The 142,786-nt window shown below is 47.0% G+C and overlaps 3 protein-coding genes across 3 annotated transcripts in view; 1 reads left to right on the top strand and 2 right to left on the bottom strand.

The window, feature by feature from the left end:
• Positions 1–22,808: 22,808 nt before the first annotated feature.
• On the bottom strand, positions 22,809–28,334 carry LOC118848010 (RIMS-binding protein 3-like). The gene has a single exon (XM_036756728.1). The coding sequence runs from the start codon at positions 28,332–28,334 to the stop codon at positions 22,809–22,811; it is 5,526 nt and encodes a 1,841-aa protein (XP_036612623.1).
• A 40,290-nt stretch (positions 28,335–68,624) lies between these two features.
• On the top strand, positions 68,625–131,639 carry UBE2L3 (ubiquitin conjugating enzyme E2 L3). The gene is made up of 4 exons (XM_036756741.1): positions 68,625–68,913; positions 95,353–95,448; positions 117,927–118,113; positions 129,027–131,639. The coding sequence occupies exons 1-4, from the start codon at positions 68,887–68,889 to the stop codon at positions 129,179–129,181; spliced, it is 465 nt and encodes a 154-aa protein (XP_036612636.1). The 5' UTR covers positions 68,625–68,886; the 3' UTR covers positions 129,182–131,639.
• An 8,557-nt stretch (positions 131,640–140,196) lies between these two features.
• YDJC (YdjC chitooligosaccharide deacetylase homolog) overlaps positions 140,197–142,786 on the bottom strand; it is a 3,003-nt gene continuing 413 nt past the window's right edge. The window contains exons 2-5 of the mRNA XM_036742375.1: positions 142,637–142,786; positions 142,448–142,547; positions 142,077–142,254; positions 140,197–140,515 (exon numbers count right to left, since the gene is read on the bottom strand). The exon at positions 142,637–142,786 is cut by the window's right edge and continues 10 nt beyond it. Of these exons, the coding sequence (XP_036598270.1) occupies positions 140,197–140,515; positions 142,077–142,254; positions 142,448–142,547; positions 142,637–142,786 (747 nt within the window). The remainder of the gene's footprint in view (positions 140,516–142,076; positions 142,255–142,447; positions 142,548–142,636) is intronic.

Genomic DNA, 142,786 nt, shown 5'->3' with positions numbered 1-142,786 from the left:
GGTCTCTCCGGAAGCTGAATGTTTTCAAAGAGTATAAGAATGTTAAACAAGAAAGACAGAGGTCCTGAGCGTGGGTTGGTTTTGTTTTGAGGGTCTGAAGAGGGGAAAGGGAAGTAAAGGAAGACACTAATGTAGAAAAGAGGAAGAAGAGAGTCAAATTTGTTAGTTCTCATAATTGGGGTGTGTGAGAAGATATGTAGGTGGGGGAATTGATGTCAGATGAACTTCATTCTTATCTGAAACGGACAAAAGAGAGTTGAACACACGCAAACTTCCCAACCCTGAATGAGGATTGAAAGGGAAGTAGAGATGGGAGAGGGGAGAAGAGAAGACTAGAATCTAAAGGGATGCCTTAGACTACCTTTTAGACGATTGGGGAAAGGCTGAACAATGTGTGGCATAAGAATGTAAGAGAATATTATTGTGCCATGGGAAGTGATGAAAGAGATAATATCAGATAATCTTGGGTAGTATTAACTGATATGGGGTGAAATGAGAACTAGGAGGGCAGTTTATATGAAGTCACCACCACAGGAAAGAAGATAACTTTGGAAGATTTCAGAACTCTGATCAATGTAATGACCGGCTATGTCCCCAGAGGACCTATATGAAGCATGATCCCCTCCTCCTGGCGTGGAGGGGAAGGACTCAAGATATAGACATACATATACTTAGACCTGGCCATTTGCTTGACTCTACTTATTTGTTGCAAGGAGTTTTTGTTCTCTTTCTTTCTCTCAGCTTTTAATTTAGATTAGGAGGGATGAAGGGGAGGGAAGGTTAGCAGTAGAGATGACAAAAAAGAGGACTATCAAAAGATTTTTTAGCAAGTTATGGTGGAAACACAGACAGGCAGGACAGTTTTGAAAGTAGCAAGTAGAATTTATTCTATACTTTTAAGAAATAAAACGAGTGATGTGAAATGGAGAATCATGTCCCCATATGTAATTCTCTTTTTGTGTTCTGGTATGTGTATGAAAGGGCAGCTAGGTGGCACAGTGGGTAGAGTTCTGGGCCTGGAGTTAGGAACTTCCTCAGTTCAAATTCAGCCTCAGACACTTCTAGCTATGTGACCTTGGGCAAGTCATTTAACCCATCTGGCAAATGAGCTGGAGAAGGAAGTGGCAAACCACTCTAGTGTCTTTGCCAAGAAAACCCCAAATGGGGTCATGAAGAGTCAGACATGACTGAAAACAACTGACAACATGTGTATGAAAATGCTCTTTTTTTGGTCTTTAAATTCAAAATAAATTTTTTTTTCAAAAAAAATTCTATATAAATGCCAACTCTGATTATTAATAGCTTAAGGTTGTGTTGGCTTTTTTGACTGCCAGGTCATGATACTAACTCATGTTGGTCATCCTTGTGTCATTTTTCTTTTTCTTTTTTCCATTCCTTTCCTTTTAAAAAATGTATTTAATTAATTATTTCTAGTTTTCAACATTTACTTTCATTTGTTTATTTTTGAATGGAGGAAGGCAGGGCAGTTGGGGTTAAGTGACTTGCCCAAGGTCACACAGCTAGTAAGTGTGTCAAGTGTCTGAGGTCACATTTGAACTCAGGTCCTCCTGACTCCAGGGCCGGTGCTGTACTCACTGTGTCACCTAGCTTCCCCAACATTTGCTTTTATAAGATTCACACACAGCTGAATATTCCCATAGATAAAGCAGAAAAGAAAAAGAAGATGCTATCTGAAGCCACAAATCCCCTTATATACAGTGCCCGGCACATAGTAGGCATGGAGTTAATACTGACTGACCATCTAACTAACAGAACAGCTGGCTTTTACAAAGCATATGTAATATACATCAATGTGTCAATGTCAAAGCTGTCCTGGTTCTCTTGGTTTCCTTCCAGCCTTTCTTCTGTGTGTTTTTAAAATAATGTTTCCAGGACTGTCTTTTCTTTCTTTTCTTGACAGCACTCTCTCTACTTCCAGGGAGGATTCCCCCTCAAATCTTTCCAAGTTAAAAAATAAAATAAAACAAATCCCCACATTTTCTCTGTTCAAAAATGTGTCTTATTCTGCGCCTTGGGTCTTTTAACGGCCAAATCTGATTGGTCCGTCCCATCGCTCCTTGCGGCTTTGTCTCTTTTGACCACTCTCTCCTCTGATCCTCTCTAGGTTTCCGGGACACCCCTCTCTCTCTCCTGGTTCTTGTCTTACCTGTCTGACTGCTCCTTCCCCGCCTCCTTTGCTGATTCTTCATCTCTGTCACTCTCACTAACCGGAGGCGCCCCCTCCCAAAGCTCTGTCCTGGGCTCTTCTCTTCTCCCTCTATTTTATCTCTCTGGGTGATCTCCTCAGCTCCCAGGGGTTAAATTACCATGTCTATGAAGAAGACTCCAGATCTACAAATACAGCCTGGATTTCTCTCCAGACCTCCAATCTCTCCTGCTTTTATACACCTTGAAGTGAATGTCCCACAGGCCTTCAAAGTCGACCCATCCAAAACAGAACTCATTCTCTTTCTCTCTAAACTCCCCCCCCCACCCCCGCTTAATGCTCAGTTATTGTGGAGGGTCCCACCATCCCTGCAGGCTTGCAGGCTCACAACCTTGGTTTCTTCTTGCACTCCTCTCTCACACTCATCCCATTTATCCAATCCATCACCAAATTCATGTGACTTCCACATCTGTCCCCTTCTCTCCACTCACCCAGCCCTAAGCCTTGTTCAAACCCTCATCCTCCCTAGCTCAGACTCTTACAAAGGCTCCCTAATAGGCTAACCCCAACTAGGCACTTTAGAACCAGAATGGGAACCAAACAAGACACCCACAGGTCATTCAATTGTTAACAAAAAGTAGTTGAATGAGTCTTCTGTCTGGAGTCAGGAGCTTTGGTTTCAAGCCTTGATTCAGCCACTTACTAGTTGGAAAAGTGCTAAGCTGCCCCTTGGGGACCCCAGCCTGGGAGAGCAAGGTCCAGCTGGAGGATTTGGGAAATAGCCTCTCTCCTCACCTCAGCTTCTGAGAGTCCCTCTGTCCCTTCAAAATACAGCCCAAGCACCTCCTCTTCCAGGAAGCCTTCCTTGATCCCTCCTCCCCCAACTCCCAAGTCACCATGTTTGTTCTCTTTAAATTTGTTCTTTATGTACATGTATATGTCTTTGTCTCCCCCATTAGAATAATAGATAGCATTTCTATAGTATTTTAAGGTTTGTAAATATATATATATATATATGTATATATATATATAGGTCCAGATCCCATATACATATATATGTCTATATACGTGTATGTATGTGTGTATGTACATACACACACACACACACATATAAAATTTGAACCTCACAACTTGGGAGGTAGGTGCTATCTGTATGTCCATTGTACAGATGAGGAATATGGCTAGTAAGTGTCTGAGGTGTGATTTGAGCTTAGGTCTTCCTTACTTCAGGTTATGCACTCTATCCACTGGGCCCCTTAACTGCCTCCTTGTGAGTTTGAAGAGTTGTTTTGCACAGAGCCTGGCACATAGTAGATGCTTAAACAATGCTTGTCTATCGATTGACTGATTACTGTTGAGGTTTAGAGGTGCTGGGACCCCAAAATAGCAACACTCAGGTCTTGCCTCGAATGAATTTGACCCAAGTCTTCTTTCAGGCAAAGACAAGGTTTATTAGGGTACTGGTCAGGATGGGCATGATCCTAAAAATCTGCAACATTGGCTAGACTCTAAAGTAATCTGAGCACGTTAATGGCGGCAAGATGGATCTTTTATACAGAAGTCTGTGGGAACAGAGAAGGGTCTAGATGGAATTAAGGAGTGGCAGCCTAGGGTGGAGCCAGGTGCAGACAGTGAGGGGCACAAGGAAAGGGCAGCGAATTAACTGGGAAGGGCCTGGTGCCCCAGGTGAATGCCAAGGAACTGGTCCCCGTGAAAAAGTCCAGGGGCTTTTCTTTTTGGGGGTCCAGATCCCAAAGACATGGTCTTTTCCCTTTAAACATTCAGATCCCATCCCCATCAATTACCACCTCTGCATCTTTGCACAGGCTGAATCCTAGATCTGCAATGCACCACTGCCTCCTCTCTGCCTCCTGGAATCTCTGGCTTCAGTCAGGGCTCACTCAGCAGCCATCTCCTACCGAAGCTGTTCCTACTACTCCTAGATGGTAGGGGTCTCTTTCTCCTGAAGTCCATTTGTATTTACATGTTCAAACTCCCCAGCAGAATGGCCCTTCAGCTCCAAAATCTGGGATCCCAATCTACCTCACTTTGGTCCTGGTATTGTTTGCTGGTGCCCAGAGCAGAGCCTAGCACACAGTAGGTGCTTAATAAATGCTGGTTGGGTTGCACTGGATTGGATGGTTACTTCTCATACCCTTTCAAGGCTTCTGCTTCCTCTTTCCATTGCAGAGTCTGGGGCTTGCCTCATATCTGGAGAACATTACAACATCCCTCCCTGACTCAGCTTCCCAGGGCTATGGGGGGCCCACCAGCTCCCTGGGATTTCCCAATCTCTCCCTTCTGTTTTGAAGTCAGGACCACAAACCAAACCCACAGCAGACAAGACCAAACAGAGACAAAAACAGAAGGTAAAAGTCTAGGGGGAAAGAGCAGTAAATTATTTCTATCTTCTGAAGGGATGTTTCATGCATTCGGTTAACCTTTATTAACCACCCACTGTATGCAGAGTCCTATGTGGAGCTCTGGGAGAGATATAAGATTAGATTAGCCCTAAACTGGGTCCTCCCAGTCTAGGAAAGGAATGAGCCTAAATACAGATAAGGTTCACACAAAGGATCACTGGACAAGCGCCTTAGGGAATGCAAATAAATTGCTGAATAAGGTCCCCTGGGGAAGGTCAAGGGCTAAGGACCTGGAGATAAGCCTACAGATTCCCCGATGGTGTCTGAGTAAATAATAATCATTATAATAGCTAATGTGCTAGGCATTGTGCTAAGAACTTTACAAATATTTCATTTGCGCCTTTACATTTTACAGTTGAGGAAACTGAGGCAGAAGTTAAGTGACTTGTCCAGAGTCACACAGCCAGTAAGTGTCTGAGGCAGGATTTGAACTCAGGTCTGACTCCAAGTCTGGGATGTTAGCCTCCCAGCTGGACTAACAAGCAGACCACAAAACTAAGAATAACAATGATGATAATAATAAAATAACAGCCCCCTCGAAGTCCAACCCAATATCGGTGCCACAATTTGGCGGGGGCAGGGGGGATGGGATAGTAGCAAGGTAGGAGGATGCCAGCCAAGGCAATGGACAGCAAGGACCTTATGTGTCCTAAAGCAAGAATGTGGTGGAGGCTATTGAGACCTACTTGGTTCCTAAAAGCCGATTGTAAAATTTTTAATGTAAGCATTTACACCTCAGAAATCTCAAAGGTTATAAATCAGAGCTTGGTTTACTGTTTGGCTGACTATCTAGACTTAAGAAAGTGATGGGGAAAACATTAAGCTTTCAGATTAAATTTAAAAGTGTATCATGTATTTATTTCCCACTCCCCCTGGAGAGCTGATTGTTAAACATTGATAAATATACTCCTGCTTGAAATCATTAAGCTATCTGTGGAGACCTGGAAGAAACCCTAGAATTCTGGAAAACTGGGTTTGGACAATGCCATTGATTGGGTGAGCCCTGTCAGAGTAACAAGAGCCCTCCACAGAAATGGACGGGATGGCATAGAGTGCCAGGCTGGCCTCACTCCCGAGTTATGATGACTAGCTTGAAAGAAGAGGAGTGGGCAGTGACACCTCTTCAGGGGCTGGATTGGAAGCAGTTAAGAAGCATTTACAGATAGCTACTAAGTGCCCTGTACTGTGCTAGGGACACACAGAAAGGTGAAAGACCATTCCTACCCTCAGGGAGCTCTAATGCAGCTGGTACCACCAGATCAAATCAGAAATGCCCAGACCTGCTCTGGTGTAGATGGCACTGAGTCCTAAAGCAGGCAAAACATGAAATGGATTAAAAACATGTTTTCATTAGAGGCCATTAAGTGGTGCAGGGGATAAGGTAAACATTTTACAATTGGCTTTCAGGAGCCAAGTGGGTCCCAGTAGGCACCATCACACTCTTGCTTTAGGATCCGTAAGGTCCTTGCTGCCCATTGCCCTGGCTGGCATTCTCCTACCTTGCTATTATCCCTTCCCCTCCCCTCCCCTTACCCCAAATCATGGCACAGATATTGGGTTGGACTTTTATTATCATTGTTACTCTGAGCTTTGTGGTCTGCTTGTTAGTCCAGCTGGGGGGCTAACGCCCTAGACTTGGACTTCCTGACTTGGGAGTCACAAAGACCCTATCACTTCAGACACTTGTTAGCTGTGTGACCCTGGGCAAGTCACTTAACCTCTGCCTCAGTTTGTCCTTGTTGTTCAATCGTGCCTGACTCTTCCCGACCCCATTTGGGGTTTTCCTGGCAGAGATACTGGAGTGGTTTGCCATTTCCTTCTCCAGCTCATTTGACAGATGAAAAAATTGAGGCCAACTGGGTTAAGTGACTTGTCCAGGGTCACACAGCTAGTTGGTGTATCTGTAAAATGCGGGTGACAGTAGCACCCACCTCCCAAGGCTGTTGAGAGGACCAGATGAGATGTGTGTGAAATGTTTTACAAAGCTATATTCCTCTAAAAATATTAGCTACTACGGCCCAAAGCGTATCATAACAAAACGGAAAACGGTTCACAGTAGGTAGAGGCGAAATCTCTGCATCGCCTCTTGTCAGCCCTGCCCTGAGCTCCTGAGCAGGCAACTCTAACGTATGGCCAACCGGAACAGGACAGCCCTACGGAATCATTTCATCCCTAATCCTAGATCACACAAAAGAAGGGATCGGGCACCTGAGAGATGAGGAGAGAAGAGGGGAAGACGCCCAGCTACTGAAAATCTTCACTTAATGCAAACTCCAGAAACGCTACCGGAAAATAAAACAGATTGGAAAAACAACTCCGATGTCTCGAATGCTTTTGAAAAGGAAATGGGCATGTCGAGCCTGGGATCTGCAAAGCCCTTTTGGAGGCTGGTGGCAGGATTCCAACGAGCAGAGAAATTCAAAGGAGCTGGGACCTGCCAGCCAAGCCCATTCTCCCGGGATGTTTGACGGGACGCTTAAAAACACTTCAGGACTTGTACACAACAATGTGCGCTGCCGCAGCAGTTACCATGGTAAGCAGGGAAGAATGAAAAGCCAGCTGTCGAGGAAAACTGCTAAGGGCAGGTGTCAAACACCAGCATGGCGGGAGCCTGGAACAGCGAGGGAGCAAAAGCCAGTGGAGAAGCCTGGCCAAGGAGGAACGAGAAGATTAAGTCCGTGTGTATGTGGGACCTTCACTTGGGATGTAACACAATGCCTGGCACACAGTGGGTGCTTACTAAAGCTCAATGATGGTGTGCACAGTGGGGCATAGACCAATGCCTGACTCACAGTGGGTGCTTACTAAAGTGAGGTGATGGTGCACACAGTGAGACATAGCCCAATGCCTGATGCACAGTGGGTGCTTACTAAATCTGCACCCTGCTAACAGGATGAACGATAGAACCATTGCCAAGGAAGCAGGGGCCTCCAGCTTCTCTACAAAAGGGAACATGGTAGGGCCAGAGAAGAGCCATAATTATTGGCTCAAACTCTTGTGATTTATGAATTACTAACAGAATACTTTTCAGCTTCCGCTCAGACACAAATCTGATATCTTTTTTCTTGAACATGACAAAAAGATCTCATATTTATTCACAAAAGATGAGAACAACGCGGGTCCCTCCAAAAATAAGTGAGTTTCATGTTGCTGTACCTTATTCAAAGCATTCGCAGCTTGTATTATTAAAAAAAAATAATTTAAACACCTATGAAAAAACATGGTGCAATGGATAGAGAAGAGGCCCTGAAATCCGAAGGACCTGAGTTCAAATCTGACCTCAGACATTTACTGTGTGACCCCTGGGCAAGTCACTTAACCCCAACTGCCTTAAAAAAAAAAAGAAAAGAAAACATGTGAGGGGGTGCAGCTAGGTGGTACAGTGGATAGAGCACTGGCCCTGAAGTCAGAAGGACCTGAGTTCAAATGTGGTCTCAGGCACTTACTAGCTGTGTGACCCTGGGCAAGTCACTTAACTCCGATTGCCTCAAAAAGATAAAAAAAAAAAAGAAAACATGTTGCCTGAGAAGTAAAAAAAAAAAGGAGCTGCCCCATGTCCTAGGGGTGCTTATGATAGATTTATTGGACATGCTGCCCCAAAGCTCTGTGGTGTTTACACTGCCTTCCTTCATTAGGGAGAAGCCTTTGACTCAGCTGGGAGCTCATAGCATTGATAAGACAGACCAAAGCATAGTGACAGTCCTGCAGTATTTCATGTCCACGTAGAAAATGGTTCTCTATTTAAAACGTGTCACCAACACGGTAACGTCACAAACGACCAATATAGATCCTAGAGAGACCGAAGAGGTCATCTCATACAACATCCCAACTTTACAGGTGAGGAAACTGAGACCCAGAGGTTCAGAGACTTCCCCAAGATCACACAGGCAGTATCAGAACCTTTGACTGAACCCGGGTCCTCTGGGTCAGAGTTCTTCAGGAAGCCAGGCTAAGCCACTGTGGGTCTGTGTACTCCTCAATCCATGACTCGTCCTCCTGTGAAGCAAAACTAAGTATGACTTCCAAACTATAAGAGTCAAGGCAAAACACCTTATCAAGTACTCAGCTGTTCCATTTATCTGGGCCCTCTTTGCCTCTGCCTTTTGGCTGTCTTCAAGACTCAAGTCTCACCTTCTGCACAAGGTTTCTCCTTGGTCTCCTCCCCCCCACCTCCCCAGGTAGTGCCTTCCCTGAGATTTCAATTCAGTCATTTTTCAGTTGGGTTTGACATTCCTTGACCCCATTTGGGGTTTTCTTGGTAGAGATCCTGGAGTGGTTTGCTGTTTCCTTTTCCAGCCCATTTTACACATGAAGAAACTGAGGCAGACAGGGTGAAGTGACTTGCCCACAGTCACTCAACTAGGAAGTGTCTGAGGCCAGATTTGAACTCATGAAGATGAGTCTCCCTGACTCCAGGCTGGGCTCTCTGTATGCAGTGGCACCACCTAGAGGCCCTATCTTCTGAGATTACATCTATTCTGTATATATTTTGTCTATACATAGGTATTAACATGTTATCTCCTCCATTAGAAGGAGGGCAGGGGTTGTTTCTTTGTACCGCATGCCCTTAGCACATAGAAAGTATGTAATAAATGATTATTGTTCATAGGTGACAAGAAGCCATGTGACTCCAGTGAAAAGTTCATTAAATAGCTCCACCATCTCCAGGAATCTTTCTCAAGTGATATCAGAATGTCCTCTGGCCATGGCAAATGTAAAACTCTTAACACACATCGAGGAAAACTAGAGATCAAAAGCTTTCAGCTTGACTCCAGAGGTAAAATTGAACCAAGAGACAAGGACCATAACCACAAATACCTCGGTGTCCTCCAGGGAAGACATGTAGAGCACAGTTATTGCTGAATATATTAAGAGATTCTCTGGCATTGGCTATTCAATACCCTCCTGAATGCATGCTGTTGGAAATATAAAATGGACCACGGCAGATTTGGCAGATTTGGAAAAGCCCGTATGATGCCAGGCCTACCACCCACTGGCAGGTAAAGAATGATTAACATTTGCTCACCGTGAAGGAGGAAGATAGTTGTTCTAAGAGCACGTGATAAACAGGTTAAAATTTTCTAGACATCCTTTTGGAAGAAACAGGCTTCATTTCCTTAAGCAAAAGCACTGAAAGTGCTTTACTTCTAATGGAGCCTGAGAAACAGCTAAGATCCAGCAGTGGAATCAAAAAGCCCTTTGCGGGCAGCACCCATGTTACCTTGGTCAGCAATAGGTCAACAAATCAGTTAGTCAATAAACAATTATTAAGTGCCTACTATGTGCTAAGCACTGGGGATACAGAGAAAGGTAGAAGACAAGTCTGCCTTTCCCAGAGGTCACAATATAAGGCTGAAAGAGGGAGGGAAGGGTACCATGGGTGGGGGCAAGATGAAGTCCAGAGGAGAGCAGTTGGGTAGGACATTATGAGGTGACAGCTCTGGGTACCCTCCTTACATGGAGGATCTGGGAGGAGATAGCCACTGGCTACCCTCCTCCACCTTCTCCAATCAGAGGGAGGGGCCCACTGAGAAGGTGGGAGTTTGAGGTGACAAAGCTGAACCAGGTAGATTTGTTTATGGACAAGAGAGGGGCTGATAGATGGATTATGCCCAAGGAGCCTGAACTGAATGATCAGAAGCCATGCTACCCATCACAGCAGGTCTCAAAAATTAAACCAGATACCTAGTGAGCCACGACCCGGTGGCCAGAATTACATAGTGGAAGCTCCCTGTCTCTCATGGACTGGCTGATGACAGATCCTCAGACTGCAAAGACAGACATCTAAATGTCCTAGAGACCTCAACCAAGAAACTGGCCTGGAATTGGACCATTACCGCAAACCCAACTGTTGCCCACAATTGCCTTAGACTAACATTGATCTGTAAACATTTTTTTCAGAACACTCAGTAGAAGTTATCATGCAAAATACTCATTATCTCCAAGTGATGCAAAACCTAAAGCTTTCAGACTAGAGCCCAGAGAGAAATCATGTCTGACTCCTGACCCCATTGGGGGTTTTCTTGGCAGAGATGCTGGAGCAGTTTGCCATTTCCTTCTCCAGTTTATTTTACAGATGAGGAAACTGAAGCAAGCAGGGTAAAGTGGCTTATTCAGGGTCACACAGCGAATAAGTATCTGAGACCAAATTTGAACCTGATTCCAAGGCCAAAACTCTATCCCCCATCCATCCATAGCCACCCTGAGAATCTGCCCAACCAAGAATTTGCTTCCTTCTAAAGGCTGATGGGACCTTAAAAGTCATCTATCCAATATGCTTCATTTTACAGATGAGGAAATAGAGGCTCATTGAGCCCACACAGGTACGACGTGGCAGATTGAACCTGGTCCTCTGGGTCCAAACTCAGCTCCGTTCTTATGACATCCTGTCTTTCCAAGAGACAACTTAGGGTAGTGGAGAGAGCAGGCACGTGGGGGCAAATAGAAAAGGAATGGGTCTTCTTAGCTTATTATTATTAGCGGTTATTATTCTGTCGGGGTAGCCTCTGACTTCTTCCCCAGGTCACCTGAGAAAGGAGGGCAGGAAGGTCTCCCAAGGGCGGTCCCCCAGCTACAGCTGGAGTCAGCCTTCCTCCTCACTGGCCAGCCCCTCAGGGCGATCCTGACTGCACAGCCCAGACACCAGGGTCTTCTCAGGGATACAGACACAGACGCACATACACATACATACACAGATAGATACACGGACCAACACACACAGACACACAGACACACACACAAAGCCAAGCCCCTGTCCACTCCCCTCCAGCTGCCTAGCTTCCCACACACAGGTCTCACCTGACTCTCTGGCTCCCCCTCCTGTCAAGATGCAGCTCCGCAGCTAAAGTACAAGGTGTCCAGAAACCTTAGAGCTTAAGCTTTTGAACACCTATTAAAGCAGGTGAGGCTTAAAACCATGGGCCGCCTTGTGGTGCGGTGGATAGAGTGCCCAGCATGGAGTTAGGAAAATTCATCTTGCTGAGTTCAGATCTGTCCTTGGACACTTCCTAGCTGTGTGACCCTGGGCAAGTCACTTAACCCTGTCTGCCTCAGTTTCCTCATCTGTCAAATGAGTCAGAGAAGGAAATGGCAAACTGCTCCAGTATCTCTGCCAAGAATATCCCCAATGGGGTCAGGAAGAGTCAGACACTACTGCAAAATGACTGAGCCACAACAAGGATCTGAAGCTGAATGAGAATCCGTGTCTTGTTGACTCCAATCTGACTTCCAATCCCCTGTACCACCTAGCTGCATAGAAAGTGCAAGAAACAAAGAATTCTCCAGAGTCTCCAGAGTTAATGATGTATTCTCCTTCCTCTTGGGAGAGACCCACCTTCGAAGGGCCTTACACTGTCCTTCAGACTCATAGGACCAGCGATTGGACTTCCCTGGAGAGGGAACAAACTTGGGATTGCTACAGGGCCGACCTGGCAAAACTTTAGTCAGTCCTTTTGTTCTCTCCCCCCATCCTCCCCCACAAGCCTCTTAGGACGATAGATTTGGAAAGGGTCTCAGAGGACATCTAGTGCCATTTTACAGAGGTGGAAGCTGGGGCTCAGGCAGGTGAAATACCTTGCCCAAGGTGACCCGGGGAGGAGATAGAATCTGACCCAGTCCCTTACCAAACTGGACAGGCCTCCAGCCTTAAGCTACCACCCTAAAGGCTACAATTGGCTGCCCCCAATCAGATATCTGCATTGTCTGAATAATTCACGAGGGCAAAGTTCAGGTCTTTTACTCTCCCTATCTTGGCTTTAGCTCCCTGCTGCCCCTCCAGCAGGGCTGGGGGTGGGGTGGGCAGAGGCATGGAAGGGGACCAGGAGCAGCCCGGAGATTGTCTTCCTTCTAGATTCTGGATGGTCTTTCCAGCAGTTCCAAGAGGTTCAGGGAGTATCCTAAGGCTAGAAGCCGGTGCGATCCTGAGAGGTGACTAAGGGACTCACTGGAATGTTGGGCACTGCCCCTCTCCTGGGCACACAGGGGCCTTCCCACTGCTTCTGCAGAGCAGCCGGGCTCAGGAACCGGGTGCAAGGAGCCCACTCTCTTCTGGCTCCTTCCATTGGCTGGCTTCTTCCTCATCTTGGCCGTCTTATTCACTAAAAAATAGTAAGGCCTTTCCAAGGGAAATCTCTCTTCTAGCCTCTTCATCTCAAAGCTCCTTGACTTCACCCCCACTCTTTCCTCCTTTCCCCAAGTCTCTGACAAGGAGGTGGCCCTATTCCTTGCCCAGGCTAACTACCTCTGCAGGTGCCCTTGATCCCTTCTGGTTTTCTCTGGCAAATTATACCTTCAATCATTCTCTCTCTCTCTCTCCCCCTCCCTCTCTCTCGCCTCTCCTTTCTCTCTCTCTCTCTCTCTCCCTTCCTCTACTCCTCTCTCTCTCTCTCTCTCTCTCTCTCTCTCTCTCTCTCTGTGTCTGTCTCTCTACCTCTACCTATCAACTGCTTCCTTCAAACGTGCTATGCCCAGGTTCCCCCCATTCTCTAAAACCAACCAACCAAGACTTTCACTGGATTCTACCATACCTTCGGGCTATTGCCAGGAACCCAAACTCGGGCCGCAAGGGTCCAGGTAGCTGCCAAGTGCCATCCTGGAAGCCCGTTTCCCCTGGGGATGCAGGTGCACTCCCAGCTCTGTTGCTCTCTAGGCTCTCCTCCAAAAATGGAAACAGGCCAAGGGGCAAAGAGGAGCTGGAAGCGTCCTCTCTAGAACAGGCCCAGCACAAAGAGGTGGCTCTGATCCATACTACTGACTAATCCTCCTTAACAAACAGAAGCTGTTCTTAATCCCCAGCAGTGGGCAGGCCCCAACAAAGATTCTCCTTCCCTGGGAGGTTCATGGAGTTGATTGGGGAACTCCCCAGATAAACCCCGGACTTAATGTATGCTAAGCCTTGGAACTCTAAAGTCCTGGCGGGTGGATTCCCTTATCTGTCATTTTAGCCTCCACACCCAGCCCTCTCCTCCCGGCCAAGGCTAGTCCCTCCTTCTCCTCCTCTCCTGGATCCCCTCCCCTTCGGCCGCCTCCCAAACCTTGGGCCCTCAGCCGTCCTCTGTCCGGCATCCAGGACCTCTCCTTGTCTGGTTACAGACATGCTAGCTCCTTTCAATGTCTTCCTTTCTACCTCTCTCTCTTCCCACTCATGTCAGTGACAAACTGTTCAGCCTTTCCCCTAGACCGGATGCCTCCACTTGCTCATGTTGGTCAGTCATGTCTGACACTTTGTGACCCCATTTGGGGTTTCCTTGGCAAAGATACTGGAGCAGTTTGCCATTTTCTTCTCTAGCTCCTTTTACAGATACGGAAACTGAGGCAAACAGGGTGAAGTGACTGGCCCAGCGTCACACAACTAGTCGGTGTCCGAGGCCAGATTTGAACTCAGGAAGATGAGTTCCTCACTCTGGGCCTGGCCCTCTGCGCACTGTGGTGCCCCCTGGCTGCCCTACTTCCTCATGACCCACTCTCTTTTCAATCGCTTGCAATCCCTACTGATTGATGTAAACGGCTGTGAGAGCATCAGGGACCTCTATGGTGTCAATGGACTTTTCCTCTCTTCTACACTGTCGACTCCCGCATCAACCATGACACTCTCTCCTCCCTTGGCTTCCGTGATGGGACAATCTCTGGGTCCCCGCTCCTCAATCTCCCTAACTATGCATTTTTCCTGGGGGTCATCAAGCCTTAAGGCAGAGTTCTGGAAGATCTGGGTTCAAATCTTGCCTCAGAAACATCTTAGCTGTGTAACATTGGGCAAATCCTTTAAGGATGTGAAATGAGAGGGGATGGTTATATGGTCCATAAGGTCCTATTTCTAACTAAATCCTGAACAGCTCAACCTGGATGTGGCCGTTGGCACATCCCACCCAAGTTGTCTCAAACCAAACGCATCCTCTTCCCCTCCTAACTTCTCCATTCCCATTGATGGCTCCGAGATCATTTCTAATTCTTCCCTTTCCTGTATCCCCTTATCTTCCCCAAAATAATATTAATAGTAGTTCATATCTCCAATGAGCCTTAAGGTGTAAAAAATGCTTCCTTTCTCTGGAGGGATCCTGGAATAGGGAAGCAAGGATCTGGGAGGGAGCTCACCAATCATCTGTTCTAATTCTCTTATTTTACTGATGGGGAAACTGAGACCCAGGGAAGTGAAGTGCCTTGTGTAAGATCCCATTCTCCAGATTCAGCACTCTTTCCACTGATCGTGGGTCTTCCTCTCCATGCCCTCTTCTAAAGATAATATGCAAAACAGTCTAGTTTTTGTATGTCATTTTCCTCAGGCACTGGGCATTGAAGGGTAAGGTCAGAAGACCCCACAGGGGTGAGAGGCAAAAACCCTGATGGAAATTCTCTTCTCCTTCCATGGTATAATAAACTTGTTCATTCTTTCTTGTTCAGTCATTTTTCAGTCACATCTGACTCTTTGTGACCCCATTTGGGGTTTTTTTTGGCAGAGATACGGGAGCAGGTTGCCATTTCCCCTTCCAGCTCCTTTTACAGATGAGGAAACTGAGGCAAACAGGGTGAAGAGACTTGCCCAGAATCACGTAGCTGCTAAGTATCTGAGGTCGTATTTGAACTCCTGGCCAGGCACTCTATCCACTGAGCCACCTAGCTGCCCCTGCCCATTCATTCTTAGAACCTTGTAAACCTGTGTGCCTGTAAGTAGAGTCATTGTCTACACCTTGGGAGGGTGTCAGATACCTGGGGGCATGTGGAGTGAAGTGTGTGCAAAGTGCCATGCTTTGGGTTCAGCACCAAGGCTGCAGTGAAGTTGCGGGCTGCAAGGCGGGCAAGCCCTGCCAGAAACACCTTGGATTCATTACACATTTGATTTTTAATTAATTTTTGGTCTTTTCACCAGAAACCTCTTACTGTTGCCAAATTCTTTGCGACCCCACATGGAGTCGCAACCCACAATTCCTCTAAGCCTTTAGGTTCCTCATTTGTAAGATGGACATACCAGGGTTTTTACTACCTAATTAAGAATGAAAAGGTCCTAGGGACAGAGGAGGGGAGGGACCTATGGATGCAAATACAACAGAAGTCGCTTTGGTGGGAAAAGACTTCAGAGCACTCTCAGGTGGCACAAAGAGGTTTTTTTTTTTTTTTGTTTAAGTTGCTTGCTCTCAGAGGGTTTAGATTCCTGGGGAAAGAAGCCATGCATACATAGAATTCCGTTAATCAAGCCTTTATCAAGCATCTTCTATGGGCCAGGAACTATGCTACCATGAGCAGGTACAAGGCCAAATGTTATTGGGACAAAGATGCCCCAGGCTGGGACGAAGTGCTCTTTTTTCAGGGGGAGGTAGCATGTAAGCTTTTCCAGGGCAGGGATGATTTGAATTGTGGCCCAGTGGTAACAGAATGCTCCCCAACTCTGTGAAAGGAAGAGGGAGTGAGGCTGACTACTTTGCCCAATTCTGCCTGTAATATCAATTAAGTTGGGGCTTTCTTACTGTTTTAAAATGATTAATTAAGTGTCTTTGAGTCTTACTGGGTGCTAAGCCCCAGGCCCAAACCCCTGTTGGGTGCTAAACCTATGTGGGTGTGAATGGTGGGGCTAACTAAGGGAGGCCTGATTAGATCTTTGCTCCTAAGTTTGCCCCAAACCCCTAATTGCTAGGTGCTATGTGGGTGTGAAGCTCCCAGGGTCCTAAGGGGAGATGCTAACTCCAGAGCCAATCATAGGAGCCTAAGTTCTGGTGCTCAGATGACGTTTGATAACGTCTGGAACTGTATAAAAAAGGAAGACGGAGCCATTTGCTTAGGCCTCTCACTCTTGGTGGCGTGCTGACGTGGAGACTCCGGGCAGTTGTAGCTAAGAGCCCTCCAGCTTTTAAACCCAGATGCTGGGACTTTGTTAAACTCTGGTAACTATGTATTGGGATTTGAAACAGACAAGATCTGTCCACGTTTGTACTTTGTTTGTATTTGCTCTGACATTCAGGGTGCTGGCTTTTTCCCCTGAACTAAGTGAATGGTATCTGTATGCTGGATTAAAGTAAGCTTGTCAACCCCTTAACGTTGCTTTCCTTAGTAAAGCAGATCGAAAGAACCTGGGCTTTTCCAGTGTGCTGATAGCATGCTTGTTGGTGGGCTTGTGTTGGTCTTTCACTCCCCCCCAACAGCTGCCAGCCAGATTGTTGAAACGCTGCCATACTTAAATCCAATTCATGAGCAATTTCTAGATATGACGTGATGTCATTGGTCCTCTTTGAAAATGAAGAATGAATAACCATATGTACCAGACAGTGCTAAGAGCCGAGACTACAAAGAAAAGCATAAGAGAGTCCTGCCCTTAGGGAGCCCATGATCACCATCACCTACCTCAGTATCTGATGCTCCCCAGAACAAGACATCCTCCCAGGATAAGCTCTTCTCTAATCTCAAACTCTTGATTTAACTCAAGCCTTGACTGACACCTCCTCCCTTATCCTAGTTTTTGTATGTGATTTTCCTCATCCCCTCTGATTGGAGGGCTGGAGGACCAAACTCCTCCCAACACCTTCCTTTAGAGAGGGCAGAATCTGGACTCTCAGCTCCCTTCACTTTGTCTCTACTGCCCTACCTGGTCTCATCTCTACAGAACAAGATGCTGAGTGCTCCCCACTGTCCCGGTCTCCTCCTTCCTTTTCTGCATTCTTAGGTGTATTGTCTCCCCCTTTAGACTGTAAGCTCATTGAGGGCAGGACTATCCTTTTATTAATTCTATCCCCCCTTTAGTTTGTAAGCTCACTGAGGGCAGGATTGTCTTTTTTATTAATTCTATCCCCCCATTTAGATTGTAAGCTCACTGAGGGCAGGACTATCTTTTTATTAATTCTATCTCCCCTTTAGATTGTAAGCTCATCAGAGACACTGGCTGTAAAAATTGTTTCCCAGCTTTTTAACTTCCCTTCTAATCTTGGTTGCATTGGCTTTGTTTATGCGAAACTTTTTGAATTTAATGTAATCAAAATTATCCATTTTGCATTTCATAATGTTCTCTATCTCTGGTCATAAATTCTTCCATTCTCCATGGATCTGATAGGTAAACTACAGAACTGATGGCATCTTGCAGAATAAGATCATTAAATCCAGGAGCTCTGTCAGGTGGGAAGTGATAAGGTGAATTCCCTGGTTGCCCCCTCAAACAGAAGGTCTGGAGGGAGTTTCTAGATGTCCCCCCCCCCCCCAGTCAGAGGGAGGGAGGGACTCCCAGGAGCAGTGAGCTGTCCAAAGGTGTGAGTTTCAGAGTGAGGACCAAATAAGATAATATTTGTGAAGCCCTTAGAACAGGGCCTGGCTTGTACTAGTCACTTAATAAATGCTTGCTTAGGGCAGCTAGATGGCCCTGGAATAAGGAGGACCAGGACCTGAGTTCAAATATGACCTCAAATACTTGACACATTAGCTGTGAGACCCTGGGCAAGTCATTTATCCTTCATTGCCTCCCCCCACATCCCAAAAAAGGAGAAGGATTTGGAATGGGGAGGCACATGAGGCAGGAAACTAACCTGAGGCTGAGATGGGATTTGAATCCAGGCCTTCCGCTTCCAAACCCAGCACTTTATGTAGAAAGGTAAACTGATGTCCTTCCCTGTCACCTGGCCCTGGACCCTTGCTCCCTCCCCCACATCTCCTCTCTCAGCAGTTTTTCCCTCTCTGTTCTCCAGCTTTCCCCTTGGACACTTCTTTGCTTCCTTAGTGAAACAAATGGCCAGGGTTCGATAGGAGATTGGTAGGTGGTCAGTGGTCGGTGACCTCCATTTTGGGCTCATTCTCATGTCTTCCCACACTTTCAACCCCCTAAATTTTGAGGTCCTGATACCTGAAGCTGCGGGAATTGAGGACTCCTGGGTCAGGTGTCATGGTCCTAAGTGAAACACCTCCTAGCTGCCTTCTCCATGTGCTTCATTTGATTGGGAGTCTAGGACCTTTAAGAGGGGCATGAGCAGAGCCCAACCTACCACCAGAGATGCCCCTCTTATCCCTGCCTGCCATGTTGTCTGGCTGTGTTGCTACCCCAGTGGGACCACATGGCAAGGGCCCAAAGGTTTAAAAGTTGTGGGGGGGGGGAAGAGATAGGAAGAGAATGAGTTAGAAATAGGGGTCACCATCCCCTGGGTCACTCTATATCTCAAATCGGACCCTCACTAGTATATTACACCCATGGGAAGAGGTGGCCAATGAGCCAATTGGAACTATTCATATGTGGCTGCTTCAGAAGGCAATGAGTTCCTCTTCACTGAAAGTCACTGAGCAGAAGCTGGAGGAATACTATACTATCCTTGAGATTCCTTTCATGTATGGGTAAGACTTGGGGCCTGCTCAGGTCCCTTCCAACCCTTACATTTGGTGATTCTGGTCCTATTCCTGGTTCTCTCACTTACTACATGACAATGGATCTCTTTCATTCTCTGGGCCTCAGCTTCCCCATCCATAAAATGAGAGAGTTCAGCTAAGTCTCTTCCAACTTGAACATTCTATACTGCCTCCCTCTCTGACCGCTCCTTCTCTGTCTCCTTTGCTGGATCTTCATCCTGCTGACACCCTCTAACCACGGTTGGGCTGTCCCTCAGCTGTGTTCTGGTTCCTTTCTCCTTCTATACTACTTCACTTGTTGGGCTCAGTTACAATCCTTATGCTCATGATCCTCACATCTAGCCTCTCTGCTGATCTTGTCTTGGATCCCCACAGCCTATGGGATACCTTCAGCTGGACATCAAGAAGACTCCCCATGTCCAAAACTGCCTCATTTTCTTTCCCCTAAAACCCTCTTTCCACCCTAGTGCTTTCAAACCCTGTCCTCCCCCATCCTTGATTCTTCATTCTCTTTCTTCACCCCCAGCCCCTCATCCAATGTTCCTAAGGCTTGTTGATTTTACTTTCCTTTCCCTCTTTTCTCCCTGGACAATGCCGCCATCTTGGCTTTCCTTACCTCCTGTCTGCACTGTTACAACGGCCTGTTTGTTCTCCCCACCTCCAGTCTCTCCTGACTCTAGACTATCCTCCATTCCGCCACTAGAGTTATTTTCCTAAAGTTATTTTCCAACCATGTCACCCCGGACTCAATAAACCCCAGTGGCTCCCATTGCCCCAGGATCACATACAAAATGCTGTATGGCATTCAAAGCCCTTCATAACTGAGTGACCTCCTACCTTTCCAGTCTTCTTACCCCTTACTCCCCGACACTCTTCAATACAGTGCCACCAGCCTCTGGGCTGTACCATGAACACGACCCTCCATCTCTTGGCTCTGGGAATTTTCACTGGCCATCCTCCACATCTGCAATTCTCTCCCTCCTCTACTCCTGGCTTCCTTTAAGTCTTAATTGAAATCTCACTTTCTACATAAAGTCTTTCCAAATTCCTTACCCCTGTTGATTACTTCCTATTTATCCTACGGTTGGCTTGTTTGAACATAATTATTTGCAGGTTGTCTCTGTTGGATTGTGAGAATCTTTAGGGCAGGGACTGTCTTTTCCCTTCTTTTGTCTCTGGTGCTTAATATACAGTAGGCATCAAATGTTTATTGACTTACTTGCCTGGGTGTGTCCAGAGGGTCCCAGATGCCAACCCTCTTATACTCACTGTGTGGCATTGGGCAAGTCACTTAACCTCTGGGTCTGTTTCCTCCTCAGTAAAATGGAGATAATAGGACCTTGTGAGGCTCAAATCATTAATGTAAAGGAGAAGCATAGTATGTATTATACAAATATTGCAATTAAGGACTGTGGCTCCTAGTTTGGGTTCCCTCACCCATTCAGCCAGGATGCTGGGTCTGTTCATCGGCTCTGCCACATTTAAAAACTCAACTTGGACAGATGGAGACCTTATAGGAACTGTTTTAAGATTAAGTCAGATCTCTCCAGGGACTATATAGGAACAGGAGAAAGTGTGGCCCTGGGGTAGAACGAATTCTGTCCAGCAATTCTGGCTTTATTGGCTCAGGAAATAGCCCTTTGGAAAAACAAATTGATGTTAATTGGTTAAATGAAACTGGGAATCTACATTCACTGGAGACTGATATTTAGGAGAAAACATTGGAATGGGGCTGGAGTTGATAACATTAGAGAAGACACCCACAGTCTCCCAGATGTATCCCTAGAATTCCAAGGGGGAGATATAACTTGGGGACACAACTTACCCCTAACAGCAGGAGTTGGGAGAAGGACCCCTAGAACTTAGAAGGGCTACACTTTTTTTCTTTTTTTTTTGGAGGGGGGAAGGCAGGGCAATTGGGGTTAAGTGACTTGCCCAAGGTCACACAGCTAGTAAGTGTGTTGAGTGTCTGAAGGCAGATTTGAACTCAGGTCCTCCTGACTCCGGGGCTGGTGCTCCATTGCACCAACTAGCTGCCCCAAGGGCTACACTTTGAACAGCAATCACAGGAGGCATCATGAGACAGTGGAGAGTAATGGAGGACTGGAGTTCAAATGTTTGTTCTCAGGGCTACCTGATACTTACTGTGACTTTGGGCAATTCACCTCGGTTTCCCACAAATGAGGAGATTGGATTTGTCTTCTAAACTCTCAGCTCTAAATCTGGGTTCCTGTAATTTCCACTCCCACTCCCGCAAAGGAATTTCATCCTCCAAAGCTTATAATTTAACCCAGAGAATATTTCCTATAACTTATCTCTAACCATCACTCAGTAGAATGTAAGGTCCTCGAGGGTAGGGAATGTTTTGGTTTCAACTTTCCATCTCCAGTAGTTAGCACACCATCTGGGCAAGCTTGGTAAATGTTTGTTGAATGAATGATTTCTATAAAATTATAGGAGTATAGACCCTTCTCCTTGGTACCACCCCAGCCTCATGGAAAAGGATTAAAGGGTGTGTGTGTGTGTGTGTGTGTATGCATGTGTGCCTGCATGTATGTGTGTGTTGGGGAGTGGTATGTATGGGATGTGTTGGGGGGGTGGGATGAGAATATGTGCATGTGTTGGGGGAGTATGTATGTATGGGGTGTGTTTGGGGGATGGTATGGGAATGGGTGTGTATGTTGAGGGAGTATGGAGAGCCCTGATGATGTGATGAGAGAAATCCTTCAATATGGGTCCTTGATTACCTGGCATTTCTTCCTTTTGATCTACACACGAGGGGTGACCTACATGGGGATGAGTTAGAAGGAAGTGGATTTCAACAGTGCCTAGACTCCAATACCTCTACCAACATGCCCAGATCTGGCTAGGACCTCAGACTGTAGCCTGGGACAGTGGAAAGAACATGGATTCTGGGGTCAAATCCCACTCCTGTACTGTCTCTGTAACCTTGATCAAGTCCTATTGCTTCTCTGGGCCTCAATTTCCCACTCTGAATAAATGGGAGGAATAGATCTTCTGACCTTAAGCTGTGCAGGTCTGGATGTTGACAAAACCTCAGTCAGCCTCCTCAAGGCCCAGTGATGCCTTCCCCCACCCTTGTACACCAAAGAAGGGAATCCAGGGTCAGCTCTTGTATCCAGGGCAGGGGAAGGCAGGGAAGGAAGGAGATATTCAGAGAATACACTTTTTTTCTTTCTGTGTTTTAAGGAGGGGCACTTGAGGAACAGCTAGAAAATGGATATTTTCTTGACCTTTCTTTTCCCAGTCTAGACTAGCCTGATACATGGATGAGATGCTTTGAATATCTAACATTCAATCACTGAGGTGACCCAATCGCTGATCAGTGTCCCTGCTCAAAACACCCAAAATGGTTGTCTTTAGACTGCTAGGAGAGCAAGTCCATCCAGTGGGTAGCCCTGAGTTTGGCCCTGTCTCTCTCCCATCCCTCATTAGCCAAGAGGAGTAGTGGATAGCCAGGCTGGGCCTCAGGAGTGATGGGGGCCCTGGGTTCAAATCCAGCCTCTGTTTGCTACCAGCTGGGCCAGCTAGGCAAGGCACAACCTCAGATACTAAGTTACAGAAGAGTTACCAATGAATCAGTGGAAGGAATTCCCCAAATCAATCAAATTACCCATCTGGAACAGCAGCACACCTTGTTGAGACACACCTAAAATAACTTATTTTGGTTGTTCTTTGTTTCTTTTAATTACCTGAAGCCAGGTTTTAAACCATGTTCTCAGAGGTAAGGGGCTTTGAGTGAGTACAATCCTATAGTCTCTATTGATGAAAAAAGGTTTGGTTTTTTTGGTTTGGTTTTTTTTTATAGATATGGTGGTTGTCAATGTGCCATGCCCTCAGGAGCTGGTTGGCTGTGTCCTGGACTAAGGGAGGACCAGAAGCCAGGGCCCTTGCTACTCAGCATTCAGGGCTGGGGTCTTCAGAAGGTTCGATGGGACCAAGCCTCTCTGCCCATTTAGCTCCCCATAGAAGAAGCCATTGTCATCCACAGAACCCAGCACAGTGACCACATCACCCACACTCAGGGTCAGCTCCTCAGTTACACTTAGACTAGAGCTCTTCTGGGGGCAATAGTCAAAGGCGGCCACCATGGTCTGCGGATACCAAAGCTGGGCATGTGGAGGGGCCCCGCTTGCCATGGAGAAACTCTTCTGGGGGTTGGGGGACTGTGTAGAGAGCCCCAGGAGGCCATCCAGGGACACCCCGGGTGGCAGGTGACCTTGCCGGAGCAGCTGCTTGAGCACATCACTGCCCTCCACTTGTAGTTCGGACACCATGTCCCCAGGGATGTAACCCACCCGACCGGAGCACTCTCCATGATAGAATCCATCTGGGTCTTGATCCCCCCAGACCTTCAGGAGCTGGCCCCGCTGGAAGGCAAGCTCTTCTTCAGCAGCCATTGGATTGGTGGACATCAGCTGGGGGTCATAGTCCCAAAGGGCTACGAACACTCGGAAAGGGTCATTTGTCACATTTCCTTTCAGGGGGCTGCTTCCTGGGGCCCTGAACCATGGCCCAGGGGCAGGCACCAAGGGGCTGGCCTTCAGGATTTTGGTCATCTTCCCAGAGAGGGGCTGATACAACAATGCACTGGGCTCTGGGAGTGGAGCTGCTTTCTTCAGACCAGTCAGCCTGCTCTGTCCTTTTTGGAGCCTAAATTCCTTCTTTTGGCTGGGTCTCCTTGTCCCCCACATGTTCACATACTGGTCCTCTTCCTCCAGATTGGCCAGGTCAGCCATGTGGCTGTGATCAGCAAAGGCCTCCAATGACTGACTGGTCACCTTTAGCATTTCTGCTTCTAGTCTGTTCCTAGGCACCTTCCCATCAGAATTGTTCTCTCCATAGATCTCTCTCATGGGGCTGTTTTCTGGAGGAATATGTAGCAACTCCTGAACCTGGGGCCATCTTGTCACAGTGTTTCTAGCACTCTTCTCCTCCACCCTGATCTGGCCATCACACAGATGTCGGGGATTCCCAAATCTGCTGTCCTTGGCAGTATTAGGCCCATGGGACTCTTTCCTGCCAGAAGGCAGAGGGCTCAGGAAATAGGCTTCTCCACGTCCCTGGGGGGCATTGATGTCTCCTGGGATTGGCAACTCACCTTCTGAAGGTTTTGCAACTCTCCTTTGGAAGCTGTCTTCTGGGAACCCATCAGCAGCAACCACTTTATCCCTCCCACAGCTGGCAGGAAGAGGGGTGCTGGTCTTGGTACTGAAGCTGCCCATGATGGACTTCTCTTGGGAGACAGGTACATATGGTCTCAGTGTTGAAGGGGTCTGGGGATGGAGCAACTCCCCACAGTTGTGGATGACAGGAAAAGACGGGGGTGACCTGTAAGCACTGGAACGTTTCAGCCACTCCCCAGGGATCTGGGCTGGTACTGAGTCCAGGGATTCACCATAATGAGACATAGTTCTCACAGAGACCTCTTGGGAAGGCTTTTGTTGCTGTAGCTGGGAAAATTCCACCAAGACATTCCCTGCTGTGGGGGAGGTCACTTCAGTGACTTTCTGCCCACCTGCATACACGGCATAGCCTGTCACAGGGACCCCATTGGAGGACCCTGCTGAGTCGATGGTCACTGGGATCCAGCTGATGAGCAGAGTGCCCGGGGAGGTGTGGTACTCCACCAGGACATCCAGGGGAGGATCAGGTGGCCCGGCTGATGGGGTGGTAAAAGTAATTGAGGGGGACATCTCCTCCCACAGCTTCTTGGTGGTCTCCCCGGGGGGCCGTGCCTCCACGCGGGCACAGTAGCGAGTGCTGGGCTGCAAGTTATGAAAGGTGTAGCAGCAGATTCCGGCCTTGGTGAGGCTGTGCTCCTCCTCATTGAGATACACCATGTTCGGGTGGTCACTGCCACTATCCAGCCAGCTGATCTCTGCAGAAGTGGAGGTGAGACTCCTGAGCCTCAGCTGGCTCGGGGCAGGGCAGAAGCCCCCACCCACCAGAAAGGAGCACTGCAGCCGGTTGGAGCAGCCTCTCTCCATCACGCTCTGCACCGAGATGCGGTAGGCCCTTGTCTTCAGGTCCAGGTTGTCGATGGTGGCTCTGGTCTGGGAGCCGGCACTGATGTTCTCCCACAGCTCATTGTCCACATAGACATTGTAGCCCTGCATGGCTCCATATGGGTTGGGGGCAATGGGGGCCTCCCAGTCCACCACCACACCCTGGGGCAGCTGCTGGATCAGAGTCAGTTTTGGAGGGCAAGGAACCCCGGAGAAGTCCAAAGCTTCCTCCATGATGCCCTTCTCCAGTTTCTTTGGCAGCAGACCACAGCGGGAGCCTTCCTCCAAGGAATCAGTTCCTTTTCCCTCAGGACTGGAGCTGTCACTTTGTGATTTCACTTCCTGGGAGGAATCCAGGGAGGAGTCACTACCCTCTGGAGGTTGTAAATTCAGGATCTCACTGTCTGAAATCTGCTCCACCAAGTTGGAGGGGACCAATCCCCTTTGGCCATCCATCAGCTCTCCAGCATAGAAGCCATCCTCATCCATGTCCCCAAAGATGTAGATATACTCCCCTGCAGTCAGGGGCAGCTCGGCCTCTGGCTGATCATTGGGGCCTGCAAATGGATCATAGTCATATCGGGCTAAGAAAATCTTCAGTTTAGAAGGGACGTGGCTGTCGTGGCTGTCCTGGCTGTTGTGCACATGGTAGCTGTGGTGTCTGTCCTGGCTGTCTTGGCTGTGGTGGCTTCTGGGGCCCTCTGGCTCAGGGGCTTGGGAAAGGCTGTCCGCTTCTATCTCTTCCATGTTGCTGCCTGTACTCACCCTGGGAGCTGGGTAAGAATGAAAGCTGCGCTGCCCAGGGCCATCATCTGAGGTGCTGGCCCGGGTGCTGACTTTCTTGGCCAGTGTCCTAGAGCCAGGGAGGCTGGCACCCTCTAGGTGGCAGGTGGCTTTCTTGGCCTGCTTTCCCCTGAGCAGCTGAGGTGGTTTTAACTCCTGAGCTTGGTGGGTGCAGGGCACTTCTAGCTCCCGAAGCTGGGCCTCCAGAGTCTGCAGAGCTTCCATGTGCTCCTTCTGCATTTGCTCTTGGTCCTGCTGCATTCTCTGGGCCTCTCCCTGCTGGGCTGCCAGCGCCCTCAGAGCTTCCTGGAGCTCCTGCTCCAGCTGTTGGCGGCTGGCCTCAATGCGGCTGGCCTGCTGCTGCAGCTGGGCCGTCAGGAGGGCTGCTGAGTCTCGCTCTTCGGTCACTAGCTCCAGCTTGCCCCGCATCTCGCAGTTCTCCGAGTCCACCCTGTCTAACCACTGAGCCTTCTCCTGGAGTCTGCTGTTTTCTTGGGCTAGCCAGTTGTTCTCACTCATCACCTGCTGCAGCCGGCCCTCCGCTTCCTGGAATCTCTGCTGGGCCTTGCCCACGTCCAGCTCCAGGCTCTCAAAACGCTTCTGCCTTTCACTGAGTGTCTGCTCCAAGGCCTGCACCTGGAGCTTCAGCTCTTCGGCCTCAGAGGCTTCCTCCTTCCCAGCGTTCTGGAGCTGGCCCGAGGTGGGCGGGGAGGCAGCCCTCTGGTTATGTGGGCCTTTGAAGCTCTGCAGGGTGACTTGCCTCTGAAGGCGAAGCACCTCCTTCTGGGACTCCCGCAGGAGATGGTCAAAGTCGTTGACGTTGAGCCACTGGGCAGGTCCCTGGCAGGCGGCCACCTGGGCCTGCAGGTCCCGGCATTCCTGCCGCAGGTCCTCGATCTCCTTGTCCTTGGCTAGCATGGCGCTCGTCTGCTCCGTCAGGTCCTTGGCCCGCTGGCGCGCGAAGGCCTGGCGGCACAGCTCCAGGACGGCGCAACTCTCCCCAGGGACCCGGGCGCTCACAGCCCGGAGGTTGGTCTCCTGCAGCTTCCGAGCCCGCTCCTCCAGGCGCTTCGCGATGACCGCCAGCTTTGCGTTCTTCACCTTGATGCTCCGCACCTTCTCGTTCGTCTCTGGGAAGCCCCGCCGCAGCTGGCTATTCTCCTCCCTGAGCTGGGAGCAATGCTTGGCTAGGGTCTCCAGAGCCTCGGCCAATTCCGAGTTCTGTTTCACCAGGTCGTTGTAATCAAGCCCCGGGACGGCTTCGTGCGGGGGCGCCGCGCTGGCCGGCTGCCTTGGACCGAGGGCCAACGGGACTTCGCCTTCTTTCCCGGGCGGCTGCAGGCTCAGCACCTCCCTGTGGGGACGGCTCCCCCAGGCCCTGGGCGGTCTCCCGCAGTCCTGCTGATGGTCATCGGGGCTAGGCCGGAGCGCCTCACAGGGCACTTTCTCACCAGTGCCCAGGTTGTCTGGGACCAGCTGGAGGCGGGGCAGGACCGCGGGGTAGTGGGAGCTCCTGTCCAGCGGGCTGCCGGCCTCGGGCTCGCCTGCCCCGGGCGACTCGGCTCGGCTCGGGCTGCCGTCCAAAGAGCGGGAGGAGCGGGCGGCGGGGACGGTGTCGTCCAAGGAGAGCGAATAGGAACGCGGCCGCGGAGCGCACAGGCTGTCCAGAGAGCGCGGCCGGGTGGCGGAGGTCACGGGCCGCGGGCGGTAAACTGGAGCTGCTGGTGGGGCTGGCCCCAGAGGAGTAAGAACGGGGGCGGAGGCGGGGTTCGCAGCGATGGTGGTGGTGGCGGTGGTAGCGGTGGTGATGGTGCTGGCTGCGGCCGCCACGGCCGGGGCTGGCAGCTCCCCGGCGCCCGCAGTTGGCAGCTCCCCGGCTCCCGCCGCCTGGAAGTGGACCGCGACGACGGCGGTGGCAGCGGCCGCGGGCTCGGGCCGGGCGAGGTTGGGCCGCGGGGGCCGCGCCGAGAGCACGGAGGCCGGGTCCCAGTGGAAGTTCTCCAGGATGTACTTGAGGAAGAGGCTGCGCTCCACGTCGAGCGCGGCCTGCAGGTGGCGGATGCGGGCCGCCTGCTCGCCGTCGCTCTCCCAGCGCAGCTTGGCCAGCACGTCCTGAAGCTTGCAGCGGCACTCGGCGGCGCCCCCGCCGGCCGTCGAGCCCGGGCGGCCGCAGTAGCCGCGGCTGAGCAGCTCCTCGGCCAGCTGGCGCTGCAGCTCCCGCGCCTGGCGCACGGCGCAGTCCCGCTCCTTGTGCAGGAGCTGCTGCAGCTGGCGCAGCTCGGCCTCCTTCCAGCGCAGCAGCTGGCGGATCTCGGCGTCGCGCTCCCGCAGCACGGCCTCCTGCAGCTGCCGCAGCTCCCTCACTCGTTGCATCTCCCAGCGGGAGCGCAGCTGGTCGGCCAGCTGCTGCCGCTCCCGCTCGCCGGCCTCCCGCAGCTCCCGGGCCTCGGTCGCGAAGCGCCGCCGCTCCGCCTGCGAGCGGGCCCGCTCGGCCTCCAGCTCTGCGCGCACGGCCTCCAGCTCCCGCCGCTGCTCCTCCAGCAGCATCGCCGAGCTCGGGCCGGCGGGAGGTTTCTTGGGCGAGTAGCGGCCCCCTCCCCCTGTGGGGCTCGGTGTGTCCTTAGTCATGGTGCCCCCCACCCCCCGCTGCCCCCCGCTCAGCTCGGCCTGACCCCTGGGGCTCGCCTGCCTCCGCAACGGCTGGCCGCTGCCCTCGCCCTCGACCCGGGACGCCCCACACGCCTAACTTAACCGCCCCTAGCCCGCGCGCCCCCCGCGCGCCCTCTCGGCCCATACCTCGCCCCGCCCTGACCTGCTCCCGAGATGCACCCTCTGGGCGTGGGGCCCCGGCACGTGCATCGGAGGCCTGAAGATCTTCGGCTTTAGAGCTGGAAGGGGCCTTAAAGGCCATCTCGTCCAACCGCCGCATTTTAGGTGGGAATCTGCTCCAACCCCTGGTGACCAGGACTGGGAACCCCTAGCAGTATGGACGGGCTCAGCGTGGCTGGGTTACCCGGCTTGTGTCTCTAGCAGCGGAGAACAGCAAAATGGGGAGGATCTGGGAGATCACTCGGTCCGATCCTCTCATTTAACAGAGGAAGGAAAGGAGAACCCGATCTCTGGAGATAAAGAGGCTTCTCTGCTCTCAGGAGTTAGGGAGTCTGCCATGGAGGCAGCAGTGAGAAGAGCTTCGGACTGGACTCCTGGAGTCCCGGGTTCAAATAAATCCCAGCTTTTCTATTTGCTAGCTGTGTGTGTGTGTGTCGTGTGCGAGTACGTGTGTGTGTTAGTGTATTGTGCAAGTGTGTGTGTGTGAATGTGTATGTGTGTGTGATAGAGAGTGCGTATGTGTGTGTGCGAGAGCAAGAGTGTGAGTGTGTGTATGTGAGTGAGAGACAGACAGCAGAGGAGGGAGACGGGAAAGGAGGGAGGGAGTTAGGGAAGGAGGGAGAGAAAGGAAGAGAGAAAGAGTAACAGAGGGGAGGGAGAGAAGAGAGACAGGGAGAGAAGGGGGAGAGAGAACATGGGAGGGAGAGGGAGAGAAGGAAAGAGAGATGGAGAATGGGACAGGAGAGAGACACAGAGGACGGAGGAAGGGAAGGATGAAAAGAAAGAGACCTGAGAGAAAGAGGAGGAGGGGGTGCTGTAAAATGAGCCTGATCTGTAAAAAGTGGGGAGGGTGAGGACATTTCCACCTCCTCCCCACCTGCCTTGCAGGGTTGGTGTGAGGCAAGTGCCTTGGATCAAAGTCCTTCAGAAATGGAAAAGAATAGACTGGACCCGTGGGATCATTAAAGGAGGGAAAGCTCTGTCTCCAATTCAGGGCCTCACCTTCCCTTGGATGGATGGGCTGGGAGGTGCCTGCTGCCAAGATCTTGGGTTTTTCCAAGGGACATCTGAATAGTATGTGGCAGAGAGGATAGAAGGAAAGGTCCTCTCTCTGGCACTGGCCTCAGAAATGGGGGTTATTCTGCAAGGAGATCCAGAGCGCCCCCCAGAACACTGAGCTGGAATGCCAGCTCGGCCACTTACTGACTTTGGTGTGCCTCTACCTCTCAGCTGTGCATGTGACTTCCTGTGTGACTAAGTCATCACCCTGGATGCCCGAGCTTTCTCCTCAGGTAAATAATGCGGCTGGATTCATTGGCCTTCAAGGCCCCTTCCAGCTCCCAGGCTCTAAGCCCATGAAATGGTAGGGGATGTAGAGGAAATACAGATCCAGTTACTTTCCAATGTCTGGCCATTTGGTTTCAGGCTATGGAAAATCCTGGGGCCCTCATGTCTCCCCACAGGGATGAGAAAGGACCCAAAGAAATCAGAGCAGGTAGGGAGCACCACAGTAGATAGAGTACCAGGTCTGGAATCAGAAAGACTCATCTTCCCAAGTTCTAGTCTCAAACACTTGCTAGTTGTGTGACCCTGGGCAAGTCACCTAACCTTGCTTGCCTCAGTTTCCTTAGCTACAAAATGAGGTGAAAGAGAAAATGGCAAAACTCTCCAATGCCTTTGCTAAGATAACCCCAAATGGGGTCACAAAGAGTCAGACACAACTGAAACAACTGAACAACAAAGACATTGGAGCTCCATCAAAGCATTGAAGGAGAAGTTATTTCAGCCACTTCCCCTCATTTTGCAGAGAGGAAAACTGAGGCCTGCACAAGGAAAGAGAGTTCTCCAAAGGTACATAGCCAGTACCTAGACTAAATGGCTATTGAAGTCCCTGCAGTTCTCAGATTTGGGGATTCTGGTAATTGGCAGAGTCAGGATTTGAACCCAGGACCTCTGACTCCAAAGGTTAAGTGACTTGCTCAAGGTCATACAGCCAGTATGTGTCAGAGGAGGATTTGAATCCAGGTCTTCTCAGCTTCTAGGTTGGCTTCCTTTTCATTTACTAGCGGGCTTTACCATACCTTGCAGGCTTTTCTGAATTAAACACCGCCACTGCACACACACACAAAGTATAAATGCATCATCTGAGAATCTTCAGCCAGCAGGAGCCAGAGAGATCACCTGGTCACAGACTCATAGCTCTCACACTGGAAGGCCATCTCACCCAATCTCCTTGCCCAGGAAACTGAGGCTTGGGGCTTTAAATGATTTATTTGATGTCACACGAGTAATAAGGAATGGAGCCAGCATTCTATGTCTCGCCATTGGGGTTTTCTTGGCAAGGATATTGGAGTGGTTTGCCATACCCCTCTCCAGCTCATTTGACAGATGAGGAAACTGAGGCAAACAGGGTGAAGTGACTTGCCCAGGGTCACACAGCTAAGAAGTGTCTGAGGCTGGATTTGAATGAAGGTGCTCCTGACTCCAGATCCAGCCCTCTAGCCACCAGGCCACCTTGCTGCACCTCTGGCACACAGTAGGTGCTATATAAATGCCAGCCACTATGAAATCCTCCTTTTCTCTCCCCTCCACAAAACTAAGGCAACCAGATGCTAGACTTCTAAATTCAGAAGGTACTGGGTAGATCTGTGAGTCAGGGTCATCTCTCCCCAATGAGTCATCTCTTCAGTTGCCAGCAGGGGGCAGTGTTGTTACCCTCCCCCCCCCCCCCCCCCCCAGTACAGATATAGCGCTCTGTTGGGGAGGAAATAGAATGTCCCTTGGAATTTAGACTGGCAGGACTGGAAGGGGCCTTGGGGGCCATCTAATCCAACCCCCTCTTTTTCCAGGTAGGGAAATTGAGACCCAAAAAGAAGATAATTCCGCAGTGTCACAGCTTCAAAGCCAGAGCTAGGACTCAGGCTTCCTTTCTGTGTATTGCCTAGGACAGTGGAAAATGGTGTTGCTTTTGGGGGCAGAGGCTCTGAGTTCCAATTTCTGGCTGTTCCATTTGCTATCTGTACAGCCCAAGACAAATCTCTTCCCTTTTCTCCATTGGGAAATAAGCGGTCTGGGGTAAATGATGTCAAAGACGCTTTCTATTACACCAGAGCCATGGACCAAGGTTCCTGTGGAGATGATGTCTCAAAAGCTTGAGCTCCCACATTTACTGAGCTCTGGGGGTATTTAGAATTAACCCCCCCCTCAAAAAAACCCCATTCTTTGGGATTATGAGTTTACACATCAACCAACATGAATGTTTTAGTATCCAAGAGACTTGTGTCTGAAACTGTGAACTTGCTACATAGTTGGTTTAATGTTCCTATTGAATTTAACACAGTAGTAACAAAATTGCCGTTTATCCCTCTCTGAACTTTTCCCCTTCTTTTCTTTTTTCCCCCTTCTTTTCTGTATTTGTAAAAGCTTTATTGATGTTCTTTTTTGTAGTTCTGTCACTGTTAACATCCCATGTCTATCCCCCAAGAGAAACCCTCCCTTGTAACAGATAGGTAAGTAAAGTATAAAGTATAGTCAAGTAAATAGGAGACAGCTAGGAGGTGCGGTGTCAGCCTTGGCATCAGGAGGAACTGAGTACAAATCTGGCCTCAGACACGTACTAGCCGTGTGACCCCGGGCAAGGCACTTTGCCTTAATCCACTGGAGAGGGAAATGGTAAATCACTCCAGTATCTGCAGAGAAAACTCCTCGCAGGGTCCTGAAGAGCCAGACCCTCCTGAACAACAGTAAATCAAGTAAAACAAATTATTCTGCTGGCTGTATTAGAAAATGTATGTTTCATTCTGCACTTCCAGTCTCCTGCCTCTCTGCCAGGAGGTAGCAATTATGTTCCATCATCAGTCTCTCAATATCATAAATGGTCTACGTTAGGGTTGACCGGAGATGCTCTCTCCCACAAAATCCCTGAGATGAATGGAGTGAAAAGTGCAGGATGGACTGCCTTGGAAGGTAGTGAGTTCCCTGTTTTCAAGCAGAGCCTGACTGGTCACTTGTTGGAGATTCTTGGTTACATAAGGGTTGAAGTAGATGCTTGCAGAAGCCCCTTCCAAATCTGGGATTCCATATCATCCATTTTCAGAGGAGTAGGGGTAGGGGTAGAGGTGTTAAAACAGGCTCAGTGAGTTGCCCACTAGCAAATGTCAGAGTGGGAACATGAACCCAAGTCTTTTCCCAAGTCCTAGTCTAGTGCTCTGTGGGTGTTTGTGGGCAGCTAGGTGACTCAGTGGGTAGAGCATTGGGCCAGGAGTGAGGAAGACCAGAGCTCAAATCCAGCCTCGAACACTAGCTGTGTGACTCTGGGTAGCTTGCCCTGTTTGCCTCAGTTTCCTCAAGTGTGAAATGGAGATAATCTGTAAACAGTAATGGAGATAAAGCACCTACCTCCCAGGGTTGCTGTGAGGATCAACTGTGATAATATTTGTAAAGCACCCAGCACATAATAGGTCCCAAAATATGTTAGCTATTACCATTCTCCAACACTTTGCACACCTAAATTGTAGAGTGATGAGCCTTGAATAAGGAATATCTTATTTCAAGTCCTGATTCAAACACTTACTAGCTTCATGACCCTGGGCAAGTCACTTACCCCTGTTTGCCTCAGTTTCCTCACCGGGGATGATCACACACTCAGGATTGTTGGAAGGATCAAACAAGATGACATGTGTAAGTCACCTGTTACATAACAAGCACCGTACAAATATTAATTGTTACCATTATCCGTGGAAGTAACGTGTTCAAGGTACTTTACACACCTAAACTGTTGCTGATAATTGATACTCTTGTTCTCTTGGTATTGTTTCTCACAATGAAGGGCTTGGTGGTGCCACAGTGCAGAGAATGCTGGCCTGGAGTTGAGAAGATTCCTAATCCATCCAGCCTCAGACACTTCCTAGATGTGTGACTCTGTCCGAGTCACTTCACCCTGTTTGCCTCAGTTTCCTCGTCTGTCAAATGAGCTGGAGAAGGAAATGGAAAAACCACTCCAGTATTTCTGCCAAGAAACCTCAGGTGGGGTTAGGGAGAGTTGGACAGGATTGAAATGATTACTGAATAACAAAATTGTCTCTCAGGCTGGCCTCAAACGCTGCCCTGGGTGCAGATTTGCCAGAGGGCTGGGGAGAGTAAAGGACCAGAACACTTTCTAGAAGGGCACATCAAGGGGCAATGAACTGGAAGCATTTTTTTAATCTCTCCAAAAGGGGTGCACCCTCTGGTTTTTCTCCTGTTCTCTAGTGATAAAGCCTTTTCTTCTGTTACCCTGCTGGAGCCTCAGCAGCACAGCGGTGGGAAGGAGGCAGGGCAGGCATTTTCCAGCCTATCTTTCCAGGTCTATTTTGACATGCTCCTCTCAGCCCACTCTTCATTCTCGTCAATCTGGACTAGTAGCTGGTCCCCATAGTTGAAATTCCATCTCCCACTTCTGTATCTTTGCCCAGGGTGTCCCGTAGGTCTGGAATGCACTCCCTCCTTATTCTCCTCTCAGAACCTTCCTCCCAGACTCAGCTCTGGCACCAGCTCCTCCATAAGGACTTCCCTGATGTTCCAGCTCATCCTCCCCCAACTAGTTCATATTTACTTAGGGAGGGTGTGCCCAGGAGAAGCCTGGGTGACTAAGCAAGGTTAAAGGAGGTATACTTTGGCTTTGGAGAACTCTCCCTATACAAGGAATGATAATCACTCAGTCCCAACCACCTTCCTTCCCCCACCTCACCCCCAGACTCCAAACCTGGCATCACATTTGAGCCCTGGATGGCATCATCTCCATCAAATGCATGCTGGCCTTGGATGCTTTTCTCTTACATACTCCTTAGCCTGGCATTTAAAGTATTCTTTAAGCTGGTTTTAAGATAATTCCTTATCTTTCCAGGTATATTTCAATGTAATTGGCTTCACATAGTATGGAGGACAGCCAATCTCCCTACTAGCAATTCTCTGAACTTGACAAGCTATCTCCAGCTTCTGTGCCTTTGCCCAGGCTGATTCTCCTACCTGAGACACCCCTCCCCCTCCCTTCTGCCTCTTTACATGCCATCTTCTACAACAGGCTGTTCCTGATCCCTTCAGGTGGCTTTGTTCAATATGTTTCTGGCAGAATACAAGCTCTTGGAGGGCAGGGTCTCTTTGGGGTTTGTCTCCATATCCCCAGGGCCCAGCACAGTTCCTGGTACATAGCAGGCTCCTTAATAAATCCTTTTTTTTTTAATTAACTATGCTAGTTAATAGGCAACATCCATACATAGCCTAATAGCATTTATTAAGTACCTACTATGTGCCAGGCACTGGTGGACTTATTTGGACTATAAAGGCAAAAGAGATATATTCTTCTGGGCAGACAACATCAACAGAAATAACATATAAGAGCCATAGAATCCTGGTTCTGTTTCTTACCGAATATGTGACCTTGGGCAAGTTACTTGCCCCCTTCTGGCTTCAGTTTCCTTCTCTGTAGTACGTGGGGGGGGGGGGGGAGGGAGGGTGTCTGAAAGAGCTCCCAGCTTTGAGAGTCTGTTTCCTTCTGCATGCAGTGATACAAGGGAGAAGGTGATAACAGCCAGTGTCCTAATACCAAGATAAAATAACGTACATCCCTGAGCCTGTCCCAGGGAAGAGATGAGAAAGTCCACTTCAAAGCTTTATGGTCTGCTGAGGTTTATGTCTTGGGAAGCTACAGTAGTAGTTGTAAGTTCAGTTAATGAGTCCTGCTTAAAGTCTTTGTCAAAGTGCATTAGTGAGTATGTTGTGTTAGCATCTCTTTTGGGTGGAGGAAATAAATACCTGTCCCATATTTGAATTCCTATATTTGATTGCCTTTCTACTCCCCACTTCGGGGAGATCATAGACTCGAACCAAAATCTATTCCTTAAGTACATTGTCTGAGGGCACCCGGGTTGGGGTGTAATGAGTCAGAGAATATAACAAAAGGAGCTTCGTCCCTCTCATCGGAGGCTGGGGTCCCTCTGGAATGAACGTCGTCAGTACCTCAGACGTTGGTGCAGAGCGGAAGGACCCTCGGGTGGAGAGAGGAGAGTGTAGTGCCTGGGGCAGTCAGGAAAGGCTCCCTACAAGAGCTGGAAACCCGACCTTGCAAGAAGAGACTTCAACAATGTAGGTATCTTCTGAGGAGAGAGGAGGCGCTAACAAATAGAGAGAACATGGAAGGCTGGGGGCACCTGACCTGAGCTTCTGCCTTTCTGGTCTTTTCATCCAACATGTCTACTGTGCCTGGCATATAGTAGGTGCTCAATAAATGTTCTTTGATTGATTTTCACAAAGATTTTTATAGAAATGAAAATGTTCATCAGTTCCTGGTATCTTTTACTCTCTCTCTCTCTCTCTTTTTTTTTTTTTTGGTGGGGTAGGATTTTTATTTTAACAGAACTGGACAAACATCAATAAACATGAACTTTCCATGTACAAGGAGGAATAGGAAAAAAGATTATATTCTGAAGCTACTCTCCCAACCCCAACTTGAACTGAGGGCACAGCTGTAACATCTCCCTTAGGGTTCTAATGGGGTGGGGGGGTAGGGGTGGATCTTTCTAAGACTATAGCTCATAGGTCCCCCCACCAGCTGGGAGAGCTAGGTGGCACAAGGAATGGAGCATCAGCCCTGGAGTCTGGAAGACCGGAGTTTAAATTTGGCCTCAGACACTTACTAGCTGTGTGACCTTGGGTGAGTCACTTAACCTTGGTTTCCTCATCTGTAAAATATGGATGATAACATTTATCTCCCAGGATGGTTGTGAGGATCAAACTATTTAGCATAGTGCCTGGCACATAGTAAACCCTCTAGAAATGTTAGCTATTATTGGTATCAGCTGCCAACAATTAGTCCAGCAGACTTCCTTAGTATTGGATTAAGAGTATTTACTGAAGTAGTATATTGAAGAGAGTTGGCCTGCAATATTCCCCCCAAATTAGATGACACACTCTCCCATAAATATACCCAGAAACCAGAAGAGAGTGGGCTCAAACAGTGCACATGGCAAAGAGTAACTCACAGCTCTTGGTTTCTCCAAGTCCTTTTCCATCATTCGTAGGTCATTCCAGAATTTTGTCTTAGGCATGGTGTCATTTTTCATATGGGCTCCTTTGGGAGTCTTTAAAAAACCTGCATTCTATTTCAGTTAACGAGCATTTGTTTTCTCTCTGTACCACTGTCTCTGGGGGAAAAGAAAGGAAAAAGGAAGCCCTTATAACCAATATGCACAGTCAAACAAAAATGACCCCATTGCTCATGTCTCCTTCTGCATCACTTCTCAATCAACTTCAATCAATAAACACTTATTAAGCACCTACTATGTGCTAGGCATTGCGCTAAGTGCTGAGGAGACAAAAAGAGGCAAAAAACAGTCTCAGCCCTCAAGGAGCTTACAGTCTAATGAGGGAGATAATATGTAAACCAATACATGCAAAGCAAGCCATATACATGGGATAAAAAGGAAATAATTAACAGAGGGAATACGTTAGAATTTAGAGGGATTGGGAAAGACATCATGTAAAAGATGGAATTTTAGTTGGGAGTTAGAGGAAGCCCGGGAAGTCAGAAGGTAGAATTGAGGAAAGAAAACATTCCAGGCACAAATGCCCAAAGTCAAGAGATGGCCAGTGGCAGGCCAGGGTCGCTAGATCAAAGGGATGGGTGGGGAGTGAGTTGTAAGGAGACTGGAAAGTGAGGGTCAGGGTTCCTAAGCCTTTCAAAGTTGTTTATAATATTATTATTGTCATACAGATTGTCCTTCTGGTTCTGCTCATTTCCCTGCATCAGTTCATACAAGTCTTCCCAGGTTTCTAACCATCCTTTTCATCATTTTTTTTTTGTAAAAAATTAATAAATTTATTTATTTTTAGTTTTCAACATTTGCTTTTATAAGATTTTGAGTTCTAAATCCCCCCCCAACATACACATCTCCTTCCCCAAGATGGCGTGCAATCTGATATAGGCTATACATATATGATCATATTAAACATATTTCCACGTTAGCCGTGTTGTAAAGAAGAATCAGAACATGAGAGAAAAACCACGAGAAAGGCAAAACAAAGAACAACCCAAAAAAGAGCAGATATTCTGCCTTGATCTGCATTCAGACTCCATCCTTCTTTCTCTGGATGTGGATGGCATTTTCCATCATGAGTCTTTTGGAGTTGTCTTAGATCTTTGCATTGCTGAGAAAGCTAAGTCTTTTTTTTTTATGGTGCCAATTTTAAATAAATTTTATTCTCCAGGACTTGTTTACAGCACTGATAAAGTGCAATGTTGTTCACTTCTCTCCCTCTGCACACATCCAAGTATTCAGAATGCCCAGATTTGCACAGTAGCTTAAATGTTACTTTTAAGAGAAGAGCTAAGTCTATCAGCGCAGTGTGGCTGTTACTGTGTACAAGGTTCTCCTGGTTCTGTTCGCTTTTCATCATTTCTTATAGCACAGTAGTATTCCACCACAATCACATGCCACAACTTGTTCAGCCATTCCCCGATTGATGGGCGTCCCCTCAGTTTTCCATTCTTTGACACCCCAAAAACTACTCACAATATTTTTTGCATATATGGGTCCTTTACCACTTTCTTTAATCTCTTTGTCATATAGTCATGGTAGCGGTATCACTGTATCGAAGGGAATGCACAGCTTAATAAATTTTGGGCACAGTTCCAAACTGCTTTCCAGAATGAGGAGGAGAAAGGGAGCATTTATACAGTGCGCATTTCGACCTACTATGTGCCAGGAACTACACTAAGCACAACCTGGCCAGGTAGGTGCTATCATTAAGCCCTGTTTTACAGATGAAGAAACTGAAGCAGACAAAGGTCGATTTGCTCAGAGTCACACGGCAAATACGTATCTCAAGCTGGATTTGAACTCAGGTCTTCCTAACTCCAGGACCAGTGAGCTATCCACTGTACCACCAGCTACCAAATTGCTTTATAGTATTTATTTGTTCTCATTTTTTTCATTATTTATTCCCCTTGAAATTCTGGATGTTTTATTCCTCCAGATGAATTTAATTCATTCTTTTTTCTATAAAATAAACCTTCAGTAGTTTGGTATGGCACCGAATAAGTGAACTGTTTTAGGTAGCATTTTCACCTTTGTTATATTGGCTCAGCCCACCCATGAGTAATGAATACTTCTGCAACTACTTAAGTCTGTCTTTATAACCATAAGTGTTTCAAACTTGTAGTCACCTAGTTTCTGTGTATATCTTAGTATGTCGACTCTCAAATGTTTTATACGTTAATAATAAAAAATAGCTGGGAGTTATATAGTGTTTTGAGACTCACAAAGTACTTCATAAATATTCTCTCATTTGATCCTTCCAAAAAACCTGGGAGGTAGGTACTGTGATTATCCCCATTTTACAGATAGGAACCTCTAAGGCAGATGGGGTGAAGTGACTTGCCCAGGGCCACACAGCTAGTAAGTGAGGCTGAATTCAAACTCAGGTCTTCCCGACTCCAAGTCCAGAGCTCTATCCACTGAACCACCTTCTGTAGTTATTTTAAATGGAGCTTCCTATTCTTCTCGGTGATTTTCTGATGATATGCTGAAATGCTGATGATTTATACGTATTTATTTTATATCCTGCTACATTGTTTCAAAAAATTTAATTTTTAGTTGACTCTCTAGAGTTCTCAAAGAAAGTCATCATATCATCTGGAAAAAGGGGTAATTTTGTTCCCTTTTCACATATGCTTATTCCCTTAATTTTTTCTCCTTGTTTATTCCTAACACTATATCAGATAGCATTGGTTATAATAGCCATCCTTGATTCGCTCCAATCTTATTAGAAGGCTTTCTGATTTTTATATTTGTATATAAAGCTGGCTCTTGGTTTTACATGGATACTGCATATCTTAAGCAAAAGTCCATTTTTTCCTATGTTTTCTAGTATTTTTTTTTAACAGAAATGGATGTTATATTTTATCAGAAGCCTTTTGTCCAGTAATTCATATAATCTATAATTTCATTGTTCCTATTATTACTGTAGTTTATTTTATTTATTGTTTTCTTAATATTGCCCCAACATTACATTCTTGGCATAAATCCAACCTAGTCACAGTCTATAATATTTTGATATGTAGCTTGCATTCTTTGCTAATGGTTCATTTAAAATTTTTGCATCAATATTCATTGGGCATGTTGGTCTATAGTTTTCTTTTTCTGTTTTGACTCTCCCTGGTTTAGCCATCAACACCATATCAGTATTATAGAGGGGAATTCGATGGGGTCCTTTCTTTTTCTATTTCCCCCAACAATTTATATAATATTGGAATTAACTGTTCTTTGAATGTTTGATAGGATTTGCTTACAAATCTGTCTGGTGCTAGAGTCTTCTTTGAGAGTTCATTTATAGATTCTTCAATTTCTTCTTCCAAGGCTGGGTTATTTCATTTCTGTTTTTTGTTCTGTTAATCTGGGCATTTTACATTTTTTAAAAGATTCATCTATTTCATTTAAGCTGTCAAATTTGCTAATGGTTCATCTATTTTATTGCTTCCTCCCCTCCCCCCAACAAAAAAACCTCCTGTTCATAGTTTTATTTATTTTGTTAATCTTTTCCTCAATTTTTCAGTATTTATTTAAGGGGGGAGAGTTAATTTGTTGGTTTTCTAGGGTTTTTTTAAAGTTGTATTCCCAAGTAACTGATCTGTTCTTTCTCTCTTTTGTTTATGACAGAGTTTAGACATTAGAGATATATGTTTTGCCTTAAGGACTACTTGGGATGCATCCAAGAATTTTACGTTATCTCTCTCTTGTTTTCTGTATTGGAATTAGCTACTGTTTCTCTGATTTTTTTGTTGACTCATATTCTCTAGGATTAAATTGTTTAATTTCCAATATTTTTTTTTTGGTTGTCAGGGAGCTATTTTATTATTTTTTTCAAGCCACAGCTCTTTTTTTTTACTATTAGAGTCTTTTTTTTATTATAGCATTTTTTTTTATTTCTAGTTTACAACACTCAGTTCTACATAATTTTGAGTTCCAGATTTTCTTCCCTCCCTCCCCCCCTCCCTCCCCAAGATGGCGTGGAATCCCATATAGCTTCCATGTATAACTTCGCATTGAATTAATTTACACACTAGTCAAGTTATGGAGAAGAACTGTGATCAATGTAATGAATCATGCGAAAGAAGAAACAGGACCAAAAAAAAAAAACCAACCCAAAAACAAAAACAAAAGGGAAGAAAAAAGGCGAGCATGTAGTGTGCCTCAATCTGCACTCATACTTCATAGTTCTTTCTCTGGATGTAGATAGCATTCTCCATCATGAGTCTTTTGGAGTTGTCTTTGTACCTTGTGTTGCTGAGAAGAGCAAAGTCTGTCAGGGTTGGTCCTCACAGAATCCGTATATCTGTGGTTGTGTATAATGTTCTCCTGGCTCTGCTCTGCTCACTCAGCATTATGTCTTGTAGGTTTTTCCAGGTTGTTATGAAGTCCATATCATCCCCATTTCTTATAGCACAATAGTATTCCTTTACCTTCATATACCACAGCTTGTGCAGCCATTCCCCAATTGATGGGCATCCCTTTGATTTCCAATTCTTAGCTACCACAAAAAGAGCTGCTATAAATATTTTTGTACATGTGGGTCCTTTTCCCGCTTGTGTGATTTCTTTGGGATACAACCCTAGAAGTGGTATTGCTGGGTCAAAGGGTATGAACATTCCTATGGCCCTTTGGGTGTAGTTCCAAATTACTCTCCAAAATGGCTGGATCAGTTCACAACTCCACCAGCAATGTAACAATGTTCCAATTTTCCCACGTCCTCTCCAGCATTTATCATTTTCCTGTTTTGTTATTTTAGCCAATCTGACAGGAGAGATGTGGTATCTAAGAGTTGTTTTGATTTGCATTTCTCTAATCAGTAGTGATTTAGAGCATTTTTTCATATACCTATAGATAGCTTTAATTTCTTCCTCTGAAAACTGCCTGTTCACATCCTTTGACCATTTCTCAATTGGGGAATGACTTGTATTCCTATATATTTGGCTCAGTTCTCTGTATATTTTAGAAATGAGGCCTTTATCAGAGACAGTAGTTGTAAAGATTTTCTCCCAATTTTCTGCTTCCCTCCTAATTTTTGTTGCATTGGCTTTTTTGTACAAAAACATTTCAATTTAACATAATCAAAATTATCCATTTTGCATTTTGTAATGCTCTCTATCTCTTGTTGGGTCATGAATTCTTTTCTTTTCCATAAATCTGATAAGTAAACTATTCCTTGCTCTCCCAAATTACTTATAGTATCAGCCTTTACTCCTAAATCATGAACCCATTTTGACTTTATTTTGGTATATGGTGTAAGATATTGGTCTATGCCGAGTTTATGCCCTACCATTTTCCAATTTTCCCAACAGTTTTTGTGAAATAGTGAATTATTAGCCCAGAAACTGGCCTTTTTGGGTTTATCAAAGAGTAGATTGCTATAGTTGTTGACCTCTCCATCCTTTGTTCCTATCCTATTCCACTGATCCACCACTCTGTTTCTTAGCCAGTACCAGGTAGTTTTGATGACTGCTGCTCTATAGTACAGTTTAATATCTGGTATGGCTAGGCCACCTTCTCTAGCATTTCTTTTCATCAATACCTTAGATATTCTAGACCTCTTGTTCTTCCAGATGAATTTTGTTATTATTTTATCCAGCTCTGTAAAATAATTTTTTGGTAGTTCAACTGGTGTGGCACTGAATAGATAGATTAATTTAGGTAAAATTGTCATTTTTATTATATTAGCTCAGCCTAACCATGAATAACTGATATTTTTTCCATTTATTTAGATCTGACTTTATTCGTGTGAAAAGTGTTTCATAATTATGAAAAATTTCCAATTTTTTAAAAAACATTTGTATTTAAAGTTTTGAGTTCCAAATCATTTCCTTCCCTCCCTCCCCTCATCCCTTTCTAAGAAGGTAAGCAATCAGATATAGGCTATACATGTGTGATTATGTATAACATTTCCATATTAGTCATTTTGTACAAGAAGATTCAAACAAAAGAAAAAATGAAAGAGTGAAAAATAGCATGTTTCAGTCTGTATTCAAACAATATCAGTTCTTTCTCTCGAGGCAGACAGTATAATATAGTATAATATAATATATATAATATAGCATAATGAGTCCTTTGGGATTGTCTTAGATCATTATATTGCTGAGAAGAGCTAAGCCATTCACAATTCTTCATCGAACAAAATTGCTGTTACTGTGTACAGTGTTCTCCTGGTTCTGTTCACTTCACATCACATCAGTTCATATAAGTCTTCCCAGGTTTTTCTGAAATCATCCTGCTTATCATTTCTTACAGCACAATAACATTCCATATACTATAACTATTTAGCCATTCCCCAACTGAAGGACATCCCCTCAATTTCCAATTCTTAGCCACCACAAATTTTTTTATAAATTGGTCCTTTTCCCTTTTTTTGGATGTCTTTGGGATATAGCCCTAGCAGTGATGTTGTTGGATCAAAGGGTATGCAGTTTTATAGCCTTTTGGGCATAGTTCCAAATAGTTCTCCAGAGCCAATTAATTTTTAATCATTCCCTTTTCTTGCAGGCAATCAGCCAATGATGTGTCAAGACTGTGCAAAGCACTGGAATCATATTCACAAAAAGTATCTGATAGTTCCTGCCCTCAAAAAGCTCACAGTCTCATGTAGAAGACAACATGCTAATAACTACATACAAACTAGCCACAGGCAGGATAAATTCGAGGTAACCAACAAAGAGAAGGCACCAAAATTAAGGGGTGTCAGGAAAGAGTAGCATGTCATAGAGTTTTTTAGCTGCCTTGAAGATGTTGCAAAGTCTGTAAGCTGCTTTACCTCCTGTATCTGTCTAATTGGGCAGCTAGGTGGCACCCTGGCCCTGGAGTCAGGATGACATGAGTTCAAATCCCACCATAGACACTCACTAGCTATGTGATCCTAGGCAAGTCACTTAACCCTGTTTGCCTCAGTTTCCTCATCTGTCAAATGAGCTAGAGAAGGAAGTGGCAAACCACTCCAGTATCTCTGCCGTGAAAACCCCAAATGGGCTCACAAAGAAGTGGACATGACTAAATATCAAGATGCCAGCAGCTAGGTAGTGCTAATACTTAGAGGCTGGGAGACCTGAGTTCAAATCCAACTTCAGACTCTTACTAGCTCCATGACCCTGAGTGAGCCATTTAACTTCTGTCTGCCTCAGTTTCTTCAATTCCTGTAAAATGAGGATAACAACAGCTCCTACCTCATTGGGTTATTATGAAGATCAAATGAGATAATGTTTATAAAGCCCTTAGCACAATGCCTGGTGAGTAGCAGAAGCTTAAGAAATGCTTGTTCCCTCCCCCACCCACTAGATTGATTGAAGAGAGGTATCCTGACTTGATAAAAATGTCTGGGAGAAGTAGGGTGGGATGATTGTTCCAGTGACTCAATCAACCCCCACCCTTTCCCTTACTTTGTCTTTTTTTTTTTTTGAGGCATAAACAAATTCATGATGTGAGTCCCAAAGCTCATCTTGGTAGAGTTAGGAACCTCAGCCTGGAAATCCTAAGATCTTCCAGAGAGTAATTCCTCCTCCCTAGGTCCTTTGGACAGCGATCAATAAACCAAAGACGCACTTTTCAAATAAGGTTTTATACAGCTTTGGGGCAAGCAGCGAAAGAAGCCCAAATATTTACTGGTTAAGGCTGCCCAGTCTTCCCTGTTTCAGAGGTAGTGGAGAGGCAGGTTGTCCAGGAATTTGGGGTTTGGGGAGAAGAAAATCTTAACTTGGGGATAACCTTGGTGCTGCCCAGATTTAGATCCATTTGAGTTGCAAGTCTCCAGATGTCAATGACGTCCTCATGGAGAAAGAAGGATGAACCATGAGTAGGAGATTTTCCCAGTAGTTAGTTAATCTCATCAGATCATTTTGGTGGGGTAGGAAGTCTCTGCTTTAGCCCATTAGGCTCTTGAAGGTTCCGTATCTTTGACCTCTAAAGTCACTATTTCTGGGGTACTGTCTCCCCCAGACTCACAGCACCCAGGTGTCATACACTTCTCTACAATAACATATTCTCCCTCTGCTCTCCTGTTCTTTTCTGTGCATTTTAAGAAAAGCTTATGCTATTTTCTTTTCTTTTTTGAGGAGCCCCCAAATCCTTCCCATACAAAAAGGCCTTCATTGTAACAGATGACTATAGTCAAATAAAATAAATTCCCACCTTGGCCAGGTCTGAAAATGAATGTCTACTTTTGCCCTGCCAGTGCATCCCCTCTCTGTTCAGGAGCTGGCTACCAGCTTGGTCAGTACTGGTTGGTCACTGCCCAGGCCAGAATTCTTCAGGCTTTCAAAGTGGGTTTCTTCACAATGTTGCAGTCAGCGTAAAAACTATTCTCCTGGTTCTACTCTCTAGACTCTGTCGATTCAAACGAGTCTTCCCAAGTTTTATTGAAACAGTTCTTTTTTTTTTTTGCATTTATATAGCACAATAGTATTGTTACATTCTAATAATAGTAAACATTTATATACCACTTTAAATTTGCAAAGCACTTTACCATTATTATCTCACTCGGTCCTCACAACAACCAACAACCGTGGGAAGGAGATGCTATTACTCCTATTTCATAGGAGAACAAACTGAGGTACCCAGAATCACGCACGTAGCAAGTATCTATTTGTGTCTCCTCTAGAAGAGATTTCCTCTGTATGAATCGGATCAGGAGAAGACAGTTCATCCTGATTTCATCTTCTCAAGACTCTCATTTTCATTCCCAGAACATACAGATCAATTGGTTGGTTGGTTGGTTGTTGTCCTTTGTTCTCAAAGAGCACTAAAACGACATCACTATCCTAGAGTCGAGTTCCAGTGTGTCCCACTGTGGCTGAGCAGACCAATATGAGCTCGGAATGCTCTGCCATGGGTTGGGTGCAAATAGTCCCTGTGAACATTTGGGGTGCATACTCCAAACTTGCGCATCCTGCATTTCCTTTGAGCTGTTTCAATTCTGCTTTGCTCATAGAGCACAGCCCCTTCTCTGATGAGGGCATGCCATGCTGAGTCATCCTGTGACAGTGTCTCCTATGTCACACAATCAATTCCAAAGTTCTTGAAAGAGACCTCGAGAGTGTCCTTGTATTGCTTCTTCTGACCACCATGTGAATGCTTACCCTGTGTCAGTTCTCCATAAAATAATCTTTTTGGCAAGCATAATTTAGCATTAGAAAAAATGGAATGATGGTATGGGTGATGTCTTTTGATTTGTGCATAAATTGGATTTAAGTGAGACAGAGTTGTTGGAAGTCATTGGCCTCATTCTCTCCTCTAGAGTCATCACAGTCCAGTGGCAGGACAGAGTAAAGACAACTAGTGATGGCTCCAGATGCAGTGGATGACCTTGGTGTCTTTGATGTCTAACCAAGCTCTAAGAGCTCCACTTCACCTGCTTCAGCCGCTTTCACGGCCCTTGGAACATATTGTTGTCATCCGCCCATTCAGCCAAGGGAAGTATTCACATGCTCGAGGTAGACACCCCCCTAACTCACCAATGGGTTTGAGACCCTTGGTTACCCTCAGCCTGGTTTAGCCTGTCTGCCTAAACTGCTTTGGGAAGTGGCTGCTGCACATAGCATAGCTTCTTGGAGTCACAAGTGAGAGTTAGGTGGAGTAGGTCCACACCAAAGCGGGAAAGCAGCCCTGAAAAGAGTTCTAAAGTCCTCAGATGCCATAGATCGATTAATCAATGAACAAGTGTTTATTATGCCCCAAGGGCTGGTGATACAAAAAAAAAAAGGCAAAAAACAGTTTTCTGCTTTAAGGAATTCATGTTCTAAGGGGAAAGAGGATAGGCTTATAGCCTGGATCTCCCCCCACCCCCACCCCAAGCAGCTTACCCAAAGTGGTGGTTACTAGCTTCAGGCAACCTTGTGGAAGCTGGGAGAAGGGGAGGAGTTACTCTTCTTTGATGGGCTGATCCCTGTGATCAGGGTACAGCCTCTGGGAACCCCCTTGAACCTGGTGGAGTACAGTCTCTGGGAGCCCCCTTGAACTCTCCTTGAATATTCCAACTAGATTTGGCCTTCCCCTGAGGCCATAAGCCTTTCATTATCTAGGCCCAAATCTCTACCTAGCCTAGCCCTCTGTTGTCCAGCAGCTTCCCACCCATGATCCCTTCAAAATCCCATTTTCTTGTTTCCTGGAGTCTTGACCTCTAGTCACCCCAGTCCCATCAAGATCCTCCTTAGGACTCCAGTCACCCCAGACTACTTGACCACCCACCCCTCAATCCCTCCCACAATCTTTCTGTATATAAGCTCCATCTCGCCTCCATGAAGGCGCTCAGATTCAATCAATCTGGCCCACTTGTGAACAATTGTCATAAAAGGTGAGATTTCTTAAGACAATCCAATATGGCAAATCTTTAACAGACTTTGTCTTTTTCCTTGGCTGAGAAGGCTTGAGTTGAATTCATTCGGCAGGACCCAGCATGTTGATATTTTGGGGTCTCGAGCACCCCTAAAAACCTATGGTTCCCTACCTCATCATTTTGCTTTAATCTTACCACCTGGAGATGCTGAAGAGTACTCTAATTGGCTGTCAAGCCCTATATATTACTTTTAAGGTTTGCAAGACGTTGTACATTCTGACAAAAAATACTAATATGGTATTCCATGATTCTGGCTCAAGTTTGGCAGAAACAAATTTATGGAAATTAACATTAATTTTTATCTGAACTGGCTCTAGCTTGGCAAGAGAGATATTCAAACTGGAATAATTTCCCAGGTCCCCCAGGACCCTCTGCTATAATAGGATTTGAGGTAACATTCATAGTGTTAGAAACATATTTACACTGTCTAGGAATAAATAAGACTCATTGGGAAGCCAGGAATGTTTTAATTATAATTTACATTAATTCCCCCTGAATAAATGGGCACCTCACCTGAACAGAGTACAGGAGAAAGTACAAAGGACTCAGATGGACGCCAGTCCTTTGATAGACGCTCACCTTGAATCTGAGGCCTGGTTTCTGCTAAAGCTGGGGGCGGGGGGGAGTACACCTTCAATTCTGTGGAAACAAAACTCTTCCCATTTCCTACAATTTCCCCCCTCTTCTTTTATTCAAATTTTTGTTTCCACATTTTTAATACTCCCTTACTCTCTCATCTGAATTTTTCCCCTTAACCATCACCCCTTTAAGTAAATATGGGAAGGATTAATCAACACATCGACAAATCAAAGGGGGCAGTCCCTTTTGTAAATACAGAGACTCTAAAGAAAACAATAATGCAATTGTCCCTTTAAGATTCAAAAATCTCTTCCCATAAGACTGTCAGGCAGAGAACATCCATCAGTGAAGCCCATTAATCCTTGGTATTCTAGCCATCTCCAGCATCTTCTTCTTGCTTTCTTGTAGGAACCAGCTTTCTTTCCATTCTCCTACAAAAGTTACTTTAGTGCAATTTTAAGTTGCCATTTCTGATCCTTATACCCTGATCATTTTTACAAATTCAAAATTGGAACCTTAGCCAATTGTCATGTTTAAGAAATTCCCATCAGAACCCAGTTTCTTATACTTTACGTTAAGTCATTATTAATTTCCTCACCAGGAGGATATTTCACTAGGGAATTAACAGCAGACCCCAGTACATACATAAATACATTAGATAACCAATTCTTAACACAGTAATATAACATCAGAAACTTTTAGTCATGCCATGTTTCTCTGATGGCATTTACAAAATACACCACAAGCCATTCTTCTTTTAACATTACCAATTGTCTCCATACCATTACCAAGAAAAAAACCCAATTTATACAAGGTCCTATACAAGGACACTAATCCCAGTTCTATGCTAATCTAAGATGTTCCATAATCAATTATTTTAATAGATTTGTTACTGTACTGACAAAACCCTCTGATTATAGAAATTTGCCACCAAGAGAGTAGGGACTTAGTATAAGGGGACCATATTTTCCCTGGCTTCCTATTAACTCCAGGCAGAGGTTGTGTCAAACTGCAAGCTGCGTTGAGCCAGGCCTAGTCTGCCAGGTTTCAGTTAAGGGGATCAAGTCAAGAGGCTCCCATCTCAGCACATGCTGAACAGTTGCCCTCTCAACCCTGCCAAGAAATCATACCTGCAGCTCATGCTTGCCCTCTCACAGGGCTGCTGGCATCTTGGGTCAGCCCTCCTTGATATTCACACCTGGAGTTAGACTCAGAAAAACAGTCAGTTAACAATAGTCCCATTAAGTCTTTGAATGGCAAATTCCAATGATCACTTTAAGATATGACTATGATCTCACATTGCTTAAGGAACATCCTTAAAGCTAGCTCTAAATAGCTTGCATGCACTTCCTCCCTTGTTCATAAAGTCTTCCCATTAAGATCATAAGTTATTGCTCTAACACATTTGCATGAGTTTCTCCTCTATTTTTCTATTCTTCTTTAATTATGCCTGATATAACTTTATCTTTATGTTTTAGACGATGGAATGAATTCAAATCCACATTTAACTTTTCCCATCAATACAAAAATATTCTACAACTTATCTCTCTTCTTTTCCCTAAACTGAAGATGTCTCTGATTTAGTTCCAGTAATTAATTACACTATTTGTATTAATACCTAATTGCTCTTATATCACTTTAAAACATCTAAGGACTCTATCTCACATAGATACAATATAGCTTTAAATCCCAGCCTTAATCTATGGGATAATGATTCAACCTTACATTTGCACCTTCATTTCACAAACCTCTCTTCCCCCTGTCCAAACTACTCCCACCAATATCCAGAAACAACACTGTCTTTCATTTGACTACACAAGAGCACCAATGTAACCAGTCATTTGATTAAAAACAACAAAATTTCACATATTTGTATTTATCCAATTTTCCATTTTTCCCCATAAAACCCTTCTACATCTGTAGGTATATACCTTTCCTTTTATCACTACTTCCTAATTTCTGTTTACAGAGACTTGCCATATCATCTCCTCTGAGGGTGGGTTCTTTTCCATCAGATGGCAAGCTTTACTAATAAAAACTACCAAACCAAACCCTGTCTCAAATCTAATCTTATCAGTTCTGCTGACTTTAAGAAGCCAGGTTCGGAGGCTTCTGACCCCTACTGTTCTTTCTTTCAGTAAAAACTCAAATACCAGTAACTGCTGCTCCTCCCCCTTCCTTGCCTTCTACCAGGTGGGCATAGATCAAGCTCTCTTCTTATCTAGACCAAAGGAGAGGAGGGAGAGTGGGGGAAGAGACTGGCTTTTCAACACAGTTCTCACTTTTTAAACTTTAACTCCTTTAGAATTCCTGTCTCTGCCTTATCTTCTATCCCTGGTCTCATCCAGGGAGTCATAAAATTCAAGAATTTAAGTCCAAAATCCTTGTCTTAGTTAACAGCCTCAATTTCTGGATTAAGTACAATTCTTAATCTAACAACATTGAGATTATATGAAAAATGCTTTTTCATAAATTCCCACAACTCAATTCTCTGTTATTACAGAATTTCTAGAATCTCTTGTACATAACAATTACAACAGGAGATTCTCACAAAGTGTTAGTTAACCATCTCACAAATGCTATTAAGTGATGGCAAAGCAATTTTAACTGAACAATAACAGCTTTTTAACCCATTCAGCATTTTTCTCTGATAGTACAATTTTAACATTTAAACCATACAAATATATGTTTGAACAGTATAAATTTAGTGCTTTAAACATTTTTATGTATTTAGAAACTTGCATAACCAAATATAACAGTTTCAAACTATCATATTTTTATCACACCCTTTTTTAAAAGATCAATTCGTATATAACAAAATTCAGACCTCACAGGGGTCTTTCAAATTTTACAGCCTAAGAGAACTCTAAAAATACACTTTAGAAGTAAGATGACTCCAATTACATTTTCAGATTATCACATATAGAAATTATTGATCCTATTACTTCTGGTATTTATATATTAAAACATTAATACCTTGAATACATTTTATTTATTTATTTAGCACTCTACAGCTCCTCCTAGTCAACTGTTGCCTCTGGCCCAGGTATTAGGAATATTTGTCTGGCCATGAATGAACTTATAAAAAAAGAAAACTTTATTTCATATCATTATTTGCTTTTATGAACCATCCAGATTTGAATCTGGCACCCCACTTTCTCCAAGCTTCATTTTATGCATTCCAATCCCTGACTCCAATTCTTCAGAGTTTTTACAAAAAGGTTTGAATTAACAAAAGGCATAAGGAATTTGAAGGAGGTGGGCCACTTCCCTTTCAAGCAAAACGACCAAGCTAAAACATTTTTAGTTTCCCCTCCCTTTGTCTGCCTCAGCATGAGAGGGGGATCCCTTTCACTTGTTGAGGAGGATTGACAAAGGTGAGTTGAAGAGGAGCCCAGGATTATCCATTATAAAGATCTCAGCCCTAGGTGAATTACTTTGGGCCTGGCATCCCTTTGAGAACAAAGGGGCCTGCCTTTTAGATATGCTAATTTTCCGGTGGCCAGCTTCCTCAACTGCTTTGGAATGCAGTTTAATTTCCTACCACTAGCCAACAGTAAGAATTCATATTTTTATATAATCTCTGTGGAAACAAAATTCAGTCATACCTTACATGGGCAAAGCTTAATGATTATACAAATCAAAATCTTTCTCATAGCCAATACCCAGATTCAATAAAACCTTTCATCACTAACCAATCAGCTTTTCCAATCAGGTTACAAGTTTCTTTTAGCTTCAGCTACTGATTGACACACCCAGTCTTCTAAGGTGGAGTGGGGGGGAAGGGGTGGCCAAGAGAACACGGACCCAGAGCCACATGGACTCAGCCCACCCAAATCCCTTATTTCCAGCTTCTATCTCCCTTTCTTTCCCAATCTTTACTGAAACATTTTACTCTCCGTATCTCCAATTTCAATCTTTCTTTCCTAATCTTGACCCAAACTACCTCAAACATTTCAAATGAATGAAAAAAATATTATACACCAGGCTTCCTCTCCAACTGCCTTTTTTTCTTAAAACTTAAAGGTTAATATGACCAACAATTTTTAATCATGTTCTAGGTGGACCACTGAACCTCTTAAAGTGATCATCCAATTTTCATACAGACCCCTTTACTTCTCTTCTACAGTTTAAACACTTGTTTGATTTTAGATAGACTGAGTTTGGTGAAAATATACAGATTTTTAACCGTTAGGACCCAATCAAACCTTAATTGAGAGCTCCCAGCTTTCTTCTCTTTTGAATCCAGTCATAACTTCTAAGAGCTCTCTTGCTTTATGTTTTCTTGTCCTCCCTCAACCCCGCAAACTCAACAGAGCCAATCCTCAAAAGAACTCCCTGTTTCTTGTTTGGGATTTCTTGAAAACTTTCTCCAGGGTGTAGAGCAGAATTTCCCTTATCTCGGACACTGGGAAGGAGGCTCTGCCTGCATTCCTCCCCGCAGATTAAGGTCTGGCCAAACTGTCTTGGTCCAGAAATCAGGGTGCCAAGGCTTAGAGTCTGAGAAGTCTTATTCAAGAGCCCCCTGTAAGGGTTCCCCTAAAACTCAAGCCTCCTGGTCTCTCCAATATCTAGCCAGAGTCAACCAACCCCACCCTCACAATGTCACCCAAGCTTCCCTTGGGTTCATGCATGGACTTAAGTGATGCAATAGCTCACAGCCAAATCACTTTCCCTGGGTCAACCCATAAGTGCTTTCTTCAAAGCACTAGGAGAAATCCATTCTCCCCACCTAGGTCAAATATTTTAAGAGCTCTTTTCGCCATTCCAAGCAAATCTTATTTCTCAACTCGGAGTGAATCCAGACATGACAAAGCAGGACACCCCAACCTTGCTCAGGCACCTGACTTGTGCTGTCTATGGCCATTTTCCTTCCTTTTTCCCCCTTTACTCATGTTCCTGGGTTCCCAAGGATTCCAGAAAAATACTCCCAGGAAATTAGCAGTTTGAAGAAGGAAATTTTCACCTGCAGATACTACGGCCCACTGCAAAAGAGTGGGAGTGCCACCCATTCTCTGTGTGAAATACCTCTTTCTTCTGATGCTATATTGATCCCGCAATGATCCCCCAACTGTTAGAAACATACTTACATTGTCTAGGGATAAGCAAGACTCGTTGGGAAGTTAGGAACATTTTAATTATAGTTTACATTTATTCCCCCTGAATAAATGGGCACCTCCCCTGAAAAGGGTACAGGAGAAAGTACAAAGGACTCAGATGGATGCCAGTCCTTTAATAGACCCTCACCTTGAATCTCCCACCAGGCTCTTCATTGACCAGATACAACCCCCTGACTGCCTATGTCATGACATCCCCAAATGGCTCATGTAAGCATGTGTACAAGCCTCTGACCTTTCACCTGACCAAGCTGAGGCCTGGTTTCTGCTAAAGCCGGGGTGGGGGACTGGGGGGAGTACACCTTCAATTCTGTGGAAACAAAACTCCTCCTCCCATTTCTTACAATAAGGTATGTTGAGTTCCTTTTGCTCTTTCCTTTTGGAGAGGGCCTAGATATGAGCTGTAACCTTAGCCTTAGTCTTAGTAATTTATTTCTGGCATGTTAGGGTGAGGGACTTAATGAGTAAATTAGTTCAAGAAAGGGGAGCAGCATCTTTAGAGGCTTCTATTAAAGAGCAGGCTCCTCAGGACTGAACCTAGGCCTTCTGAATGACTGGTATACAGCTGGCACTTAATAAATCCTTATTAACTGATTGATTGAGATTCTAACCCACAATTTACATGTGCATCTTTGAATGAATTCAGGTCTCCAGATCTGAGTTGTGCTTTGGATCAAATTTAAGGGAAGTTTTATGGAATCCTTGAGTTTAAAGGGGCCTCAGAGGGCCAGCTTCTACCCAAAGCAACATCCTGGAGAAGCCATTATCTATATTCCCCAGGAGATGTCCAGAAATGTGAAATAACAAGCAGCTGGTGAGAGCACTCAACTTGGAGTCAGGAGAAATTCAAATCCTAATTTAGATACTGAGCTGTGTGACCTGGGGCAAGTTACTTAGCCTGTCTCCCTCAGTTTACTTATCTGTAAAATGCTTGGTCTGTGGCAGAGCATTCTGAGCTTGTATTGGTCTCATCAGCCACAGTCAGACACATTGTAACTTGACTTTAACATAGTGATTTCATTTTGGTCCTCTTGGGAATGAAGGACAACAACCAACCAACCAACCAAAATGGGTATAAGGGCAGTACCCACCTGACAAGGTGAGTCAAATGAGATAATATAGCCAAAGTACATGTTGCAAACTGAGGCATTGTTGGTGGAGTTACGAACTGATCCAACCATTCTGGGGAACAATTTGTAACCATGCCCAAAGGGCTATTCAACTGGGCATATCCTTTGACCCAACAATACCACTCCTAGGTTTGTATACCAAAGAGATCAAAGAAAAGGGAAAAGGACCCATTTGTACAAAAACATTTATATCAGCTCTTTTTGTGGTGGCAAAGAAGTTGAAATCGAGGGGTTGTCCGTCAATTAGGGAAAGGCTGAACAAGTTGTGGTATATGATTGTGATGGAATACTATTGCACTGTAAGAAATAATGAGCAGGATGTTCTCAGAAAAATCTGCAAAGATTTCCATGATCTGATACAAAGTGAAGTGGACAGAACCAGAAGAACACTGTATGATATTCAACCGTGAAAGACTTAGCTATTACCAACATAACAATGATCCAAGACAATTCCAAAGGACTCTCGATGGAAAATGCTATCCAGAGAGAGAAGTGATGAGTGCAGAGTGAAGTGGACTTTTTTAATTTTATTTTTCTTGTTGTTTTTCAACATGGCTAATATGGAAATATCATTTTCGTGGCTTCACAGTCTTATTGCTTGTCTTCTCAAGGGGTGGAGGAGGGCAGGAGGAAGGGAGAACATCTAGAACTCAAAAATTTTTAATATGAATGTTAAAAATAAACCAATCTAGATAAAGTAAACCTTAAAGCACTACATGAATGCTAGTTGTTATGAATATTAATAATATTGCCTTCCAAAGCAGAGCCTTCGGGCTCTGAGAGCTGGTACCTATGTCAAGCTGAAGCTGGTTTCTAGAAGCATCGCCTAGGGCCGTATTCCTTTTTTGCCCTTGCTAGCTCCCGCTGTTGACTCAGGATTAATTCAATTCAGTGAACAAGGATTAAACTGCTTCTGTGTGGTGGGCACAGTGCTCTGTGTGACAGAAACGTTCAGATTATTGTCACTATTCATGCATTCCTTCATTCAACAAACAAAACAAAACAAAAAAAGCTCTTTTTGGGCTTATAGTCCACCACGGGCAGGGGAGGGAGAAGACACGCAAGTGCACAGATAAGTAAAACATGAGAATTTGGGGAGATAGAGAAAGCACTAACAACTTGGGGGAGGAAGGATCAGGGAGGGCTTCATGGAGGAGGTGCCATGTGAGACCTGGAAGGATCCACCACAGAAGAAGAGTGTGCAGAACAAGAGAGGTGGTAATCCTTCTGTCCTCTGCCTTAGTCAGACAATGGAAAGCAGCAGTTTAGAGCAGCAAGGGATCCCAGGGCCCCTGAGCTGAACCCACTTCCTTCCTTTTACGGATGATTCCAAAACTCCCCTTGGCAGCTGCTGCCCTGCTTGATCTCAGATGCCCCCCAGGACAAGCCCATCCCTTCTAAACCCACCATGGGGCTGCTAACTCAAGCCTTGAAGGACATCCCACCCTGAGCCTCCTCTCCCCACTGCCCTGAGGGCTGGAGCAGGGAGGACCAAACTCCTCCCAATGCCTTCCTTTATTGTGAGCAGAGACTGGACTCTCAGCTTTCTCTGCTTTTCATCCCAGGAGCTCTGTCTGATTTTAACTCTACATACCAAGGAGCCTCTGAGTGTCCCATTTCCCACCTCCCACCTGCTTTCTTGGCTTCTTTTGTATGTCCTCTCCCCCTTTAGACTGTAAGTTCTTAAGGGTAGGGACTGTCTTTTTTTTTATTACTTGTATTCCCAGCACCTAGCACCATGCCTGTCCCATTGTAGGAGCTTAATAAATGTGAATTGGATTGGATGATATGAGGAAACTGAGGCAGACAGAAGTTAAGTGACTTGTCCGGAGTCACATAGCCAGTGTCAGAGGTGGGATTTGAGCTCATATCCTGATTCAGACCCCAGCCCTAGGTATCACCTGTGGTATGCTGGTCTTGGAGGATTGTGTTCAGTTTGGGATACCTATGAGTATCTGAGTGATCTAGAGAAGGATCTAGCAAAGGAGACGGAGATGGTGCGGTGAGAGAGGGAGGAGGAGAATGGGGGGAGGGGGCTCAAAACCTAGAGGGAAGAGAACGCTAAAAGAGGAGAGAGTGATGAAGAAAAAGCCTCTGGATCTGGCAACTATGAGATCATTGGTCACTTTGGAGAGAACAGTTTTGCTGGAATGATAAGGTCAGAAGGCAGACCATCAGGAGTTAAAAAGAGAGTGAGAAGAGAGGAGTGGAGATGGCCTTTTTGAGGTTTAGCCACAACGGTAGAAGAGATAGGGGAAGATAGTTAGCAGGGGCAGAAAGATCAACTGAGGGTTTTTTTTTTCCCCACGACGGGGGACATGGGCAGGTTTATGGGCAGTAGCGAATGAACCACATGGAGAAGGAAAGATAGTATATGTACAAAAGTGGGGGTGACAGAAAGAGGGGGTGGGGCAGTTTGCTGGAGGAGATGGGATGGAACTATGATCACTTAAACAGGGACAGGGGTCAGCCTTGCTAAGGAGTGTGAGACTGGGTGAAGGAGAAGGTGATGCAAGGCACCTGAAGAATAGGAGATGGGGAGGAGAAGGGAGAACTCGTGGTGAATGGCTGCAATTTTATCTGTAAAATATGATTTTCTCAAGGTTCTTGGCAAAGACATTGGGGGGAGAGAGTCATGGGAGGCTTGAGGAGGAATGAAAAGGTTTGGAAAGGATTCAGTGGCGAATGGGAGAGTGAGTTGGTGAGGAAGGTAGAGTAGGATTGCCAAGCAGCAGTGAGGGCCCGTTTGAGGTTGTGTAGCATAGATCTGTCATGGACACAGTCAGGATGGCTGTATGATTTTCTCTACCTATATTCAGCAGCAGCACATGCATAGGAGTGAAGGCGGCAGATGGTGGGAGTAATCCAAGGTCAAGGCTTGGCAGGCACAATTGGTGAAATTATAAGGGGGATAAGGACTCAACAGAAGACAGTGTAGAATCGAATTGGTTCACCGAGGGTCAGATGGGGAAAAGAGAGAGTGGTTAGTGCAGAGGAGAAGGTGACCTGAAGGGTGGAAGGATTGAAGGTCATGGTATGGCTATAGGGTAGGGTCTGATAAGGGAAAGCAGAGAAGTGGAAAACCAATAAGTCGTTGGATTCTTGAGCTTGGAAGTGGTGCATCTGTGGGGACTGGCAAGATCAAGGATAGGACCACCTTTACGTGTGGCTGAGGTGGGTAGGATGTTTGAGGGAGAGTCCATATGTACGATGAAGCCCTAAGGTATGAGGGCAGGAGCTGGGCGGAAGAAAAAGACAGGAGCTGGGTACCTCCCTCATTGAAGAAGGGGAGTGACCAGCTGCCGGCATGTGGGTTGGGTGATAGAGGTGAATAGCATGAACGTCAAAGGAAGAGAGGTTTCTGGGTGATGATCATGCAGCTAGTGAGTATCTGAGCTGCAATGGGCATTCAGGTCTTTTCGACTCCAGGCCCAGAGCGCTAATTACTGGGCTACCTAGCTCCCCGAAGGGAATGAGCTCACTGGGGAAGTCCTTTCTGGGGTTGTAGACTCCGGGAAGGACAGGACATGTCTCAGGGCTGGCTCCCCCACATGTATTTAGTTCCCATTGGCTTTTCAGAGGAAGCTAGATGACCTAGTAGATAGAGTAATGGACCAGGAGTCAGGAAGGCCTGAGTTCAAATCTGGCTTTAGTCACATAGTAGTTGTGTGACCTTAGGCAAGTCACTTAACCTGGCTGCCTTGGTTTTCTCATCTATAAAATGAGTGCTGCCTACCTGTGAGAATGAAATGAAATAATATTTGTAAAGCACTTTGCAAGTCTTCAAGCGCCGTGGAAATGGTAGCTGCCGTGGTTATTACAGAGGGGAAGAGAACTGGGCCGGGCAGTCACGGGGAGGTGGAGTGGAGCTATTGGGGAAGCAGCAGGAATAGTCATGTTGGTTTGATTGCTGTTCCTCAAGCAAGAGGCAGATGAAGGTGTGGAGAGGAGATGCCCAGAGCCCACTAATGGTGGATTGGCTGAGTCTAACCCCACTTCCTTACCAGTGAGCACAGCTCAGTCCCAAGTTTCAAGGCCGAGTGGACCGACCGCCCCTGGGAAGGTGGCTAGGGTCTCTTCATGGCTGATCTGGAGGGCGCTGTTGCTGGATGGGAGAAGTGAACGCCTTTGAGGCAGGTGGCAGGATGTCCAAGGTAGGGGGATATGAAGCGTGGCATAGGAAGGCAGTCTCTTAGCACCTCATGCCTGAACTATTACTGTAGCTTGTTGGAGGGGGAGAGTGGGGGGGAAGGGTCCAGTCCATCCTCCATCCACTCGCCAAAGTGATCTTCATAAAGCCTAGGTCTGACCATGTTTCCCCTCACTCAGTAAACTCAGTGGCTCCCTATGGCCTCCGGGAGCAAATAAAAAATGCTCCGGTTGGCCTTCAAAGCCCTTCCTAACCTGCCCCCTCTTCCCTTTCCAGTCTTCTTACACCTTAGTGTCTTATATGTATGTATATACTTTGATCCATTGACACTAACCTCCTGGCTGTTTTTTGTGAACAAGACCCTCCATCTCTCTGAGCTCTGAGCTTTGCTCTGGCATCCTGGAAGGCTCCTCCTCCTCCTCCCTCCCTCCAGGCTTTCTTTAAGTCCCAGTTAAAATCCCACCTTCTGCAGGCAGCCTTTCCCAAGGTTCTTCAGTCTAGTGTCTTCTCTCTCTGAATTAGTTCCTATTTATCCTGTACATAACAAGCACCTTTACACATATTTGTTGTCTCCCCCATTAGACTCTGAGAACCTCAAGGGGAGGGACTGCCTTTTGCCTCCTTTTTTAATCCCCAGTGCTTAGTACTGTACCTGGCACACAGTAGGTGCTTTATTAAGATGTTAACTATTCTTATGACCCCTGGCAGAGCTGAGATTTTATCTCACCCCCAGTGGATGAATTCATCTACTCTTGCATATTCTTTCTTATTCCCAAATCTACATAACCTCCCTGATTTTTCTTTACTATTTGCCTGGATAAACATGTTTGCTAGCAATCCAAGACTGATGTTCCTGACGTTCTGAGTACCAAGCTTTTCATGAGTATGAGCTAAGCTAGTGAGAGCAAACTAACTGCTGATACCCTCCCCTTTAGAGAAATAAGGGACCCAGAGGCTTATCTTGAACTCTCAAAGAATCACACCCCTAGACTGCCAGTGCCTGATGTGAGGTAGGTAAATAAATAGAATTCTAGTGGTAAATAGACATAATTCTAGACAGCTAGATGGTGCGGTACTCCAAGCCCTGGGTCTGGAGTTAGGATTGACCCCAGTTCAAATTCAGCCTCAGACAGCTGCTGTGTGATCCTGGGCAAGTTACTTAACCAGCCTTTTCTTCTCCAAGCTCAACATTCCCAGCTCCTTCAAATGATCCTATACATGGCAGTCTTCAGTTCTGTTGCTATCCTTTGGACACTCTCCAACTCTTCAATGTTCCCCCTCCAATGTGGTCCCCAGAATGGGACACAATAGTGCAGATGGGTGCCTGGAGCCGGGGACAGTGGCAGTTTCATCTCCTTATTCCTGGAAGCTCTGCCTTTCAATGCTGTCCCAAATCCTACGGACTGTTAGAGCCGCCACATCAGGCTGCCAACTCCCACCGAGCTAGCCCTCTGCTAAAGCCCCCAGATCTGTCAGACAAATGACTGTCTAACCAAGTTTTCCTTGTCTTGTCCTTGGGAAGTAGGCTTTTTTTTTTTTTAGCTCAAGTATAAGACTTTACATCCCTAATAAACTGGATTACTTTAGATTTGGCCCAGTGTTCCAGCTTACCTTCAGGATGCTCCCAATCCTTGGCTGGCCATCCTTTCTCTTTGGGATGTTGACTCTATGTTAAATACCCCTCCTCAATTTGTGGCATCTGCCAGTCTGGTCAGTGTACCCTCTCTGTCTTCATCTAAATCATTGATAAAAATGCTGAACATTACAGGCTAAAGACTGATGCCTGGGCTTCTCCACTGGAGACCTCCTGCCACACTGACATTGAACAATTACCAAGCATACTTTGAACCTGGCCATCCCACTCATATTATTCTCAAGTCCAAGTACAGATCACTGGGTGAAAATTTGCCCTGTGCTACCTTGGCCAGGTCCCTTCCCTTCCCTGGGAGTAGTTTCCTCCCCTATTAAATGATGGGATTTGGCTAGATGGCCTCCAAGGTCCCTCCCAACTCTGCCACTCTGACCCTCCATAGATTTGGGAGGGCAGAGATAGTTGTTAATTACTCTCTTAGCTCCACTGGAAGGTGGCCAAATTCTTTCACATTTCCTCACCCATAATTAGCACCTTATTATATATCATTTGTTCTCTAATTGTCTGTGGCATACAACCTGTGTGCACACATTTTTTTTAAATTTATAGCTCTTCTTATCTCAGCATCTCAAGCTGTCTCCTCTAAGTTCTTTTAGTGGCTCCTTGGAGGTGGCTTAGAGGGCAGAGATCAGGGACCTCAGAAGCCCTGAAGTCTAACCCCTTCATTTTAAAGAGGAAAAAGCTGAAACTCAGTCCCGAGTCCCATAGCTAGGAAGTGTCTAGAGCAGAATTGGAACTCAGGTATAACCTGATCCTAAGCCCAGCATTCCATCAACCATGGCACACAGGTGACCTTTGGCTCTGGAAGGCTCTGGCTGTGGAACACAAACCCCAGCAGGTCTTTCCAGGTGGGAAGGGTGCCGGAGCTCAGCCCAGGTGACAGTCTGTTCTCCAAAAACTGGCCCAGTCAAGTTCAGAGAGCCAGAGGATGGCCACAAGAGAAGTAGCATTTACTTAGACAGTAGGGGGGTTGTGACACCTCACAGAGGTGACCTGGGCTCTCAGAGGCTACATCGGAGTTCCTACCCTTCTGAAAGGGCTTCCAATTCTTTTTCTTTTTTAATATATATATATATATATATATATATATACACATATATATAGTATTTTATTTCCCCCCCAATTACATGTTAAAAACCTTTTAAAACTTCCTTTTTTTTAAGTTTTGAGTTCCAAATTCTATCCCTCTTCTCTCCCTGGGAGGGTAAGCAAGCATATATGGGTTATACATGTGCAATCACATAAAACATTTCCATATTAATCATTTTGTACAAGAAGGCACAAATAAAAAAAAGAATGAAGGAAAGAAAAGGGAAAAATAGCATGCTTCATCATGAGTCCTTTGGGATTGTCTTGGATCATTGTATTGCTGAAAAGAGCTAAGTCATTCATAGTTCTTTATCATACAATATTACTGTTGCTGCATAAAATGTTCTCCTGGTTCTGCTCACTTCACTCAACATCAGTTCATGTAAATCTTTCTAGGTTTTTCAGAAATCATCGTGCTTATCATTTTTTATAGCACAATAATATTCCATCACAATCATATACCACAGTTAGTAAGCCCTGATTCTGCTTTCTGAGGACCAGCTCAGCTAAGTCTAAAGAGGTTCATGACCACGAGGTTGTGATTCTTTTAGGGGGGCTCACAGCAGCTCAAGATGACTATTTACTATTGAGAAACAGCATGGGCTGATGGAATTGGGAAGGAAATGAAAATGCTGCCTCTGGCACTTACCTGCTTTATGGTTCTGGGCCATTTATGTCTCTGAGCCTCAGTTGCCTCATCTATAAAATCGGGTTGTCATGAGGCCCAAGTCATATGTGTAAGGGAGTGGGGGTTGATCTGAGGAGGTCCTTGATCAACTGGGTGAGCTTACAGATTGGCGAACCTTTGGGGCAGCAGGGTACCTTTTTATGGAGAGTGTGGGCATGCCTTTGACATTTTTTTTGATATTGAAGAACTATCCTCCTGTGGTGCTGGCTCATGAAAGACAGCCAAGAGAGGATTCTTGTCTTCTTTTTTTTTTTGTTTTAGAGGAGTCCATTTCCCCTTTCCCTATCCAGAGGACAGACCAGAAATTAGCTGGACAGTCCTCAAGCTGGAGGATAATCATTTTATAAAGCTACTTTGGTACAATGGAAGGGTAGGGATTGGATGGAGGCCTGGGAACTGAAGGGCTGAGATGGATGAGAATGAAGAAGCAGGGAGCCCAGGCAGCCTAAATCATAAGAATCCCAAGGGCAGAGCCAGGATGGTAGATTTTACACCCTTCTCAGGGGTAGTTGTAAAGTTGTTTTATTTTCCCTGATCAAGGGGTAGAAAGGGTGGGAGTACTGGGCAGCAAGGCAGTTATAAGGATGCCTGACTAAGCTCAGTCTCTGGTGTCCTCAGGGGATCCACAAAACATGCCAGGGTCTGTCTCCTGGTTATTTTAGCACTATGGACTTTGAGGAGGTAAAGCAACTCTCCCTTTCAGGGAGTCTCTGCTTACAAGGAATCCTTCTGCTTCCCTCCCTCCCCATTTTTCTGCTCCAAAATCACATGGGAAGCCCAGGAGAGGATCAATGTACTGGAGGCAGGGAAACCAGTTAGAAGGCTAGGGCAATAGCCTAGGGGAGAGGTAAAGAGGGGCTGAACTAGAGTAGGGGAGAGAAGGGGACCTAAAAATGACAAGACTTGGCAACTGATAAGCCTCTCTTCTCAAAATCCTCCTGGGTGAGTCCTCTGCTCCACCCAAATCCCATGCATTTCACCTGGATCCTCCTTGCACCATTCCCACCTCCCAGTCTTTGCTCATGCCTTTCCTGCTACTGAGCACCCATTCAAATCTGGTGTATTCTTCAAGTTCTGCATGGTTAACTCTATGACCTGCTGTGATCTGATCGCCCTTTGAACTCAGAGCATTTATTTTCTCTATCATATATCTGTCAATGAATCATGGTTACCCCTTGATCTCACTATGTGACTGGCCCACATCTTTTCTGGCCATCCATGTTGTGGGGTACATGACCTTTATACTTTCATGATGGATCTCCTTTGTGCTTCTTTTCTTGTACAGTTCTTCATTGCAAAGATGCTAGAGTCCATTCAACCCCACATTTCTTTCCTTTGCACATGGTATAGAGTTGGAAGGATAGTTTCTTCTGGTGTAATTTCAGTTTTCTTCTGTATATTTTTCAAAAATGCTTTAATGATCCTCTTTTCTTTTTCTTCTTTTTATTTTATTGGAGACATTATCACTACCCCTCCTCTCCCTTCCCTCAGTGGAAAAAAAAGAAAACAAAATTCTTTTAAGAAATATAATCAAACAAACCAAATTCCCACATCGATTGTGTTTGAAAATGTATGTCTCATTCTATATCTTGAATCTATCATCTCTGTGTCTGGAGAGGGATAGGATGCTCCATCTATCCTTCTGAGTAGATCGTTGTTTTGATCAGAATTCTTAAGTCTTTCCAAGCCATTTGATTTTATGACATGGTCGTTATTTATGTAAATTGTTCTCCTAGTTCTATTCATTTCTCTCAGCATCAGTTCCTACAAGTCCTCCGGGATTTCTGTGAACGTTTCCCATTCATCTTTTTGTATATGACAATAACATTCCATTACATTCATATAACACCATTCCCCAACTGATGGGCAACCACTTAGGTTCCAGATCTTTGCCACTATAAAAAGAGCTGCTATGGACATTTTGTATCTATAGGCTCCATTCTTCTTTCTCTGATCTCTTTGGAATATAGGGGTATTGTTGCGTCAAAGAAATGTTTCATTCAATGACGTTTTGGACATAGTTACAAATTGCTTTCCAGAATGACTGGACCAATTCTCAGTGTGCCTGTTATCCCACAGCCCTTCCAGCAATTGTCATCTTCCTTTTTTGTTTGTCAATCTGACATGTTAGTAACAAAACAAAATCTCCTGAAATAAAACCCCTAGTCAATACTCTTCTAGTGACGTAGATGGCTGTAAGCCAATGAATACCACTGCCTCTGAAGAATTAAAAGTTGAGATCACTCTTGCTGTATTGGATTCCATTCAATGAAGCAAATATTCATTGGACAATGCTCATGAGTATGGTTGGTTGCTGTGAGGACTATAAGGATGAGTAATATCCAAACTCTGCTCTCAAGGATTAAATGAGTATTTGCATTTTTCCTGAATGAATATTCAGGAAGTCATTTGTGAACAGCTAGTTAAAGTTATCTATCCAAAATGACTGAGGCCCTGAATGGCTGGTGTCCAAAGTGGAATGGAGTCTAAACTCTGGAAGGCTTTTTGTCCGTAAGAAAAATTCAGAGCAAGTTGGTTCTGTGATCTTTGTGGTGGAACCAGATTTACATTCAACAGAAGCAGCTAGGTGGTGCAGTGGGTAGAGAGGAGGCCTGGAGTAAGGAAGATCTAAATTCAAATATGGCCTCAGACACTTACTAGTCTGTGTGACTCTGGGCAAGTCTCTTGACCTGTTTGCCTCAGTTTCCTCATCTGTAAAATGAGCTGGAGAAGGAAATGACAAACCACTCTGATATTTCTGCCAAGAAAACCCCAAATGGGGTCATGAATTGTTGGACACGACTGAACAGTCAGAAGGTACTTGATTTGTACCAACATATTCATATTATCAGGACTTCCAGTCATGACACTTGGACCTAGGTTCTGTGATGGTGGGAAGGTAACTAGATTTCAACTCAGAGCGCTGGGTTCTAATTCTGCCTTGGCTCCTTACTGCCTGTTTGATTTTTGGAAAGCCCTCTTCCAGACCTCAGTTTCTTCATCTGTAAAATGGTAGGGTTGGTTTAGGTGATGCATAAGGTCCTTTCTAGCTCTAAACCTACGAACCTGAGCCGTTTTATTGATTTAAATATTGCCCTAAATTATAGATCACTTTGCTTATAATTAGTAATTAATAAAAATGTATCAAGTGCTAACTAGAGACAGCTAAGTGGAAGAGCAGATGGAGAGTTAGACTTGGGGTTAGGAAGACTCAAGTTCAAATCCAGCCTCAGACACTGACTAGCTTTGTGACCTTGGACAAGTCACTTAATCTCTGTCTGCCTCAGTTTTTCCTCATCTGTAAAACATGGATGATAATAACAGCACCGACCTCCCAGGGTTGTTATGAGAATCAAATGAGATAATATTAGAACGTCAAGTGAGCCTGGACTCAGGAAAACCTGAGTTCAAATTCAGCTCAGACATAGCTGTGGGACCTTGAGTAAGTCATTTAACTCTGCCTCAATTTCCTCATCTGTCAAATGGGTCGGAGAAAGAAATGGCAAACCACTCCCGGATCTTTGCCAAGACAATCCCCAATGGGGTCATGAGAGGTCAGATGTGAGCAGAACAACTGAACGGCTGCAAACCTGAAAGTGCTATGTAAAATGCTGTTATTATTAATACTACTACTGCATGCCAGGTTCTGATATGAACGTTTGCTGTTCTCATAAAGAGCTGTATATTTTGTCAAAGCACAATGAACTAAGCGGATTGTACGTTTTTACCTCTGTTACTCAGACTTATCAAGCCCTGTCCAGATGCCACTGTCCACTTGGTGGGTTACGGGTACCATGCCAAGGGGGAGCCAAACATTGGCTCCGAGCTCCACCGTCATTCCCCTGGGAGTCCAGGTCTCCACCATCATGCCCCAGTGTCCTGCTGGGCCAATTCTGCATCTCCATGCCACTGGGCCCTTCCTTTGCCTTTCTCATGTGGCCAGATGTTTTCCAGATTACTCACCCAGCCATCCCCAAGCCCTTGCCAATGGCCTTTTCTAGACCCTGCCCCTCTTCTAGTCATCATTCCATTGCCCTCCTTGAACATGGCCAGTTTCCCAATCCCTCCCTCCCTCCTCTACCACCTGCCACTGGGCTCAGCTCCACCCCTGGACCTTTGGATGGGATCTGACAGTGAAGACAGCCGCCTATTTGTGGCCTGCCACATTTTCTCATCTCTCTTTTCTTGTTCCTCTTCCTTCAGTCATCAGAACAAACTCAAACTACTAAAAACCTGATTTATCAGCTGTACTGCTCCCCTTTGTGGGGTGGCCCTGTCATTTCCCCCAACTCCAGACAGCTGTGGCTCTTCTCTCTCCTTCAGGTCAAATCAAGCCAGCAAACATTTATGAAATTTTACCTTTGGCTAGGCGCAGCTGGGGGCAGGGGAGGGGGGGGACACAAAGGCAAGAGTGTGGTCCCTGCCCTCAGAGAGTTTGTATTTTAACAAGGAACACGAGAGGTAAACAAGTGAGAAGATTTTATATACACACAAGAAAGAAAGAATGAGAGAGAACGTAAGAGAAAAGAGGAGAGTGAGAGGGACAGAAATAGGGAGAGAGAGAGAGAAAGGGAAAGAAGAGAGAGGAGAGAGAAAGGGAAAGAAGAGAGAGGAGAGAGAGAGAGAAAGGGAAGACAGAGGAGAGACAGAGAGAGAGAGAGACAGAGAGAGACAGAGAGAGACAGAGACAGAGACAAAGGTGGAAAGCAATCTGAGGAAGGCATCAGCAGCTGAGGGGACAGGGACAGGCCACCTCAGCCTTAAAGCCTACCTTCCCTTATCTAAGGAGGCAGTGATTGGCCCCTTTTATCTAGTAAAATCAATCGAGGAGGGGAAGACCCTCAGGGTTTCTGGTCAAAACAGAAACAATTGCTATTTACATTCATTCTGAGCCAATGGGGCCCAACTTGACCAAGTGGGGCTTGATCTGGGACCTATTGTTGGCCAACCAATGAGAGCCAGACTGATTTGGGTTTATGGTATTTCTTACCCAGTCTTAATCACATATTGGGCCTCGCCACAGACAAACTAAGACCTGTTAAAGACCTTAGCTCTAAAAGGCCAAGGTCCCCCACTGCATCGGGGCCATCTCCTGTCCTCCTGATCTGTATCTGGCATCTGGCCACCGGACCCAGATGCTAGGTCTAGAAACTGAGGCTGAGGACTTTGCACAGTCCTCCTTCCCTTAAACCCAATTTGCTTGCCTGTCTAGGCATCACCTCCCTGATGCCTTGGTCCTCTTAGAGAATGAAGGACAAACAACAACAACCCTTATCTAAACTCGCATCACAATTATGGCTTGTGTAATTAACCAGCCAAGCAACACCCAGCTTCCTTCAGTCACTGACCAGGGCCCAGTTTGTAAGACAAACAAACAAAACCCAAAGATAACTAAGTCTTTCAGGGGCTCTTCCCTCCAGGTTGGGCAGATCTCAGGCTCACCCAGTCACAGATCCTCATGGTGGGCCGGAACCTCCTAGAACATCCAACCTGAGCAGGAATCCTCTAACAACATCCTCAACAAGACATCATTCTCCCTTGGCCTGAAGCCTTGCTTGGGTGGCTGGGATTCCCAGGAAAGGCACTAAGAAGAGTGGGGAGCTTTGCTTGGCTTAGCCCCAGAGGGCAGAAAGGAACCATAGGGGGCCACGGCAGGAGACAGATTTTGCTTGGACATCCAGAAACTTTTTAACTTTTAGAATCTACCCAAAGTAGATTGGGCTGCCTTGGGCGTGGGGTGGTCACTGGCTGGATGATCCCTAAGCAGGTTTGATATAAAAACACAAAATACCATTAGAATAGACAGGAGGGGAAGATCCCTTCCAGCAAGTGATCCTGGGGCGAGCTTTACTGAGGTGGCCATCCTGGTCCTCTGCTGGGGAGGAGGAGGAGGAAGAGGGGAAGATAGAGACAGAAGTGGAACAGTCCCTGACCTCTAGAAGCTTATAGTCTAGCCAGGAGAGAGGGCAGACACAGATAGGAGGATACAAAACAGATACAAGATGCACTTGGAGGGAAGGCGGCTGCTGGGAATCCAGGCGGCTGTCTCCTTACTGACATGGACATCTTCACCTCCTCCTGCCTCCTTCTGGGGCCTTAGCACACTGCCTGGCACATGGGTGCTTAATCAATTCCTGTTGACTCCAGCTTACATTCTAGTAACCAGACCTTCCAAGCAGTTTTAAGTCCCAAGTTGTCTCTCTCCAAGTATTGACTAAGAGCTGACGGTTCAAAACGTCTACATTCTGTAAACAATCAAATAAATCCAAACTCATTTTTTAATGAAAGTGAACCCTTGGAATCGAACTAAGTTGGGGGGGGGGCGGTGATGGGCAGGGGGAGCAGGACCAAAGATGAGCCTTGTACCCTCCAGACTAGAAATCTGGTGTCTTTGTCTCAGTTCCTCCAGGTGTAACTGGAGGGGTTTTTATTTTGCTGGGGGCAGGGTGGGGTTGGGGGTGGTTTACTTTCTCCTCCTCTCCCCTCAGCCTCTGTATTTCCCCTTCTCTTCTGTCACTTCCCCCCCTTCTCCAGGGTCCCCTTCTCTCTCTCCCCCCTTTATCTTTCCCTTTCCCTAGCTCTCTTCTCCCCGCCCCCCATGCTGAGCCAGGCCCCTTGGAGGTGTGCAGAGCTCCGGGCTGCAGGGTCTGAGCCCATGTGTATTGCCAAGACCAAGTCAGCAAAGAAACTCAGTTAATGCAATTAGTCTCTGGCGGCCAGCCGTCCTTCTTGCCCTGGAAACTGCCTCTGCTCCTGCGTCTCCCTCCTCACTCTGGGAAGGGAATAGGCACTTATTGAACACCTACTGTGTGCCAGGCACTTCGCTAAGCGCTTTACAGATAGGAGCCTCACAACGACCCTGGGAGGGAGGGGCTGTTTTGTTCCCATTTGAGAGATGGGGAAACCGAGGCACGCGGGGTTAGGTTCCCCGCCCAGGGTCACACAGCCAGGAGGGGACTGAGGTCACATTTACACTCGGGTCTTCCTGACCGCAGGGCTCTGCGCACTCCCGGACCACGCTGCCCAAGTGGGCTATCCCTTTGGTTCCGTAGCCGCCCCTTCCCCTGAAGCCCCTTCCCCAACTCCTTCCTCCTCTTTTTCCTGTCCCTGTTCGTCTCCTTTCTCTCCCCTCCCTCCTGTGTGCCTCAGTTTCCTCCCCTGTGGAGTGGGAGGACAAAATGACAATCGTCCCTCTCCCGGCGCCCGCCCCCTCCTCCTCCTTGTTGGGGGGGGGGGGCCTTCCAGGGCGCGCCCCGCTAAATCGCGGGTTCTGGTCCAAATCTGGAGGTGGGAGCGATGGGGAGAGGAAGGGCAGGAGCGTGATGGGGCGCGGGGCCTGGGTAGCCCCCTCCCTCTCTCCTCTGTGCCCCTTCCCCCCACTCTCCCGGCCGCCCCCCCCTCCCAACCCCCCCGCCCCGCTCCCTCCCCTCCAGCCCCAGCCCCGCCCCTCGGTGCTCGCGCGCGCGGCAGGAAGTGCAGGGGCTCGAGCCGCCCGGCGGCCGCGATGCATTGTGGGACAGCAGCAGCACCAGACCCAAGATGGCGGCCAGCAGGAGGCTGATGAAGGTAAAGGCGGCTCCGCGGGGCCGGGCCCGGCCCGAGGCGAAGCCCGAGCCCGAGCCCGGGGGGCGGTGGCGGCTCCCGCTCTGCTCCCCGGCCGGGCCCTCGGGCCCGCGACCTCCGCACGCCCCCCCAGCCGGGCCCTCCCTCAGCCTCGCCCCGACCCGGCCGGGCCTCCGGCCGCCCGTGAGGCGGCCCCGCGGCCGGGCCTGAAGGGGCGAGGGGAGGCCGAGGCCCGGCCGGGCCGGGGCGAGCGGCATCCGAGGCCCCGGCCCGGCCTTCCTCAGGGCCCCCCCACCCCGCCCGGGGAAACTGAGGCATTCCAGGGGGCTGCTCCGGCCCCCGCCCCTCCCGTTCCCTCCCCGCCCCCATCGCCCCCTCCCACCCGAGCCCGGGATTTGCGGGGAGGGCGCGCCCCGGGACCCCCTGGGCCTCTCTGGGAGAGGCGGCGGGCGCCGGCCTAGGGGACGATTGTCATCTCGTTTTGTCCTCCGGTCTCCCTGCCCCCGCGCTATACGGGGAAGGAAACTGAGGCACACGGGGGAAGTGACGTGCAGGGGACTCGCAGCTAGGAAGTGGGTGAGACACGATTGGAACTCGGGGTCCCCCTAAAGTGGCTGTTGAGGTGGAAATCTGCCCCCTTTCCCCCCACGTGATGGGAGCCCCGGGGGGTCCTGGGCTTAAAGCCTTTCCTGGGCGGGGCGGGGGCCGGACTGGAGCTGACTAAGGCGGACTGAGGACCCTGCCCCCGGGGGGGGTCTCCCTCTCCCCACGCCGGGCCGGGTAGGGGGCGGGGCAGACGGCAAAGTTGGTTTCTGGTGGAATCTGAAGGCCGGGCCTCTGGAAGGGATCGCTTGAGGGTGAGGGGCTCCCAGGGGCCCCGAGCCCCCGTGGCCCCCTCGGCCAGGGAGTCCCGGATGGCTAATGAACTTAATTTGCTGGATGTTTCCCAGATTTCCCAGACTTCCTCCAACGACGCCTTTGTACCTCCGAGAGTGTAGAGATTGCTTTGAGACCCTCCCCGGCCCCTCCCCCATCTGGGAAGGAGAGGAGGAGTTGGGAATTATTAGACTTTGTATCCGTGGGGGTCACGGAAAAGGTCTTGCTCTAACCCCCGGTGGGATGGTGGAACATAGGTTTATAGCTGAGGCCGGAAGGAGGAATGTCACTTCCATCATCTTGGTATCCCCACTGTCCAGCACCGCCCCTGCCACACGGCATCATTAATAGATGTTCATTGACCCCTAATGCAGCTCAGGGACCCCTCTTTCTGTTTGACACCCCTTCTGTAGGGTAGGACTAGCACTGTGGTGGGCTGGGAGTGCCTCAGAGCTACACACTCAACTTGATACTGCTTCCTCTCCGGCATGAGCTGCTAGAGAACATATACTATCTAATGGAAAGCCATACTTTATGTATATTTTGATGTTGCTTTGAAAACCCATTTTAAAGATTTGAAGCTTCCTTTAGAAAGCCTATTTTTGTTCCCCTGAACTCTTTGTCACAAGGGATTATCTGTAAATAGTGTACAATATTTTTAGTCTAGTATGGTTCACATAGATCAGGTTGACATATTTTAGATTTTCTTAAAATCTTCAACATATTTTGCTTTGAGTCCAGCAAATGGTTTTAACCGGCCTATGCAGTGCAAGGTTTACAAAGCCACATTTTTAGGAAGAATTTTCAGTGTCTTAATTTCCAGAGAGAATCAGTAAATTGAATATTCCTTGATGACAAAAGAAAAAACAGACCCATAAGTCTTGTCTAAATTAGAAACTGAAACCAAATAATCCAAAATGAAACAGTAAATAAGGCCCAGGGAAATTGAACTTGAGTTTCCATTTTCAACTCTGCCCTCACATTTCTTCTAAGAACTGTTCTCATTGACTTGAAGGGGGAGGTGTCGGCCAAAGCTTGCTTGGGGACTGTTTGCCTCTAAGCAAACATTGGCGTCTAGTAGACTGTGATTGTGAAGAGGAGCACTGTCCAAAAATGGAAGAAGCTCAGGAGGGGTTTTGTGGGAGAGGCTACAGGACATTAGCCTGGAGTTTTGTAGAGGGAACTCCTGCACTACATGGCCACTCCCACCTCTGGGGTTTCATGGTTTTCTGTTACGTAACACTGACTTTTAAAAATGGGTAGTATCTTTTTAAAGCTACAGTTATATACGGTGAACTTGATTCATAGAATCATAGCTTGGGGTTGAGCTGGAAAGGGGGACCTTCCAGGCCTTCTGGTTCAGCCCTCTTATTTGGAATTTTTATTTTTATTCTGAATTTAACAAACACAAAAAATGGGCCTTTCCATACATATAGAACAGAAAAGGATTGTGCCTGGACCTTCTGGTCGCTGCATTTGTTTTTAAGTATATCATTTCATTCTATAGCTTTCCAAGCTGTTCTGCTTGTCTGTGCTTTCTGGTCTTCTGCTGGGACTCCCTTCCCTTTTGCAAATGAGGACACTGAGACTCTCTGAGGTTTCGGAGCTCAAGTGCCCCAAGGTCACACAGGTCAATTGGAACTTGGATCCTCTGAATCCAAGTGAAATGCTCTTTGAGTTCTACACAGTGCTGTGCTTCCTGGTAAGTGGTCTCTTGGAAGTAAGAGGATTTTCCAAAGAAATGCCATCTTGGGCTCAACATGCCCCAAACTATTTACGCTCTGCTCTCTAACCGCCCCGCCCCTGGACCCCTTTCCATCAGTGGTTCCACCCCTTTACAGTTAAACTCATTCAGTCGTTTCACTTCTGTCCAACTCTTTATGACCCCGTTTGGGGGGTTTTCTTGGCAGAGATCCTGGGGTGTTTGCAATTTCCTTCTCCAGCTTATTTGACACATGAGGAAACTGAGGCCAACAGGATGAAGTGACTTTTACAAGGTCACATAGTAGGTGTCTGAGGCCAGATTTGAACTCAGGAAGATGAGTCTTTGTGACTAGGCCTGGCTCTATCCAGCATACCACGTGGCTGTCCCTCCAGTTATCCAGAGAGTTCCTGTTGATAATACATCCTCACTCACCCTTTTCCTTTCTGTTTCCTCACTCTTTTTCTGTCTTTCCCCATCCCTGTCCTTTTCTTTTCCCTCTCTCTTCTCTCCCTCCCTCCTACCTTCTCTTTCCTTCCTTTCACCATCTTTCTCCCTCTCCCTTTCTCTCTCTCTCACTTTCTGCCATCTATTCCTTTTTTTCTTACATACTTCATCTCTCCTCCTGCTGCCGTTTTTGCTAATTTGGATTCTCTTATCTTTTTCTAGATTTCTTTGAATTCCTTGTAATCATTATTTCTTATGACACAATATTATTTCGTTGCATTAATACACCAGGATTTTTTCCCGCCATTGATGGGCACCTCCTTTGTTTTCAGTGGCTTTTTAACTGAACTCCTTGGTTCCATCTGCTTTCTCCCTTCCCAGCTCATTTTGTACTGTGTCAGGGTAGGCTTCCTAATGCCCAGTGAGTGCCACGAAGAGCAAGGCTCCCCTAAGCTTAGCACCTCAGGATCTTCTAAGCCTGCGTGCGGCCTCGGCTCCCATTGGCCTCTTCCTGTGCTCTGTGCCTTACCCAGTCCGGTGTTCCCCCAGCTGTTGGCCGCCCACAGCTTTGCCATTTGAATGATAACAGTTGAAAAAGAGCTAGATTTGGAGGGAGAGATTGGGTTCTAGACTTTCTAGCTGTGTGGCTATGGATGAGTAATCTGACCTCTCTGAAATTTGTTGAGAAGAAAGTGACTAATGGAACTTCTGCCATGAGTTACTAGCTGTTCTTCAAGGCCTGCATAGGATGGCATCTCTAGGTGTCTTTCCCTGATTATTTTTTTTTTTTTGTAAACTCTCCATATACTCTGGCTCTCTTGGGTACCTTTACTCTTTACCTTGTAGAATATCAGCGTGCCTGATTTAGCCCTCCTACACTCATTGCTCTTGGAGAAGGTGACAGATGGTGTTTTGTCCTCTCACCTCTTACCTGATTCAGGGCGTTTCATGTAGTAGGGACTCGAGAAATGGTACAAGTGAATTTTATTGCATGTAACTCACAGTCCTGACAATGTTCGTGTATTGTGCTTTAATATGGTTAGTTCTTTGTTTCTTGTAAGTCCAGGTAATTGACAAGAAGAATAATTGCTGACATTCACATTGCACGTGAAGGTTTGGAGAGGGCTTCGCGTGTAATATCTCATTTGATCTTTATGACATCCCTGGGAGGTAGGTGCTATTGTTATCAGCCCCATTTTACAGATTAGAAAACGTAGGCTCTGAGGAGTTGCCTAGAGTTGCCTAGGGTCACAGAGCTATTAGGTGTGTGAGACAGAATGGGAAGCCAGCTTTTCCTAACCCCAAGTCAGCACTTTATCTGCCATGCCATCAAGCTGCCTATTAATTAAACCAGTGAAGGAATTCATATCTGACTTTCTTAATGGTTTATTAAAAACTTAACCCATCCAGCCAAATAGTTAAACTTGCATAGCAGCTATGCTCATTTCACCAAATTGATTTTCAGTGACTGAATACTTGCAGACTGCTCTGAGTATTGAGATCCTTAGTGCCTGACTTCTGATTTGCATTTTCCCACTTTGCATTCTTTTGTAAATGGTTCTTAGGTTTTTCAGTCCTCACACTTCTCAGTTCATCATATTTATGTATCAAGATTTATTGAACCATTCTCTCATGGTTGGACATTTAGGTTACTTCTAGTTCATCAGAGCCAGTCTCGTTTGGCAGGTTTCCTGTGGCTGAGAGGGATTTTTGAGATCAATGCATGAAACTGGTATTCACTAGGGTGTTTTCCCCCATGACTAGGGAAGTCTTACCTCTCTCCTTAACAGCTTATGTTCCCTGTCACATCACTGTGTTAAGGACTTCTCACTCCAACACTTCAGGGTTCAGGGTTACGTTGATGGGGGCAGGTAGCTTTCGGGAGTTCCAAAATACATAAGTGACCTGGTGGCTGGAGATCCTCACATTAGCCCCTCAGCCTGGGCTGGGGCAGTCCTTGGAAAGCAGAAAAGTCCGTTGCTGGGTCTATCTTAGATTTCATACTTGGTCATCATTACCTGGGCTGCCCTTAAAAAAAGCAGACACATTCTGTGATGACCAACCTTGATATACCTCGCTTTTCTTAGCAATACAAGCTTCAAAGACAACTTCAAAGGACCCATGAGGTAGAGAGCTATCTACATGCACAGAAAGAACTATGGAGACTGAATGTAGATTGAGGCAAACTTTTTGCTCTCCTTTTTTTTCTTTTGTTTTTTTTTTCTCTTTTGTTTTTGTTTTTTTTTGTCTTGTTTTTGTTTTTTTCTCATGATTGATTCCATTGGTCATAATTCTTCTTTACAACTTGACTATTGTGTGAATAAGTTCAATGTGAAGTTATATGTAGAAGGTATATCAGATTCCATGCCATCTTGGGTGGGGGGAAGAAAATCTGGAACTCAAAATCATGTGGAACTGAGTGTTGTAAACTAAAAATAAAAAAATCTTAATTAATAAAAATAAAGTAGGAACCCATTCCCAAGGGGGAAAAAATAGACACAGTCCCAGTAAATTTAACTGTAAACAAAGACAATCAGAAAAGATAGAAAATGTGGACTAAAAGCTTCCATTAATTCATAGCCCTTATTAAATTAGATGTAAATGAACAGACAAGCAAGAAATCCTTTTGATCTGTGCCCCAATTCAGCTGACACTCCACAATCTTTGCCATTTTCTTTTTTTTATACAGATGCAGTTGTATGTAGTCAAGGGGTGTGTGTGTATCTTTTCATCGTTCATCTCAGTCTTTGCCTACTTCCTTGCAGTCACATTAACCTTTTTCTAATATATGCTCTTGGGTGAGCCAAATAAATATACATTCCATTGCTGTACATTTTCTTGTGTTGAGGTAGCTACTAGAATGAAAGACATCCTCCTTTGCCAACTTCTGAAAGAAGCTCAGATCCATCCGTTCTGAAATCTTTGCCAACTCTCCCAGTGAAAACAGTTGGTTCAGCATTTTTGGGGGGTGGGGAGTGGTGGGTCAGTTGAAAGTTACTTTCTCTTTCTGTTTGGTCTGATTAAAGGTTGAGAAGCTTTTGTTTCTTATGGATTGGGATGTTTGATTATACCTTTGGCCTTAATTGGAGAGGCAGTGTGGTATAATGGATGGAGGGATGCATGCATGGATGGATGGATGCATGTGTGGATGGATAGATGCATGGATGGATTGATGCATGCGTGAATGGATGGATGCTTGCATGCATGGATGGATGCACACATGGACTGATGCATGTGTAAATAGATGGATGGATAGATGGATACATGAATGCAATGAGTGCTGGGCTTGGACTAAGGAAGGTGATGGTGAAGTGGGAAGTGCACTGGGCTGGCCTTGGAGTCAAGAAGATCTGAGTTCTACTCTGTCTAAAATACAAGCCAGGTGACCCTGGGCAAGTCACTGTACCTCTGTCTCACTTTTCTCATCCATATAGTATAGTGGGGGGTAATAATAGCACCTGTCTCGAAGGTTTGTAACGAAGTTAAAATGACATATTTGCAAAATGCTTTGCAAACCTTAAAGCTAATCTATTCCTAAGATGACTCCTTTGTTAAATGGGTCTAGAAGCATTGGCTTATACAACTGCAGTGTGAATAACACCCCTTGCTCCCCTAGAACTTGCTATAAGTGTCAACTGTTAGAATAACAATCCAGAATAAATCACACTTTTATGAATAATTTCCGTAGAATGTCATGTCTGAGGGCACAGACTGTTTTGTTTTTTTGTCTTTGTCTTCCTGGGTCGTAGCCCACTGGCGTATGTTGTAGGCACTTACTCATAAGTTTTGGTTGAGTCAAGTCCTAGTATGCACACATTATATTGAAGTTGACTAGATGCTTTTCTTGGAAAGCGGTGTGAGTTGGGCAGTTCTGCAGTTTTCAAAGGCAGCGTTGAAGTCCCCCAAAGTGGAATGACTTCCCCAAAGGCCCTTTCCACCTTGTTCTCAAACTTGTTTATTAAGCTGTTGGCAATGATGTTGTTTGAAGAGAAGGATGACCCTGGGCAAGGCTGAAAGGCCAGACGCTTGACTTATTGGGAAAAGCTGCCTGACATTCAAGCCACCCAGACCTAGATTTGGAGCTGGGACGGACCTTTCTTGGTCATCTTGTCTGGCTTCTCATTGTATAGTCAGGAGACTTGGGTGCAGGCCTCCAGCTCTAATTTTTGTTGTTGCCTGGTCATTTCAGGTGCGTCTGACTCTTCGTGATCCCATTTGGGGTGAGATGGTTTGTTTTGTTTTGTTTTTGGTAACTAATATTTTTCCAATTACATGTAAAGATAGTTTTCAACATTCATTTTTTTTACCTTTTTTTAAAAATTTTTTTATTTTTAGTTTACCACACACGGTTCTACATAATTTTGAGTTCCAGATTTTCTCCCCTCCCTTCCCCCTCCCTCCCCAAGACGGCATGGAATCTCATATAACTACCATGTATAACTTCACATTGAATTAATTTATACACTAGTCAAGCTGTGGAGAAGAATTATGACCAATGGAATGAATCATGAGAAAGAAGAGACAGAACCAAAAAAAAAAAAAACAAAACCGAAAAACAAAAGAGAAGAAAAAAGGCGAGCATGTAGTGCGCCTCAATCTGCATTCAAACTTCACAATTCTTTCTCTGGATGAAGATAGCATTCTCCATCGTGAGTCCCCTGGAGTTGTCCTTGCACCTTCGTTGCTGAGAAGAGCGCAGTATGTCAGGGTTGGTCCTCACCGAATCCATATATCTGTGGTTGTGTACATCAACATTCATTTTTTATAAGATTTTAAGTTCCAAATTTTTTTCTCCCTCCTTTCTCCCCTCCCCAAGACAGCAAGCAATCTGATAGAGGCTATACATGTGCAGTCGTGTAAATATATTTTCCACATTAGTCATGTTGTGAAAGAAGAAACAGAACACAAGGGAAAAGCCACAAAAAACAAAAAGTGAAAATAGTCTGCTTCAGTCTGCATTCAGACCCCATTCTTTCTCTGGAGGTGGGTAGCATTTTTGATCATGAATCTTTTAGAATTGTCTAGGATCGTAAGCCATTCATAGTCATTGATCACACTGTGTTGTTACAGTGCACTATGGCCTCCTGGTTCTGCTCATTTCACTCAGCATCAGTTCATATAAGTCTTTCAAGTTTTTTTTTTAATCTGCCTGTTCATCATTTCCGATAGCATAGTGCATGCAGGCGTTCTCTCAATTTCCAATTCTTTGCCACCACAGAAAGAGCTGCTCTAAATATTTTTGTACATGTGGGTCCTTTTTGCTTTTTTATGATCTCTTTGGGATATAGACCTAGTACTGGGATTTCTGGATCAAAGGATATGCACAGTTTGATTGCCTTTTGGGCATAGTTCCAAATTCTTCTCTGGAATGGTTGGATCAGTTCACAACTCCACCAATGTTATTGTCCTAGTTTTCACACATCTCTAACGTTTATCATTTCCTTTTCTGTCATATTAGCCAATCTGATAGGTATGAGGTGGTACCTCAGAGTTGTTTTAATTCTTCTTTCTCTAATAAGTAGTGATTTAGAACATTTTTTTCATATGACTATAGATAGCTTTAATTCCTTCATCTGAAAACTGCCTGTTTATATCCTTTGACTGTTTATCATTTGGAGAATGATTTATATTCTTAAAAATTTGACTCAGTTCTCTGTATATTTGAGAAATGAAGCATGTATCAGAAACTGTAAAAATTGTTTGCCATCTTTCTGCTTTCCTTCTAATCTTGGTTGCATTTGTTCTGTTTGTGCAAAACCTTTTTAATTTAATGTAATTGAAATTATCCATTTTGCCTTTCCTAATATTCTTTATCTCTTGTTTAGTCATATACTCTTCTTTTCTCCCATAGTTTGGACAGGTAAACTATTCCTTGCTCTCCAAATTTGCTTATGGTATCACCCTTTATGTCTAAAACATGGACCCATTTTGACCTGACCTTGGTATATGGTGTGAGATATTGTTCTATGCTTAGTTCTTGCCATACAGTTTTCGAGTTTTCCCAGCAGTTTTTGTCAAATAGTGAGTTCTTATCCCAGAAGCTGGAATCTTTGGGTTTATCAGACTCTAGATTATTATAATCATTTACTACTGGGTCTTGTGTACCTAATCTATTCCACTGATCCACCACTCTTATTTCTTAGCTATTATGAAACAGTTTGATGACTGCTATTTTTTAATATAGTTTTAGATTTGGTACAGCTGGGCCAACTTTCTTTGCTTTGTTTTTTTATTAATTCCCTTGATTTTTTTTATTTAATTTATTTAATATATTTAGTTTTCAGCCTTGATTTTCACAAGAGTTTGAATTACGAATTTTCTCCCCATTTCTACCCTCTCACCCACTCCAAGATGGCGCATATTCTGGTTGCCCTATTCCCCAGTCAGCCCTCCCTTCTGTCATCCCATTCCCCTCCCATCCCGTTTTCCCTTCCTTTCTTGTAGGGCAAGAAAAATTTCTACACCCCATTGCCTGTGTATCTTATTTCCTAGTTGCATGCAAAAACTTTTTGCTGTTGTTTTTGAACATCTGTTTTTAAAACTTTGAGTTCCAAATTCTCTCCCCTCTTCCCTCCCCACCCACCCTCCCTAAGAAGGCAAGCAATTCAGCATAGGCCACATGTGTATCATTATGTAAAATCCTTCCACAACACTCATGTTGTGAAAGACTAGCTATGTTTAGCTCCTTCCTAACCTATCCCCCGTTATTGAATTTTCTCCCTTGACCCTGTCCCTTTTTTTGAAAGTGTTTGTTTTTGATTACCTCCTCCCCTCTATCGTCCCCCCCTTTTTCATCTTCTTCCTCCTTTCCTGTGGGGTAAGATACCCAATTGAGTATGTATGGTATTCCCTCCTCAGGTCAAATCCGAAGAGAGCAAGATTCACTCATTCCCCCTCACCTGCCCCCTCATCCCTTCCTACCGAACTGCTTTTTCTTGCTATTTTTATGCAAGATAATTTACCCCATTCTATCTCTCCATTTCTCCCTCTCTCAGTATATTTCTCTCTCATCCCTTAATTTTATTTTTTTTTAGATATCATCCCTTCATATTCAACTCACCTTGTGCCCTCTGTCTATATATACACACATATATACATACATACATATATATACACATATATGCATAAACACATATACATACATATATATGTATATTCCCTTCAGCTACCCTAATACTGAGGTCTCATGAATCATACCCATCATCTTTCCATGTAGGAATGTAAACAAAACAGTTCAACTTTAGTAAGTCCCTTGTGGTTTCTCTTTCTTGTTTACCTTTTCATGCTTCTCTTCATTTCTTGTGTTTGAAAGTCAAATTTTCTATTCAGCTCTGGTCTTTTCACTGAGAAAGCTTGAAAGTCCTCTATTTTATTGAAAGTCCATATTTTGCCTTGGAACATGATACTCAGTTTTGCTGGGTAGGTGATTCTTGGTTTTAATCGTAGCTCCATTGGCCTCTGGAATATCATATTTCTAGCCCTTCGATCTCTTAATGTAGAAGCTGCTAGATCTTGTGTTATCCTGATTGTGTTTCCACAATACTCACATTGTTTCTTTCTGGCTGCTTGCTGTATTTTCTCCTTGAACTGGGAGCTCTGGAATTTGGTGACAATATACCTAGGGGTTTTCTTTTTGGGATCTTTTTGAGGAGGCGATCTGTGGATTCTTTCCACTTCTATTAATTATCTCTCTTGGATCTGTTTTCCAGGTCAGTGATTTTCCAATGAGATATTTCACAGACTTCCTTTTTTTCATTTCTTTGGTTCTGTTTTATAGTATCTCGATTTCTCATAAAGTCACTAGCTTCCAATTACTCCAATCTAATTTTTAAGGTAGTATTTTCTTCAGTGGTCTTTTAGACCTCCTTTTCCATTTGGCTAATTCTGCTTTTCAAGGCATTCTTCTCCTCATTGGCTTTTTGGAGCTCTTTTGCCATTTGAGTTAGTCTATTTTTTAAGGTGGTGTTTTCTTCAGTATTTTTTCTGTATTTTTTTTGGGTCTCCTTTACCAAGTTATTGATTTGTTTTTCATGGTTTTCTCACATCCTTCTCATTTCTCTTCCCAGTTTTTCCTCTACTTCTATAATTTGCTTTTCCAAATCCTTTTTGAGCTCTTCCATGGCCTGAGCCCAGTTCATGTTTTCTTAGAGGCTTTTGATGTAGGCTCTTTGACTTTGTTGACTTCTTCTGTCTGTATGTTTTGGTATTCTTTGTCACCAAAGAAAGATTCCAAAGTCTGAGATTGAATCTGAGTCCGTTTTTGCTGCCTGGCCATGTTCCCAGCCAGCTTACTTGACCCTTGAGTTTTTCATCGGGGTGTGACAGCTTGTAGAGTAAAGAGTACTTTGTTCCAAGCTTGAGGGGATGCACTGTTCTCGCAGTTTTTCCCAGTAACCTTCTCTGTTGTCTTTGGTGTTTGTGGGTTGAGAAGTCTGGTAACATCCACAGCTCACTGATTCAGAGTGCTAGGGCCTGTTCCACCTGGCTCCTGGTCTGGTTGGTCCTGCCACCGCCCGCACTGGGCGCCATAATAGACCTCACCCATGACCATCCAGGCTGTCCTGGGCTGGAGTCCTGCTTCCCCCTGCTATTTTGTGGGTTCTACAGTTATAGAATTTGTTCAGAGCCATTTTTATAGGTTTTTGGAGGGACCTGGTGGGGAGCTCAACGCAAGTCCCTGCTTTCCAGCCGCCATCTTGGCTCTGCCCCCTCCCTTGATATTTTTGACCTTTTGTTCTTCCGTATGAATTTTGTTATTATTTTTTCTAGCTGTATAAAATAATTTTTTGGTAGTTTGGTATGTCACTGAATAAATAAATTAATTTAGGTAGAATTGTCATTTTTATTATATTTAACTTGTCCTACCTGGGAGCAGTTTATCTTTTTCCACTTATTTAGATATGACTTTATTTGTGTGAAAAGTTTTGTAATTGTGTTTGTCTAGTTCCTGGCTTTGTCTTGGCAAAGACTTCCAAATATTTTATATTATTTAGAGTTATTTTAAATGGAATTTCTCTATCTCTTCTTGCTGAGCTTTGTTAATAATATACAGGAATGCTGATGATTTATGTGGGTTTATTTTATATTCTGCAACTTTGCTAAGTTGTTAATTATTTCAAGTAGTTTTTTAGTTAATTCTTTAGGATTCTGAATCTATCATCATATCATTTGCAGAGAGTGATACTTTCATTTCCACATTGCCTTGTCTAATTCTTTCAATTTCTTTTTCTTCTCTTATTGCTACAGCTAACATTTCTAGTACAATATTGAACTATGGTGGTGATAATGGGCATCCTTGTTTCACCCCTGATCTTATTGGAAGGCTTCTAACTTATCCCCATTACAGATAATGGTTGCTGATGGTTTTAGATAGATACTACTTAGCATTTTAAGGAAAGCTCCATTTATTCCTATACTCTCTAGAGTTTTTAATAAGAATGGGTGCTTTATTTTGTCAAAAGCTTTTTCTGCATCTGTTGAGAAATCATGTGATTTCTGTTGGTTTTGTTTTTGACATGGCCAATTATGCTAATAGTTTTCCTAATATTGAACCAGCCCTGCATTCCTGGGATTTATTCTACCTGGTCATAGTATATTACCCTCATGATAAATTGCTGTAATCCCTTTGCTAATATTTTATTTAAAATTTTGGCTTTAATATTCATTAGGGAAATTGGTCTTTAATTTTCTTTCTCTGTTTTGGCTCTTCCTAGTTTAGGTATCAGCACCATATTTATGTGGTAAAAAGAATTTGGTAGACCTTCTTCGCTTATTTTTCCAAATAGTTTATATTGTATTGGAAATAATTGTTCTTTAACTATTTTGTAGAATGCACTTACAAATCCATCTGGCCCTGGAGATTTTTTCTTAGGAAGTTCATTGATGGCTTATTCAATTTCTTTTTCTAAAACGGGGTTATATAGATATTTTATTTCCTCTTCTGTTAATTTGGGCAATTTATATTTTTGTAACTATTCATCCATTTCATTTAGATTGTCAGATTTATTGGTATACGGTTTGGCAAAATAGCTCTTAATAATTGTTTTAATTTCCTCTTCATTGGTGGTGAATTCACCCTTTTCATTTTTGATACTGGTAATTTGGTTTTCTCCCTTTTTTAAAAATCAAATTAACCAGTTTATTTTATTGGTTTTTAAAAATAAAACCAGTACTTAGTTTTATTTGTTATTTCAATAATTTTCTTTCAATTTTGTTAATTTCTCCTTTGATTTTTCAGAATTTCTAATTTGGGATTTCATTGGAGATTTTTAATTTATTCTTTTTCTAGCTTTTTAAAATTGAATGCCTAATTCATTTCTGTTTTATCCATGTCAGCATTTAGAGATATAAAGTTTCCCATAAGTATTGCTTTGGCTATATTCCATAAATTTTGGTATGTTGTCTCATTGTCATTCTCTTTGATGAAATTATTGATTGTTTCTCTGCTTTGTGTTTGACCCATTCATTCTTTAGGATTAGATTAGTTTCCAATTAATTTTTAATCTATCTTTCCATGGCCCTTTATTACATGTAATTTTTATTGCATCATGATCTGAAAAGGATGCATTTAATCTCTCTGCCTTTCCACGTTTGATTGGGAGGTTTTTAATGCCCTAATACATAGTCAGTTTTTGTGTAGGTGCTGTGTACCACTGAGAAAAATATATTCCTTTCTATCCCCATTCAGTTTTCTCCAGAGGTCTCTCATATCTAACTTTTCTAAAATTCTATTCACCTCCTTAACTTCTTTGTTGTTTATTTTGCGGTTAGATTTATCTAGTTTCTGAGAAGAGGAGGTTGAGGTCTCCCACTCGTAGAGTTTTGCTGTCTATTTCTCCCTGTAACTCACTTCTCCTCTAAGAATTTGGATGCTATACCACATGGAGCATATGTTTAGTATTGATATTACTTTGTTGTCTATGATACCTTTTAGCAAGATGTAGTTTCTTTCTTTGTCTCCTTTAATTAGATCTATTTTTACTTTTACTTTGTCTGAGATTGGGATTGCTACCCTTGCTTTTTTTTTTAAAAACTTCAGCTGAAGCATAATATGTTCTGCCCCAGCCTTGTACCTTTACTCTGTGTGTGTCTTTCTGCTTTCTGCTTCAGATATGTTTCTTGGAAGCAATATATTGTAGGCTTCTGTTTTTTAATCCACTCTGCTATTTGCTTTATGGGATAGTTCATCCCATTCACATTCACAGTTATGATTACTACTTGTATATTTCCCTCTATCATATATCCCCCCTTTTTATATTTTTCTCTCTCCTTTCACCCTGTTCTTCCTCACCAGTGTTTTTCTTCTGACCGCTGCCACCCTTCTATCAGCCCCCTTCCCTTTTCTTTCCCCTTTCTGCCCTTACTTCCCTATAGGGTGAGATACATTTCTCTACCCAAGTGAGTGTGTATGTTATTTCCTCTTTGGGCCAAATCTGATGAGAGTAAAGTTCAAACAATGCCCACCCCCTACCCTCCTTCCCTCTACTGTAACAGGTCTTTTATGCCTCTTTGTGTGATATAATTTACCGCATTCTGCCTTCTCCTTTCCTTTTCTCCCAGTGCTGTCCCCTTAACTAAATTTTTTTTTTATCATAACATCAAAGTCAACTTATACCCACACCCTTTGTCTAAGTGTACTCCTTCTAACTGTCCTAATAGGGTTACAGTTCTTAAGAGTTACAAGTATCAAGGGATGTAAACAGTTTAACCTTATTGAATACCATGTTGTTGTTGTTTTCTGATTATCTTTTCATACTTCTCTTGAATTTTGTATTTGAAGATCAAGTTTTCTCTTCAGCTCTGGTCTTTTCATCAGGGAAGTTTGAACATCCCCTATTTCACTGAATGTCCATCTTTTCCCCTAAAAGATTGTGTTCAGTTTTGTTGGGTAGTTGATTCTTGGTTGTAATCCAAGCTCCTTTGCCTTCCAGAATATCAATTCAAGCCCTCCCGTCTTGTAATGTAGAAGCTACTAAGTCCTGTGTAATTGTAACTGTAACTGCTTGATATCTTAATTGTTAATTTCTGGCTGCTTGCAGTATTTTCTCCTTGACCTGATAGTTCTGGAATTTGGCTATGATATTCCTTGGAGTTTTCAGTCTCTTTCAGGAAGTGATCGGTGGATTCTTTCAATAACTATTTTACCCTCTGGTTCCAGGCTATCAGGGGAATTTTCCTTGATAATTTCTTGAAAGATGGTCTCCAGGTTCTTTTTTTTGATCCTGGCTTTCAGGTAGTTTAGTAATTCTTAAATTATCTCTCCTGGATCTATTTTCCAGGGAGGTATTTTACATTTTCTTTTTTTTTTCTTTCTTTTGATTTTGTTTGACTGATTCTTAATGTCTCACAGAGTCATTGATGTCTCATAGAATCATTAGCTTCCACTTGCCCAATTCTGATTTTTAAGAATTATTTTTTTCAGTTAACTTTTGTACCTCCTTTTCCATTTGGCCAATTCTATTGTTTAAGGAATTGTTTTCTTCGTCAGTTTTTGTGCTTCACTTTCCAAGCTGTTGACTCTTTTTTCATGATTCTCTTGCCTACCTCTCATTTCTTTTCCCAATTTTTCTTCTACTTCTCTTATTTGATTTTTAATATTCTTTCTGAGCTCTTCCAGGAGGACTTTTTTGGCTTGCGACCAATTCGTATTTGCCTTTGAGGCTTCGCATGGAGGCATTTTGACATTGTTGGCCTCCTCTGAGTTTGTGTTTTGATCTACTCTGTCACCATACTATGGTCAAGCCTTCTTTTTGCTTTTTGCTCATTTTTAAAAGTTGAGCTCTGCCCGTGGGGTACAGGGAGCGCTGTCCCAAGCTGCTTGCTCTGGGTCTGGTCACTGGCTCTCTGTGCCAGGGCCACAGGTGCTGATGGCTTGCCCACTGAGCTAGGGTGGCCCAACCTAGTGGTGCCTGCTGTGCCGCTGGCCTGCTGAACTAGGACCTTGGGGCCTCAGGTGCTGATCTGTGCTGTGGCTAAGAGCCTCCTGCTGGTATGCCTCGACATGTCTTTGCTGGGCTGGGCTCCCCTTTTACCCAAGTGAGACAGCTCTTTCCTGAAGTCCTTGTAAGTTATCTTGGGCTGGAAAATCATTTGACTCCATCTTTTTGTGGATTCTGTTCCTCCAGAATTCTTGTAGAGCCTTGATTTAACACTGTTTCCAAGGGAAACTGGGGAGATCTCAGGCTCCTTCCTGGCTTGTCTCTGCCGTCGTCTGTCTTGGCAAAGATACCAGAGTGGTTTGCCATTTCCTTCTCCAGCTCATTTTATACATGAGGAAACTGAGGCAAACAAAGAGAAGTGACTTGCCCAGGATCACATGGCTAAGAAGTGTCTGAGGCGGGATTTGAACTCAGGGTGAGGAGTCTCCCTGACCAGGCCTGATGCTCTGTGCATTGTGGCGCCCCCTAGCTGCCCAAATCCAGCTCTGCTGGGTGCCTTTTTTGCTCATCTGTAAAGTAGGCTAATAGTGCGTCTCTTAGCTGTTTCTGAAGGTTGCTGGGAGGAGAGGACTTTCTAAACTTGGGGTCCTAGAAAAACGCTTGTGCTTAATCTTGTTAAGGTGGCAGAACCTTGTTTAAAATTTTTATTTATTTATTTTTAGTTTTCAGCATTCACCTCTTATAAGATTTTGAGTTGTAAATTTTCTCCCTTTTCCCAAAACAGCGTGCAATCTGATATAGGCCGTGCACGTACAATCATATTAAACTTAAAATGATAGGATTTCAATCTAGTCCAGCTTCCATCTTTATTTTTATAAATGAGGAAGCCAGGGTGTGGGGAAGTTAAGTCATATGGTGAGCTCTCAGCAGAGAAGGGGCCCAAGGTACCCAATTCCCAAACTAGCCCCCACAAAAATAAATAAATATTTATGCTGGGGGGGGGTAGTCCTGACCAATGATATAATTGATTTCATTGCTGTGAGTTACTCCTAGGAGTTTCACACCCCCTACTGGGCTCAGCTGTAGCAAGCTGATTATCTAGGCTACTGTGATCTTTGTTATGGTTAGTGCTAAATGAGAATCATCGACTTTCCCTCGTCTCAGCTATTCCCCAGCCATGCCTCATGGAGTTCTTTAGTGTGTACATCTGTTGGCTTCAGAGATGTTACAGCACATGACACCTTGAGATTCCAAGGGCCATGGCCGAGCCAGGCAGACTTGTCCCCTGGTCTCCTGCCTCGTAGGCTGGTCTTCTTTCCACTGACCCCTGGTTCTCCTGTTGACTCTCCCTCCCACCACCTTGGGCCTTCTTTTGAAGAGCCCAGCTGCCCTCGCTGGACCTCCCAGGAAACGCTCCATCTTTCCTGGGCCTGCCTTTTCATCAGCTCTTGCCCATGGCCTCTCTTCCTCCTCACTCCTGCCTCATGTCTTCCTAGCCTCAGCTTAGGTGCTGCCCCTGTCAGAGCTTCAGATGCTTCGCTCCCCCCTTACCTTCCAGCATAGCTCTGTATTACACTAGTGTGTGCACATGTTGCCTTCCCACTGTGAACACTTAGCTGCAGCTTCATTTGGTCTTTGTGTCCCCGACACCTAGCTGACTGATGGAAAAAGAGTCCGTGGGCTCCTGGAGACACTGCTCTTGTAAGGCAGAAAGCTTTGACTCAGTCATATCTCTTTCCTTTGATTTCCTGGCCTTCATTTTACAGATTTCCTAACTATCTGAGGGCCGATGCACTTGAGAGTCAGTCAGCTGGCCTTTCTTGAGCATTTTCTCTATGTCAGGCACTGTTCTAAGTCCTGGAGATACAGAGTCATGCTGTTCTGGCCCCTAATTTGGGGGACAGCCTGGATAAATACGTATTTGTATAATAACATCAGAAGGGAAGTACTGGGGGAAGGGGCTGGGCAAAGCCTCCTGTAGAGCTGAGGCTTGCAGGTAGTCAGGGGGGTGAGCCAGCCTGGGAAGAGGCCCAGGGTCCTGGAGGGAAGGGAGGTAGCCGGGACATGGCCAGCAGAAGATTTTATATCTGATCCTGAAGGTCATTGGGGGAGTGTATGGGGGAGCACTGTGCTTTAGGACAGGCCCTGAGGGGAGGATGGACTGGATAGGGAGAGGCTGAAGAACAGCAGCCCCAGCCCAGCAGGTGGGATGTGATTGGGAGGAGGGGCTGCCCCAGGCTCAGCCAGTGTGAGGGAGATGTGGGGAAGGGAGAAACATCCAGACAGAGTGCAGGATGACCAGGATGTAGAGCCTTCAGGAGAGGGAGCTTGGGGCTGCCCTTCACAGTGTGAGGGGAAGCTTTGGGAGGAAAGGTTATGAGCTCTCTGGAGCCAGACAGAGAAAGGGAGTAAAGGGAGCATATTCCTCCTATTCCCGGTGGGCCTGCCCTCCTGCTGGTCTTCGGTTTTGTCACAGAAGAATGTTGCAACCTGTAGGTGATGCACTAAAGTCTTCAGTCAGGCACCTATAGTGTACCAGGCCTGCATTGTGCTAGGTGCAGGGAAATGGACAAAAGGGAGTGGTCTCTGGCCCTTGGGAGCTTGCAGATTAGCCAGGGGAGACAACTTGTACACACAGGCTTATAGACAAGAGATAGGAAGTGATTTGGGGAGGTTCAAGAAATTAGACATAGAGGTGAGGAGGAAAGGCATTCCAGGCATCAGATAGCCAGGGCAAAGGCATGAAGGTAGGAGATTTGGGGAGGACCTAGAAATTAGTGAGAGAGGTGAGGAGACAATGTGCTAAAGCTCTTTACAATTATTTTCTCCTTTGATGCTCATGACAACCCTGGGAGATAGGGCGCTTAGGGTCCTCATTTTACAGATGAAGAAACTGAGAGAACCAGTGGGAATAGGATCGGTCAATCATTCTTTGGCGGCTGAGTCTGTCTAGCATGGCCGTTGAAGGAGCCACCTTCGGTAGGAAAGCTTGCTTTGGCCGTCATGGCGACCCAGTTCTTTTAGAAGGTGGTTTGGGGTCCCATTCATTCATCCCGGTACCAAACATTGGTCACAGGAGTATTCTCCATAACAAAGGGCCAGGCCCCCAAGGGAGACAAGCATGGGGCAGCAAGCCCTGGCTCACAGAAGCTTTTAATTTGTTTCGAGATAGAGGTTGGACATCATTGAGAAGTTCAGGAAATGCTGTTCCTGTTACATATATGTATGTGGTGCTGAAAGTGGGCAGGGCGCTGTGTGTCAGTGAATGCACCCCTGCCCAGAATGCTGGGACCTGGAGACAGGCGCTTTCACTTTTTTGCACCTCAGTTTCTCTCTAAATAGGATGGGGGTAGTATTTGTTCAGTAGGTAAGTCAGCCTGAAATGTAATTTAGTGTCAGGTGAAGCATATTACTTTTTTGTTTGGCATCCCGGAGTAGTGGACTGGGCTTCTGAAAACCAGGGTTCAAATTCTGACTCCCAACAAGTGGTTAGCCATGTAACCTGGGGCAAGCCACTCCTCCCCAGGCCCCAACTTCTTCATCTGTAAAATGGATTATTTACCTCAAAGAAAGAGCTTTGTGAAGTATAAAGTGCTCTCAAAGCTGGGAGTTATAGAGAGGGGCAAACTTCAGTTTGATAGATGGAAAAACTTCACAAGCATTGGAGCTGTCCAGAGATGGAGTGGAGGGCTGTCCTCTCATCAAGGAGAAGGCAGAGGGGATTCTGGCTCAGCTGTAGATTACACCATGTGGCCCTGAGTTCCTGGCAGCTCGAGGATTCTCCGCAAGCATGACTTGTTACTGTAACTGCCTGGATCAGATACACTGGACCTGGCGCACAGTTAGGATCATAATTCCCTCTGGTATTCTCTTGAGTGCCCAATGGGAAGCTTATGTGCCCCTTCCTATGAGAAACCTTTGCTGATCTCCAAGAACAAGGGCTCTTAACATTTTCCATGTCATTTCCCCTGGGAATCTGGCAAAATCTAGGGACTCCTCAAAATAATGTTTCCAAATGAATAAAAGAAAATACGTAAGATTACAAAGTAGACTAATTCTATGGGATAGTTTTCAAAGTATTAAAAAAAAAGTTCCCAGAACCCCTGAAATCTGTCCACGGATTCCTCAAAGCCTGAGCTAAAACTGACCGGTTCAGGGGGCACCCCAGTGAAGAGTGTGCCAGGCCCGGAGGCAGGAAGAGGAGTCTTCCTGAGGTCAGATACAGCCTCCAACTCTTACTGGCAGCTCCTGCCATTGCTCAGCTCTGCCTGTGCCATTGCCTTTTCTCCTCACCCAGAACTCCTGCCTTGAACAGAATCCCCTCCCCCCTCCCTTTCCATGTGTGCTTCTCCCTGGCTGGACCTCCCCATCTTTCCCACTATCCTTTGGGGTGAACCCCTAGTCTTTAATAATAAATGAATTCCCTTGACATGCCACTTCCTTGCTCAGCCTGAGTTCCTTCCTCTGTCAGATAAAGCCTCCTCTCCATAGTGTCTCTGGATTGTTGGGAGGGTCGTCAAAATGAATTGTGGGGGAGGTGGTTTGTCACTATGTAATGGACACTGCCCAGGTGGTCAGGTGGGCCAGTTCATTTCCTAGAATAGATTCTCAGCCAGCTTCCATCCTTCTCCAGCAGGGCTGCCCCACTTCTTGGTGGGATTTGGTGAGATGGCATTAGAACCGTTCCTGTATGGCTGCCATGCATGTTCCCAGCTGCCAGTGATTTTCTTGAAGAGTAGGGCAGACTGTGTCAGCCTTCTCACCAGGCTCCATAGGCTTCCTGTTACTTCAAGGATCAATTCTAAATGACTCTGGCATGGAAAGTCCTTCCCCTGCCCCAGCTGTCACACATTACTCTGCAGCATGCAGTTCATCTTGTCATCTTCTTCACCTCTGCCTTCTGTCAAGATTCAGCTCCAGCCCTCCCTTCCCCTTGAAGTGTTTCCTGATTCCCTCCACCCCCCAACTGCCTCCTGCCAGCCTCCCCAGTCACCTTGTAGCTATTTCATATAAATCTCTGTGTTACACACACGCTGGCTCCCCGCGCTGGCCTGTGATCTCCTTGAGGACAGAAACCATTTATTGGCATTTGTCTCTGTCACTCTGGTGCCTGGCCCAAGGCCTGCTATGGGTTGGGGGACCCACAGAGCAGATTTCAGCTCCACTGCCTGCTAGGAAGTGCCAGGCAGTTGTGGGGGTCACTCCTCTTTGGCAGGCCAGGCAGCCCGGACTCCCACTCTCACCAGGGTCATTCTCTTCTCTTCTGTTTGGATGAATGTTCTCAGTGTGTTGCTGCCCTGCCTTCAGCTTAGAGCGAGGTGGTTCCTGGGCGTTTTCAAAGCTTCCTTGCAAACCTGTCTCATTTTCTTTGGCACAGCTCTGTATGATTCAGTGTGGGGTCACAGAAAGAAAGAGCTAGGGATCTGGAGGCCTTGCTTGCTTGTGGAAGTCACTCGGGCCCCACAGAAAGAAGAAGGGGCTTTGAAAGAATCTGGGGCCTACTTGCAGGGATGCCCCTTGCCCCCTGCCCTTCCACCTACTTGTAGCCCTCTTGGTAGAAGCCAAGGGTTGCATGAAGATCAGGTCTAGAGAGAGAGAGAGAGACCGTCTGCTCTGGAAAAGAAGTGAAGTAGATGATATTGAGAGACGGAGATGGGCACTAGCGTTTATTGAGTGCCTGTTGTGTGCCAGGTACTGTGCTGAGCATTTTACAAGTGGCACCTTAGATGTTCCTCACAGCAACCCTAGGAGGTGGGGCCTATTATTATTCCATTTTACAATTGGGGAAACAGGGGCAGACAGGTTAAATGACATGCCCAGGGTCACACAGCTACTAAATGTCTAAAGCTGGCCACTGCAGAGCTAATACAATCTCTTCCATATTTGGGAGAAATTTATTGTATATAAGTTCATTGTAGTAGAAAAGGGGGAAAGCTTCTGCGTGTTTTCTATTTTCCAGACTCTTTTTCTGGGATAGGAAAAGGTGGACCTGAGGTTTTATTGGTTTGGGGCGGGGAGGCTCCCAGGGTCACACAGCTAGAGGTTGAACCTGGGGCCTCCTGGGTCCCTGGCCTCTCTCCACTCTGTCCTTCTTTTCAGACATTAGAGACCAAGACCCACGTTCTGTGTCTGGCTCTTCTCCTTCCTCAGCTGCAGGACATTGGGCAAATCAGTCAGTGTACACTTGAGCACCAGCTGTCTGCCGGGCACATCTCTCTTTATCCTCAGTTTCTTCATTTGTAAAAGGGGTCTAGATAATAAATATGAAAGTTCTGTATAAACCTAAAGTTGTTTCCTATTCTAGATTCCCATTTTAAGGGATACTTTCTCTTTATTTTAGCATTTTGGGTGAAAGTGATGACCTTGTGAGCTAAGAATGCCTTTCTTATAGAGGCAGCTCTAGAGAGAGCTGTCCACATGGAGTTAGGAAGCCCTGAGTTCTAGCCCTGTGATGCTGCCTGCCTCCCACCCCTCCCCCCACCAAGTTCCTTCCCCTCTGTTTGCCCTGTTTTCTCACCTGTAAAACGGAGGGCATATCATCACCCACTTTGTAGGGGTTGCTGGGAGGATCAGATGAGGCGGTATTTATACGACGTATTTAGCAACGTGTCTGGCACACAGTTGGGCGCTATATAAATGCTTATTACCTTCTCTTCCTTGTAAATATTGCCACAGAAAGGCATTTCACCCTGGGATCCTACCTTTGGTCATGTTTTAGGGCTAATGATGCCGCATGGTGTGTAAACAGTCAAATATTAAAGACCCATGCATGGTATCTGGCTTTGGAAGGCCTGTGGCTTCGGGGCTTCCCTTCTGCTCCCCCTTGGCCTGCTGGTTGCCAGTGGGAGACACTCCAGAGGCTGCCTGGGTTGGCACCCTGGCACCACCAGACCTGGCAAAATTGCTCCCATTCTGTTTGCTCATCTACAGATGGAAGGCTAGGTGATCTTTAAGGCTCCTTCCGCCTTAAGTAGCTAGGATCTAAGTCATTTTGTTTGACACGCCCACTTTGGAAATTGCTCAGCCAGACCCCAGTGGTTCCCAGGTGTTAGGTGAGAGGCTTGGTTCCATTTCCCTTCAGCATTCTTCCTGCTTCCACAGCAGCAACTTCTGGGGGCCCTCACTTCTTTGTCTTCTGTCCTAACCTCTTTCTTGAGCACCAGTCTTACCTTGCCAGCTGCCTGGTGGGCATCTTTATTCTGCTGCTCATTTTCCATCAGCCAGGGCTTGTCTGAAATGAAACTCAGGCTTGCCCTCCCAGCCGTTGTATGTCTCTGCTCTTTGATTAAGGCCAGCAGGTTCCTGCTCCCCCGCCAATGCCCTGGTTTTTTTAGTTGGCTTCGATGAGTATTTAAAAGACTTACATCTGCTAAGCACACCTGGGTGGAAGCAGAAGGTTGGAGGAGGGGCGAATGGACCATATTCATGTTGGATCATAAGAGATTAAAAATACATTTGATTCCGTGGTAGCTTAATCGGATTCTTGATAGCTTAGCCTCCCTTCTAGATTATAAACTCCCTGAGAGCAGAGCCAGGCTCTTCCACCTCCTTCCCTTCTTCTAATCTCCTAATATAGTGCTTTGAACTTGTCAAGAGGCATTTACAACTTTTGTTTTTATTATAAATTTATAGCACTAGGCAATGGGGGCTCTTTTTCCAGTATGTCTTGGTTTAACTGAAGTTCTGCTCTATTTGGCTTTTTCTGTCATTTAAAAAAATTTAGAATATTTTATTTTTTTCCCCAATTACATGTAAAAACATTTTTTAACATTCATTTAAAAAAAATTTTGTCTCATTCTTTAAAAACAATCTTAGTTCATATAGACTCTGGTTCTGATGATTTCATGTGGCGTAATGGCTAATGTGTTTGTGTGGCTTGGAAGGGCACTGGGCATCAGGAGTCTCAGGTTTGAGTTCATTCAGGAGAGCAGTGGTCCCATAAAAACTCAGAGAGTAGGCTGAACTGCAGACTTGCTAAGATAGGGACCTGGAAGCCACCAAGAGGAGACTGCTCTGGTCACAGCCTTGACCACAGCAGAAGGTAGAGGGCTGCTCTTGGCTGCTTGGTAGCGGTGGCAACTCCAAAGATATACAGGTTTCCACTCATTTTCATTGAAATGTAAATTTTCAGTTATATCATGACATAATCATACTTTTGCCAGGTATCCTGGGAATCTAGCCACCATTTGTACCATTGTTTATAAGGAGAAACTTGTTTTCAGCATTCCAAACAAATGATTTACAAATTAATTTGTGAAATCCATCTCTAAATTAGAGGCTGCTAATCTTTACTGGGAGTTTATTGTTCAATTGTGTCACTCCTCAAAAACAGCAGCCAAAAAAGTCTGCACACACAGGACTTTGGTGCACAGGCCGGAGTCAGTGTAAGTAGGATTCTGGCCTGGGGCCAGGAGGCATCTGAAGGGAAGGGTTGCTTTTGAGGAAGGCGGTCAGGAGGAAAGGAGAGAGATTTCAACCAAGACCCATTGGGCATGGAGCATGAGATGGACAAAAACAGAGTTCAGAGAGTGGCCAGAATGTAGGCTTTGGCAAAGGGCTGGGAAGGTCAGTGTAGTTAGATGGTGGAGGGCCTCAGAGTATCTGGATCGGAAATCTGTACTCAATAGAGTGGGCACTGGGGAGCCCCGAAAAGTGTGTGAGTGGAAACGAGATAGGCAGTGTGGAGGGAGAGTGGAGCGGGGTGGGCTTAAGGCAGGAACTCGATGAGGTTGTTGGGGTGCTTTCAGTGAGAAGAGATGAGGCCCACAAAAAGAGCAGCTGAGCGGAAGACGACTGTGCAGGAATGACATGGCCTGTGGGAGGTGAAGTGGAAGGAAGAGAGGAATGCTTGAAGGCCCAGGCAGGTGGTGGGCTTCTCTGCAGCCAGAGAGAAGCTAGAGGTGGGGCAGAGGCTTCTGGGAAAAGCTGGGCGAGACCTCCAGGAATAGAATGGCCAGGACCAAGTAGGAGCCCTGCTTGTTGGGCCTCGGGGAAGAATGTAAGGACAGGGCCCGATGACACTCCGGTTTCAGAGCTGAAAAATGGGGGCAATAAAACCAAATGCCCAGATTGGGAGGAGAAGCTGTTTGGGGGCATAAACAAAGAGCTGGCGTTAATCGGGATGGTCAGATTTTGAAGTGGCAGCATCTGTAGGTGGTTTGTAACCTTAAACTAGAAGGACAGGGATAAAGAACTAGAAAAGAAGCCAGCTGAGCGTCAGCTAGGATTAAGGATTTGGAAAAACTCTGATATCTGTGTTTTCAAGTTGTCTCCCATGATTATAGTAATTAAAACACATTTACCTCCCAACTTAAGGTTTGCTAAGCATTTTACCCACATGAGGCCTGGGCTGTAGATAGGGCAAATGGAGTTCTTGTTTGGTAGATGGAGAGAAAACAAGGCTCAGAGACAAAGCTACATCATTGAGAGTTTATCGGCATTGACTGTTTTCCATGTGCATAAAGGCGCTTTCCGGCCGGCCATGAACTTGCATGTGTCTGCTCGTTAGATCAGGGAGGTGAGGAAGCAGCTTGGGGAGGCTGGAGACTTTGGCTAATCCCTGACCCTGCCGCTTTCCCACCACTTCGAGAGAGGCTTCTGCTCTCCTGGAGTCTTACAAGGTCTCATTTAGACTCTAAACCTCCAGTTAACCTGTGAACAATGCCAGTTTCTTCTCGTGAGTCAAGCCTAGAGTCCAGAAGATCTCAGTTCAAATCCAGTCCTAGACATGAGCTGTGTGACCCTGGGTAGGTCCAGTAACCTCTCTCAGCTTCAGTTTTCTTGTCTTTGGAGAGAGAGCACCAACTCTCAGCCTCCTGAGGATCAGATGATGTACTGTTTGTAAAGGACTTAGCATGATGCCCGGCATACAGTAGGCACTATGTAAGTGCATTTGTTGCTAGTTCTATCAAGAGAAGGTTTTCTGTTTGTTTGTTGAGAATAGGTTGTTATTGGAAGAAATATTGCGATGCCATTTTGTTGTACTCCAGGGGGAATGGTTATCATCATTTAGAGCCCGTCTCACTGTTTTCTCTTTGCCCATATCAAAGTTGGGCTCATGGTTCCTTCAGTTAGAGGTGTTCAGTCTCCAGAGTCAGAGAAGGACTTTGATATGTACAGGCCTGCCATCATCTGGCTCCAAACCAACCTGATTTTATATGACAGCCCCACGTGGCTATTGCCAAACATGCCCATGAGCTTCCGGCTCCTCCCAGTCGCTCATGCTGCTGCAGTACCTTCAGGTTTCTCTGCTGGCATCTTTTACCCCCCCCCCCCAACCCAAGTCCGACGGGATCTTTCCCTCCTCTGCCTTGCTCTGCAGATGGACTTTTCGCTCTCTGTTGTTTGCTCTGGTGAGCCTGTGTGCAAGGTGCCTTTGCCTGGCTGTGTTGTGGATCCTTAGAGGCAGGTCTGCCTGTCCTGGCTCTCCCCGGTGGAGCCCAGGCCCTTACTCCCAGTAGCATCGTAATCATGGGGAGGGGCTGAAGTGCAGAGTGTTTTTATTGGCCTCATGTTGATTTCTCTTTTGTTGGTCCACAGGAGCTCGAAGAAATCCGCAAGTGTGGGATGAAAAACTTCCGTAACATCCAGGTTGATGAAGCTAATTTATTGACTTGGCAAGGGCTCATCGTTCCTGTGAGTATGAAGCCGCTTCTAGAATGCGCTGGCAGGGTCTTGCCCCAACTCAATCAGCAGAGCGGCTCAGCCTGGGCTCTGCCTGGCCTTGCCCTGGAGGCTTGGGGAGGATCTCCTGCCCTCCTTCAGCCCTCCTTGGGGAGCTGGGCCTGAACCACCGGCCTTTTCTTCTCCTCCCCAACCTCACCAGTGTCGATGTCATTGTCGGGCCAGAAGCACTTCTTCTCACTTGAAAGTGGGCAGGGGTGGGGGCTTTTTGCTAAGTCTCCTCCAGCTCTAAGCCCTGTGAAACCTCTGGTTTTACCCTGCCTTCTTCCAAGGGCGGTGATAGGATTCTTTTCTGGCTCCATATGGCTTTCTTTTTCATTCTTCCCTCCTTTTCCTTCCTGCCCCTTCATCTTCTCCTATCTCCTCCTGCCCCCATCTTAACACATCTATGGGAGCAGATTATTGCACTTGGAGACAGAAGACCTAGTTCAAATGCTGGCCCTGCCCCTGCACCCTTGGGTGAGTTCCTTCCTCCTGTTGGCATCAGCTGTATTTGTTAAAAAAAAAAATGGGCTAGGTGCTTGGTGAGCCTTCTTTGAGACACAGTAGTTTGTGACCAGTTTGTGTAAGTAACAATGAGGAGCAGCTTGATAGTGAGTGAGAAGGCTGGCTTGGAAGCAGAAGACTCTGGGTTCTAGTACTGCCTCGGTGAGCATGGACCAGGACAATGTATTTTGACTGGTCGTATTTCTTCTAAAGGGGTGTGTGTGCGTGTGCGTGTGCATGCTCATGCTTGAAGGTAGTACAGCTGCTGTGATTATGCCTCCTCTGGTCTCCACCACTTGGTTTCCCATTTTTATCACCCAGTAATGTCCCATAACTTTGGTGGGCACATTTTATTGCACCTTAGCTTGTCCCCTGGATCCATGCAGGATGTGCCTCCTGGGAGCTCACCCATCAATGACAGGCCAGGCCAGCTCTTGTGCCTGGGGCTCTCCATGTTCTCATGGACTTGCATTAAGTTTCTGATTCTGAAGAGCACTGTGTTCCACATGTTGAATTCCTGAGGTGGCTTTGGCTGGAAGGTAGGTCGGCTATGCCCCCACAGCCATCCACCAAAAAAGGAATTTTACTAGCCACAGGGAAGTCCCCCAGAGACAGGCAGGAAAACATGCTGGTTAGCTCTTGTGTATTGTGCACCTCAATCAGTGACTGCCATTTATTACACAGCCACACTGGACCTAGTGCCAGGGAGCCAGTGACTTGTCTGACAGGTGCCTGCCGGCCTCTGTTTGAAGCCTTGGGAGGCAGGTGGCAAATCCCGCTTTCAGGTCGCATTCGCTGTTAGGGAAGCTTTCCTGTGTCCAGCCTAAATGGGCCCCATTGGTTCTGCTATTCTGGGTCAGAACAAGCCCGATCCCTTGGCCTCCAGACAGCCTGGATTTCTTCTTCTCCAGGCTAAATGTGCCTGGTTCCTTCACCTGATCCTCCCAACATGGACCCCAGGCCCTTCCCCATCCTGGTTGGCTCCTCTGGACACTCCCTGGGCTTGTCTCTCACTGTCCTTAAACCATAGTGGGCTGGCCCTCCCCCCTCCACATGCCCAGGCAGACAGGTCAGTGACTCAGTGGGTAGAGTGCCACACCTAGAGTCAGAAAGACACGAGTTCAAATCCGGCCTCAAACGTGGAGGAGCTGTATGACCCTGGTTATCATCTATATCACCTCTAAGAGCCTTGGTTCCCTCCTCTGTAAAATGGGGTGATACTAGCACCTACCTCGCAAGATGGTTGTGAGGCTTAAATGAACTGATGGTGGTAATAAGCTTGGCAAACCTTAAAGTGCCATCTGAACACTCACTATTGCTTTTGCTGTCATCATCGTTAGCAGCCTCAGCACAGCTTTTTCAGAACAACTGCTTTCTAACCCTTGGCTCCCCCATCTTATTCTGGTGCAGCTGATTTTTTGGTACCAAATGTAAGACTTCAAGTGTATCCTTTTTGATGTCATCATGTTAGCTTCAGCTGCATGCATTAGCCTCTTGTGACTTGGTGGATCCTGGCCAGCTCTCTCAGCCTGGAGGCTTCAAGAAGACATCATGTTTAAGCTGGTGCTTGGTTTGAACTTTGAAGGGAGGTGGAGGTAAGGAGGAAGAGTATTCCAGAGATGGTGTAAGACCTGTGCAGATGGCAGATGGAGGACCTGTGGAACAGAGTCGTAGAGACCAGGAAAGGGGGCCAGTGCCAGGCAAGGATGGAAAGATGTGCAGGACCAGGTTGTGAAGGACTCTAGATGTAGGAGGAGTTTGTGTTAGCCTCATAGAAGGTTAGAGCTGGAAAGAGCCTCCAGTCTAGGGTTTCAGAGTCTGAAGGAACCTTAAAAACTCAGCTCTAGCACCATTGTCTTCTGGACCAGCACTAGATATGTGGAGGAAAAGGGACTTAGCCACAGTCACACTGCCAGTGAAGGGCAAATCCAGGCCTCTTGGCTCTCAAGTTCAGTAAGGCATTTTGCCTCTATTTATTAAAGGGGACTGTGGGAGGTAGGTGAGGGGGGGTAGGTCCATCCACATACACTAAAGGAGCAGGTAAATGGGCACGTTGGATGTAGGTAAGTTGATTCCTTGATACCTTCTCAGTCTCATTGATGTGCGTATTCACCTCATCAGCTCCCATGAGTTTAACTGTCCTCTTTATACAGGTGGCTCCCAGAGACATCTTCAGGTCATCATGTCTAAGACAGAACTCATTATCTGTCCCCCTAAACCCTCCTGTCCTCCAGACTTCCCCATTTCCCTCCCAGGACCCACAGGGCACCCCCCCCCACCCCCTGCCTTAGTGCTTCGGTATCTGGGTGCTCACTTTTCCTCACATGTTTCCAGTGAGTCACCACAGCTTGCCATGTTTACCTTTCCACCTCTTGTACCTGACTCCCTCAACCTGTCCTTTTTTAGAGCTGCCCGAACCTTAGTTCAGGCCTTCGTCACCTCCCGCTTTGTTGAACAGAAATGCCCCCTGACTGGTCTCTGCCTAAAGTCTCTCTCCTGTCCAATCTGTTCTGCAGATGGCTGCCAGAGCATTTCAGTCCTCTCCACCTCCAGCTCCAGGGGCTTCCTCCTGCCTCTTCAAGAAAATGGAAGCTGCCAGTGAGCTTTCCAAGGCTTAGCGTTCCGGCCCAGCCCTATTTCCTAGACTCCTCGAACTTTACTGTTCCCACTTTCTGCAGATCAGTCAAACTGGCCTCCTCCTCATTCCAGACTCTTTCCCGTCCCGGTGCCTCTGCACTAGCTGTCTTTCCATGCCTGGGATGTATTTCCTCCTTACCTCTGTCTTGACTCTAAGGAGGCTCCCTTCTCCTTAAGATGTAGGTTGGGCTTATGCCTCCCTCCCAGACTCTTCTCTGGGTGAATCGATTTTTCATACTCTGTATGTTTATACGTGCTTGTGTCCTGCATTGGAATGTAAGCTCCTAGCCGACGGGGATCGTTTGATTCTTTGTGCTCGACCCTCCCCCAGCCTGGTGCGGACAGCTTGTGCACAAGGTGCCTGATGGCCTGGCAGGACTCGTTGCCCTTCCCCCGAGCGGAGGTCAGTTTCATCTGCCACAGTACAGAGCCTGGTCTTTTCCCCGCCTTCTGCCCTGTGCCTGCCCAGCTCCTGTTCTGGTCATTCTTCTCCTTAGTGTTTGTAGTAGTGATTAGATCTGGCTTTATGGTTAGGCAGAGGAAGTCTAAGTCACGTGTGGTGGGAGGAGCTTTCTGACAGGAAGAGGCGATGATGTCACAGGTGGCCACCGTGGGGACAGTTAGAGCTGAGCAGGCTGGCCTGGCTGCGCTGCGAGGGTTTGGGATGGCGAGGCCCCAGGTTGGGGGATCGTGTGTGCAGTGTTTTACTGGATGCATGGCCTGTGGGATCTGGTTCTCTGGTGTCTGGATAAGTGGTTCGCTTCCTCTGCCTTCTGCGCGTTGACAGCTCTCATCTACATCGTGATTATTGCCTTAGTGACACCGTGTTCTTCATTTACATCCCTCGTCCCCCTTCATTCTGTATTGCTAATAGATCATAGGCTCCTGTGCCCACCATCTGCCTTAGTTCTTCTTGAACGCTCTTTAATTCTTCCAAGGCAGCTGTGTTCTGTGACTCAGGAGCAACCTGGGTATGAAATTACGGGTGTTTGTTTTAGGGAGAGGCTTTATGACATTAAGTACACAGCCTAATTCCCTAAAGATCACCCAGCCCCCGCTTCTGTCTTGTAGGTCATCCCTTGGGAGACAGAGGCTCAAGGAGGCTAAGGGGCTTGTCCGAGGTATTAGAGAACTGTTAAGTATCCAAGGTTGAATTCAAACCCAGAACCTGACTCCCAGTATGGGGCCTTTCTGCCACATTACCCTGCCTCCCATGCTTTATCCATTTGGCTTTTCCCGTGTGGATGGTTAGGCAGAACTCTTAATTAATTTATTTATTTTTAGTTTTCCACATTCACTCTTATAATATTTTGAGTTCTAAATTTTTCCTCTTCCGTCCCTTCTCGCCTCCCCAAGACCGCCTGCAATCTGATGTGGGCTATACATGTATTACATTATATTAAACGTATCTCCACATCAGTCATGTTGTGAAAGAAGAATCAGAACAAAAAAAGGAAAAAAGAGAAATAGTCTGCCTCAGTCTGCATTCAGACTCCACAGTGCTGGCATTTTCCATCACGAGTCTTTTGGAGTTGTTTTAGATCCTTGTATCACTGAGAAGAGCCAAGTCCATCGTAGTCGATCATCGCAGAATGTTCTCCTGGTTCTGCTCACTTCACTCAGCATAACATTCGTGCAAGTCTTTCCAGGTTTTTCTGAAATCTGCCTGCTTGTCATTCCTTATGGAACAATAGTCCGTTATGTTTACATAACCACAGCTTGTTCAGCAGTTCCTGAACTGATGGGCATGCCCTCAATTTCCACTTCTTTGGTTAGGCAGAACTCTTACATGTGATTATGGGTCTCATTCTTGGACTTGATGCAGCCAGCATGACATTGCAAACAGAAGCACCCGGAGGACCTCCCCGTCTCTACAGGATCCCGCTTCCAATCCGCCGTGAAAGTAGCAGCCGCCTTTGGCAAGCACATTTCTCTCTATGGGGAGATGACATAGAAACAACGTTGCACAAAGGAGCTATAGGATAAATCGGAAATAATCCACACTAGGATCAAGGGGGATTGGGAAAGGTTTTCGGGAGAAGGTAGAATTTGAGTTGGGACTTGGAGCTGAAATTTATAGAATGCTTACTGTGTGCCAGGCACTGTGCCAAGTACTGTAGAATTATTATCTCATTTAATGAAACAGATGTCACAGAGGTAAGATCAGCAGGCCTCAGCCACAGATTGGCTCTGAGGAGTGGGGGACCTATGTTTGATGGATGCCTGGGAGGGTGGTGGTACCCTCAGCAGGAATGGGAAGTCAAGGAGAGGAGAACGTTTGGGGTGGAGAGAGAACAAGCATAGTTTTGGACATGTTAAGTTCTGGATGTCTGTGGGACAGCCAGTTAGAGATGTGAGAGTGGAGCTCATTAATTTGAGAATCATCAGCATAGAAAGGGTGATTGAATCCATGGAGGCTGAGGGCATCCCCCCGTGAAGGAACACAGAGGGAGAAGAGCAGAGAGCCCAGGACAGAGCCTCGAGGGACGCCTATGGTGAGATAGTGTGACCTGGAAGAGGAGCCAAGGTCAGGGAGGGAGGAGGAGAACCAGGAGGGAGTGAGAGGATGTCCCACAAACCTCAAGAGAAGAGAGGAGCAAGGAGGAGAGAGTGATGGACAGTGTCTGAGGCTGCAGAGAGGCCAAGAAGATGGGCTAGGAGTAGAATTCTGATTGGAATGTCCTGTTGCCTAAAGCTTATCCATCTGGGAGCCTGTGGCTTAGCAGAAGTCTAGAGCAAGGGTGGGGAACCTGCGGCCTCAAGGCCACATGTGGCCCTCTAGGTCCTGGGGTGCGGCCTTCTGACTGAGTCTAGGTTTTACACAACATTCAGTCAAAGGGCCACAGTTGAGGACCTAGAGGGGCACATGTGGCCTCGAGGCCGCAGGTTCCCCACCCCTGGTCTAGAGGAATCTTTGTTCATGATTTGCTGCCCTTTGGGGGAGGGTGTCAAATTGCCTGACAAATTTTTGCCACATATTTAAGGGCCCGTGTCCTTTTGAAACGCCCAAGCCGCCTGATATCAGCAGTGATAGCTTTGGAGCAGTAACACCAGTTGCTTTTCTCTTTTCCTGAATTTTCTCCTCCATCACATAGGGGCAGTCTCCTCGTTTCACCTATCTCATGTGCAGGAAATGCCAGGTGAGCCTTCCAGGTGTGGATGGGTGGCTGTGAATGACTCACCCATTTGTCCTCTGATCTCCAAACATTCGTACCTGCATCTTGCCAGTAGCTGCTGAGGGTGGGCTCTCTCCTGTCACTGTGTGTCCACCCACCCCACCCCAGGTCAGCAGGTTACCAGGACACGGTCATTTCCCATTACCCTCCTGGGCTCTTCTCTTACTTGCTGTTGCAACAATTCGTCTAGCAGCTGTTGTGGGGGTGACAAACCAACACAAGCCCAACAATAAGAATGCTACCAGCACAGGTTCTTTTGATGTGCTTTACTAAGGAAAGTAATGTTAAGGGGTTAACAATCTTACTTTAATCCAACATATACATATAAACTCACTTAGTGCAGGAGGAAAAGCCAGCAACCTGAACTTCAGAGCAAGTACAAACAAATTACAAACATACACATTAGAAACAGACCAAATCACAATTCAGTTACCAAAAAGCATCAACATCTGGGTCCATGAGCCAGGGAACTCTTAATAACCAACAACCGCTGGCCCAGAGTCACAGGCCACTCCTCCTGTGGCTCAGAGCCCCAAGCAAAAAGCTCCGTTCTCTCTTTTTATACACTCTTTAGAGGTCATCAAACGTCATCGGAGGGACCAGAACTTAGGTGCATACTATTGGCTCTGGTCTTAGCAACTCCCCTTAGGGCCTTGGGGGCTTCCTGCCTCTCTCAAACTAGTGAACTAGTTTGCTAACCAGCCTGGCACTTTGCGCCTAGTAAGACTCAATCAAAGACACTTAATTAGTTTAGCATTCTTAAACAGTAAAAAAGTCCCACCTTAATTACCAATACACTTGCTTCTGGCTGGCTTGTTCTCACAGCTTTATCTTGGACCTGTAGTATCTTTGCAGGAATTGTTAGGCTACCTGTTCCTTCTGTCCGGCTTAGTCTGCTTAAAATTAGATGATAGAATCCAGACGTCCCCTTAACCTGTCATGAGGTAACTGCAGGTGGCCCCACAATGGAAGTGAACAGACAATGGGAGAGCATCCCCGTCAGGGCAGGGCCTAGTAAGTATAGAACCATCCTTCCTCCTGTACCTCATGCACTGTGAATGTGCCTGCAGGAGGGCTGGTGTTCTCCAAAATAAGTACACGGCTCCAAGTTCCCACATCCCCACAGGGCCCTCCACCTCAGCGCTCCAGGGTCACGTGGGGAGAACAAGGGAGAGAGGGGTATTGGGACACAGGCAGGCTGTTCCTCCCGAGCACTTGGGCGTCCTGCCAGACCTCCACAGCTGGCTTGGGAGGCACTGGGCAATAGGCCGAGGGTGCTCCCCCAGCAGCCCGGAGACCCAGGATCTCATCCTGGCCCCATCATTGAAAATCAGGAATATTGCTGTGCCCAAGCAGCTCCTGCCTCCTCCTCCCTTGATGGTTTCTGATCATCATCAGGTGCTTTCCTCCCAGCCTGTAACTAGACAAAACAAGCAGCATTACACCTGTTTTTCAGACGAAAGTGGAAGTGGTTTAAATCAAGTCACAAATAAACTGTAGGGTGTGGGATCACTCTGCCTGCTGCTCCTTGGAGCTCTCAGCCCTGGGAGATAGGGCTTGTTTTATCCCCCTTCTTAGAGAGGGGGAGACTGAGGTGGAGAGGTCTGACTCCCCCATCCGGCATTCTGCCTTGGAGTACACAGTTGGGTGGCATCTTGTCATGGCTCCTGGAGCGGCACCTGCCCATTTTGGAGAATAAGAAATTGAAACTGAAGTAGGTTCTGTGAGTTTCCTGCAGTCACCCCACAGTGTGACTTGGATCTGACCTCCAGCGCTTTGCTTTTAGGACGGCCATGTCTCGTGATGAGGTCAGAACCAGGATCTGGGGGGCTCTGCTCTTTTTGGCCGCCCTCCGACCCCAGTCTTCTTTTTCTGTAAATAGTGGGCATTGTATTAAATGGGTCTCTGAGGGCTCTCCTGGCTCTCATGCAGATGTCCTGTATGACGACACAAGGAGGCAGATTTTGGCTGACCGATAGAAAAATGAACTTTCAGCAGTCATAGGATGGGCTTTCTCCAAAGGAGCCAGGCTTCACTAGGTCCGCCTTGGCCAGAAGATGGGCTTTGTATGACCCGGGTCACATATGGCTGAAGAGTCCCTGTTCTCTAGAGGACGTACCCTGCTTCCCATTAGCACCAAGCTCAGCACCTCTTTGCCTGGGCACACTATGAGTCTCAGCCGTTCCTTTTCCTGCAGCCATCCAATGGATGACTCTGCACCTTGAGCCACCTTCTGGGGGCAGGCCCAACCAACATTCTTTCAAGTCCGCAAGACCCAGTCAAGTTTGTGCTTCACTGGCGTGGCTTTTGGGACCCTTTGGACCTGCTTTGTGCTGTGATGAGGCAACAGAAAGCTTGGATTCCAGACTGGTGGTAGTGTTAGAGCAACCCGCATTGATTGAATGTTTTCAGATTTAGTGATATAGGAAGTGCTTCCTCAAGGACATCATTAGAGATGGATGGCCAGGGAATAGCCTCTGCTTCCTCAGGCCCTGCCCAGCCGGAGCCCCTCCTTCTGCCTGAGCCTTTTCTGCTCAAGTCTCTCTGACCTCACTTCGCCTTTACTTTGTATCTATTCCGTCTTGACTCCTGTGTTAACTTTCCCTGGTAGAATGGAAGCTCATTGAGAGCAGAGCCTGTGCCCGTCTGGTCTTTCCCTCTTCGGTGTCTGGCATAGAGCCTGGCACAGCAGGAGTGCTGAATACATAATAAAAGTGGTGATGGAGGCATTGCCACTTCAGCTGTTGGAGAGCAGAACACCTACATTTCCCAGCAGAGCTTCTTTCTCTGTACACATTTTTGCCCTGGCACTGACACACTTAGACACATGAGCCCGCATTTGACCCTGATTGATATTGACTTTATAATTAATTCTCACAGTCTCTTCTAGTACTTGAGACCTTTGCAATCTTCCCACTTATCACAACTGCCTGGTGTGTTTAAAACCTTAGTCAAGGTTTTAACTGTGTTCTTTTTGTTTTTATGGAAAAACGAACCAATACCTGGGGTTTAAGTGAGGTCAAATTTTCATCTTACAGTGAAGGATCCCAGTCTCTTTCCAGCCTCATTGCCGCCGCACTATATCAGACCTGTGTTGTCTCAGGCTGGACTGTTCTAATAGGGCTCCACCTCCTGTTCATCCCTTTTCAGTTGTTGCCTCAGAGTTGAAAGGGCCCTCGATTCATGTGCAGCCCCTACCTAAGCAGGAATGCTCTCCATAGACATCCAAAGGACTGGCTGTCCAGCCCCTCAAGGAGAACTAATTCCGAGCTCTCCATGGGAGCAGCCCAAGGGGCAGCAAGGGATGGGCAGAGGAGAAGGAATGTTGTGTGCTGTCTGAAGGGGGAGCAGTCTTCTACACCCTTGCTGGGATGGTGTGGTCAGACCCCTTCAGCAGCACCCTTTGGCTTCTGGCCAGACTCCTCAGTTGGCTTTTTTTCACATGACTCTCCACCTAGGCCCTTCTGTCACTAGTTCTCAACACCAGCCTTTGGTTCCATTGAAACTGGCCTGTTCCCGGTCCCCCCAAATGTGTCATAGGGCTAATTCAAGTTCCATATTGTCTTTGAGATCATCTAGTCCCCTCTCTGGAAGTGCTCTGATCCCTCACTGTCCTTGTTTCAGAGGATTGTCCCCACTTAGCTCTTCTCTTCCTCCTCCCCCTCCTCCCCCCCCGCCACCGACCCCTGCACATACTCTGCCACCCCAAACACACCAGCACTTTGCCCTGAGTGTGCCTGCTTCCACTCTCTTAAGCCCTAGCCGTGGCACCACTCCCCTTAAAATCCTGTGGTACCTTGGCTAAGCAAGGTTGTTTGACTCAAGGATGTCTAAGGTCAGAGCTAGACAGGGATCTTAAGTCTCACAAGCATATCCCTTTCTGTGGGTGGAGAGTTGAAACTTCTTGCTCCAAGTCCTGCAGCTAATTAGTAGCAGAAGATGGCTCCCTGGTGCTCTCTTCGAAAGTCCTTCCATGTCACGGCAAGGACAGACCAGTTCTAGTCCATACAGGAAGTGGGTTACTTCATGCCCTTTGGAAGAATTCATTGCCTCTTTTGAGGGATTCTAGTGACTTCTGCCTCCTTGCCCAGGTTAGGCTCTCCCTGTGCATTCCTCAGTCGTATTTGCTGGCAGGAGGGATTACAAAACAGCGTTAGCTTGCAGTGAGTGAGCAGCTTTTGGCCAGCCTGGATGGCTTTGCTGCACCCCAGGAACGCTCCACCCTCGATCTGATCATATTTTTTGTTCTGCCTGGAATGACCTTTTTTCCCAAGTTTGATTTATTTCCATTCCTGTTTACTTTGAGGCCAGGTCAAATGGCATCTCCTCCTCAACGCTTTCCTTGACATCCGCCTTTACTCTTGCCACCCAGGCTGGAAGTGATCTCTCCGTTCTCTGCACCAACATCCCTTTGTCTAGAGCAGGGGCGAGGAACCTGTAGCCCTGAGGCCACATGTGGCCCTCTGACTGAATCCAAACTTCACAAAACAAAGCCCCTTAAATAAAAAGATTTGTTCTGTGATGTTTGGATTCAAAGAGCCACACCCTGGACCTAGAAGGCCTTATGCTGCCTTGAGGCTGCAGGTCCCCCGCCACCCCCACCCCACCCGGTCTCCAGCAGTATTGTTCCACTTTCATATTTCTGTCTGCTCGTCTACTTCTTGGTGTACCATTCTAGCTCCCTTTGAGGACTGACGCCCGGCACTTGGGCACTGGACGAATGAATAAGTGTTGGGCATGTGTTTCTTGGAATTGAATTCTTCACAGAAGCATAGATTCTTCAGTTCGGAAGGGACCTCACAGATCACTGGGCCCGGAGAAGGGAAGGCAGTTTTTTAAAGTTGTATTTTATTTTCAATTAACAAACATTTCTTTTCTCTTTACTTCTACCCTAACCTGCCAATTGAAAAAAGAAGAAAAACCCTCGTAATAAATATGCATAATGAAGTGGAAAAAATGATCATATTGGCCCTGTCCAAAGATGTATGTCTCGTATGCCTTGTTCTGGACCTTGAGTTCACTGCGCCTCTGCCAGGGCAGGCAGCATGCTCTCTCATCAGTTCCCTGGAATCGTGGTTGTTCACCGCTATTGATCAGTGTCGTTTTTGCTTTTACAGTGGTATACTATAAATTGTTCTCCAGGTTCTGGTCATTTCACTTTGCATCAACTTTCCCTTTCATGATTTTAATTAAGTTTTTTTTCTTCTGGCTTTATATTTTGATCTTTGTCACCAAAACAAAGATTCTGTAGTGTGAGTTCTTTTCTGGGCTTGTTCATGTTCCCAGCCAACTACTTGACCCTTGAGCTTTTTGTCAGGGTATGACTGCCTTCAGAGTGGTGAATGCTTTGTTCAAAGCTTCAGGGGTCTTGCACTGTTGTTTTCAATCCTACTTACACAGCAAGCTCTGCCACACTAGTGCTCCTCCTCCCCCAAGAACTGCCACTCATATCCAAGCAGGGCAAAGCAAGAGAACTCTGCCTCTGCGCCAGCAAAGCACTCCCGCTCTGATCCGCCGCTTGAATCCTCCCACCATGTGGGCCAGGGGCTGGAATAAGCTGCCTCTGGTGCTCTGGAATCACCCTCTGGAGCTTCTTGCTGCTGCTGCTGCTGCTGCTGCTGCTACTACTGTACCACCTCCACCGCCCCTGGGCTGGGGCCAGACCACGTACTTCTCTCACCCAGATCCAGCAGTTTTCCCACTGACTTGCTGAGTTGTCTTTGGCATTGTTGGGTTGAGAAGTCTGGTAACTGCTACAGCTCAGTGATTCATGGCTCTAAGGCCTGTTCCACCCGATCTATTCCTGGCTCGGTCCACGCTGGGCTGTGCTTCACTCCTAGTACAGTGTGATAGACCCCAGCGACCATCCAGGCAGTCCTGGGTCGGAGACCTACTTCCCTCTGTTATTTCATGGGTTCTGTAGCTCTAGAATTTGTTCAGAGCCATTTTTTACCAGTGTTCGGAGGGATTTCGGGGAGAGCTTAAGCAAGTCCCTGCTTTCCAGCTGCCATCTTGGCTCTGCCCCCCTGGACCTCTCTCTAATTTTTTTTTTTTCGCATAGAGATCTTCCTTCTTTTCCTTCTCCCTCCAGTTGGGAAAGCAGGGAAAACCAAAAGCCTTATTTCAAGTATGTAGAGTCAAGCAAAATAAATTCCTATGTTGGCCATGTCCAATAATAACAACTGTAATAAAAACAGCTAAAATTTATTAGGACAATAGGTGGTGCAGTGCAGTCAGGAAGACCTGAGTTCAAATGTGGCTTCAGACACTGACAGTATGACCCTGAGTAAGTCATTTAACCCAAATGAGCTGGAGAAGGAAATGGCAAACGGCTCCAGTGTCTTTGCCAAGAAAACCCAACAGGGTCATAAAGAGTCAGACACAGCTGATTCACGACAGCCTTTATTGTGCGGTAGGCGCTGTGCTGCATGCTCACAGTTGGGATCTCAATCGATCCTCACAGCAGCCGGGGAGGCCCGTGCTGTCATCTCCATTACTCTGTCAGGAGGTGGGTCGCATGTCTGGAATTGTGATTGGTCATTGGTCAGATTTCCTAGGAGTTGTTGTAGAACTTGCTCCCCAGGTTCACTCTGCATTCATTCATATAAGTCTCCAGTTCTCTTCATCATCATCATCATCATTTCTTTAGCTCCGCAGACTAGCTCCATCACGTTCATGTATACCATCACTTGTTCACCATTCCCCAGTCAGTGGACGTCCCCTGTGTTTCCAGTTCTTCATCCTTGCCATCGAGCTGCCATCAAGATTTTTGTATGTCTGTGTCTTTTTCCTCTTTCTTTGGTCCCTTCGAGGTGGTGTCACTGGGCCAAAGGGTGCACACAGTTTAATAGCTTTGGGGGTCTAGTTCTCTGTAGCTTTGCAGGGTGGCTGGACCAGCTGATGGTTCTGTCTAGTATGCAGTTAATGATGAGGCCCTGAAGCTCAGTGGAGAGATTGGACCAGGGTATAGAGATCTGTGATAATTCACCCCGCTGGAGCTGATCAGGTCACCGAGGGAGAACATGGATTGAGGAGATGGCCCAGGAATAACTTGGGGAATGTCCCCAAATGGGAGGAGAGATATGATTGAAAAACCAGGGCAGCCAATGGCTCCACGCAGAATGAAGACCAAAGAACAGCTGTCAGGCTGGCCATCGAAGAGATCTTGGACTTGGGAGAAAGCAGTTTCAGTTGAGTGGTGATGTTGGGAGCCCAAATGCCCAGGTTGGGGAGAGTAAAGGGAGAAGAATCTGAGGCAGCGAGTGCAGATGGCTTCCTCTGGGAATGTGGGGATCTAGGAAGCACAAAGCCACTCCTTGGAACTTTGCTGGATTTGTCAACATCATTGCCATCCGGGCGTGCACCCTCAGCCCTCCCTCCTTCACATCTCCCTGACCCAGCAGATCTGGTGGGCTTTGCCTCCGCAACAGTTCTCATGGCCCTCCCCTTTTCTCCACTCACGGCCACCACCCTAGTTCCAGTCCTGCCCGTTGGTCTCCCCCTACAAGTCTCTGCCCTCTCTAGTCCCTCTTCTCCTGACCTTTACCCTGTGTGGTATAGTGGGAAGATCGCAGGGCTTGAGATTAAAGACCTGGATGCAAATCCTAGCTCTGCTACTCCCTGCTTGTATGACTATACAGCAGTCAGGTAACCTTCTGGCTACCTCCATTTTCTCATTGGTAAAATGGAAGGATTGGACTAGATGGTATCAAAGTGACCATCCCTTTTAGCTTTATGAGGTTACTAGGCAGCACAGAGATGGAGCACTCGACTGGGGGATTCAGGAAGACCTGAGCTCACATTCTGCCTTATGGCGCCTACTGTGTGACCCTGGGTAAGATAGTTAACCCCCTCCCACCTCTAAACTGAAAATAATAGCATCGCTTTCACTGGATTGTTGTGAGGATCTGGCAAGACAGCACATTGTGTACAGCGCTTACCGTCCAAACACTGCTATCAATTAGGCTGGATCACCACGCCACGCCAAGGCCCCCTGTGCTAACGTTCCCTTCGTTCCAGCCTTCGGCAGCTGGGGGTGGAGCTTTCTCCTTTGCCTTGTTGCTCTGCGGCCTCCCTGAGCTTCCATAGCTCTCCTGTCACAAGAACAGTGACCGGTGTACACTAGCCCCGTCTTCTACTTAGCGCAGCTGGTTTCTTGAACTTTCATTTATCTCAATGGACGTTGAATATCCTACTTGCCACGATGTTGTTGGATTCCTGCTCTTTCGTACGGTCCGTTAGCTGTCCTTTCCCTACTTTATGTCACTTAGTTGACACGACAAGCATGATCTCTCACATTTCTAAAGGGATTTACAGTTTACAGGGCACTTTCTTTACAATAACTTTGGAGTTGTAGCTATTATTGTCTCCATTTCCAATGAGCGTACCAAGCCCAAGAAGAGATTAAGTGGTTGAGTGGCAGAGTTGGCTTTTGGTCACCGCCCCCCTTAATCTGGCCATCCTCTTACCACCCCTTCCCCTCCTACTTCACTTCCCTGTTGGGTAAGATGAATTTCTAAATCCAGCTGTGTGTGTGTATTGTTCCTTCTTTGAACCAGTCCAGATGAAAGTGAAGTTCAAGCATTGTCTGCTCCCCCAATTTTTCCCTCCATTGTAGAAACTCTTTCTTTTATGCCTCTTTTTTTGTGAGAATTTTCCCCATAATTCTTCTCCTTTCCGTTTCCTCCCGGTAAATCCCTCTTGCCTTTCCATTCTTTTTTTTTTTTGAGATCATCTCAACATCCAGACTCCTACCCATGCTCTCCACATAGACTCCTTCTTACTGCCCTATTGAAATTCTTAGTAGTTACATGAATCATCTTCCCACATAGGACTATAAATAGTATAATATTAAGTCCCTTAGGGTTTCTCTTTCATGTTTACCTTCGTATGCTTCTCTTCAGTCTTATGTTTGAATGTCAGATTTTCTATTTACCTCTGGTCTTTTCATCAGGAATATTTGAATGTCCTCTCTTTCATTAAATGTCCATGTTTCCCCCTGTAGTATTATGCTTAGTTTTGCTGGGTAGATTACTCATGATTGTAACCTGCCTCCTCTGCCTTCTGGAATATCATGTTCCGAGTTATCTGCTCTTGTGGAAGCTGCTACATTTTGGGTTATCCTGACTGTGACTCCGCGGTAGTTGAATCATGTCTTTGTGGCTACTTGTAGCATTCTCTTCTTGACGTAAGAGCTCCTGGGAGTTTTCACTTTGGGATCTCTTCCAGGAGGTGATGGATGAATTCTTTCAGTATCTACTGTGCTCTCTGGCACTATGATGTACTAGAACTCAGCTAGCTAGACAGAGTACTTACCTAAAAAGCAAAGGACAGTATAAAGTCCGAATGGGAAATCCGTTCGGGCCACCAGGAAAGGACTTCATGAAGGACGTGCACTTTGAGTTTGGTAAGAATTCCGCAGGCAGAGAGAAGCCGCTCCACATGGCAGACAGCTTGAGTGAAGGAACAGACACCAAACAGCAGCGATTAATAGGGTCATGTCTAGAGGCAGAGGTGGGCAGCATGGGTATTTTCCTTTGTAACTGCTTGAAATGTGCTTGGTGTCAAGGCTTTTTGATCACAGGTTGCCGGTAGTCCAGTAATTCTTAAATCGCATCTCCTCAGTCTCTTTTCCAGATCAGATTGTTCATATTTTCTTGTACTTTTTCAGTCTTTAGACTTTGTTTAATTGCTTTTTAATGTCTAATGGAGTCATTAGCTTCTGCTTGACCAATCCTCATTTCTAAGAAGTCATTTTCTTCCGGGAGGTTTTGTATCTCTTACCAAGCTGTTAATTATCTCTTCATAATTTTCTTGCATTGCTGTCACTTATTTTCTCAGTTTTTCCTCTGCCTTCTTTAATTTTTAAAATAATTTTTTTGCTCCTTTCTTTTAATCTTGATAACTCCTCTAGGAATTTTTGTTGGGCTTGTGTCCAATCTCCGTTTTTCTTTGAGGCTTAGCTTGTATGTCTTCGTGTCATTGTCTTCTTCGTAGTTTGTGCATTGAGCTTCCTTGACTCTTTATGGTCAGGTCCTTTTTTGTTGTTGTTCATTTTTCTAGCTTACTTCCTGACTTTAGACTTTATGTTAGAATTGGGCTCTGTTCACTGATGAGAGAGGGAGGGCTAGATTTGGGCCCTGTAAGTTTTCGGTATTTCCAAAATGATGGGATCCAGGAAGAGTTTGGTCACTTTCCTGCTCTGTGCTCTGGTCCTTACCCAGGTAGGACTTCTCCTTCCCTCATGACCACAGACTATAACTGCTGAGCGGTGACTAAAGGAGCTACCAAATGCTACTGGTTCTGCCCCTCGTGCTAGTACAGGGGTCCTCCTTGATCCCTTTCTCATCAAGTGTTTAGTCCCCTTAGCATCCTTAGGCCCCAAGGTGTAGGTGTGCCCCTGTTGCTGCTGTCGTAGCCTTTGCCTCCAGGCCTCACAGCTGGTGCAGCGGGTAGACCTCTGTCCATCCTCAAAGCTGTTCTGAGCTGGAAAAGTGAAATTCTGTGACTCGATGTTGTTCTTCTCAGAATTTGACTTGAGGTGTTTTTAGAAAGTTGTTTAGAGGGTTGGCTTGGGAGAGCTCAGCCCTCAGAAATGCCCAATTCCCCTCCACCATTTTAGCTCCACCAAGTGGCAGAGTCTAGACTTGTTCCCAGATCCTCCGCTCTAGCAAACATGCCATACCTGCCTTCTTCCAAGTTGTTGACAGTAATGTCAGACAAGACAGGGCAGTTGTCCCAGGCATGCTTGTTAGCCCAAGTGCATCAGTGATACATTGGTAGAATTTTAGGTAAAGTCAGTCTGTAAACATTTATGTGTCAGCAGAAGTGCTGGAGATAGAAATAGAAAAAAGAAGCCTTGCCCTCAGGGAGTTTGCAGTCCAAGGGAGGAAGCTGAAGAGAAGGGAAGGGAGCCAGGGCCTGGTGGAAAAGACCAGAAGAGTGTGGCTTGGGGGAAATGAAGCTGTGGCTGGCCTGGGCCCCACTTCAGCGGGGGTTTGTGGAGGAGGTCATCCTCCAGTGACTGAAGAGTGTGTGCTTTGGCTCAAGTCCGATCCAGTTAATCCCAGTGGCATGGAGGGCTGTTCCTGACCCCACTAAAGCTCTGCCAGATGCTGCCCAACCAGGTCTTGGAAGAACATGATGGTCATTGGTACAAAATGCGGGGAAGTTTGAGGAAGCCAATTAGAGGGAGCTGGGCCCCTGTCTGCCCATGACCTATTTGCCAGGCCCCGTGCTGTGTTCCTTCCAGCCAAAGCTCCCACAGCCCTTGATAGTAGCCAGGGCAGGAGGCAGTGCTAAGGAAGGTTTGGCCGGGAGATATGCGGCCAGGTGGGTCCTCTTGTCCCATGTCTTTCGCAGGAAGAGTAGGAATGGTGTGGGGGGAGTTGCAGGGAAGGACTGAGAAGGCATTCATTGAGCGGTTCCTTAGGACCAGCTGCTGGGCATGCAGTGAGAAGTATCCAGATAGTCACTGTTCTCATTTTCACATGCTAGGGAAAGGCATGGCAGCCCTAAGGATGCAGCAGTGGCAAGGTCCACAAGCCCTTCAGTTACATGAATGCTTAAGGGAGAGTGCCCTGAGACCAAGGGACTTCTCCTCTCATTGGAAGGAGCTCTGGAAGCAGCCAAGGTCTTTTTGGGTGAACAAGAGGCTGCCCCCTGGTGGTAGTCTCAGTGGTGGCTCTCAGATGTTCTGGGACTACCTGGGGGTGGGGTGGAGGCCTGCCAAGGCCACCCAGGTCAGAGCTCTTTACAGGGAAGCAGTGAGGCCAACTCCCTGAAACATCTCCCCGAATTTGAGAATTTTAAAAGCTCTTCCTTCTGTATTGTCCTCTCAAATGCAAGCTGCTGAAATTGGAAGAGGTCCCAGCCCAAGCCACAGTGAGCTGAGCTGTCCCCTGCAGGAAGTGCTGCTGCCAGAGGCTCTTGAGGCCCTTAGCAATCGTTGCAACTGCCCACAGCGCCTGCCCCCCAGTGACCAGCTTGCTCCCTCTCCCAGCTGCCCTATTGCGTGGCCTTGAGTAAAAGAAGGCTCTTCTTCTCGCTGAGCCCGAGTTAGCTTCCAGGGCACTCCCCAGTCCTATTCTCTTGGCTCTGGCCCTTCGTCCTCTGTCCTGCCAAACCTGCAGCCCCCTCCGCTGCTTGTCCAGCTCTGCCCCAGACTCAAGCCTCTTAGTCGCTGTTCTTTGGCCTTTGCTCCAGCTGCTGCATATGCTTCTCTTTGCTGGTTAAACTCCTCCCAAATTTAAATGCGCTTCCTTCATGTCAGCTTGCTTTGACTTTGTCCTGTGTCATTAAGGTCTCCCGTTGGTAGAGCAGCACACTGTGGTGCTATACAGACTCAGCCCTCGTTTGTGTGTGTACCAGGCCCTGGAACATCCCGGTCCCCTCTTTTGTTTGTCCTGGCCCTCCGGGTCAGGAGAGGAGTCCCAGGCTTCAGCCTTCCTGCCCACGGTTGGGTTTGCTCCTTTCTTTTCCTCTCCTCCTGCCTCAGTTAATGTTGCCTAGAATTTGCCACTGTCCTTTCTTTCATCATTTTGATGGTAGAGCGCCATCCTCATCACATTCCCACCTGCCATTGTGTTCTCCATAGATGGGCACCTCTGTAGAGCTGGTTTTGTTTTGTTTTTTTCCCTCTTAATCCACCCTTCAGGTCAGGAAGCTTGTTTTGCTTGTGACTGTTCCCTGTTGTTATCCTCTGTAATGCTTTCCTTCCCCTGCTCACTACTTGTTTCTCTGGTAAAACTGATATATTTCTGCACCAGATTGTGTGTCTGTCTGTCCATCTCTGTCTCCAGCCCTCCTTTGTCTGTTTCAGATAAAAGTGAGGTTCATGAGGTGTGGGCAACTCCCCCACCCCCTCCCAATTTAGCTTGGCTTAGCTCAGGTCATCTCTTTTTTTTCTCCAAGGCAATCAGGGTTAAATGACTTGCCCAGGGTCACATAGCCAGTAAGTGTCAAGTGTCTGAGGCCAAATTTCAACTGAGGTCCTCCTTACTCCAGGGCCTGTGCTCTATCCATCGGACCAACTAGCTGTCCCTCTCAACTCATCTCTGCCAGGCCCGTTGACCCTACAGCTAGACATGACCTTACTCCTCACATTTCTCATTCAACTCTCAGACCCCTGCTCTTCCCAGCAACCATAGGTGTGAGAAGTAATGCTAGGGGCTGAGGGGCCATCCTAATGTTCAGCCTCCTAGAGGCTGGACCTGTGTGATAAAAGTTCTATTCGAAGTCTGAGGGGGAGAAAGGTCATGATGAACTTTGGAGGTGGGGAGAAGTGGTAGCTAGAGGTGACCTTGGATTTGGACTTTCATGGAAGAGCAAGAATCCATCAGTGTGGTATGGGCATGGGAAACAGGGAGCAAAGGCTTGGAGGAGGTATATTCCGTTGGGTCTGTACCAGGAGAAGAGAATAGGCTGGTTTGCCTGGATTGTAGAGGCAGCTAACTGGGACAGCAGCTAGTGTGCTGGCCCTGCAGGCAGAAAGACCTGAGGTCAGATGTGTGTTCCTGGGCAAGCCACTTCACGGCTCTGTCTGCCTGTTTCATCAACTCTAAGATGGGGATCAGTCTACGTCTCAGTGCCTACAACGTAGTGGGCACTTAATAAACGTGTGTTCCCTTTCCTTCATGAAGGCGAGTAATATTGTCATAAGGCTGGGGAAGTAGGATAGCACCAGATTGTGGAGTACCTTAATTGCCATAGAGAGTAACTGGTATTTCATTTGAGAGGAAAATGAGGACCTATTGAAAGATTATGAGTAGAGGAGTGACCTGCTCAGCCAGAGAATGTTCGTCTGGTTCAGCTGCCTTCTTTGACAGTAGAGACTGAGGCTCAGAAGTCACAGGACATACCTTGGACTGGGCCCCACAAGCCATTTCTCTGCTTCTGGCTCCCTAGGAGGTGATATCTGGGCTGGCCAGGATTGGCTGTAGCTGAGAGCCAGAATTGCCAAACTTGGTAACTGGATGTCAGGCTGCAGGCAGGCAGAGAGAACCTACAGGTTTTCAGCAGGTGACAGACACTGACTGCTGACCTACTCCAAAGTGCTGAAGTCCAAAAGTGGGAGTGAGATTTGGGGGGATGTAATTGTGAATTTGGAGTTCGGAAAAGAGGTGGAGGTGAAGACTGAGGGGTGCATCTTATGTTCTCTATCTCTTGCTCATCCCACCAACACACACTTCCCTCTCTAGCACAGGGCTTTATCCTCCCATGATTAATGAATTAATGAAGGCTTGAATACCTATCAGACCTTTTAATAATTCTTAGAATTTTGTATTTCTCTCTTGCTATTTTTAACAGTGTTTCTCTGTCACTGCTAGCAGAGAAACAATCCTAAGAAAACCTACTGAAAGAGACAACGAGGCAAGGGAGCATAGTATTTAGGACTGGGTGATACTTTGGGGAGTCATTTTATAGATGGGGAGTCTCCCCTCCCCAGAGGGAATGGGATGTGCCCAACATTATTCAGTCATTGAAGAGCCAAGACTTAAAGGATCTGTGAGCTGGAAGGGGCCTTCCCCTTCACAACTTCCTCCCAAGGGACAGCTTCGAGGTCCATGGGCTCAAGCCCTGGACCTGGAGTCAGAAAGGCCTAAGTTCTTATCCAGCCTCAGACACGAGCTAGTTAGCTGATCATAGGTGAGGCACTTCATTAACTTCTGTCCCTTAGTTTCCTTATCTGTAAAACCTACAGAGATCAAATGGGATATATTTGCAAATGACTTTGTAAACCTTAAAGCACTAAATAAGTGTTTCCTCTAATTATGATTATCATTGTGGTTATTCTTGATGATGATGAGGGCTTTAAGTACCAGCATCCCCTTGGGGCAGCCCATTTCACTTTAGGGTAGTGCTAATTGTTAGAAGGTGTTTCCTAACTTCAAGCCTTGATTTTGGCTCTTGGCAACTTTCCTCCCATTATTTCTGGCTCTATCCTCTGGGGGAACAAGCCCACTTGGAGATGGTGTCTTGACTTGGGAGTTCAGGTTTCTTTCTTTCTTTCTTCCTACTGTGCTGTGCTAGCTGTGAGGAAAAGAACCTCCCGGATGGGAAGGTTTTGATAGTGAATGCCTTAAAGGAAGCAGTTGGCATCTAAGCCATAGACCTAAAGGAGAAAAAAGGGCGGTCAGGGTCCCAGGCCATGTCGGGTCAAGAAGTATGTTGGGAGGAGGTTAACAGCACCAAGCATAGGCCACTTGTGATCCCCATCAGGGTCCTTTGGCATACCGACCTTGTTCTGTCTGTGAAGTTTTTGCCTAGAGCATATTAGAACCCATCCTCTGAGTCACTCTTTACTTGAGGAAGCCACAGCATAATGGGCAGCAAGATGGTGTCCTTGCAAAAGGCTGGGCTTCAGGTGCTGGCTCTATTGCTCACTAGCTGTTTAACTGCCTTAGGTCACTCCCACTTTTGGCACCTCACTTCCCTTGTTATGGTTTTGACCACCAAAGATCACATTGATTTCCATGTATGAAACAGGACGCAGTTGTGGGTGCCTAGTACTGGGAATAGGGAGCCAGCAACAGAATTGATGAAGGGGGGCTGGGAAGGCAAGTCCTTCCCACATCCCCTTGGGTAGTTGTCCCAAAGCTCTTGACAAACCCCGGAGGTCTGTGGACATGGGAGCTGCTGGAATCTAGGTTAGTGTTGCAAAGAAGTTGGTCTGCAAACCTTGAGCAATATTTTAAGGGCCTATCCTGGCCCCTGCCCTCATTGAGCTTCCTGACTAGCGAGGGCCCTCACATCTTCTGGAGAGAATTGGCATCCCTCACACTTTGGCTCAAAGCACTTGCTCTCTTGATTTTGAAAAGAATTTAAAAGGTAGAGGCACCGCTTCCTTCCACCTCCTAGTCTCGCTTCAGTTTGAGCCTAGTGATGAAGGGTGCCAGTAGATATGGATTTATTTAGTTAACTGTCAATGTTATTGAGTTTACTTATGTGAAATAGCCAAATCTTTGCCTTTGAACTATTGAATGCTTGGCTTTTAAATTGCTTTCATCAAAACCTTCCAAATTGGCAAGTTAAAATCCCACTGATCTGCATTCTCCACATGTTAGATCTGTTTAGACTCAGCTAATTTTGTGACTAACCATTCCTTTATTCTCTCTCTGCCTCTCTTCATAGGACAACCCTCCATATGACAAGGGAGCCTTCAGAATCGAAATCAACTTCCCAGCAGAGTATCCATTCAAACCACCTAAGATCACTTTTAAAACAAAGATTTACCACCCTAACATCGATGAAAAAGGGCAGGTCTGTCTGCCAGTAATTAGTGCTGAAAACTGGAAGCCAGCAACCAAAACTGACCAAGGTAAGACCTGCTCTGGGTTCATCCTTGGGGTGGCCATCCCAGGGTCTCGGTGTCCCCTGAAAGTGCTTTTTGTCTACTCCGGGTATGTCGGGAGAAACCTGACTCACCATCCGATCATCTGGGCAAGTGTTGGATGGTCTAGACTAGACCAGTGGGCTCCTGCTGTCACACAGTGACAAATTAGCATTATCTGTGTTTCTTTTGTTAAACATTTCCTAATTGCATTTTAATCTGGTTGGGCCACACTGGGAATTTTGCAGTCAACTCATTTGACATGTCTGGACTAGACCAAGGAAGGTGAAGGTGGGAATGGAGGAGAAAGGCCTGCTGCTGGTGGAAGCCCAGGAAGTGATGCTGAGTGACAGCCCAGTTGCCTGGGCACTTGGGATGCTTCTTTCTGGTTTTCTCTCCTCCCAGTATCCTGACTCCTCTCGGGAAAGACTGGGGAAGTCCGTGCTTCCCAGCAGCCTGGTAAAATATAGGAGAGCAGAGGGTGCCCAGGGGAACCTTGGGACACAGCATTAGGTTTCCCACCAAAAGCCTTCCCTCAGAGATGACCACCACTCTCTCCAGGCACCAGCTTATTGGTCCATTGCTGTCATGTTGTCTCCCCTACTAGACTAGGAGCTCCTCAGGAGCTGTCCATTGCCTCCCTATGTATCCCAGCATTTAGCCCAGTTCCTGGTACACAGTAAGTGCTTCTGTGAAACCTGCTGCCAATGAGGATGCCTGTTGGCATCTGATCACTGAAACCCTGAGGAGTCAGACTCCCAGGCAGGTCCCTCTGTCCCTGAACTGGCCCTGCCAGGGAATAGCATGGAATCTGGAGATAGCCCTCCTGGGTTAGCAGTGCGCTGCATGGATTCACACAGACACACCTGGATGGAAAGAGGCCTGGGCTGGAGTCAGGAGATCAGACTTGGAGTGCTGGCTCCGCTGGTGACTTCACTGTACTGGCCATGCTGGTGTGGGCTCTGCCAGTGACTTCACCATGCCAGCCACACTGGCTCTGGCTCCACCAGTGACTTCACTGTGCCAGTGACTTCACTCTGCTGGCCACACTGCTGTGGGCTCTGCCAGTGACTTTACCATGCCGGCCACACTGGCGCCAGCTCCACCGGTGACTTCACTGTACCGGTGACTTCACCGTACTGCCATGATGCCATGGGCTCCCCTGGTGACTTCATTGTGCTGGCCACGCTGGTGTGGGCTCTGCCAGTGACTTCACCGTGTTGCCATGCCCACACTTTCTGAGAGAGTTGGATGCATGGACTCTCTGCCCTCTCCAGGCCCTTCCAGCTCCAGCACTGCATGGTCTATGAACTACACGGCCTGGCAATTCAAAATTGCTGAGCCTTCTTTTGACCAAAAGCTTTTGTGCTTACCGTTAATGTAGTCCATCTTCTGAATTTGAGCTGCAACATTTGCATAGACTTTTCTTTAGGGCTCATGTTGTTTTGAGTACACACGTGGGAGTGTTGGGAGTACCCTGTGAGATGAGAGCCAGTAGACTGAGCTGCCTGTGGGGAGTATGAGGCAGCTTGGCAGCCCAAGCTCTCCCCTCCAGCCTGCCTGGCTTGGTTCCTGGCATGTGAAGTCGGGGGCCCTCATGCTGTCTCCTGCATCCTTTTCACTGAATGGTCAGTCTGAGCCAAGGTCTGCACATCCTGAAATCCTTCACCCTCTTTCTTAGAAGAGGGGGGTCTTCCACCCCACTTCCTGGAGGGGGATCTGAGTAAATGTTGGGAGACTCACATTCAGGTCCGGGCTCTGCTCTTGATTCACCTTGTGATCTTCAGTGTTAACAGTCATACAGTGATCTGAGACTCTTGGGGTCCTCACTTCCCAAGCCCCCAGTGGATGATCCCCGTCTCACAGATGAGGGCAGGATAGGAGTCGTGACTTGCTCATAGTTCTCACAGCTAAGCCAGCCTGGTGTCCTCATTGAATCCTGCCTTTTTGTGTTGGGGTGGTGTTGGTTATGGGGGTCCAATGAGATCGTATTAGTAAAACACCTGACACCCAGTAGGCACTCTAGAACTGCCTGTGCCCTCCTCTTCATTCTGGGACTTACCCCGTGGACTACTTGGGGCATGTTTTTTCTTCCTGCCTTCCTCCTAAAGTAGATGGCAGGATCCAGTGAGAAGGGAAAGATCTCTCCTGGCTCTAGCCTCTGGGAACACGCTTCATCTTTGTGCAATAGGGGGTTTGCTTTTGTATGAATCTCAGGCCTCTTGGGCCTTCTTCTCTGTATTCACCACGAGCACAGTGAGACTGCAGATCAGTAACTATTGGGAAGGACCTGGTAGGAGCAGACAAGCACCGACTAAGGGAGTTTGTCTCCCATATGGAATCCCTTTTGGAGCCTTGTTTTCCTCAGGAACACAGAGATGCGACAGCTTGAGCCACAGGCCTTAACTAAGTTAGAGGTTAGGAGGACGGAGCTCTAGAAAGTTCTTGTTTGCTGCCCTGTGGTGGGACACGGAACCTTCCCACCGCCAAGCCTTTGCTGGGGGCACCTGCTCTGGGAGGGCCTCCCAAGCTGGAAGTGGGGATCCTGTGGAACAAAGCCTGGCCCAGCAGTCTGGGAGCCCCTGCAGGTGCTGCTGGCCTTGGCATCAGGCCTTTCTCAGCTGCTGCAGCTGGTAGAGAGAAAGCAACCTCAGCTTTGGTGCAGGGAGCAAGGGCTGATGGGAGGGAAGTCACAAACACTGACTACAGGACAGCGGCGCTCACATCCTAGCAGATTCCTAACCTCCGCTCGTGTCTGCTTGGCTCATCCCTGGGGATTGATTGCTAACAGCTTTTCCATTGACGTTTTTGGGCCCTTCCCCTCTGCCTCCCATAGGGCTTTGCTCCCCTGACCAGTCCCTCTCTGCTCTTGATACTGTCATTGACTCCTAGAGCTGGAAGAAGGGACCTAAGAGATCATCTGGTCATTTCTTAACTATCTCACTGTAATCAGTTTCCTTTGTAGCTCTGTGAATTTTATTTTATGCTTGAAAAATATTTTGGGAAGGGGTCCATAGGCTTCTCCAGATTTCCAGAGAGATCATGATGCAGAAGAGGTTCAGAACCCCTAATTTAGGCCATCGCCCTACGGAGGAACTTGCTTCTACAGTATCCGTGATAAATGGACCATCCAGCTTTGGCCTGAAGGTTTTATTGATAGGGCTCTTCCACTTTGGACCGAGGAGAGCAGCTAGGTGGCACAGTGGATAGAGCGTTGGGCCACAAGTAAGAAAGATTCATTTTCCTAAGTTCAGATCTGGCCTCAGACACTTACCAGCCATGTGACTTTGGGCAAGTCACTTCACCCTGTTGGCCTCAGTTTCCTCATCTGTCAAATGAGCTGGAGAAGAAAATGGCAAACTGCTGCAGTGTCTCTGCTGAGAAAACCCCAGATGGGGTCGGGAAGACTTGGATGCAACCGAACAAGAACAGAATTATGGATTGTATTCTTTGATATGATTATCACTGTGCCAGGCAGACAGAGAAAATAAGACTAACCCTTGGTCCCAGCCCTCATGGGGCCAGACAGACGATTCAGCAGTACCAGGGCACTCTTATGGTGAGTCAGAATCTGCCCCCACTCTGGGGATACACAGAAAATGGAGGAAGCCAACTTCTCCTAGAAAGCACTTCTGATCATTTGAAGTAGCCATGGCCTTCCCTTGACCCGCCTCCGGGTGCCTCAAACTCTAGGTTAAATATGCCCACATCCTTCGATCCATTCTTAAAGGAACATTTATGCTCTTCGCCTTTAGTGCTTGGTGCCCAGGATGGGACTCCCCTTCCCTTAAGAAGCTGCCAGGATTCTGAGGAAGGAGGGACAAGTACACAGGCAGGTAACTGTGCTGCTGCTGGGTGGGCTCTGAGAAAAGCCGTAGCTTTTTGGCAGCTTTGAGAGCTGAAGGCGTGAAGGCACGTGGGGATGCCAGCTTAGCTGGGGTGCCGACTGTGGTTGTGAGCAGACGTGAAGTCCCACACGGTCTCTTGATACTTTATTCACTCAGTAGTCAGTCAGTTGGCTAGCCCTTAGGAAGCAGGTGCTATACTAACTCCTCGAGATGGGAAGAAGCACAGACCAGGCCCTCTTTCCCTGGAGCTCACCGCCAGATAAGGGAAGACAGCATGCCAACAGCTTTATACAAACGGGAGACACGCAGGATAAATGGGGAAGCCGGGGGGCAGAGAGATGCTTAGGAGATTGAGCGTCAAAGTCAGTGACCAGCAGGAGGTCATTGCTACTTAATCATAGTGGACAGAGAAGGGATTAAGGTGTTAGATGCCAGGAAAGGAGGGAGGAGGCTAAGTCAGGAAGGGCTTTTGCCAGGAAAGGTGGGAGGAGGCTAAGTTAGGAAGGGTTTTGGACACCAGTGAGAGCATTTGGTATTTCATCCTGGGGCCAATAGGGAGCCACAGATCACTCTGACGGTTGACTTGAGGAGGGCCAGAAGTGGGGTGAGACACAAGGTGTCAGAGGAGAGGAGGGGGCAGATACAGGAGACAAGAAGGTGCACATGACATGACAGCACCTGACGACTGATTGAACGTGATTTGGGAGAGGGAGGAGCTGGGGATGAGCCATCGTGGTGATCCTCAAAGGACTAGGGAAGAGGGCAGAGGAATCATGAAGTTTGGGGCATTTCAGTTGAAAATGTCTACAGGACATTGACTTGTAGATGAATGAGTTAAGGCCAGCAGGGAGGTTAGGGCTGACAAGTGGATTGGAGAGTCATTAGCCCAGGACCATTCAGACCATGGGAACTGATGAGATTGCCAGGTACAGCAGGACAGACTGAGAAGAACAGAGTTCTGGGGTCACCTGTAGTGAAAGGGTGTGACCTGGAGGAGGATCCATGGCCAGATAGGTAGGAGAAGAACCAGGAAAGAGAGAGTCAAGGAGGAGATGACATTGACCCATGTTAGAGGCTACAGAGAGCTCAAGGCGAATGATGGTGGAGAAAAGGCTGCTGGATTTGGCATCTAAGACCTTTGGGAGCAGGATCAGGCAGTTTGGGTAGAACGGTGAGGTCACATCCAGACTGCAGAGTGTGAGAGAAGTGGGGAACTTGTCAATGGCTTCTCAAGGAGAGAGGTGAGCTAAGAGCTTTACCAGCTGGGCTGGTCTGGGGCATGTTTGTAGGCAGGAGGAAGGCCTCCAGGAGACTAGCGGGGAGAAAGCCAGATCGAGGGGACCACCTTCTGGAGATAGGGATGGCCTGTCAGTCAGTAAGTATTGATGACTGAGATCAGGAACCACTCCAGGTTTGTGAAGTGGAGAGAGACCTAAAAGGCAGGTTATTTGGGCAGTGTTGTGGAGGCTTGATGGAAGAGACCAGAGTTAGGAAAACCAGGCTGGGGGATGTCCATCATGAGTGCAGGTAAGAAGACTGGAAGCAGGGAGGGAGGAGAGAGCTCAGAGTGCGTATGGCAGAGGCAGCAGGAACAAGGGGGTATCAGCAGCTGGCAAGCTTTCCAGTGCCCTTGACACATCCAAGAGCACATCTCTACCACCATTGGTGGCTGCCAGTCCTTCTTCCTCCTCTCACTAGGGAACTCCTCCCTTCTTTTCCCTGTGCTCCCCAGCTTCACCAAAAGTGCTCTAGGGCCCCAGCGGCCAAGCACCTTCCCATTCCGTGTCCTCCTGAACTTTGATGATGACCACATGTATCAAAGGCTTCAGAAAGAAAGCCAGGTCATTGGAGAGAGAAACCATCTTGATGACTCTGTTGGAATATTCTCAGGAACCTCCATGCTCTTCACTTTCTCTGAGAAGAAGGTGACCTCCACCAGATGGTTTGGAGTGGGGTGTCCATGAACTTTCAATGGCAGGGGCAGGTGTGTTCTGGCAGATCCTTCCAAACCCAAAAGGCTGAGAAGATGGGTGATGGATGAGGCCCTTAGGAGTTTAGCTCAATGAGGTTGGTCACTTCAGAATTGGTCACAATGGCAGCAGTTAAGATAGGCCACACAAGAAGATGTGGGTGGGCTGCTGCCTGTGTTGGTGGAAGAGGCCCCCACGAGGTTGAATAAGACTGTGTGACTTTGAAACCTGGCTCTGACATTTACTGGCCCCAGGACCTTGGGCAGAGCTGCTCACCTCTCTTAAGTTCATGATTTTCCTCTATAAAATTGAGAAGGTTGAACTAAGTGGCCTCCTGGAGCCCTTCAGGGGCTTCAGCAATGCTGCCAGGAGCTCTCTTGACCCATCTTCTTTGGAAAGGACTCCGTCTTCTCTGGAGGAGGCTCCCCGCTCAGCTTAGGCCCACTGGGGGCCCAGAGGGCTCCTGAGGGGTTAGAGGGAAGGATTTCTCCTTTGGGGGCCAATTTTCTGCCAGACTATTTGCCCCTTTCCCTGTAGATGTTTCTTGTTTCCTCTCAAATGCCACTGTCCCAAGGATCTCTGCTCTCTCAGCTCTGCTTCCCTTCCTTCTGACACTGATGCCAAGCCTCTACACCTTTTTGAATAGCTGTGGAGGGGGGTGGAATTCCTGGCCTTTGGGCCAAGGCTTCTGCTAGCAGCAACTGTTGGCCAATGGCCAGCCTCTTGAGGTTGGGCACACCTGCCTGAGCCGTTGTTGTTTCACTGCTCGGCCTTAGGCAATCCACCATGCCCTTCAGACCACAGCAGGGCATCCCAAGAACCCTGAAGGGAAGATCCCATAGGACAAAGACAGGTCCAGCAAAAGTTTGCACCCTGAGCTATAAACAGGACTGTGGGTGTCACAAGGGACAGGCTGCAGAATGCCCTCAGGCTTGTCTTCTGTGGGTGACGCTGGCTTTGCTTTGGAGTTGGGCCACAAGTACCAAGGCTAAAAGCCTTTCTTTGATGTCTCAAGCTCTCATCTACCCATTTTTGTTACACTGCCCACCTTGTACCACCCCTGTTAGCTCAGTAGGGCACATGGTTCTCTCTCCATTGTAGGGAGGAGAAAAGAGGGGCCTAGAGAGGTCATTTGTCCTTGAGATCTGCCTAGGACATGGTAGGGCCAGCCCTGCACATTCTGGTTTGCCCCATCCCAAGTGCAGCACCCCACCTGGTGCAAGACCCATTTTACCCATTGCTGGACTGCTTCCATATTCGTTAGCTCTCTCTGAGCTTGGTAACAGATCTGAGAGGTCAGTAGGATTCAGAGGGTGAATCGGCCATGGCCAGTGAGTAGGGAGAGCTGGCAGCCCAGCCCTGGTCTACTGATGCCCGAGGTCCCTAGCGGGAATTTCAGACCTGCAGTGAACAGGTGGGGAGCCTTCTGAAGTCATGCCAGAGTTCCTAGAAACTTATTCTTAAAACCAGAGCTGATTTGGCCGTGATGGCAGAATTCACACCTTAAAGATGCTTGTGAGGTTTCCAGCAAGCTTTCTTGTGCCAGTGAGAGAAAGCTAACACAGGTACAGGGACAGCAGAGTGCACGTTCTAAGGCGTCACCCCTACATAGAAGGATAGGATGGAGGATTGAATGTGATTGGGATAAATGGCAGGTCCTGCGTTTGGGTTCCGAACACCAGCTTCACAAATACCAGCTGGGGAAGGCCTGGCCAGAGCCAGAGGGGCTCGTTAGCCATGTGCACGGCCAACTTGTATCATCTTGGGAGCCAGGGCAGAAAGGCTTCAGAAGAAGTGGGACAGAAGAGGAATAGGGCGGCTCTGGCCCCCCACTGTAGGACAGACATGGAGGATTGGAGAGAGTGCAGGAGATGGGGTCCTGAAGACCTTGGGGCTGCACTATAAGGGTGGCCCTGGCAGAGGGCCTGCTTTTATGTCCCAGGCGCACAGTCTATAATAATTCTGCTTTCCTGTTTACAAAGCACTTCCTTTACCAAACCCTATAGGGGGTTGGGGTGGGGGGAGCTGGGGCTGGCACCATCGTGTCCATTTTATAGAGGCAGGCAGAGCTAAGAGCAGGGGAAAGAGCTTTTTGGAGGCTTGATTTGGGGAAAGTAGTGGATGCTCCTCCCTCAGGGCCTTCAGGCAACTGCTGAATAGCCACAGGCCAAGGCTGGGGCCCATGGGAAACCTCATTACAGTGGGGCTTGACTTAGGGCCTGCAAGCGTTCTGCTAGTGCTGAGATTTTGGGTGTTACGGTAGCCAGATGAGGAAACTGAGGTCCAGAGAGGTTGAAAGCCATAAGAGTGGCTACACAGCTAACCAGTGAGTGTCAGAGGTAGATTTTGATTCCATGACTGCTGACTCCCATGTCTTTTCTGCATTGCTTCTGGGGACGACGTCATTAGGAGGCCTGGTATTCCTTCCCTTGGTCGTGTTCACCGGCCACCTGGGCCTAGAGCTGGCAGGGTGCTCCTGTCCCTGTTTCTGGCTTCCTCACCCTTTGCTTAGCGCTAGGGTTCCTGAATATTGACATTATTCTGTGTTTTGTTTTGTCTTGTGGCCCTCTAGCTCTTTAACCAGAGCTCTGGTCCAGGGCCAAGGTCTTCTCAGGGCTTCCCTCTGATACAGTGGCTCGCTCGCCTTTTCCCTTGATGCCTTTGCTCCTTGGTCTCCTGCTGTTGCTGCCATGTGCGTGCCGGCTCTTGGGGTGACCCCGCTATGGCCTTTTCTTCCTCCTGAGCTTCAGATCTAGTAGAGGAAGCCCCAGTGCTTTGCTGTACTCCATGGTCCACTGCTAATTGGTTCCCTGCCTCCTCCTATCTTGAATTGGATAACCTTGCCTCAAATTTACTGAAAGAAACCAGACCAAACACCTGTGAGTTACCTTTGGCACTGTTGGAGCAGGGAGATCCTTAGGATCTTAGGACAGTTCTCACTTTACATAAATTTGCATTATGCAAATTTAACTTTATATAAAGAATTCTGAAAGAAATCCACATTCCAAAAAAAAACCTATGTTAACTTTACTGTACTGTGCCAAAAAACCTCCAAGTGAAAGCAAAAGGAGCAAGCAAACCACCAGAGGGGGTTTAGCTCAGTTCCTCTGTGTCTTCTCTGGTCCCCATGTGCCACCCATCCTCTCCTGTCTGTCCCCTGTGTGTTCTTCCTCTCAGTTCTAGTTAGGCCCTAGCCTGTTCCTTCTCCTGCTCTCACTTCTCTGTCCTCAGGTCCCACGTGTCCTTAATCAGCGAGCTGGCACCTGCGTGGGCATGTAGAGTGCCCCTTTCTGCCTCCCTCCAGTAGTGAATCAGTATTACAGAACAATCACATTAGAAGACCTGTCAGCATCAATAGTCAGGTCTTAATTCCTTGATCCTGCCCTGCCACTCCTTCATTCCTTGTTTCTTAGAACAAAAGATAATGGTGGTTCCATAGCTTCCCCTTGTCTGGGGGCATGCAGTTAGTGTGGCAGAGGCATATTTGAACTCAGATCTTTCCAACTCCCCTCCAGAAGTAGTTGAGACTTGATGTGTCTACTTCCTCACCATTTCTCGTCTCTCTCAGCCCTGTGCAATCTGGCCTCTGTTGTCTTCCCTCACTAAGGAAGCTTGTTTTCCCAAGGTCACCAGGGAAGTCTTGGCCACCACAGCCCCACCACGTGACCTTTTCTTTTCCCTTTCCTTGGCTTCCAGGACACCGCTTCCTCCCGATTCTCTCTCCTTTGACTCCTCAATGTGGATGCCCCTTTGGCGCTTCTTTCACCCCACCTCTGCACACACAACTCCTGTCTTGCTCCCGCTGTGATCTCCATGGGATAGCCATCCCACTATCTCTTGGAGATCTCTGCTGGACTGTCATGCTGATGTCTTAAGTTCAACACATCCAAGGTGGAATTCACCGTCCTCTTCAAAGGCCTGCCTGTTGAGGACATCCCCCCTTCCTCCCCATTGCCCCCATGCTAGCCGCCAGTTCCTCTCGATTCTGCCTTCTCCTGACCTCTCCCCTGTGTCCATGCCCTTCTGGTGCCACCCCCCCTAGTTCAGGCCCTGCCATTCAAGGCCTTCCAAGTCTGACTCAGCCAGGTGACTTCAATATTAGGGATTCCCTTACAACTGTCTCTCTAAATTTTTCTCTTCAGCATCCAAGGCAGAGAGGCTTTCTCTGACTTCTCAGGGCTCCGCCTGGGTCCTTCACCCCATTCTAACCATAGTTATTGGGGTACAAGGCTCGTCCCTTGAGGCTGAGAGCAGTGTCAGTTCTCTTCCTTGGTGCCTCTGCACCCAGAGTGGGCCCCTCTGCAGAATAGGTTCCTGGTGCATATGTTATTCTGCCCTGCTCCTTTAGCTGATATCCCAGCTTGTACCCGTGACCCCTTTCCTACTTCATCTTCTTGTGAATTGAGGTGGGTCCCTCAGAGCTGGGTTTCATTGTCCCCCATCTGAGGAGAGTAAGGTACACCATCCTTGGAAATGAAGTGGAGCATGCTGTTGCTCCAGCAGATATGATGGCAGATGGGTAGGCAGCACCTGGGGGGACAGACAGTCGGTGGGTGTTGGCCTGGAACCTTGAAGGCTGGCTCTCTGGCCCATCTGGCCACTGACCAAATGACTTTGTGGCCTTTCTTTGTAAAAATGAGCTGTTGGACTCTAGGATCATGGGTAATTCAAAAGAGTCCCTGAGTTCAGATGCTGATGCTGCTGCTTACCTCCTTTAGGACCATGGACAAGCTCTGAGGGTGTTGGTTGGAGATCAGTGACCTCCAAGGCTCCTTCCAGCTCTCAGTCCATGATCCTGTGATATGTGGACACCACACTTAATCCTGAGGTCCCTTCTCATGCTCATGGTTTGTGGTTCTAGGATTCTTTTTCGAGGTTTGAATCCCGATTAGACTGAAGAGCTTGGCCAGTCACTTCTCCCTGACTCCTCATATGTGGGCGGGAGCGTTCATTCCTCAGTGTTGTAGTGGATGGTTTTGTCTGGTGGTCTGCACCCTGACTACAGCTCCAAGAGCCCTGAGCTCTCTAGCAATGCAAAGGTGAATGCTCTAACCACTGACAGCCCTTGTCCTTCTCTTGGCAGTCATCCAGTCCCTCATAGCACTGGTGAACGACCCCCAGCCTGAGCACCCCCTTCGGGCTGACCTAGCTGAAGAGTACTCTAAGGACCGTAAAAAATTCTGTAAGAACGCTGAAGAGTTTACAAAGAAATATGGGGAAAAGCGACCCGTGGACTAAATCTTCCGTGATTGATTCCAACCAGGGCGAGCGGAGACCCGGAGCATTTCCAACACCCCGCAACCAGGACTCTTTGGGAAATTGACAGGGGCCACCTCCTGGCGTTAACTTGTGGCAGTTACTAACTTTCTACAGTTTTCTTAATCAAAAGTGGTCTAGGTAAACCTGTAAAGAAAGGATTAAAAATTTAAGATGTTCTAGTTCTGATTTCTTTGTTTTAAAAATCACTGCTTCAATCTACCTTAAAGGATGGTGTGTTCTTTTCTTGCCCAAATCTCTCCCAAATCTTCAGTTTCTCTTCAGGTTTAAAACAGAAAGTTAGTGAGTGGTGCACACTCCTCATTCCCTCCCTTCCCCTTTGTAGGTCTTATTTTATTGAGTTCTTTTTAATCACACTCCCTGTCCCCAGAACAATGCCTTGGAACCCCCCATTCAACCTCTTCCCTTTCCCCCCACCCCAAGCCCCGAAAGAACATGGCCTAATATCCAGCAGTCCAATTGCCTTCCCTCCCTGTGGCTCTATGCTTTGTGAGATCTGGGTTGTGACTTTGTAACCGCTGAGAAACCCAAATGAGGAAGGAGCCTGGCTGTTGTGTAAATCTGGCTGATGTTATCAAAATGATGTCGATTAAAAGGGCAGATCCCCTGTTGTCTGTGTGTGTGATTGAATTACAGCCTGGCTCCAGAGCCGCCCCAGGAGGGGAAGAGCTGTCAGCACTGTGCTGGTGCCTATTTGTACTTGGGGTCTGCAGGCTGACTAGCCAGGTTGGAAGCAGCTTTTGCAATGGGCTGAGCAGGGTCCTACACCGCCTCTTCTCCTGTTAAATGCATACTGATACCATGTGACAGTGGAAGCTCACATTGTTTTCCATCAGAGTATAGAACTTTGTATCAGAATGGACTGGAAATTTTTGGCTAAGCCCCTCCCCTTGTCCCCACTGTTGAATTCTTTCATTATCTTAGAGAAAGAAATTTGAGTTTGGGATTCTGCTTCTAACACCTAAAGGTGTCACTGGTCCAGGTCAGGGTCATCACCCTTCCTCCCCCCAGTCCCTTTTTTAGAGTCATTTAGAAGGGCCTCTCTGGACAAGGGTGGCTTCTCTTTCCTTTGCCCCCTCCCCCTGGGTGAGGCAGCCTTCAACTGGGAAGATCTTTTGCTACCCCTTAAGGATGGTTGTTTGGGTTTTGTTTTTTCATGTTGTAAGCATTTTGACTGCTTTTTTTGGTAGAAATAAAAAGTGATTATAGATTTGCAATCATATGGAATTAAAAGGATTAAAATGTTACTGTCTCTTAAAATAAATAAATAGTCGTTCTCCCCCCACCCCCAAATAAATCAGTAAGTGAGATGCTAGAAAATATCCATTGTTGATACCCAGATACTTGCTGTGGTAAATTCTGGTGATGTAAGATTGACTTACTTTCTCAGTTCTTAAAATCTTGTTCCAAATGATCTCAAATCTTTAGCCTAATCTAGTTGCTGAGGAGGGCTAGGCCATGGAGGAAGGGATGATTCAAGAGTTTAACATTTTTCTCCCCGGGGCATTGAGACATGTAGGGGACTCTGCTTTTTGTCTGTGCAAAAGTGGGAGGTTTATGAAGTTTTCATTTGTCAGTGACCACGTTGCTGGCCTGTAAATATCCCCAGCTTCTTCAGCCCTCTCCAGGAAATGGGGTGCCCAGCTGCATTTGGGGGATGCCGTGTTTTCAGAGGGTGGAGGGGCACCCATCATCAACACAACCACCACTGTCTCTTCATTTGCTGAAAATTGGTACGGACTTTGTTTCCCGACTTCTTTGGATTTGTAATAAAATGCCAGATTCTGTCAAACAAAAGCGTGTTTACCTCCTACATCAGACCAAGCCACTGTCTGTCCTGTTATTGCCTCTGAACGGGAAATGTTTGCCGTTCTTGGAAACTGTCTAGTCCTTTCCTCTTTTGATAACACTTGCTTCTCTCTCATAGTATTTAGACTTTTCTGACTGTCAGCCTCTCAGGTTAATGCCATTGAGAGGGAACCTCCGCGGCCAGGCACTTGGAAAGTGTGTGGATGTGAGCCGCCTGGATGCTGTTCTGGGCCACCAGGTGGGCGACTGATGTAGAGCAGTGGGTTTTGTTGTTTGCCTCCCAAGCTGTGGCTTTTGTGTAAAGAGCTAATGAGGGGAAGTTGTGCAAGGGGGTGGGGGGTGGGGGGAGAAGCTTCTGCCATAGTGAGAACCAAATGGATGTGTGTGATGGTGGATGAGGAGGTGCTGACTGTCCTTGGATCACTCAGGACTTCACTCCTGCTCCTTAACTGTTCCCTGACAATGTGCTGAATTCTCAGCATCCTTCCCCTTCCCCAAACTACAGCATACTCTACCCTCCCCCCACCACCACCACCTCGTTGTGGTATAGACTTTCTAAGGTTCTGCAATTCCATTCTGCTACCCTAAATAAAAATGCTCTCAAAGGTTTTGTGGCATGACTTTTTGTCGTCAGACATCCGGCGGGGCCTAGAAAAAGTAAGCTATGTGTCTCCTTGAGCAGACCACATCATCGCCATGTCCACTCATCTCAATTGCTGTGGAGGAGGATGAGTTGTACTGGGGCCTCTCTTGATGTAGAGTGATGGGCTCCAGGGTGTATCCTCTATGATGTCCCCAGGTGGGATGAGCCCTGTTCTGAACCTTGGCAGGGAAGACAGCAGAGCTCAAGGGCAGCCACAGTGTCTCCTGAGCTGAAGCCCTGATGCCTTCTAGTCCCTTGGTTTGTGTCCTCACACACTGCAAGGACCTTTAACCTGAGGCAGGAATGCCTCTTTTTGGTCAGGAGTTAGTTCACCTTACACAAAGGCTTAAGCAGCTTTGGGAAAACCAGCCCTAAACACATGGAGGTCAGGGGTGAGGTTGGGGGCGCAATGCTTTCCAAGGTTTCTGACTGCAGTAATTGCAAGAATCTTGGCTTGGGAGAAATATAAGGTCTGCGGACCATGGGAAGCTCTTGTTTAGGTCCTGATTTCTTTATCTATAAAACGAAGACTAGATGCTCTGCCAAGTTCCTTTCAGCTCAGGCTCTTAGGATCCTAATGATTGGTTGAGCTCAGGGAGAGACCTTGGTCCTGGGCCCAGGACGGAGAGCTTGGCCATGTAGGATGTAGAAGAAGGTGATTCCCTACACTTCCCTGGGCATCCACCCTGGCATCACCCCCTCTCCCTTCATCCTTGATTTCCCACTGCACCAGAGGGTCTCCTAGAATCAGAAGGGTTTTCACAGGTTCAGTTCTCTTTGTCCCAGGCCCTGTTGGGAGCGTTGTTTGTACCCAGAGCACATTTCTCTACATTTATTTCTAAGGAACCAAAGGTTGTCAGTCCACAGTGATTAGGGTGATAAGGAAGGGCTTACTCTCACCCCTTAATGAACAGCCTGGCCTCCTAGTTAACAGCACAGGAGTTGCTGGGGTACAAAGACACTTGTCCCTCTGGGAATGATGTCAAGGACAGGAATGGCTGTTGTGAGAATCGAGCCAATGCATTTTCATTTCACTGACTTTAAAATGACTTGGAAACCGTGCTCGTTACTTTGCACTAATTGTCAGGTAACATGCAGACATCAGGAACACTGAAATGTGCTATTGGTATGTAAGACCATAAAGTCAGGGGCATAGATGAAGACTGGTCGTGCTCAAGCTAAAAGGTTGCTGATTACTGCTTTCTGTCAATGTCACGTTGAACCAAATCCTGGAATCGCTCACGGATTTCCATGTCAGTGTTGTCTTATAATTGTATGTGAATCAGACCCTCCCTGGGCCACTATCCAGCTTTCAGTAATGCCCACTGTGCCTCCAAAGCCCCTCCTGTGGTGAACTCTGCAGTCAGCCCTGGAGTCAGCAGAGTCCATTTGGTCATCTGCATGCAGGGCGCTGGGCTGAGTTCTGGGGGTGATGCCAGCAGGATAGACACAGAACCAGATGGTGCATGGGCCAGCACCAGAACCTGACAACGTGGAGACCTCGGAGAGCCAGACCCAGAGAGGGCCATGGAGGGAGACGGATAAGATCTGCTCATCACAGATTTAGAGCCCTCCCTCATCTGGTCTAATCCCCTTATTTTAGAGATGAAGAAATAGATCCAGAGAAGGGAGGGCCTTGACAGAGGTCACAGCTAGTAAATGACGAGATGAGTTTGGAACTCATATCCTTTCATTTCAAATGTTGTCTTCTTTCCTTGTGTGTCTATGAAATAGACCTTTTGTGCACCTTAGAAGCAGCCTGTGATAGATCACAAGAGCTCTCGAGAAACCTGTCCCAGGATCAGAGGAGCAGAGCTCCAAGGGCCTAGAAATCATCTCTGATGACTTCATTTTACTCCCAAGGAAACAGGCCCAGAGAGTTTTTTGACTTGCTAGATGGAGGTCATTATCACCAGCACAAAATGTACTCACCAAACCTTCCATTTCTGAAATGAAGTGATGGGGCCAGATTAGGCCCCTTGCAGCCATGAAGTCCTCCAGGCTTGGCTTTCATAGCTGGCAGGTGGGAGGCAGCATGGTGTCTCAGAGCTGCATGTATTCTGGGAGTCCCTTCCCCCAGACTTGATGACTCATCAGACCCTATGCAGCAAGGGTGAGTCGCACCTCTCCAGGGGTCCCCCTAATGCAGGGTCCCTGGCCTAGTTAGAGGTAAGTGTTTGGTTCTGCCTCTCTGGTCAAGTATCTTCCTCCTGGGACGAGGCCCCACAGGTGGGAGGGCAGTCTCCGGAAGGATGAGGGGGCCAGGTGGGCTATCCCTCAGGTAAAATTAGGAAGTGAGGGAATTTTGTCCTGTACAGCCCCTGCCCTGGCTCCCTTGTGACTCCCTTGTCCATCAGGATTTTGCCTCTTCCTCCTAGCCTAGCGCTGCCCTAGCTATTCTGTCATCCACAGTCACCTGAAATGAGTAACTCTAAGCCTTCTCCCTTAACTCCCAAAGATCTTTGCATTCTTCAAGTTCAGCCGATGGTCCTCAAAGGAATACTTCCACATTATCAGCAGTCACATGCAAAATGCCCCAAATCACTAATTAGAGACACACAAACTAAAGTGCTTTTGAGTTTCCAACCTCACTCCTGCCAAAGCAGCAAAGATAACATGAAAGGAGCTGGATGGTGGAGGGGCTGTGGGAAGACCCGCTGCGCTGATGCACTGTTAGTGGAGCTGGCAATTGGTTTGGCCATTCTGGAAGGTCAATTGAAACCAAGGTGGTTGGGAGCCTTGAATGCCAAACCAAAAAGTATAGACTTCTTCCTAGGGACACTGAAGCCACAGAAAGTTAGAACAGGAAAGTCTTAGGAAGAAGATAGGGGTGGACTGGCCAGGGCTTTGGAGTGAGAAGCTGGCCAGGAGGCTGTCGTCATAGACCAGAGATGAGGAAGGCCTGGGGTCTGTGGGAGTGGAGGCTCAGCAGAAGAATGGCTGCACCTTCTGAACTGGAGAAATGCTGAGGGCAGGCTGATGCCACAGACAAGGAAGAGAGCCGCTTGGACAGGTCGAGGCTTGAGGAGGCAGGGGACACACAGTGCAAGTTGATGAGGCCTCAGTAGGTGCAGAATCCCATGCTAGGCGTTGGACAGGCCGAGATGAAAAAGTGGCTGTTACTAAACTGTCCCTTCAGCCCAGTGGCATCACTGCAGGGCATGCAGATGAGGGTCTCAGCAGAACTTGTGGTAGGGGCGAGAACCTGGAAACCAAGCAAGGACCCATTGAGCTGGGAGTGGCTGAAAACCCTGTGGTCTAGTCATAGGTAACGTCCATTGTTGTGCCAAGAGAAATGGCAGATGTGAAGAATCCAGAGATACTTGAAAAGGCTTCAGTCCAGTGCTGAGAGAGAAAGAAACATAACCAAGAGAACAGTTTAATTAGGGACCCCAGTAACGGAAAGGAAAACAGCGCCCAGAGATGCCAGAGCTGTGAGCTGTGGAGTGCCTCAGAAGACCTGGGGAGAGCGCTGATGAAACGGGCTCCTCCCTCTCAGGAGAGAGGTGGTAGAGTTATGTGACGCACGCACTTTGCCACAGTGGGTCGCTTTGCTCTCCCTAACTGCTTCTTTTGTAGTTGTCAGAAGGGGAGCAGAGTGGGATTGGGAAGGGACAGTTAGGGTGTGGTTTGGTTTTTAAAGTGAGAATAAAACTTTCTTTTAAAGGCAAGCCTAGGAGCTAGAGAGGACAGGATCTATAGGGGGGTGAAGGTGTCTACCTTTCCATTCCCAGAAAGCTCCTCTGTCAGGATGTTAGAAGTGGTTAGAGGTTCTGTGACATGACATCAGGAAGAAAATTCATGAGCTTTTGAGCTGAAAATAACCCCTTTTACAGATGAGGAAGCTTTTTGAAAGGGGAAGAGACTTCACCAACTTAAGAATTAGGAGGACTTGAGTGCTAATGGCCTCACCTACCTCATCCCCAACAAGCACTTAATGCACCTAATTGTGCCACCCCCCCCCCCACACACACACACACTTCCTTTGGGTCAAACTCCCAGTTCTATAGGCCAGCCTTTCAAGTACTTGTATAGAAGGTGTGCCCAAGCATTGCCCTGGATCCAAGGTGAAATTCCCTTTACATATATATAGGTACAAAAGTTCTTTGTTTTCCCACTGGTGAGAGCTTTGCTGTGACATTAATGATTGTCTCCTTAATGAGGTGTGAGAGTCAGTGTCATTGGAAAGCTGTGAATTGGTCCAGCCACTCAGCCTTTCCCCCAGGAGTCCTTGTACTGGGCATACCCCAAGGAGGCCAAAGACAGGAACGGTATTCAAATTATACCAAAATGGCCGTAACAGCATTTTTGTGTGTGTGTGATAGCAAATAACTGGAAACAAAATGGGGAGAAGGGCCCGTTGAGGAGGGAAGGGCTGAGTACACTGTGGTCTGGGAATGTAATAGAACATTATTGTGCAAAAAGAAAAGATGAAGAGGAGGAATTCAGAGAAGGGGAAGATTTGTATGAACTGATACAGAACTTAAAGAACAATGTCCTCCGTGCCTGTGACAAGGAGATTGACCTCTTGAACCCTGACCCCCCTGGTGGCACCTCCTGGCATAGATTGTCCAAGGTCACCATCGATATGGTTCTTGTTTTTTGTTATGAGAAACTGTTTGGGGTGGGGGTTGCTACAAGTAGAGTAATGATTCATGTAAAGAGGAAGGACATCAATAAAACACTTTTTAAAAGCAGCAAGGTGTGGCATTTTTTTGGCCAGGTCGGCATTCACCCTGTCCTGGGCGTCCTGAAGTGAACCCCAGGCTGAGAGCCAGGGTAACACCTGAGCTGTCCTTGGAAAGCACCGGTCAGCACAGAGATGTCATGGAGGAGCAAATGTGGACTTCTGCTTCATTAGTGTTCACAGCATTTGCTCAGCACCTACTATGTGCTAGGCACTGGAGACACGGAACCAGAAATGAAACGGAGACAAGGATGGGGAAAGAGCTGCCGCAGTGCCCAAGAGTGCCCCGATGGGTAGGTTGGGGCCTCCGGGGAACACGTAGCCCTGGTTCAAAGTGCTGTGGGTTACTCCCATAACAGGGCTGTAGCTTATTATCCTCCACCAGTGGGCTCGCCTTTAACAGCCACTCAGAAAATGCAATTAATTGAAAGCAAAGCTGTTTAATGAGAGGCAGTTTAAGATAAGTAGCAACAAAACCTCCCCATAAACCTGTGAGTCCATTTCCAATAAATACAGCATCAATGAGAAGAGGAGGAATAGAAGGACCATATGTGGCTGGGTTGCACACACGTATGGGAAAAATGTGCCATGTGGATGGGCCTACCCACCGAGGGTCTCACCCAGGGAACACAACTTCAGGGCAGAGAAAGAGAGGTTTGGCTCCTACCTCTCTGGGTTTGCTAATCTCTTCCTACTCATCTTTCAAATGATGTTTTGTTGGCCCAGTGATCACTGAATGCCCCTGTCTGTGGAGGGGGCTTTCTTTGCTGCCTCCCATTTCCAGCTGGGCTAAAATCCTTGACTGACCCTCTCTCAAAGAAAGAGTAAATAACTACCAGGCTTTCTTAGCAGAAAGCCCAGATGCACAGGCTTTCCCCAACCCGAGAAGGCAAAATGCCCTTGTTCTAATTAATCTGGGACTAGCCAAAAAGCTTCCCCTGCCTTGTTCTCTCTGTCTTGGCTGCTGAAGCCTCTTGGCTTCCCTAGTGTAAGAACCTCAGCCCCAGATGACATGCTTTAGAACAATTATCAAGGACCTCAGGTGGGAAAAACCCTTCTTTGCACTCTTTATGACCCAAGCTCTTAACCAAGTTTATAGTGAACATTTCATAGACTTTTTAGTTTTCAGTCTCTAAAGTCCAGACTATAAACCAAGTATATCAAAAATCTCTAGGGTTCCAATTTCCCCAGTTTCCAAACATATAAGTGGGGAGGAAATCACAGACAAGGGAAGGCCCATTAGGCAAGGCCACTCTGGAACCAAATTCCTGTCTTTTTTCACAGATGTCCCCAAACTTTGAGGGGTTTGGGGCCACTCATTCATAAAATAAACAGAAAGTAATGTTCTGTGACTTGGTCTCCTGAATAGTCTTCACTGCTCCCTTCCTCCTGGAATGAGGGCCCTACACATCTGTCAGAGTGCAGCCCTGTAGTAGTATCACTGGAGGAACATTGGGACCCTTTGACTCAGCAGTCCTACTTGGTATGCCCCAAGGAGGTTCCAGAGATGTGATCCTTTAATCTGATCACCCCTTTGTTACCTGCCAAAGGCTCTACTCAGACTGGTCACTATGGCCAGAGACCTCTAAAAATGTGGGTGTCCACAGGATCATAAGGGGACTTGGGGAGACATTACTGGGAAGCCCCATAAGGTCTGAAGGTTATAGCTTAGAAAGAGGCTGACTTGCAAAGAACTTGGTAACAGGAGGCCATCTGAGTGCTCACGTGAGGAATATGGGTTCTCCAAGACTTGAGTTCAGTAAGCCTCAGGGCTTCTTAGTCTCTGGAGAGCAATTATCAGTAGCTTTTTAGAGACTAAATCTGGACTCATCTGAGTTCTTCCAATGCAGTGTATCCCCCAAAACTTGGCTGAAGGAACCAAACTCTGAATTTTCTAAGAGTTGATCTGCCCCTTGTGTCTTGGATGGGCCACCATGGTGGCTTCATCCAGCCCGGTCAGTGTAGCAGCGGACTTCACTGACTTAGGAAGTGGGGCCAAGTGAAGGCATAATGAGCTCAGGACTCCTTCCCTCCCTTCCCTTCCCCTCACTCCCATGCAGCTTAGGCTAGCTTTTCCTTAACAGGTTCTGAAATTGCCCTCACTAATTAGTTCAGAGAACCAAGGCTCAGATTCTTGTTGTGGCTTTCTGGTTCCCCAAGTATAAACATCTACAAGCTGGGCCTGTTGCTTGACTGAAAGACCATAATGGGTAACCCAGGCAAGGGAGCTGTCCACTATGGTATCAATGTGGGGCTTTTGTCCCATGTCCATCCCTTGCTATGGACTAAGGAAATCTCTTCTTGTTAACTATTGGGTCTTCTAGGAGAGTTTTGTGACTTTTCAGTTTTGAACCCAAACCACCCAGGGAGCAGCCTTTTCCTACAAGCAGGGATATAATCCAACCCACTAAGCCTGAAAAACTACCCCTTCCTTGCTGTCTCTCCTCTGTCAGGCACTGGGCTTGTGGGGCCGAGTGTGCAGGAGCTCTCATTTTATCATTCTGACACAATCGGCAAGCACCCAAAGGTTCAGCAGCCTTTCTAAGAACAAACCCTCCCCAGCCATTGGGTGAGGAGGAAGTTATCCCAGCACTGGACTCTACAACTGAAAACCGCTTCGAATGGCCTCCATTACACCACACCCTCATTAGTCATGATTCTAATGAATCACAAGCTTGCCTTTTGAAATTTCCCTGGAGCTGCCTCAGTTCCTTGGCTGAGAGACTCCACCCCCACCCCCACCCCCCATAGAGGAAGTCACTCCTGCTCTGCATTTTCCTCCCTTATAGCACTAATCATGGCAGGATTTAAGCTATTCTCCAAAGAAACCTATGGGTCAGAGATCAAACTGTAGCCAGGCCCATCCTCCATTACCAGCTGCCTCATCTGCTTGCTCCTTGGCTCACTCCAGAGGCTGGCGAGGAAGCTGTGTGCTGCCCATGCACTGCCAGGGGACATTTGGGGTACAGAATGAGACACGTTTGGGGAGTGCCACATGGGCACACTTGTTTTGCTTGAATATGCGTTTTTGTTACAAAGATTTGAGGTTTTTCCCTCCTCGTGGGAAAGAGGGAGAGAAAAAGTAGATTTTTTTGTTAAATAAAAAATTTAATTAGAAAAAAATACAATCCATTCTCTATTCAGCTGCCAAAATGATCTTCCTAAAGTGCCGAATGACCGTGTCACCACAGCCCTTTCCACTAGCGAGTTATGTGGCCAACTCCAAAATCAAATAGGAAATCCTCTCTCCTTTAAAGTCCTTCCTTAGCCCACGGGAGAATGCTTATTAAGCGCCTACTGTATGCCAGGCACTTTACAAATATCTCATTTGATCCTCATAATGACCCTGAGAGTTGCTATCATACCCATTTTTCTGTTGAAACTGAGGCAGACGGGTGAAATGGCTTACCCAGGGTCACATGGCCTCTAAATTCTGAGGGTAGCTTTCCCTCCTGCCCCCGGTGGAGGGACCTTCGAGGCCTTCTGGTCCAACCCCCTCATTTTACAGGTGAGGACACTGAGGCCCGTGGAGCAGAAGGGCCCTGCCCACAGTCAGGAGGAGGGGGCATGAGATTTGAATTCAGGTCCCCAGATTCCAAAGGTGGTGCTTTTTCCACCACACTAGGCTGCCCATTAGGACAGTGGATGTCCAAGGGAGATGGCACTTGAGACCTCCTTGGAGTCCTTCATTTTATAGTCAAGGAAGCAGCAGTGACTTGTCCCGGATCTCCCACTGGACAAGTGATGGAGATAAAGGTGAAACACAGGCTCTTCCTGGCTCAGATGGAGGGCATGGCTCTCCCCGCCTCGGCCCTCCCCACCCCCACCCCCGGGGTCTCACAAGTCCTGGAAGGCACACAGTTTGATGCTCCTCTGTCGGTATGAATTGTGGAGTGCAGGGTCCAGCAGGGTTTGCAGCTCATGCAGCCGCTCCCAGGACTGGGAGAAGGCATCAGGCCCCTCCCCACAGCCACTGGTCGGCGATACACTGGGGTACCCAGGGTGGGTCATGAGCTCCATGGTGATGGCTCGCCCTCCCTGCAGGGTGTCCTCCAGCCTCAGGACACTCTCCACAGCCTGGTCAATGGCAGCCTCGATTCTGCTCACAGACATGTCCTTGCCCATGGTGCTCAAGCCGATGTATGCATCAGGCCACCTGTGGAGAGAAAGGGTGGGGAGGGTAACATTTTACACAATCCCAGGGACTCAGAGACCATTCTCAGCCCCCCAACATCCCCAACAAGTGGATATCCAGCCTTTGCTTGCTTACTGTCAGTGAGGGGCAGCCCACTCTGCTTCGGGACAGCTCATCCTTAAATTGTACCAAAATCTGTCTCTGTGACTTTTGATCCATGGCTCTGCCCTCTTCTGTGAGATGGCCCTTCATCATGACCATCAGTTACTGATCCTTGCAGGATGATAAGGTCTCTAGGCCATTTTCTTCTCCATCATACCCACACCCTGCTCATTGGTGACTGAACAGAAGACTAAATGTAGCCTGGCTGTGGCGGAGTACAGTAGGACCATCACCTCCAAAGTCCTGGACACTTCCCAAGATCCCCAACCCCTTAGCACTCAGCACATTGATGAGCCCCATTAAGGTTACACCCCATTAACACCCCCCATCTCACCCCCAGATGACCTACTGCCCCACTCTATCTTTCCCAAACTCACGTTTGTGAAACTGCTTTGGGACCAGATGAATGGTGAACCCCCAGTGTTAATGGGTGCAGTGCCCCAGGGATTTATGCAGAGGCTGCCAGTGGTTTGCATGGAAACACAGGGCTTACTGATCAATGCAACTGAGGGACTGCCAAGATTTGGGGTCTGCTGCTCAGCTCTGGGCACCACTGCATAGAAAGAACGAGGACACAACCGGAGAATGTCCAAGGGAGGGTGAACAGAATGAAAAACTAGGGAATGGCTGGGGAGGATGGCAGGGCCAGCCCCATGGAATGCTGGACTTGTCAGATCCACCTCGGCCATCTACCAATGACACACCTCTCCTCTTCGGCCTCTAAATGTATAGCCTCTCTCTAAAAGCTTGTGGTTGCAAAGGGGAAGAGAGATGAGGTTTGTGCAGCTTGTCCCCATACGGCAGAACCAGGAGCCTTGGGGAGAGAGGAGAGGTCAATTCAGGCTCCATTTTGTTTCCTAACAAAACTGCCTTGGGAGTTTGTTGTTCAGCCATTTTTCAGTCCCAGCAATTTGTGACCTCATTTGGGGTTTCTTTGCAGAGATCCTGAGGTGGTTTGCCATTTCCTTCTCTAGCTCATTTTACAGATGAGGAAACTGAGGCAAACAGGGTGAAGTGACTTGCCCAGGGTCACAAAGCTAGGAAGTGTCTGAGGTCACATTTGAACTCAGGAAGAGAAGTCTTCTTGACTCCAGGCCCACACCCTATCCACTGTGTTACCTAGTGGCCTTGGGAGACAGGTCCAAGTAGAAAGGCAGCGTTGAGGTATGTGCTAAGGTGAAGTGGGATGCCCATCCTCAGATCTAGGTCATACCAGCTGGGCTCCAGAAGATCCTTCCTGGAGTTCAACTTACAAGAAATGATGGGGGCTTCTCCAGGTCACTCAGTAGGAGCTCATAAGCAGCTGAACCCAAGAATTGCAGATCAATGGCTGTCCCGATAGCGATGCTTCTCCAGTAGGCTGCCAGGGCTCACATGCTAGAGGTTGGGGGGGAGGGTGTCAGACTCCCAGGGACCTTACCGAAGGCCTAGCTCTTCGAACTCCTCCTTAGCGGCCTGGGCATCCTCCTCCACTGCCAGGGCAAAGGTCCGAAGCTGGGGCTCCAGCCACTCGCAGAGGCGCAGGCCAGCCTCCACCGGCACCCGAGTGTACCGGACCCCGTGCTCCCGCAGCACCTCCCCGAACACCTGGCGCACACCTGGGGAATGGGATGGAGTCAGCTGGAGCCCCACCCCTGCTCTAACCTGGAGGCGATGGGGGGAGGGGAGGGGCGGTGCTGAGTGAGCCAGTTAGCCAGGGGTACCACCCAGGTCTGTCCACTGACAGGCGAGATACCTCCCAAACCCCCAGCAGCCCCTGCCCCACACGCTTCAACAACCTCCGACCCCTACCTGGGAGCACGTGCACGTGTTGGTGGCCGTCCACGTGGGTGGGCTCCTGGCCCAGCAGGCCCTGGAAGCGGCTGAGCTGCGCGCGTAGCTCCTCCCGCACCTGCGCCCGAGCGGGGAGGGTGGGTTGGAGTGGGGCCCTTCTCCTCCCCCCTCCCCCTCTCTTCCTTCCCCTTAGGGTGGCGGCCTTACCTCGGGTAACAGTACCCGGCCCTCGGCCAGCGCCTTTCGGAAGCCCATCTTGCCCAAGAAGAAGCCACCGGGGCCGATCAGGGAGGCCCTGGAGCCCAGGTTGGGGCTCACTGGCCGCCCCTCGCTCAGGTTGGCGTGTAGGCCGGCCGG

Source organism: Trichosurus vulpecula, chromosome 1, assembly GCF_011100635.1.
Source record: "Trichosurus vulpecula isolate mTriVul1 chromosome 1, mTriVul1.pri, whole genome shotgun sequence".
In the NCBI taxonomy this organism is placed as follows: Eukaryota; Metazoa; Chordata; class Mammalia; order Diprotodontia; family Phalangeridae; genus Trichosurus; species Trichosurus vulpecula.
Note: the sequence above shows the minus strand (reverse complement) of the source record. Positions and strands in the feature narration are given on the sequence as shown.

Excerpts from the sequence above, each read along its gene's own strand:
- LOC118848010 (XM_036756728.1), bottom strand. The coding sequence starts at position 28,334 with ATGACTAAGGACACACCGAGCCCCACAGGGGGAGGGGGCCGCTACTCG.
- UBE2L3 (XM_036756741.1), top strand. The coding sequence starts at position 68,887 with ATGGCGGCCAGCAGGAGGCTGATGAAG. Across the intron at positions 95,449-117,926 it reads GGCAAGGGCTCATCGTTCCT|GACAACCCTCCATATGACAA; the intron begins GTGAGTATGAAG and ends CTCTCTTCATAG. Across the intron at positions 118,114-129,026 it reads AGCAACCAAAACTGACCAAG|TCATCCAGTCCCTCATAGCA; the intron begins GTAAGACCTGCT and ends TTCTCTTGGCAG.